At 38.1% G+C, this 144,179-nt stretch overlaps 4 protein-coding genes, 4 long non-coding RNA genes and 1 pseudogene across 10 annotated transcripts; 4 read left to right on the forward strand and 5 right to left on the reverse strand.

The window, feature by feature from the left end:
- The first annotated feature begins 41,396 nt into the window (after positions 1 to 41,396).
- Positions 41,397 to 42,530, forward strand: LOC124461072. Its single transcript, XM_047012661.1, has one exon. It carries the CDS (start codon positions 41,397 to 41,399, stop codon positions 42,528 to 42,530), a length of 1,134 nt encoding a protein of 377 aa, XP_046868617.1.
- Positions 42,531 to 42,537: 7 nt separating this feature from the next.
- LOC124461073 lies at positions 42,538 to 48,610 on the forward strand (annotated as a pseudogene).
- A 1,453-nt stretch (positions 48,611 to 50,063) lies between these two features.
- On the reverse strand, positions 50,064 to 50,489 carry LOC124461071. Its single transcript, XR_006954914.1, has 3 exons — positions 50,433 to 50,489; positions 50,263 to 50,373; positions 50,064 to 50,179 (listed from the first exon to the last, which is right to left on the reverse strand). It is a non-coding gene; the product is annotated as an uncharacterized LOC124461071 (long non-coding RNA).
- Positions 50,490 to 68,841: 18,352 nt separating this feature from the next.
- On the forward strand, positions 68,842 to 69,120 carry LOC124461070. Of its 2 annotated transcripts, none has more exons than XR_006954912.1 (3): positions 68,842 to 68,862; positions 68,927 to 68,969; positions 69,031 to 69,120. It is a non-coding gene; the product is annotated as an uncharacterized LOC124461070 (long non-coding RNA). The 2 variants fall into 2 exon arrangements; XR_006954913.1 differs by having other exon boundaries at positions 69,034 to 69,120.
- A 3,487-nt stretch (positions 69,121 to 72,607) lies between these two features.
- LOC124461067 lies at positions 72,608 to 72,843 on the reverse strand. Of its 2 annotated transcripts, none has more exons than XR_006954909.1 (3): positions 72,816 to 72,843; positions 72,709 to 72,751; positions 72,608 to 72,647 (listed from the first exon to the last, which is right to left on the reverse strand). It is a non-coding gene; the product is annotated as an uncharacterized LOC124461067 (long non-coding RNA). The 2 variants fall into 2 exon arrangements; XR_006954910.1 differs by having other exon boundaries at positions 72,610 to 72,644.
- A 1,797-nt stretch (positions 72,844 to 74,640) lies between these two features.
- On the reverse strand, positions 74,641 to 75,297 carry LOC124461074. Its single transcript, XM_047012662.1, has one exon. The coding sequence runs from the start codon at positions 75,295 to 75,297 to the stop codon at positions 74,641 to 74,643; it is 657 nt and encodes a 218-aa protein (XP_046868618.1).
- Positions 75,298 to 75,465: 168 nt separating this feature from the next.
- On the forward strand, positions 75,466 to 77,038 carry LOC124461068 (serine hydroxymethyltransferase-like). Its single transcript, XM_047012660.1, is given in 2 exon segments — positions 75,466 to 75,889; positions 75,892 to 77,038. Coding segments are annotated over 2 exon segments (1,401 nt in total). The 3' UTR covers positions 76,869 to 77,038.
- A 34,180-nt stretch (positions 77,039 to 111,218) lies between these two features.
- Positions 111,219 to 128,764, reverse strand: LOC124461075. The gene is made up of 5 exons (XM_047012663.1): positions 127,748 to 128,764; positions 127,397 to 127,551; positions 125,824 to 126,107; positions 111,563 to 111,910; positions 111,219 to 111,472 (listed from the first exon to the last, which is right to left on the reverse strand). The coding sequence occupies exons 1-5, from the start codon at positions 128,762 to 128,764 to the stop codon at positions 111,219 to 111,221; spliced, it is 2,058 nt and encodes a 685-aa protein (XP_046868619.1).
- Positions 128,765 to 141,260: 12,496 nt separating this feature from the next.
- On the reverse strand, positions 141,261 to 141,873 carry LOC124461069. Its single transcript, XR_006954911.1, has 2 exons — positions 141,741 to 141,873; positions 141,261 to 141,642 (listed from the first exon to the last, which is right to left on the reverse strand). It is a non-coding gene; the product is annotated as an uncharacterized LOC124461069 (long non-coding RNA).
- Between the last annotated feature and the right edge of the window lie 2,306 nt (positions 141,874 to 144,179).

Below are 144,179 nucleotides of genomic sequence, written 5' to 3' on the forward strand. Positions count from 1 at the left end.
TCAGCAATATCAGGTTTTAGCCACGTCTCTGTGAAAGCTAGATTGTTATGCTCAAAAGAAAGACTATCTACATAGAGATTAGGGAAGTTTAGATTTCAGTCCTCTAACGTTCTGGTAACCCAGGTTAAGGGACGAAGCTAGTTTTTTGAACACCAGCAGATGCTGATGTGCAGGAAAATTTTAGTTGTTGCTGTAGGCAAGCGAATCGGTTGCCGATTTTTCTTTTTACAGTTATTCCTTAACTATTATATGTTTAGGCCAAAAATCTTCTCGACATATAGTGTCGAAGATATTGGCAGAAACACTAATTTTAAAGGACGAAATAACCCGAGAATAAGAAAATTTAAACTTCTCCACCGCAATATTCGAGACGACTTAACTTTCTTCCGAATATAGGCTATTACATCATCAGATGTGACAACAGGTCTAGCTAGAAAACAAAATATATGTTTCTTTGGTGGGTATGCCAACGAGAGGTCGCGGTCCCGAAGCGTCAGCCGCAGCAGTAACGTTGGACAAGTCACCCACTGCAGCAGTCAACTTGTTACGGGGCCCTCGATATTTTAAAACTATCGGCAATTTCCATTTGGAATGGGTAATTCCCAGACACATCGGACACTACACATAGCCATCGTTTTTAAGAGATCATTCCCAGGTATACCGGTAATTCATTACTTATTACTAATTACTAATTCACAACCGGGCTTTTTAACGATATCAACGATATCAGCCGGATCGGATCACTATATCATATAGCTCCCATACAAATGGCAAAGTCACGAACAGTGACTTTTCTTAATAACTTCGTTATTTCTGAGCTATTGTCATGAAATATAATATTTGTGAGTTTATTACACCTATAAAAAAACTGTGCCAAATTTGATCAAGATCGGTGACTATATCATATAGCTCCCATAGGAACGATCTTTCGAAAACAGTGACTTTGGTCAATAACTTAGTTTTTTCCTATGCTAAGATTGTAGGCCGTTCTTTCGCAAACATTACCCTTTAGCCTTTAGCCTATAGGTAAGGAAAGAGTTACCATAAAAGTTGCAAGGGTATACAAACTTTGACGCGGTCGAAATTAGCCCCGGCCCTCTAGTTTAAAAAGTATTTCTTGTCCTTCAGTTAGTGATACTTTTTTTGTGTTTATCTTATGTTCTTTTTGTAATGCTTTAAATTTTTCGATAAGCAGTTTTGCTCTATTTTGTGCTATTTGTAGTTTAAATTTTATTTCTTTATTGAAGTCATCAATGTTGTAGATAGGATCTACAATCTCAGATGAGAAAGGGATGAATGTTTCGCAAAGACTTGTTCAAAAGGTGAATAACCATGTACGGTGGATGGAGTGGTGTTAAAGCAATATGTGAAGTATGCTAGATATTCGTCCCAATCGTCCTTTTTAATGGATACATATGACCTGATGTACTCATTGAAAGTTCTATGGCTCCTTTATACTGTTCCAAGAGTTTGATGATGGTGAGCCGTGGAGTTAATTTTTGTTATGTTAAAATTTTTGCAGAGTTCTATTAATATTGAATTCATATATTCTGTTCCCATGTCTGTTAGAATTGTTTTAATTGAGCCGTAAATTAAAATAAATTTTTCAAATATTGCCTTTGCAACCGCTTTTGCACTTTCTTTGGTATTGGTATTGATATGAGATATTTGGACAGATCACAGATAATAGTAACTGCGTATTCATTACTGTTCACGCCACCGGGTGAACAGCAGAGAGTGAGGGGTAGGGTTTTTTCCAAAACCGAATTCGGTCACACTGAGGAGGGTGACGAAGGGTTCTTCGGTAAATCGCCATATTCAATCCAGTACGAACATCTAACCCGAACACCCGTTCTTTCATTGCTTTCGATAATATACCTGTTTTCAAACCGAAACATTCTCGTGTGTGTCGGGACACCTAACATACCCCTGCAGAAATTGGCACCCGCCAATCACTTCAGGCTTACTCGGGTCCTTCCGCCCCTCCACAAAACATTGGTCCTTCGAGCCGGATATCCTTCCGCTATTCCAGCTTGCATCGGCGGAATTCCTGATAAGTACAACATTTCTTATTATATCCCATTACAAACTTACAAAAGTGTGAGGTTTCCCGCTCTTCCATAGCGACCTACACACTTCTGTATACTTGTATGTACATACCTGACCTGTTCCAAGGGTTACATGTATTTCCCGATCATTTTTGTGTTTAGGAAGTGCATTTTTTTTCATTCTTCGAAATTCTGATTGTCCAAAAGTCCAATTGCATAGCAATACATATGTATGTATATACACACATATACATACATACATACATACATGTAAAAACAGCTGTTTTCTAACCTGCAAGTAAAGGTGTTTAATAATCGAGAAAGTACCACTTACCTTTACTTAAAGTGTAAAGTACACTTCACGGGCTGATCATTAGTCCATCGCACAAATTATTTATGTCAAATAATTTTTACATCCATACATACTTATGTACATACAATTTAATTTTTGCCGCGGTAAACCACTCTCATATGTATGTACATACATACATATGTCCACATACAATTTGAATTCACCCACACAAAATTAATTGCAGCCACTCCGATTGGCTTTCCGCAATTTAATAATTCGAAACCTACATAATTAAAGCAGGAAATCGTGATTTTCGTTAAACAATTTACAATTAATTAAATTCACAAAACATAAAAACACGGCAGAACAGCTGACTCCCGATCAGTGCTGACACTCAAGTCTCATCAGTGCTGACACTTGAGCCAAGCCGTGACTCGGTCACGACATCCATATTTTCCTTCGTGATTTTCGTATTGTGCAAAAATATTTCAATCGACTGATTGAATTTAATTCGCAAACTATTTTCTAAAGAAAAATAAAAACCTTTTATTTATATGGAATTAATATTTTTGCTTGTCTTGGTGCATTTTGATCTTTTCCTCACAGATCCATGAAATTGATCTTGTCCGTTTAATGAATTAATTCCAAGTTTTTTTTCTTCGTTGAAAAGTTATCGGCACTCCCAATCCTACTGATCTCAATTTTTCCATATTTTTAAATACTCTTATAAATTTTAACATTTTTCCACATTGTATAAATTTTAATATCCAAGTGATTATATATCCTTATAATTATTCCCACAACTGCGAGGAAAATTATAAATCCTTCTAATTTCATTTATGCGATCTTTGCTTACTCATTGTGGTCATTAAAGAGGAGACATTTCTCCTTCTCACTCCTCCTCTATCCTTAAATTATACAGTCCACTTACAGCTTCGTTTCGATCTCCTCGCTTGAGAGCTCTAAGTCCACGTTTGTTGCCATTCGATTCGTAATAGCCCAGAGGACACTCTACGATGTCTCTTTCCGACTTTGTTGCCGTGTGCGAGGCATTAACGGCGTTCGAGGCTCGCGAGGCCCAGTCTTTAGCTGACGATGCGCCACTCGTCTCTATTAAAATACACTTAGACCAGCTTAAGTCACTTTGGGCAAAAGTCGAGGCAGAGTTTTCACGATGCTATAAAGCCTTGACGGCTCAAAAGAACGACGATAGTCCGAAGCACATAGCTACAATTAAAGCTAAACATGATTATTGTTATATGGTATATGTGCGAGGCGCGACTTTGTTTGGAGAGCGAATCGAGCAGTTGTCCACAAAAATGGCTCCCCCACCAGTCAGGCTCTCCGTCGATTTCACCATCAAAGCCACACAGTTCCCCCGTGCGAAGTCGAAATCTTTAACGGAGACAGCCTGGCTTGGCCTACATTCCGTGATTTGTTTACCGCGATTTTTATCCATAATCCAAGCCTAACACAAGTGGAGAAACTTTACCACTTAAGTTGCAAAACTCGCGTGAAGCCAGAGCCATTGTTTCTAGGTCACCCTTGACCAATGAAGGGTTCCAGTCCGCGTGGGATAACCTCACTGCGCGGTACGAAAATAATCGATTATTGATTATGAGCCAAGCTAAGCAGCTTCTACAGATCCCAGCTGTAACACAAGAGTCTGGCAAAGCGTTGAGAGAATTGCAGACCTCAATTCAAGGTTGCTTAACCGGTCTTGAGCTTCCGGAGCTCGTACAGACAATTGGGAATCCTTCTTATAGCAATCTGTACGAGCAAAATGCCCAAATCCACCCCTTTTGTGGGAACAGTCCGTTCCAAATAAGACCGCCGTCTCATCCTGGACGACCTTAATCGATTCCTAACTGAACGCCACCGTGTACTAGAGGCCACAGATGTCCTTCAACCAAGCTCTAGCGGTCAGACCTTTCCATCCGTAAGCCGAAAACCTACGGCACGAGCTCAGGCCTTTTCCGCTCAAGTACAGAGAGCTCAGCACCTGATGCTTGTATAATCTCGAATCCTGCGTCCTCCGATTCTTCCAGCAGCCCTCATGTAAACGTGGGTAGTTACTTTGCCTCCACTCGCAACACTGGCCTCCTGGGTACTGCAAGGGTAACTATTCATCATCGTGGCCAGCAGTTTCCAATCCGCGCTTTGATTGATATGGGATCCGAAGCGTCCTTTATTTCCCAAGAATGTTTGAATTGATTAATCCTCCAAGCTGCAAAGTATCAACTAGCATTCGCCGGCATTGGGCAATGCGATGCTGGTAGCGGCGACAAAAGTGTGCCGCTTACAGATTTCTCCTCCTGACGAACCGCTGCGACGGTTCCAAGCAGTCGCCGTGGTGCTGCCTAGTGTAGCTGAAGCACTTCCGTCCCGCGCCGTCCCGAATAAGGTGAAGCAGGATTCGCTTGACCTTCCGCTCGCTGATCCGCAATTTCACCAAAGAGCTCCTGTGGATTTGGTGCTTGGAGCCGAGCTCCTTCCCACTATCCTTGGGGAACGAATCATCAAGAATGTTGGTGATTCCTTCGTGGGGATCGAGACGATGTTCGGATGGGTTCTCTGTGGATCCGTTACTGGAAAATCCAGAAGGTCTCGGTCCACCTCCTCCAGCAGGCCGAAGATGTCTCTAAGGACAGCAGCACCATCCGATTTAGAACGCAGTTCTAATTGCTTCAGGTGCCGCGTTTGTCAAGGGGCACACGCGCTCCGTCAGTGCCGACAGTTTCGAGGACTACGAGCTGACGACAGGCTACGGGTAGTCTTGAGCAACGGATACTGCCCGAACTGTTTGGCTCATGAGCATTCCAATGGTTCCTGCAGGAGCACAGCAGGATGCCATCGATGTGGCAAGCAAACACACACGCTCTTGCACATCGACAGCTCTGTCGCCTACATCCAACCCAAAGAGCAAAGACCCGAAAGGCACCCGCCTTTCATTCGGACTTCTATCCAGAGGTCATCAGCCATCGTGCCGCCTACTCCATCTGCATCCAAAGTTCCCCCTCCATCTCCACCCGTGTCTTGGCGATCCAGAACGCTGCCATCCCCCATCCTTAGACATGTCCAGCGAGGCAATTGCAACTTGTTGCAAGGGGGCGGTATGTTCACGCCACCGGGTGAACAGCAGAGAGTGAGGGTAGGGTTTTTCCAAAACCGAATTCGGTCACACTGAGGAGGGTGACGAAGGGTTCTTCGGTAAATCGCCATATTCAATCCAGTACGAACATCTAACCCGAACACCCGTTCTTCATTGCTTTCGATAATATACCTGTTTTCAACCCGAAACATTCTCGTGTGTGTCGGACACCTAACATACCCCTGCAGAAATTGGCACCCGCCAATCACTTCAGGCTTACTCGGGTCCTTCCGCCCTCCACAAACAATTACCATTCATTGTTTTCGCAATGGTCCACTTGTATCTATTGTTATTGTGTCAAAAGTGGTTGCAGGGGTTGGTGTTATTATCAATGAGAGAGTGGTTGTGTCTGGTTGTTTTGCCAAGTTTGCAATTTTCGCAATTTTTGATGTATGTTGCAAACGACTCGAGACATGTGTTTTCAAAAAAAAATCTCTTTTTATTTTTCCTAGCGTTCTGTCTACCCCGCAGTGACCTCCCTCTATTGGATCATTATGATATTTATTTAATGTATTTCTTATTTCTTCTTTATTTGTTATTACTTTTACTTGCGGTAGAACTGTTATTTCTAAATGTCTTAATGTATGTGTCTTTTCCTTTTTGTTTTAATTCATTGAGTGTAAGTGACCTAAATAGTTTTTCTGACATGTCTAACTTCAGTTTATAGATTCTTTGAGCACCGGCTTCTTTTTCAAGCCTTGGAAGACATAGATCTAGATCTAATCTTCCATTAATGATCAAATCGCCTATGTTAAAGGAGAGTAACTTTTCTTAATTTTTGGTAATAAAACATTTGTATTTTGAATCTAATTTGGGCATACTTTTTGGCTTCGTTAGGATTTATATTTCATATATTCTTGGTATTTCTATTCTGTTATTGTTAATGTTATTTTCCTTATGTGTTAATTTTTTTGTTTCTGATCTTATTGCTACTTTAAGTATTTTATTAGTTTCTATTTTATATATTTCGAATTTAATTCTCGAGAGAGCATCTGCTGCGAAATTTTTTGACCTCTGATATATAGTAAAATCTGATTCTATAGTAAAATCAAACACTTCTAAATCTAACCTTATTCTAGTAAGCTTTGACGAGGGGGTTTTTTAGAGAAAATAGATATGTTAATAGCTGATGGTCAGTTCTAATTGAATTGCCCAATGTATTGCTGTTAATTATTGCTCGATTGTTGACTTATTGCTTTCGCCTTTGGTAAATGCTTTAGATGAGTATGATATGGGTATTTGGAGTCCATCATATTCTTGGCTGAGGACGGCTCCACACGAACTTGCTTGCATCAGTTGTAATACAGAATATTTTATTGAAGTCCGGATATTGGTGTATTTGTGGACTTAACAATTTGTTTTTTAAGTATTCGAAAGCTGATTGACAGTTTGCATCCCAGTTGAATTCTACATTTTTCCTTGATAATTTATTGATAAATTGTGCCTGTTATGCAAATTTTGGAATGAATCTGCGGTAGTAATTACAAAAAGCTACAAATTTTTGGCTTCGTCGCCATTCTTGGGAGTCGGGTAATCTTGAATCGTTTGAACTGGTAAAAATTCCTTTATTTGAGCATTTTTTAGCGGACGTTGACGATACTATGCGCAGTACGTTCAAGTGGCCCCTACGACACCAGGACAAAGCCTGTTACGCGCGAGCCCAAGCAGATAACTGCCCACCTCCCACCCGACCGACCGAGGGGTGCAGCCGTATAACGCACGGCACGAATCGCGTGGACAAAATACACAATAGAAAAGACAGACAAACACATAATACTAAAGCTATCTATTAACTAAATGGGATAGGATAGATGTTTTAAGCATATTAATAGAAAACTCTGAGCCGATTACAGGGGATAGAAGATTGTAATCAGAGCAGAACCCTAAAAGGTTCATGCATAGCATAGTTAGAAGAACAACGACTAAGGGATAAAGGTATTAAAGGATGTCTACTCCGTCTACATGGTACCGACAGATTCACCTGAGCTAATAACTCAGGCGAGTCGATATCACCAATTAGGAGCTTGTGCATAAAAATGACACCAAGCATAATTCTACGGTTAGTTTAGGGACGGAAGGTTAATCAAGAGAAGTCGCAGAAATGGAAACGGAAAAGAAGACTTAAAAAGTACCTTCTGTTTTCCATTTGTTAAATATTCTCGAACCCAAGAAACGAAGAGGGGTGGAAACCCAATGTCGCTCAGCTTAGAAAGCAATAGGGTATGATTAACGGAATCAAAGGCTTTGCTGAAGTCAGTGTATATGACATCAGTTTGTTTACCATTTTTGAACCCCTTGATAATTATTGATGTAAATTCTAAAAGGTTAGTGGTTGTAGATCTACGTTTCACAAACCCATGTTGAGATGACGAAATAATAGAGCTGCAAAAATGTTGCAATTGAGAAGTTATAATTTTCTCAAAAGCTTTCAGAATAGCGGACAATTTTGAGATACCCCTATAGTTAGAGCTTCGGACTTTTTGCCATTTTTATGCAGAGGAATAATATACGACTCCTTCCAAATAGATGGAAAAGAGGAAGATTCTACAGACAATAGAAACAATTTTAAAAATGGGTTTACATAATGCGTTTGCACAGAACCTGAGTACACATACAGGAATACCGTCTGCCCCGGAGAATAAACAGGTTTAACTAATTTAAGTTCGCTAAAAATAGAACTTTCATCAATCACTGGATTGAAAATGCAATTAGCCTTTTTTAAATGATAAGGATACGGACTTGCTCGATATTCCGTTGAGGAATAAGTTGTTTTGAAAAAAACTCGCAAACATATCGGCAATTGCCTGATCAGTGCTCGCTTTTTTATTTTGAAAAGACAAAAAAAGATGGGTGCACAGAGGTCTTACGTTTAGAATTAACAAAATTATAAAATTGTTTAGGGTGAGAAGAAAAACTGAAGCTTACACCGCTGAAGATAATTCTTATAGCATTGTGTATTAAGCATCATGAATTTTGAACGAGCGACTGTATACAGAGCATAATCTGATGAACGACGTGTTTTTGAAACTTCTTATAAAATCGTGTCTTCACATTTTTCAAATTGGATAGCTCGCGAGAGAACCAGGGAGGTTTGTTAAGCCGCTCCAGCCTACCAAGAGGCACACAAATATCAAAGAGTGAATTTAGAGTATCATAGAAAAAACGAACAGCCGAGTTCATATCACTACAATTGTACAGATAAGACCAATCGGTAGTAGCAATGTTTTCATTAAGGCTGGCAAGTCAGTCTTACGAAAGCACCTAGTTAGTGGTAACTCATTTGAACCAAGTAATGGGTGAAAGCAAGGGAAAATCAATTTTAAATTTAATGTAGGATGAAATTTGTCTTCTTGAAGAACAAATGGTTCGATCCTAGAAACCTCACAATAAGAAGAATCCAATACAAAAATAAGATCTAACGATTTTCCATTAGAATTTAAGACAGGATTGACTTGGATAAAGATAAGCCTAGAAGGCCATCAATAAAGTCATGTGACAAAGAGGGCAACAACGTGGTAGATTCATCTGTTAGTGACCATGCTAAAGCGGGTAAATTAAAATCACCTACAACTATGAGCATGTCTTGACTCGAAACTAAAGAGGAGACAAACTGAATTGCCTCTAAATGATTTAAATATACCACCATGTCTGACAATGGTGGAATATAGGAACAAGTAATGAAAGCATTAAAAGATTTAAAATTTACTTTAACACCGACAAACTCAATCTCCTGGGTACTAGAAAATTGAATCATTTCAGATGATAAAGCAGCATCAACAGCTATCAGAACGCCACCACCTATGCGAGAAATCCGGTCACGTCTGAAAATAGAAAAGTTTGTGGAAAAAACCCGATGCATCAGCAATATCAGGTTTTAGCCACGTCTCTGTGAAAGCTAGAATGTTATGCTCAAAAGAAAGACTATCTACATAGAGATTAGGAAGTTTAGATTTCAGTCCTCTAACGTTCTGGTAACCCATGTTAAGGGACGAAGCTAGTTTTTTTGTATTAGTTGTTGTTGTAGGCAAGCGAATCGGTTGCCGATTTTTTTCTTTTTTACAGTATATTCCTTAACTATTATATGTTTAGGCCAAAAATCTTCTCGACATATAGTGTCGAAGATATTGCAGAAACACTAATTTTAAAGGACGAAATAAACCGAGAATAAAAAAATTTAAACTTCTCCACCGCAATATTCGAGACGTTAACTTTCTTCCGAATATAGGCTATTACATCATCAGATGTGACAACAGGGTCTAGCCTAGAAACAAAATATATGTTTCTTTGGGTATGCCACCGAGAGGCCGCGGTCCCGAAGCGTCAGCCGCAGCAGTAACGTTGGACAAGTCACCCACTGCAGCAGTCAACTTGTTTACGGGGCCTCGATACTTTTAGAACTATCGGCAATTTCCATTGGAATGGGTAATTGCCCAGACACATCGGACACTACAATAGCATCGTTTTTAAGAGATCATTCCCAGGTGATACCGGTAATTCATTACTAATTACTAATTACTAATCACAACCGGGCTCTTAAGCGATATCAATTGCTGTACATTTGGGTCCTAGAAAAGTAACTTCATGTCTGAAAAAAGACCATTTGTCAGGGTGCAACTTTAAGTTGTATTTTCGACAAGTTTCAAATACATTCCTTAAGTTCCTAATCATCTGACTTTCTGAGCACCCAATTACAATTAGATCATCCATATAAAGGAATGTTTGGGATGGTGTTAGACCCGTGAATGCAAGAGACATTTTCTTTGAAACGAGTTTGGTGCAATTTTTAATCCATATGGTAATCGCTTGAATCTGAATAAGCCCTTATCTGTGGAAAATCATGTCCCGAGAGTTTTCTTCTAATTCTTCTTGATGAAATCCTGACATTAAGTCTAAACAAGAGAAGTATTTAGCGCGACCTAGTTGGTCGAGGATATCGTCCATTCTGGGTATTGGGAATGTATCCGCTACTAGTTGTTTGTTAATTTTTCTATTATCAACTACCAATCTTCACCGTTTTTCATTGCTGCCGGTTAGCGACTTTTTAGGAACCAATAAAATTGGACTATTACACTCAGACATCGATGGTTCAATACTACTACTTGTTTATTGATTTCGTTCTTTTTTGCTGTGCGCTACTCTGTAGTTTTTAGTGTAGACTGGTATTGTAACTGTGAGCCGTAATTTTTGCTTTTAGAAATTGTTCGAGGATATTTGTTCAGATTCTATTGCGAATACATCATCATAGAGGTTTCTTTACGAAGTCGGGAAAATGGGGTGCTAGTTTGTTCATTATTGTGGTTTTATGTTTTGAATCCTGCTGTTTGTCTATTTTAAGGATTTCATAATCGGACAATCTTTATTTATAGTAATTTGCACTTCTGTGTTGTTAGTATTTAATATGCGGACATATGGGCTAGTCTTAGAAGCAATTGTGTTTGCGACGAATACCCCCGGGTGTAATTCTTGATTAAGGATAAAGGTGTTATTATTGTTTGAGGATATTGCAATGCGTACAATTTTTCTGTTTTAGGTTGGATATGGAACACATGTATGTTTGGCTGATCCCTATGTTAATTCAAATTTTATATCTTGATTGATACGAATCTATTATCAATTTGTTGGTGGAATAATTGAGTGTGCAATTGAATTTTTTTATAAAGTCAAGACCCCAGGATTCCGCCACATGGGATGGGAAAATCATTTTCTATTACTTGGAAGGTTTGTTTCGTTGAGAGGTTGCTGACCTTGAGTTTGGTTTCACATATTGTAAATAGAACGTCTTTACCTATTCCACTAAGTTTTGTCCGTCTGTGTATGTAACCTGTATTGTCTTTCCTTAGTATTTTTTGTTTTATTAGTGATACATCAGTGTCTAATAGTAATTTTATTGTCCCTACATCGTCAAAGTTTAAAGTTTATTAAGGTTGCAATTTAAACTATATATTTTATTTGTTCGGTTTTTTTCATCAGAGGACTTTCGGAGTTTTCCGAATTTTCTTGTACGTTTGTAAGTCTAACATTATTATTTTGTTGTGTTTAGAAGGATAATTAGTTTTTGTGTTCTTATTGTTATAATTTCTTCGATTATAATTATTACTATAGTTATTGTAGTTCCTAGTATTGTTATAGTTAGTATTATCATTTGGGTTTCTATTTTGGTAATTTGTTCAGATTCTATTATAATTTCTATTATTATTGTACGAACTCCTATTTGTGTAGTTGTTTCTTTTAGTATAAAACACGCTGTGATCCTGTTCCATATTTGTAGATGTATTTACAAATTAGCTACAACATCATTCATTCAGTAAAATTGCCTGCTTCTATTATGGTTCTGACCTTTTCGTTTTCGCAGTTCTTTATGATTGATTTCACTGCTGTTTGAGTTGCATATTTCTTTGCTGTTTCAGGGTTTACGTTGTCTGTTATGAATGCGCGTTTTAATGATTTAATGAGGTTTTCTATTTCTGACATAAACAAACTTGCGTTCTTGCCATTTTGTTTAAAATTCATTAATCTTGCCTCTTTACCTGAACTGGTTCACCCATAATTTGCTTTTTTAATGTTTGGATTATACAATTTATAGTGTTTTCATTTGTTACTAGTAGTCTAACGTCCCCTTTTAGTTTTGTTTTTATGACTTTAATAGCTGTTTCTGAATCTATGAAACTTTGAAGTGTTTCTACTCCACCATCATACTCTTGGATCAGCTTAGAAGCTGTATAAGAAATTCAATTTTTGTTTGCACCATCTTTGGTTTTGTATTAATATCTTGAATGTCTTCTGGGTTATTTTCTGCACCTGGCTCTTCTGTGTCTTTTGCTACTAGAGGTTCAAAAGTAGCTTCTAGATTCGAATCTACCGGTATTGTGAATTTTATATTATGTTTTGTTGCTATATTTATTAGTTGTTTATTAAATCTGTATATTAGCTCAGTGAAGGTTTTACAACTTGATTCATTGCTTATGTCTGTATTGCTATTCTTTATTTTATTGTAACTCTCAAAGATACTTTTAAGGTGCTTTTTAATGGTCTGAGGGTGTATATAAATTGACTTATTTATGCACTTGTACGCTTTCTGAAACCTTTCTTTTAATATTTCTATGTTCTGGTCCATTTGAAATTCTGTTACATTTGGTTTTATTTTTATGCCCTACTAAATAATTCTCTAAAATTAATTTAAATTTCGTTCGTTTAGTATTTCATAGGTTTTTTTATTCTGTATACTGTAAAGTTTATTTGAGCTTTTTGAACTTGTTTTTTCAAAAGTGCACTTTTGAGTGCACATGTTTAACACTTTTGAGTGCACATGTTTGGCACGCCTCCGCCCATGGTGGTGGTGGGTCGCTGTTTACTTGAGCCAGCAGGGCCGCTCGCTGCTTCCTTAGTCGGACGAGCTGGCCACCTCGACGCTTTATTTGGGGAATGGTCGTGGCGTCGGTATTTTTAGATTTTGCCTTATTTTTATGTCAAGGATTTATCTGCTTTAGCTGTTTATTATTTTTATTTGCCGATAGCTGGCAGGATCGCCATGAAATAGGCGAAGGCAAGGTTTGACTTGAAGTGATTTATTGGGGCCGCAAGCCCTGTATTTATAGGGGAGCATTTACATTGGTCTTATGGCTAGTGTCCTTAACGGTACTTAAAGCTAAACCACTAACCATAGAACACATAGATGGGACAAACTTATGATTTTTTGATTGCAAACGCTAGCCTAGTCATGGAACCCCAGAGAACTTCGGGAAAACCCGAACGCTCGTACTCTCAATGAGAGCGTAAAGTGGGAGAGGGCCAAGCAGCTGCGAAAAAATTTCAGTCTAGCACAGACTACAGAACGACGAAGGCAGGCCTATGTCGCTTGTGATTTCGTTCTGTCTATGTATGTGTACACTCGTCGGTACATGCCTGAACAGCCGCGACTATGACAAATTTTCTGGTTTGTCTGTGTCTAAACCTGAGCTTGGCTCAATGCGCTAGACTTTCCCATCTTGCCAGCAGCTTGATTTTAGCCGTATGTATAGGGATCTTTGTTTAACGTCTAGTCTTAAAGTTTCTTTTTTTAAACAAACTGGCCAAACAGCTGTCTAACGAGTGTGACTCTAAATCGCAATTCTAGTTTGTTCCACCTTCTAAAAAGTTGCACAAGAAATGTATCCTTGAGTTGCCTCGCAAGCAGTCGCAAGCACTCTCTATTATATTGTCTCCCATTTTACTTTTGCCTACACCATCTTCTTGTCCCTCATTATGCTCTTCTTTTCAGATTGAAGTACTCATCACAAGCCCTGTGTACCTTAATCTATCCCTCACGGGAATTCTGATCAATCTTAGGATCATGCTGGCTCTCAATCATTTGCGAATCCCAATGCTCCTCCGCCTTAACTAACTGTAAAACCTCATCGCAAACAACTATTTATCTCTAGGCTTGCTTCAGATACTTCTGAGTCGTCTGTGGCAGCTTACATTGGTAATATATGCCATGCTAAGGTTTTAGTAAAAAAGTTTAAGTTTTCTAGGCCTCGCGAAATCTCCTCTTTTAAAATTACAGTACCTAATGAGTATTTTTCAGCTATGGTTGACACTAATTTCTGGCCTGAGGGCCTAGTTGTACACGAGTTTGCGCCCAATAAGCGGTCCCGTCCGTTGCCTGTCCACCTTCCTAATTTATCTTCTGCTTCAAAAAACTAATAACGTCTAGTCTTTGCATTAATTTTCAAAATGTGAAAGGACTTCTTACCAAGCTCTCGAAACTGTTCTGTGATAGCCAAACCTTTTCGCCTGACATATTAGCTTTTTCTGAAATTTGGCTCAACTCCTCTGTTTTGGATAACGAAATTTTTTCTAATAACTTTATTTCTTATAGGCTTGATTGTGTTGGTCGTCGTGGAGTTGGAGCACTCATTGCTGTCAACTCGAATCTGTGTTCAAGTGTTGTGCCGATTGATCTGCCCTTAGGTGTTACATATTCCTACTTTAGCTCATATATATCTTGTTCATATATTCCTCCAGCTTCTGATATCATGACTACATACACCATGCTGGTGTTTTGAAAACTTGCTTGAGTCGTCTTAAAGATCGTGATTTCCTAATAGTTCTAGGTGATTTTAGCTTGCCAATATTTCTTTTCTGGTTGATGACAATCTACCTTTCTTAATTCCTTCATCTCAACATGTTTTACTTGATAGCCTACTTGAATTTCCGCTATGTCAGTTGAATTCTTTACTTAACTCTTCTAAAAGAATCCTTGATCTTGTTTTGTCTCGGATCCCACGGTTAGTTCTGTATCTCAAACACAGCCCCTTGTGAAGCCTGAAGATCCTTATCACCCTACCAATGAAGTTATTATTTCTTACAATTCCGTTACTAATTCATTTAACAACATCTCAGTTTCTCGTCGTAGACGTTTTCGTAAAACAAATTTCAATCTTCTTATTGGTCATTATATTTGAGTGCTGTGCTGCTCTTAATTCTCTAATTTATAAATGCATTCTCTATGTGAATGCCTCTGCCGTCTCCAGTGCGCCGGTATGGTTCACACGTAGGCTGTCTAATCTCCGTAACATTAAATCGAGATATTTTAAAAGGTTTAAAAAAACTGGTTCGCGACTCGGCTATACAAATTATTGTGTAGCGAGGTTTTCATTTTGTCTCTTAAATACTCAATGCTACAATAATTATATCGTGCGCTATAACGTTGAATTCTATAAGAACCCCAAAAGATTTTACAACTTTGTTAATTCTAAACGACGCTCTAATTTACTACCTTCCACCTTCAGACTTAATGACCAGACTGCTAATACTGATTCAGATATTGCAGACCTGTTTGCTAAATTCTTTCAGTCGACTTATTCTAGTACTGCTTCGGATTCCACATCCTATCCTTTCTCAATCCCACATTTAAATTGTATTTTTTTTCCTAGTATTACTGAAGACTGTATTATCTCTAGCTTATCATCTATGAAGTCTTCCTTCGTACCTGGGCCTGATAATATACCTAGTTGCATCCTTAAAATGTATTCGATTTCCCTATCTAAGCCTTTATCTCGGTTATTCTTTATATTGAGTGAGTCAATTTGGAATTGACTACCCTTTTACACGACAGCTTCTGTAAGAAGTGTCAAACTGATGTTATTTATACCTACTTTAGTAAGGCTTTCGATACGGTTGATCATTCTATGCTTCTTACGAAACTGAACATTATGGGCCTTTTCCCCGAAACTGATGGCTTGGTTAAAATCGTATCTTATTGGCAGAACCCAAAAGGTGTCTTTTCGTTCCTCAATATCTAAAACTTGTAACGATCCTTTTTTGTCCTTCGGGATATTTACGATATCTCTCGGGCTACGTTCGGCACAACAAATTTATTTGTGCCCCGGTGAAATTAAAACACGTTTGATTTCAGTTGTTAATGCTTAATTGTATGTTTATTCAAATCGTTGGTGGCTCGGTTGGATATGACGGTTTCTCGATGGTAGTTCTGGGCTTGGGCAGCGTTGGTGAGTCACTTCGAATCCCTCGTCGACCCTTCTCATCTTCCTCTTGCTCCTATAGCCGTTGCTGGTTACTGTCTCGATCCGTATAGTGTACTTGATTTGCGCTACACACCTCTGCACCCTTTTCGCTGAGTTCGTTGAGTATGCTTTTGCTTTAAAGCCCTGGGATGAATCCCGTAGCTGTTATCACGAAGCAGGATGTTCCTCAGAAATTGGTACTCGTCAGGATATATAGATCCTGAATTTCGGCAATAGGATATATCCTCGTGCCTTCCACTGACCTTGGGTACTCCTGGAGATTGCTTGGCTTCTCTCAAATTTACTCTAGCTTGGGTACGGTGTTTATTATCCTTATTTAAGGACTTGTTGCTATCAAGTGGAACTGCACAGGTTACTCGTAAGGCCTGTATAGTTCTTAGTTTTCTGCTGCTCCTTGTGTTTCCTTGCTAAGTTTCTTAAGGTTACTCGTAAAGCCGTAATTACTTGTTGCTTGATCACGTCTTGATGACTTGATCATGCTGCTTGATGGGCGTTGCCTTTATATAGGCAATTCCCACGGCCTCAGGAATATCTTGGTGTAGTACCGCTATACAGCTGGTACATTTCCATCAGCCCTCTGCTTTCACCCATGCATCCACTTGTTGCTATGCGTGGTGAAAGTCCCGTAAATCCTTTGCGCATGTGTCCACTTTCTTTGTGGCTGAGCGCCCATTTATTTCCTTGTCCTTGTCTAGCTCCCTTGTATCTACGTGCTTCCATCACTTTCACGCATTGGCGTCGCCTTTCTATTGGCGCCCTTCATATCCCGTTGACTCTCTGCTTTCTCTGCCAGCGCTGCCGTCGCCCGTCGCTCCCTTTGATCCACTCGTCATACCCAATTTCACCCATATTTTCTCAATATTGATATTTACATATATATAATAATTGTATTAACTAAAATTATCATTTGAACATAAATAGCCTGATTAATTTAATATATTGTATTATTTAAATCCCCATGCAAATACACTTTCATATGCATCTTGCATCCATCAGATAGAGGGCTTCCCCATGGCCTCATCCCTCCCCTTCGGCTTGCATATTCCCCTCACACCTCCATAAACCATCATTGCTTTTCGCATCTTTGCTTTCCCCCCTACTCCCCGATTCACAAGCATAGCCCTCACTTGGTTTCGTTTCGGTACAAGCGTCCCCCGCACCCGTCTTTCGGGCTTGCTTGGCCCTCACTTTTGCTTTCTCTCGCTCCCGAAATTCTTTTGGTGCTCGCATTCTAACTGCTTTCGCTCTCATGAGCGTGACGTAGGCATCGCGCGCCCATTGGCCACCGGTATTCTCTCATGCCGTCACTCACGCATAGTGTACGTGTGACGTGCGTGTATGTACGCTAATGCATGCATTTACATTTGCCTCTCCATGCTCTTAATTTATCTAATGAGGCCAATGCCCTATTTTTGCATGCAATTATGCCCTCAAGCCCGGTTTCATTTACTCTTATACAGCCACTAATACTCATTATGTTTCCCACGTATCTTCCCGCTTGTACGAAATCGCCAGCGGTTGCGTGGGGTTCGATCGGCCTTGTTCGACCGGCCTCTTTCATTGGCTCTTATACGACCGAACTTATCGTATTATGTTTCCCACGCATCTTCCCGCTTGTACGAAATCGCCAGCGGTTGCGTGGGGTCCGATCGGCCATGTTCGACCGGCCTCTTGCATTGGCTCTTATACGACCGAACTTATCGCATTATGTCTCCACGCATCTTCCCGCTTGTACGAAAATCGCCAGCGGTTGCGTGGGTTTCGATCGGCAATGTTCGGCTGGCCTTGTTTATTTGATCATTTACATCCGATTTCACTCTTATACTTTAGTTTGTGTCTTGGCTGCGTTTATATCTGGCTGTTTGTATCTTATGTATTGTGGCTTTGTATCTTGTTTGTTGTAGCTTGTTTGTTGTGTGGGACATTATTCTTGTGTATATAATGTTCCTCACAAACTGTTCGAGTTACCTCAGGTGTCCCCCAAGGCTGTCCCCCAAGTCTGTTCTGTTAGATTGTGTACCATCATTCAAAGACTTAGGCGTTGTGTTTGACCCAAAACTTTCTTTTAATTTGTACTTTTCTTCAATTGTCAATAGAGCATGCAGTCTTCTTGGCTCCATAAAACGTTGGGCCAAAGAATTTGATGACCTCTCCTCCAACATACTCCCCATTGAAGGATGAAGTATGACTCCTTTAATTTACATAACGTCATCTTTTAAAGACAATGGAGCAAGTTTGCAGATTGGGCGACGAATAATTCCTTTCTTGGTGCGAACATCGACTACTCTGACCCTTCCATCTGCACTAAGTATGGCTTCGACCACACGACCAGTAATCCAGCATTGCGGTGGAAGATTGTCTTCATGGATGAGAACTAATTGATCCCTTGCTATGTTGTTTTCAGGATGCAACCACTTAGAGCGTTCTTTTAATTGATGTATAGTCGCGCTTCCAGAGTTCCCAGAAGCGTTGCTTGAGATAGGTCACCCTTTGCCAACGAGATAGATAAGAAAGTTTTGAGTCATTTACTACCGGTTCAGGGATCGCTTGCAGTGAACATCCGATCAATAAGTGTGCTGGCGTCAGAGCCTCCCCGTCCTTGAAATCAACGCTGTGAATGGATATTGGACCGGAATTCAATATCGCCTCCACTTCAATTGCAATCGATTAAAGATCTTCATACGTCAAATGAGAAGATGTCAAATTTTTGATGAGCAGAGTCTTCATTGACTTTACTGCGGCTTCTCATAAGCCTCCGAAATGGGTAGCACGGTGGAATGAAGTTGAATTCAAAGCCGTCATTTCGGCTAAATTCCTCCAGATTTTTTGCATTGAGTTCTGAACAGAATTGCCGTTTGAAGCCTTCAAGTTATTGTCACCATAAATCCTTTTGGTATGCCACGTCGTCCGATGAATCGCTTCAAACAGAGAATAAAATTATTAGCAGATAGGTCTGAGATTAGTTCTGTATGAATAGCTTTTAAAGAAAAGCAAACAAATATGGTCAAATATGTTGTGTAAGGAACTTTGCTTCGAATGCGGTACGGAGTAAGAAATGGTCCACATAGATTCACTCCGCCTATCAGAAACGCTAGTTCGGCCAGGAGACGGTCAGCTGGGAGGTTACCTGATGATTTGTCGCATTAATACAGGTTTGTAATGATAGCAATGTGTGCAACTTCTAAGAACCTTTCGGACCAGTTCGCGAGCATTTAAATCCATACTGTTAGGCGCAGAATCGCTATCAGAACCTTAGCTTCCGTGTGAAGGTTTCGCAAGTGAAGATCTTTAATATATTTATAAGTGAAGTTATGAGTCTTTGGAAGCAATAACGGCATTTTAGCGTCCAATGGTATGTCAGCCATTGCAAGACGGCCTCCAACACGGATAAGTCGAATATTTTGAGAACCTATATGTTAATTTGAGATGAATAGAATTATAGAATAATTTTTGAAGCTCCGGTTTCAAACTTCGTCCTGCTTGTAAGTCCTTTAGTTCTTTCGCAAACACATCACTCTGAATGCAAGAGATTATATGATTAAAAGCCAATTTAAATTCTCTACTGAAATGAATTATGCGGATAGGAAGTTGGTTGAAAACTCGTAAAACGTATGCTAAACTCTCACAATCATACGAAACGATGATAGTCTACTAATGATCTGCTCAACTATGCTCTTTTCTTTATAACTAGTGCTACATTTCAATACAAGGGTGTTTTCTTATTCTTTGGGCTCGAAATCTGTCTTTCTTTCAGATTTCGGCCAATGTAATGCATCAAGTGTTAAGAACTTTGGTCCATGAAACCAAAATGTCTGCATCAAATCGCGCGCTGCACAGCCACGTGAAACAATGTCGGCTGGATTATCCTTTCCAGGCACGTGACTCCAAATGATATCCTGCGATTGAGTTTGTATGGTTGATACGCGATTGGCAATAAAGCTTTTTAGAGTTGATGGGTGCATTTTAGTCCAATGAAGAACGACAGTTGAATCTGTCCAAATATATGTTTTGCTAACAAGACAATTTAATTTGTGTTTGATTTTAGCCCATGTTTAAGTAAAACGGAAACCCAAAGCTCTAAACGAGGTATGCTTTGTGATTGAGTGCGCAACTCTTGATCTCGAAATGATCAATGAAGTTACATATTTTCCGTTGTCCAAGACCCTTGCGTATATGCAACATCCATACGCTTGATTTGAGGCATCCGAAAATCCATGGATTTGACACTTATTTTTTGGTGATGTGTTAACAAATCGATTTACGCGAACCATGTCAAGATTAGATAAATCAGCTTCAAGTTGTTGCCATCTAGTCCGTAAGATCTCTAGCAACGGGTCGTCCCAGTCCAAGCGCTCGATCCACAAGTCTTGGATCAAGATTTTGTAGCGTACTACGACTGGAGCTAATAATCCTAGCAGATCATAGATTGGTGCCCTACTAAAATTCCACTTTGTCAATGCTAAGCCTGCCTTGGAGAGCAATTTCGTAACCTCACTCGTCTTAGCATTGAGTCAGCTCCATAAAGTAGATCGTCGACGTACATATCGACGCATTTCCGCGAAAGTATCGTATGTCGAATAACCACTTTTTACATGAGAATTTTTTTTTAGTTTCTTCAGTTAAAAATGATTAAATCAGAGCTGAATTTTAACATTTTTAGTTTTTATTAACAAATGTTAATAAAAATTTTTTCAAATAATCTCGTATTTTGTTAAAAAAAAATGAGAAACTATCTACATACGTTATTTTCGCGCGCCTTAATTTCGACTTGGTGCATACAAATAGTATGACATACGATAAAAAGATGATTTAATAATAATTATACAAAATAAGTAGTCAAAAATAATGTTGTTGTTTTAGTTGTTTTTTATTGGATATATGTATTTGGTGTTTATAATTATTTTAAAGTAAATTTAATGCGTAGGTGTATGGCAATATATATTTTATTTTTAAGTAAATTAGTTTTATTAGTGTGTGTCTAATAATAATTAGCTTTCATCTTCTTCATCTGTCTCATCCAAACAGTCTGGAATGCTTTTTGAATATTGAAGGCTTAAATATTCATTATGATACTTAGGGGGTATACTATTTTGTTTACATAAATTGCTTAAATCTAAATTTTTTTTTTTTGAAATGTTTAATTTACAATTATATAATTTTGAATGGTTTTATTAAAATTAGGTAAATTTATTAATTTTTGTTTTGAATTTTCAGAAAAATCATAGCTTAATTTTAACAGTCCTCGGCTTACTTCAACAACGCGAATTTTACTTAGAGTCAATAATTGATTTTTAAATATGTATGTTGAAAAATGTTTCCAATTTTGAAAATCCTTATAACTAAGCTCAATGACCTCGTATCCTGATTGATTCGTTCGAGAACATCTTATGAGTGTTGGCCATTCACTTGGTGCCCAAACATTGCGGTTTCTAACAAAAGACTCTATTGTACTGTGAATTGAGTCCACTTGTATCATAGTATGTCCAGGCAATAAATAAGTAATTTTAATTGACTTTAAAAAAGAAGCAGAACTTAAAAAGTATGCTACAACTGCAAGCACAGATTTATTTTTATTTTGTCCAGCGCAACTATCGCAATACAGACTAAGATGTTCATTTCTCTTTTGGCTATCTAAAATATAAAGATATTTTAGGAGAGCTGAGCATATTTCGTTGCTACCCCTTTTCCCATCAATCTCGCCCCACAAGAAACAGTATCCGTTCCGGGTACCATTTTCATAAACACTAAAGTTGTAATAGGAATATTTACGTGAATAAAAAGTATTAATATTTTGTAACGATCCTTTCTCGTCCTTCGGGATATTTAAAATATCTCGTGGGCTAGGTTCGGCACAACAAAATTTATTTTGTGCCCCGGTGAAATCAGAACAGCTTTGTTTATTGATTTGGTTTTTATAATACGTTTATTTGCGATCGTTTTATGGGCTTGATTGGTTATGACGAGTTTCTCTACGGTAGGTCTGGGCTTGGACAGCGTTGTCGAATCACTTCGCAATCCCTCGTCGTCCCTTCTTGCCTTCCTTTTGCTCCTGCAACCGTTGCGGGTCGTTGTCTCGGCCTGTATCCTGCGCTTGGTTGGTGCTCCACACCTCTGCACCCCTTTCGCTTTTGTTTGTTGAGATGGCTTTCGCTTTTAGGTTCTGGGATACATCCCGTAGCGACTATCACGAAGCAGGATGTTTCTCAGTAATTGGTGATCGTCAGGATATATAGATCCTGGAATTTCCGGCAGTAGGATATATCCTCGTGCCTACCACTGACTTTGGATACTCCTGGAAATGCTTGGCCTCTCTCCAACTCACTCTAGCTTGGGTGCGGTGCTTACTATCCTTTTTTTAAGGATTTGTTGCTGTCGAAATAAACTGTACAGGTTACTCGTAAGGCCTGTATAGTTCCTTGTTTTTCCTCTGCTCCTTTTGTTTCCTTGATAAGTTCTTAAGGTTACTCGTAAGGCCTTAATTACTTGTTACTTGATCACGACTTGATGACTTGATCCTCTGCTTGATGGGCGTTGCCTTTATATAGGCAATTCCCACGGCCTCAGGAATATCTTGGTGTAGTACCGCTATACAGCTGGTACATTTCCATCGGCCCTCTGCTTTCACCCACGCCTCCACTTGTTGCTATGCGTGGTGAAAGTCCCGTAAATCCTTTGCGCATATGTCCACTTTCTTTGTGGCTGAGCGCCCATTTACTCCCTTGTCCTTGTCTAGCTCCCTTGTATCTACGTGCTTCCATCACTTTCACGCATTGGCGTCGCCTTTCTATTGGCCGCCCTTCGTATCCCGTTGACTCTCTCTGCTTTCTCTGCCAGCGCTTTATCGTTTAAACATAATTAGCCTGATTAACTTAATATATTGCATTATTTAATTCCCCATGCACATACACTTTCATACGCATCTCGCATCCATCAGATAGAGGGCTTCCCCATGGCTCATCCCTCCCCCTTCGGCTTGCATATTCCCCCCACACATCCATAAACCATCATTGCTTCATACCAAGCATGCATACCCCGCACCCGTCTCATGGGCTTGCTTGGCCCTCACTTTCATTTTCTCTCGCTCACCAGATTTTGGCTGCTCGCAATCTAACTGCTTTCATTCTCATGAGCGTGACGTAGGCAGAGAGTACGCTATTGGTCATCGATACTCTGCCTCACGCATAGTGTACGTGTGACATGCATGTACATTTATTCAGCGTATTCTAATGCATGCACTCATATTTGCCTCTCTGTGCTCTTAATTTGCATAAGTAGGCCAATGCCCCCTTTTGTGTGCAATTATGCAGTCAAGCCGGGTTCCAATTACTCTTATACGACCGAACTTATCGTATTATGTTTCCCACGCATCTTCCCGCTTGTACGAAATCGTCAGCGGTTGCGTGGGGTTCGATCGGCAATGTTCGGCTGGCCTTGTTTATTTGATCATTCACATCCGATCTCACTCTTATACTTTAGTTTGCGTCTTGGCTGCGTTTGTATCTGGCTGTTTGTATCTTGTTTGTTGTAGCTTGTTTGTTGTGTGGGACATTATTCTTGTGTATATAATGTTCCTCACACTCCCCCCCTTCTTCGGGAGGGATTTGCCCTCCCCTGTCCCTTGTACCTTGTGTTTGTTTTTTTTTTCGTATGTGTATTTTCTATTCTCGTATTTGTGCATTTAATATGTTTGCATTTGTAGCTTTGGCCTGTGTTTTTTTTTGTGTTTTGCTTATTTTGTGTTTTTCTTTGGTTTTGGCTTGTCTTGTGCTTGTTTTGTGCCTTTTTTTTTTTTTTGGGACTCAGCTCGCATCTTTTATTGGCCAATTGGCATCTTCTAACGTTGGCGATTACTGAGTATCTTTTCTTAAATGTTGTCGGATTAGGGCATCTTTTCATTGTTTGTTCCCCTTTTTTTTTTTTTCTTCTTGGCCCGTTCCGCATCTTTTTTTTTCCTACTTACATCTAATTATCCTACTTATTATACCCTCCTTTCCCTATATACCCGGACTACCCCCTGCGCTATCCTAATCCTATACCTTGTTTGACCCACCCACACTAATCTTACTACTCGTGGTCCTTCGTGCTGGGCCATTTGGCCCACAACATCCACCACCCTTTCTGGCCATTCTTCTTCTGGCACTGCCTCATACCTTTCGTGCCCGTACGGCACTGGGCATGATAGCTGCCGGGCCAATATTGGCCGAGTACTGGTGTGGTGCCCCATGGGTGCGGACACTTGCCTATTTAGTGCCGGTCTTGGCCACCCCCATGGGCACTCTTGATATTCTATCTCGTGTTGTTGTTGCTGTTGCTGCTGTTGTTGCTGTTGCTGCTGATGTTGTTGTTGTTGCTGTTGCTGCTGCTGTTGTTGCAGTTGCTGCTGCTGCTGCTGTTGTTGCTGTTGCTGCTGCTGTTGTTGTTGCTGTTGTTGCTGCTGCTGTTGTTGTTGCTGCTGTTGTTGTTGTTGCTGTTGTTGTTGTTGCTGCAATTGTTGCTGCTGCAGTTGTTGTTGCTGCTGTTGTTGTTGCTGCTGCAGTTGTTGTTGCTGTTGTTGTTGCTGCCATTGTTGCTGCTGTTGCTGTTGTTGCTGCAATTGTTGCTGCTGCAGTTGTTGTTGCTGTTGTTGTTGCTGCCATTGTTGCTGCTGTTGCTGTTGTTGCTGCAATTGTTGCTGCTGCAGTTGTTGTTGCTGTTGTTGTTGCTGCCATTGTTGCTGCTGTTGCTGTTGTTGCTGCAATTGTTGCTGCTGCAGTTGTTGTTGTTGCTGCCATTGTTGCTGCTGTTGCTGTTGTTGTAGCATTGCCATCGCCAGCCGTTCCCTGGCCTGGGTAAATCGTTCCGCCTCCTGCCGTGCCCTGTCTGCCGCTCTTAGGTTTTCTATTTGTTGGCACACCCACATGTGTTGCCAACATGCGTCGCCTGGCACCACATTTTCGACATTTTCCGGTGTTTGGCTGGCCACTCCTTCAGCCTCGCCCACACCAGCCACGGCCTCCTCCTCCGATTCGCTGGCTTCGGACATGTAGTCCACCATACGAAACGGCGTCGGCGGCCGTGCTGGCTCCCATGCTTGTGCCGGTGGCTCAGGTATTTCTTCCTGATCCCACGGCGCATACACATCTGGGCTATTTCGCTCGCTGCTTTCTTCATCCGCCACTTCGTTCTCCATCATGGCTACCGCCTCGTCCAGCTCTCTCCACATCTCGTCGTCTTCTTCCTCCTCCTGGTGGCCCGGATTCACCACCGACTCTGCCTCGCTCTCTTCTGACCCGTAGCCACTGTCCTCTACGTCCTCATCGTTCTCCTCGTCCGATGAGGCGGCGATTTCCGGATCCATCATATCCGGCTCATCGTCGTCGGACTCCTCATCGGACCGATGCCAGTCACCGCGTTCCATATTGGCCCGCGGTGCCGCACCTCGTCGAGCTACGCCTTCATCCTGGCCAAAATTTGCATTGAATGCGTTCATGATTATTCCTTTTTTTTTTTGTTGATTACTCTCCGAGTGTTAAGCTTTGAGTGACTCTTGCTTAGGATTTCTGCATGCAGGAAACCTCGCATCTTTGATATTTGTCAAATTTTTACCGTTATTCAAAACTTTGGATTCTCTATTTTAACTATCGATGCCGAATATTCTAATGCTCCTGCAATGCTCCACTAATACTAATGTATTAACGCGCGCATGTGTGTGTATGTCCCGATGCTGCACGATTACATGCTCACTCTTATGCGCATGTGTATGTGTGTTCCCCTCTCTTTCCTTTTGTTTTCTCTTTGTGCACTCATACTATTACATGTGTACTATCGTGCGCATGTGTAGGTTTTGGCTCTCTTTGATTGTGTGATCGTTTTTTTTTTTTTTTTTTTTTTCTTTTTTTTTTTTTTTTTTGCTATTTTCTATTTGCTCATGCATATTTGCCTGACTGTATGTATATGATGTCCGCATATATTTATCTTGTTCCGGTATGCGGTTTGTGACTTTGCTGTTCTGCTTGTTCTTATTTAGCACTTTGTGATTCGTTTTTTTTTTTTTTGTTACGTGATTTTGTACGATTTTGATGCACTGTGAGATTTTTGGCTCTGTGTCATGTTTTTGAGATTTCTGCCCAGCCGGCCGGTCTGTGCAGATTTCTCGCTGCCATGTCATCAGATTCGTCCATACTCATTGTTCATCTATTTTATTGACATCTGTCTGTTCACTTATTTGCTCTTTCATCTGGCTGATATGTGCTTGCCTGGTTTTTCCTGTTTCTTTGTGCCGTAATTTACATATAACTGGAGACAAAAATCCTGTCACTTCATAAGGACCTCCAAATCTTGGTGCCAATTTTGCTGCAAATCCTTCGGCCGCATTCGAAAGATGGTGTTCTTTTGCCCATACTGTGGTTCCAATCACTGGTCTCCATTCTCTTCGTCTCAGATTGTAATGGCGTGCCTGATCCTGTGCAGCCGTTTCCAGATTTCGCCGTATTAGTTCGAACAGCTCTTGCATTTGTTTTGCCTTCGCTTCTGGTGGTATCGTTTGCTTCCCTGTGCCTATCGTGACATTATCGTATAGTGCACCCGGCATTCTTGGTTCACGCCCCTGTATTACATACGCTGGCGTGAATCCTGTTGCCTCTGATTGGCTTGTATTCACTGCTAGAGTTATTTCTGGCCAACTTTCATCCCAGTTGCGTTGATTTTCCCCCGTAAACTGAGCAATCATTGTTTTTACTGTTCTATTTGCTCTTTCGGTTGGATTTTCTTGTGGCGTGTACGGTGCTGTCAGTTGGTGTTGGCATCCCCATTCTTCTAACATTTTTTTGAATATCCTGCTAGTGAATTGAACTCCATTGTCCGTTATCACCATTTTTGGAGCTCCGAATCGAGATAGTATCCTCTCTCGAAAGGCCTTAACTAGACTTTCTGCCGTTGCCTTCCGCATCGGTATCAGTTCTGTCCATTTCGAAAATCTGTCAATGATTACTAGTAGCATCGAATTTCCGTGTTTCGATCTTGGCAACGGTCCTACAAAGTCAGCGCATACTGTAGACCATGGTTCTTCCGGTATTTGTGTTAGCATCTTTCCCGCTGCCTGCTGTTGGCTGGGTTTATATTGTTGGCATATCGTACATTTTCCTACAAATGTCCTGATATCTCGTTGCATTCCTGGCCAGTAATATCTTGCTGCGGTCCTGGCAGTAGTTCGCCTGCTCCCTGTATGCCCTGCTGTTGTTGCCGTGTGGTTTTCGGCCATTACTTGGTTACGTAGTGTTTTTGGCACACATAGTTTCCAAGCTACCACTTCTTCTTGGCCTGCTCTGTGTGGAATGTTCCTGTAAACCTGACTATTTTCTATAATGTAATCCGGATATTTCTGTGGTTGTTGTTTTATTTTTCCCATTATGTCTTGAATCCACCCACACTCGTTGTTTGCTTGTCTTAATCTGGCACCATTATCTATTATTCTTCTGCATCCTTCCATTGGTTGCCTTGACAAAGCGTCTGCGACAATGTTTAATTTTCCCTTTCTGTATGCTATTTCGAAATCGTATTGTTGCAGTTCCAGTGCCCATCTGGCTATACGGCCCGTAGGGCTTTCTATGCTGTTCAACCACTTCAACGCCATGTGATCTGTTACCACTTTAAATCGGTATCCTTCAAGGTATGGTTTTAGTTTGCGTATTGCCCATACTATCGCTAGGCATTCCTTTTCTGTTGCCGAATAGTTCTTTTCCGCTGGGTTTAATTCTCTTGACAGGTATGATAGCACTCTCTCTCCATCCTCAGTGTTTTGTACCAATATGGCTCCTAATCCCATGTTACTCGCATCCGTCTGGAGCACAAACGTTTTTGTGAAGTCTGGACATGCCAATACTGGGCCACTGGTCAGCCTTTCCTTTACGGCATCGAATGCTGCCTGATGCTCCTCGCTCCAGTGCCACTTTGTTCTCTTCTTTAGTAGTTCGTTCAATGGGTGTGTTAGTGCTGCAAAACCTGGTACGAACCGTCTGTACCAAGATGCCACTCCTAAGTACTGGCGTAATTCCTTTGTGCAAGTTGGTGGTTCTAATTGGGCTATTGCGGCCACCTTTTCTGGGTCCGTTGCAATACCGTTTTCTGTCACCAAGTGGCCTAGAAATTTTAGCTCTTTTCTAAAGAATTGGCACTTCTCGGCATTAATTCTCAAGTTTGCTTCCTTCAATCTCCTGAACACTTCTTGTAGATGGTTCATGTGTTCTTCGATTGTTTTGCTCACTATCACAATGTCATCTTGGTATGCGAATGCGTTTGGTATCATTTCTGGGCCAATGACTTGGTCCAGCGCGCGTTGGAAAGTTGCTGATGCTGAGTGTAAACCGAATGGCATTACTTTCCATTGGAATAACCCCTTCCCTGGGACTGTGAATGCCGTCATTGGTCTACTTTTCTCCTCTAACGGAATCTGCCAGTATCCGTCCTTCAGATCTAAACTGCTTATGAATTTTGCTTCGCGTAGTTGATTCAAGATGTAATCGATGCGTGGCATTGGGTATGCATCCTTTATAGATTTTGCGTTAATCTGTCTAAAATCTACGCATAATCTCCATTTGCCTGTCTGTTTCTTTCTCACCATCACTATGGGTGAGCTATATGGGCTTTGCGATGGTTCTATGCATCCCATTGTCAACAGTTCGTCGACCTTTGCATTGATTTCTCCTTGTATTTTCGGGTTTTTCGGGTAATACCTTTGTTTTATTGGGATATCGTCCTTCATCGTTATGCGATGTATTCCCACCTTTGACAGTCCCTTAACTTTCTCTAATTCCTTCAATTCCTGACTCAGAAAGCTTTGTATTTCTTGCTGGTCACTCTTCTGAGTGACCATGATGGATATTCTTTCTACGCGCCTGCCCTGTATTCGCCTCATTGTCGGTATTCGCACTTTGTGGCCACCACACGATATTTCTGTGTTCATAATCCGGAGGAAATTCCACCCCAATATTAGCGCATCCATTCCTTCTGGCATGACCAGAAATGGCATGTGGATTTCCTTGTGTCCGAATCTCACGCATCCTGTCCATTGCTCTTCAATGTCTCGCACTTTTCCGTCTGCCATGTATACCTGTTTGTGTGTGTTCTCCCATTTTCCCTTATTCCTCACTGTTTCCAATATCTGCTTGCTGATAAAGCTACTCGTGGCTCCGGAGTCAATTGTCGCTTTCATCTGTATTCCTGCTACTTCGATAATCGCTGACAATTGATCCTCTTCTTCTACTAGTTGGCCTATTAGTGGTGAGGAGCTTGTTGGCTGGGTCCCTGCTCGCCCCTGATAGGCTGGAACCGCCTTTCGTTTCCCGAGCTCCAACAACATTCTTTCGTCCTTTTGCCCACTTTTCCACACTGCCAGCAGAAATTGAGTCTCTGATTGTTGCATTCCCTGGCCCAGTGTCCGGCTCCCCCGCATCTGCGGCACGCCTGATTCGGGTTCAGTACTTTTCCGTCTCGGACGTTCTTGTTTTCTTGGTTTGCTCTCGAATGATTCTCCATGCTGTTGTCCTGGCATCTTCGGCACTGTGTGACTGGTGGCCCGTGAGTATTTCCACCTCTGTGGTTTGATTGGTTGTTATGTGTTCTTTGAGCATTGTTTTCGCGATGGAACTCGAATCGCTCTTGTTCGAGCATCTCGTGTTCTTCTGCCAACTGCATCAGCTCGTCTAGATCTCTGACCCTGTGCGGCCGAACGAATATTTTTAGATCTGGAGTGCAATTTTCCAATATGACCTCCAATTGTTCGTACTCTGGTATTTTTAGGGGTCTCATCAATGTTTGCATATCCACCATATAGTCCTTGAAGTACTCGTTTCTGTTTTGCTTGCGATTTTTCACTTGATCAGCCAATTTGTTGAAGAATCCTTTCGGCAAGAAATATTTCTTGAAGCCCTCAACAAATTCCTTCCATGTTCGCCACTGCTTATTGTTTGCGACGTACCATTTGAGTGCCCTATCTTTCAGCAGCTCTGGCATCGCTCTCGGGATCATGTCCAGTTCGATGCCATACATGTCTGCTGACCACTCGATCTGTTCTATGAACTCTAGTGGTCTGGAATTGCCGTCGAACCTGAATGTCCACTCCCTCACTTGTTTTGCCACCTTGGCGTATTCGGTGGTCTTGTTTGTTGTATGTGGTGCCGTTTTCTTGGGGTCTATTGTTTGTCTCCTTATGTCCCTCTTTGTCTCTGCATTATCTAGGGCTCCTTCGCTTCCCCATCTTGGTGGTAAATATGGTGGGATTGCTAGTGTGGCGATGTTTATTTTTTGGAATTCCTCAGCCTCACTTTCGCATGTTTTTGATGTGCTTGCTATTGTTTTCATTTTTATATTTTTCGAGTACTTTGTTTCCAATCTATTTATTTCCTCCTTCCAGTCTGGGTCCGTTTCATTCCTTTCTACCCACTCGCCTAGCTGTTTCCTCATTTCCTCCACTGTGCCGGTTATCTCGATCCCGATCCTTTGGCCTGTCTGTACCAAATCCTCCTTCTTCATGTGGTAAATCCATCCTTTTCCCATTTTGATCTTTTTCTGATTTATAAACTGTATTTTTTTTTTTCTAAATTTCACCAGTATAGCACGTTGGGCGCCAGTTGTAACGATCCTTTCTCGTCCTTCGGGATATTTAAAATATCTCGTGGGCTAGGTTCGGCACAACAAAATTTATTTTGTGCCCCGGTGAAATCAGAACAGCTTTGTTTATTGATTTGGTTTTTATAATACGTTTATTTGCGATCGTTTTATGGGCTTGATTGGTTATGACGAGTTTCTCTACGGTAGGTCTGGGCTTGGACAGCGTTGTCGAATCACTTCGCAATCCCTCGTCGTCCCTTCTTGCCTTCCTTTTGCTCCTGCAACCGTTGCGGGTCGTTGTCTCGGCCTGTATCCTGCGCTTGGTTGGTGCTCCACACCTCTGCACCCCTTTCGCTTTTGTTTGTTGAGATGGCTTTCGCTTTTAGGTTCTGGGATACATCCCGTAGCGACTATCACGAAGCAGGATGTTCCTCAGTAATTGGTGATCGTCAGGATATATAGATCCTGGAATTTCCGGCAGTAGGATATATCCTCGTGCCTACCACTGTGAAGAGGAGTTCAGCACCGCAAAAACTGAAAGCCCAACTTCATCACTTGAATTCAAAATATGAACTGATTTTATTGAAAAACGTTTTGTGTACATCAAAGAATTCTTAGACTCTAAGAGGCGACAATTGTTCTTAAAAATGCTTACTCTAATGTTTATATTAATGCTTGTTTATATCATGCACAGCGTTGGCGACTTGATATTGCGCTGTTATTAAAATCTTGAGTGCTTTCCCACAGAGTGTGGATGCATGTTTTGTTTATTTCTTTGTTCAATCTGATTTGGTGAAGCCGTTTCAGATGAACGCGATGTTTATTCTTAAACACACTGACTTTGGATACTCCTGGAAATGCTTGGCCTCTCTCCAACTCACTCTAGCTTGGGTGCGGTGCTTACTATCCTTTTTTTAAGGATTTGTTGCTGTCGAAATAAACTGTACAGGTTACTCGTAAGGCCTGTATAGTTCCTTGTTTTTCCTCTGCTCCTTTTGTTTCCTTGATAAGTTCTTAAGGTTACTCGTAAGGCCTTAATTACTTGTTACTTGATCACGACTTGATGACTTGATCCTCTGCTTGATGGGCGTTGCCTTTATATAGGCAATTCCCACGGCCTCAGGAATATCTTGGTGTAGTACCGCTATACAGCTGGTACATTTCCATCGGCCCTCTGCTTTCACCCACGCCTCCACTTGTTGCTATGCGTGGTGAAAGTCCCGTAAATCCTTTGCGCATATGTCCACTTTCTTTGTGGCTGAGCGCCCATTTACTCCCTTGTCCTTGTCTAGCTCCCTTGTATCTACGTGCTTCCATCACTTTCACGCATTGGCGTCGCCTTTCTATTGGCCGCCCTTCGTATCCCGTTGACTCTCTCTGCTTTCTCTGCCAGCGCTGCCGTCGCCCGTCGCTCCCTTTGATCCACTCGTCATACCCAATTTCACCCATATTTGCTCAATATTGATTTTTACATACATATATACTAATTGTATTAACTAAATTTATCGTTTAAACATAATTAGCCTGATTAACTTAATATATTGCATTATTTAATTCCCCATGCACATACACTTTCATACGCATCTCGCATCCATCAGATAGAGGGCTTCCCCATGGCTCATCCCTCCCCCTTCGGCTTGCATATTCCCCCCACACATCCATAAACCATCATTGCTTCATACCAAGCATGCATACCCCGCACCCGTCTCATGGGCTTGCTTGGCCCTCACTTTCATTTTCTCTCGCTCACCAGATTTTGGCTGCTCGCAATCTAACTGCTTTCATTCTCATGAGCGTGACGTAGGCAGAGAGTACGCTATTGGTCATCGATACTCTCCCTCACGCATAGTGTACGTGTGACATGCATGTACATTTATTCAGCGTATTCTAATGCATGCACTCATATTTGCCTCTCTGTGCTCTTAATTTGCATAAGTAGGCCAATGCCCCTTTTGTGTGCAATTATGCAGTCAAGCCGGGTTCCAATTACTCTTATACGACCGAACTTATCGCATTATGTCTCCCACGCATCTTCCCGCTTGTACGAAATCGTCAGCGGTTGCGTGGGGTTCGATCGGCAATGTTCGGCTGGCCTTGTTTATTTGATCATTCACATCCGATCTCACTCTTATACTTTAGTTTGCGTCTTGGCTGCGTTTGTATCTGGCTGTTTGTATCTTGTTTGTTGTAGCTTGTTTGTTGTGTGGGACATTATTCTTGTGTATATAATGTTCCTCACAATATGTCCCTATGTATGTATGTAACGTACATTTTTATACCCTTGCAGAGGGTATTATAAAATTGGTCAGATGTTTGTAACGCACAGAAGGAGACGTTTCCGACCCCATAAAGTATATATATTCTTGATCAGCATGAGAAGCTGAGTTGATATAGCCATGTTCGTCTGTCCGTCCGTCCGTCTGTGCGAATGCGTTTTACTCAGCCGTCTTAAGAGCTATAGGGCTGAAATTTTATTTTTTTCGGGGTTTTTTATTACCTGGGAAAAATAAAGTATGAAAACCATCAGGATCGGACCACTATATCATATAGCTCTAGAAGAACTAGAAGAAACATTTTTATAAAAATTGGAGTATGCTATGAAATTTACATATGTGATAATATTGGATATAAAACCCCAGATCCCAAAATTTGAATGTGATCGGATAAATATAACACAAGTTACAGTCAATATAATAATCGGCTTTTTTTTCACGGGTTCTACTCGTTGCAGCGTTTGCCAAGTATCCTCAGCGAATGTTTTTTTTTCTTTTTTCTTTAAATTACATACATATGTATGTATATTATTTTTCATACATACATATTTAATCTTATATACATATGTACATATACATACACATGTGTATATGTACATATATCTATGTCGGTACATACATACATACATACATATGTACATATCAAATTTAGTCTTGTAAACGTATGTATACATATACATACATACATATATGGAAATGCGTATGGACATATGTATGAACACACATACATATGTATGTATGTATGTATGTATAAGAGTTACCCTACATACATATGTATGTATGTATGTATAAGAGTTACCCTTAAAAAGTATGTGTACACAAGGGCGTCGTCTAGTACTGGCATGGGGTGTTACCTTCACTCCCCAATATAGCGATCAATTTAGTGAGACTTCAAATCGAAATGTATTAGCAAAATTCAGCTACACTTCAGTGACCCCCTAAATTCGACGAATTCGTAGAGAGCTTCGCTCTACCCGGGTGTCCCGTGACACCTCATTGCTTTTTTGGTTAATAGTTTAATGGCTTTTTATCGCTTAATGCTTGTTTCGTGTGTTAATTGTTTTATTATATTTTCCTTTTGTTTGCAGTCGACAGTTTTCAAAAATGCAGGCATAATTTATTAACCTGTGAAATTAACTTTTTGAAATATATATTTCCAAATGGTTTTTTGATTTGTTACTTTTTTTTACAATTTTCATTCACAAGATCTCTGATTATTTATGCGGGTAGATTAATGTATATTCAATTTTCGTGTCTTTTTTTTTGTGATTTCTAAAGGTTTTGAAATTTAAAAAAATTACTATTATTATTATTAAGAGATTTACGCAAAATTGTAAATTTCACATAATTTGAGAAATTAAGCTATAAGAATTAAATTAAATTAACCAAGTATTAATGTTATTTACATTTAATATTTAATATTTACATTTGTATTGACTATATGGCTAAATTAGAAATTTAGAAAAGAAACTCCAAAATGGCTAACAATTCTAATCAATGAATTAAGCCACTTAATTATTAAGATATTTTCTTTTTTTTTTGTCAATTTCTTCATCGTTCAAAGTTTTAAGCATTGCGAAACTAAACACATATTAGAGTTAAATAAATACAGAGTACCAAATATTTAGTGAGGAAACTATTTTAACTTTAATTTATTCACAATTTTCATAAATTTCATCATTTATTGACCAATTTCAATATTTTTTTTTTGGTTAAAAAGCGTTTTAGTAAGTAAACATACATATATATAGATTTAAGGCTTTTCTTAACTTTTATTTACAATGCATTTTCTAATCTTAAAATGATGTCTTCCGTAAAATATTTTAAATATCCTTGCTTAGCGATTGTATAATATGCATTTTCTAATCTTTTGAAGTGATCCATCTTACCTCCTAATCACTAAGTTTTACTTGAGTGATTTAGTTGATTTTTTTTAAGTCCCAGAACATATCTTACAGATTTAAATGGAATTTATAATTCCAATTCTAAGTTGCAGTGTTACCTAATAATCCTTGGTGGTAGTGTTTAAGAAGGCTTTATAGTTTAATTCCTGGGTAAAGCAAGTATTTGGTAGTAAATTAAAATCTGTGTAAATATGCCTGGATAAGCCGGGTAATGCGGCTCAGAGCAGGTAAAAACAATAAATATCTCTGATGGATTTATCTAGCTAAATCGTGATAATCTACTATTCTATCTACTTTCATAGCTTGGATATTATGTGCGGAATTTTGCGTGTTGCTCATTTGCGTTAAATACCAAAATAAATATGCATTGTCTCTTGCCAGGCGTAAGTAGGGTATATCCTTTAAGTAATAGGGAAAATATCGTATGTAATAAGATATACTTAAGAACTATGTCATCATTTAGATTTCCATATATCGATATGGGATAAAGAGACAGGGAATTCAAAATAAAAACTAGTAAACCAAATAATCAGACAAAATTAGCCCAAATTATACTTAGTTAATAGAGAGATTTAGGCCATATACCTCATTTTTACAGAAGAGTATCTTAAAAGTCGCTGAACTTATAAAAAATTTTCAAAAAATTCGTTCACTCCTTCCCTTCTGTTTGTCGTTGTTGTTATATTTTTTACGGCTACTTTGTCAGCATCATAAATTTTGCCTCCGTTGTATGTAAATTATTTACTAGCAAAAAGTGAGAGAGTGCGAAAGAGAGGTAGCCAGCAAATAAGACAGAGAGAGAGAGTGAGTAAGCAAGGGGAAGGGGGCATATAAATAATACAAAAATATTATAAATTACACGCAGGAATGTGAGTAGCAAAAGTGAGAGAAGCCAAGTAATTTAGGTGAAGAACATTGTGATACCTCCCAAAAGTATGCTAATGTTCTGGCATAACAATTTTATATAAATGCCTCATTTATCAAATTTAATTTGTTATCTAAATTGTCGTAAGTTCCTCAATGCTAATTCTCTTTCTACATTCTGGAAACTATTGATCTCTCAGGATAGAAACTTAATTTCCTTGGGATCTTAGTTCTTGGTTCTTATTTATTTATTTTTTATGCACTGTCAATTGAAAGACATTTCACTTCACAATTGAAGTGACAAAATGATGGTAAGATGGTATATTTCCCACAGTTTGAATGAATATCTTTCTGCTTCAGTTGAGAAGTTGGTCGTTAGATCAATCTTGATTGTTTTGCCCATTATACCCTGCTTTCCTGTTTGCGAAATAGAGAGAGTATAATTTGTAGCCGCGAAAACATTTATATGAAGAATATAAAAAGGAAGCAACTGCCGCCGCAGCACATAAAATTAACCACATATTTCTTCATTTTTATGGCATTTATTATCACAGAAATGTTTGTGTGATAAAAGCAGAAGCAAAAGGCAAACGATGAACGACGACGACGACGACGACGACAAGAGGCAACGATGGCGTTAGCGGCAACGCCAGAAGGCAGTCAAAAAAATCCAGCCATTTACCTTTTGATTTATGCACAACAACAGTAGAAGGAGCACAAGGAGAAAGGGGCAACTGCTTTTGATGGTGGTGGAAGGAACAGGAACGACAGCACCAGAAGTGCCATGGGTCTGAGGCACGCATGTAGCATGAAACTCCAAAAGGAAAAGCAAAAGCAGCGAAAAATAATGCAATAAATTTGACATTATCTATGGCAATATGAAGTGGGTGTAGTTCGGGTAAAGTCATCGTTCGTTGTCGTTGGCGTCATCAGGATTACGCCAGATTGAGCCAGGACGAAGGATTCCCCAGAGAAAACAGCAAAAACTACAATAATTGCTTTTCCAGGCTAAGAACTTTGAGGTCATAAATACTTTATGAGAAAGCGGAAAACGGAACGAAAAATAATTTTCAAAAATTATATTTTGAATTGATTTAAAAGTCAAAGCTTATTACTAAACTCTAAAAATAATATTAAACTAATCAAAAGATAATAAAATTTGTTTTTTGTGCTTTTCCAAGTTTTCATTTATCCTTTTGAAAAAGACTGATAAACAAAAATATTCCTGATAAATGTTATGCAGAGAAAAATTATTCAAAAACTCTTCAAAAAGTTCTCAAATCTTTCAGCTACTGTGATATCCTGATTAGATCATTTGCTCATTTTATATAAAGGCTGGAATATATCCTTCCGTTTTATCTGTCTTATATCCTCCCCGCCATGTCAAACACGAACAATAATTTACTTTTGAGCATTCGAATGCCATTTAAAAAATTGAAAAACAAACTGCAATAAATTCAGGAAAAAAAAAACGAAACCTAAGCACACAATACATAAAACAAAATGCCCAAAAAAAAGAAAACACAGGATGGCAGGACCCAGGAACCTGGGGGTAAATAAAGCATAAAGGAATCAAAAGGGATACACACACACACACATTTGCTCCCGCTGTGAGAAGGAAGAGCCACAGTGAGCTACTGCCACCGAGACTCGCCTGTCGATAATTTATCGACAACAATTTATCTCGTAATAGTTACGAGGGGACCAGCAAGAGAAATGGCAACACACAAAACTGCCAATGGTGACATTGAAATTTTATGGTAAAAAAGGATCCTTGCAATGCTTTTATATGTATGTCCTTTTTTTGCGCAATGCCACCCTGGCACAGGACTTTACATTTACTATTTTTTGTCATTTTTTGGGTAGATTAATAGAAGAAATTAATCGCTGCATTGTTGCTGACAATAGAGAAAACGTCCGTATCGTCTGTGACACGTGCAGTTTTTGTAAATGATAAATTAGGGATATATGAAGTTTTTATACCATACACCCATAGGGTGAAATGGTATATTAAAGTCGCCAAAATGTATGTAACAGGCAGAAGGAAGCATCTCCGACCCCACAAAGTATATATATTCTTGATCAGGATCAACAACCGAGTCGATCTAGCCATGTCCGTCTGTCTGTCCGTCCGTCCGTCCGTCCGTCTGTCCGTATGAACACCTAGATCTCGGAGACTATAAAAGCTAGAGCCACCAAATTTTTTATGTAGACTCGTGTAGTGATCAAGTTTATTTCAAATTTTTGCCACGCCCCTTTCCCCCCGCAATTTAAAAAAAGCGTTTATCTCAAAAACTATTCTAGCTAGAGACACCATATTTGGTATGTATATTAGTTTAGTAAATGCACACATTTTGTATGTATAAAAATTTTGCCACGCCCTTTTCCGCCCCCGTAATTTGAAAAACTTGATTATCTCCCGTATTTTTTTACCTCATGGAATCAAATTTGGCACACTTAAATTTAATACTAATATCTAGCAAAATACCAAATTTGATCAAAATCGGATAAAAAACAGTCGAGTTGTGCATATAAACGTTTTTCCATAAGGCCGGAGTTGGCCGTTGGCTGGTGGGGGCGCTATGGTGCTCGTATGATTGAGTAAGCGAGATACTAAGATATGCTTGTAAGAAGCATGTGAAAATGCTTGAAATATTTGCTTTACTGGTGTAAGGTATACCAAAGTCGGCGAGACGACTTACTTACTTCATTTTTATTGACATTTTGGTATTGGGTATTAATTGTCTAATATTAAGGTAGACGGCTGGAATGAGAGGAGGAACTTTTTAATGGACATTAGGGTCTCAATGTCACTAGAGGGTGGCAACAATTTCGAGAACTTCGCCGTAAAAAAAACATAATGAAATATTTCGAGAACAGAGGAATTATTCCTAATGCTTAAGTAATTCTTTTATGAGGAAGATTGAAGAGTAAATTTGTGAATGTAATTGACTTTATTCAGATAAAAGATAATGTCCAGAAAGGAGCCTTAAAATATATATAAAATACACAGAATGACCATCTGCTTAAATTTCTTGCTTCTAATTGATTGATTAAATTAATAAATGGTTTACATTAGACAAGATATAATCCATCAGATTTTGTTATTGTAAAAATATTTCCATTGATTTACGCACAGTAAAAAGTAAATGAAATAATCATCAAGCGTCAGGACTAGAGGGAAACTGCGGTCAATCAAGGACATCGTTAAGCGTCCTTTACCTTTGATTTATGGCACACAATTCATTGTCAGCAGCAGCCATCAAAGTTGATGCTTCTGTCTTCGAGTCATTCCTCTCGCTATCTGGTGCCGTGGCCCACCCCTGGTCAAGTCCGAGGTGTCAGTCCCTTCTCCTAGTCCTTTTGACACTTTGACAAATAATTTTATTGACGCTCACAGTACTTGGATCGCTGTTTGGTTTTTAATTGTCCTCGGCTCAGCTGCTCTGCACGTGATAATTGCTCATTTTATGAGGCATTTATCAAAGTGTCTCGAGATCCATGCGGCATTGTTGTTGTTGTTGGCTGTCCTTGGCTGTTGCCCGGGTGAGTTGAATGCCGCCTGCTGTGTGTCTGTCAGGAGCGGTTTGGCGAAAATTTCTATTCTACTTCATGCGGATTTTATGGATTGACTGACTGACAGTCACGCGTCATTTATTTGACCGTGACAGTTGGTCGCAAAGAAAAAGCATTTTCAGTTTTGATTCTCAACTCTGATTCGAAGCAAAAGATGGAGTGGAAGAACTTTCACATTCGCTTCTCAGACTCGTGATGGATTTAAGCGGCATATCAATAAATTAACACAAACGGAAATTTGTTAAGGACTTTAGTCCTCTCGCTTGTAAAGCGAACATGCCATGCATAGCTGATGAATCTCCCAAGACAAAAGAAAATAAAAGACAACAAAACAAAACAAAAAAAAAACCGTGTAATAAAAACTAAATTATATCCTTTTCACGTTCAAGCGTCTGCGGAACCGACGGCGGCATCACACAAAATGAAGCAACATGTTGCTCAGTCAGTCCGACAAAACAGAGAGAAAAACCATACATATAAAAACCCTCAATCCCTCTCAACCTTCCATCCATCCATCCAACGTTCCGACACACAGAGACCGACACACGCACTATTTAATTTAGTACAAAATTATTATGCGCAACATTAGCACTCCGGCCGGGCTGAGTGCTAACCAGTGAGACACAGTCTGACGAGTCGGAAATACATACAGACGGAGGGACATACCGAGATAGCAGCAAGAACAGAGGCCAGAATGCCGACGACAAAGCCGTCGACCACTTTGTATTCCAGCTCATTTGGTTTTTCTCGTTTCTTTTGGGTTTCAATTTTTTTACTGTTTCTCAAGGATTTTGTTTATGGTCTTGTATTTTTGTGTGTCTTCCTTGTTGTTTGTTTTTGGTTCATGCCATTAATGCGTATTAAGTAATTAGTACTGACCAACGATAACGTTTTGATTATCCTTCTAAAAAAAAACACAGACACACACACAGAGGGTAAAGAGGAATGTTAACATTGATTCCCGAAGTTTAAAGTCATTCGCACTAAAAACTATTCGATAGGAAATTAAGTTGATGTGATTAAGCATTAAAGTCTATATATTATAACATTATATATTAAATAAATATTGTAAATACAAACACGCAAATTTTTGGTAATTTTCTCTCATTATTTGATTTTTAATTTGACGTGAGATTTTCAAGTTTGTCTCTCCCTTGGTTGGTAGAATTGACTTTTTTTCTCCTTCGTATTGTGAGATTATCGTAATTAAAGGGTTTTTTAAGATTTAAAATATTTCAGGAGATATGACGTTTCTTGTGAGACAAAGTTCTCCTCATGTGATACAAACTTAAAACTCAATTTTCTCATTTTTAAAACTAGCAGTTTTTAACAAAGAACGGAGAATGACGACAAATCTGGTCCCGTCTTCATGCAGAATTTTAGAGTTTTGTATTCCCTTGCATATCTCGGATTCAGACGGATCGGACCATTATATCGTATAGCTCCCATACAAACGACAAAGTGACTTTTCTCAATAACTTTTTTGTTTTTTAAGCTATAACAATTAATACTTGTTAGTTTTATATATTTTATATATATTAATGACTTTACAAAATTTAATCAAGATCAGGTAACTATGTCACCTGTATATCGTATAGGAACGATCGGTCAAAAACAGTGACATTTATGAATAACTTCGTTACTTTTGGAGCGATTGCTTTATTCACTTGTCAGTTTTTAAAGATCTGTTAATGACTGTGCCAAATTTGATCAAGATCGGGAGACTATATCATATACCTCCAATAGGAAACAGTGACTTTGATCAATAATATCTTTCTTTGTGCAAATATAAGACTTTTTAGATAAAAAGTTTTTAAAAAATTTCAGTTTGAAAAATATAAAAATATATTTCTTTATTATTTATTAAATACTACATATTTAAATATTTCCCAAATTCTTATTAAATAGTAGTCTTTGAGAAATACAAAATAAAACAAAACAAATCGTAGTAGTCATTTAAATTTTTAAAATCAAAGTAAGCCTTTGGATTTCTAAAAAAGAAAAATTCAAATCGTAGTAAGCCATATTTTTCATCACCTAAGGTTTGAGCTCAACAGAAATCAGTATATTTTCTGACTCTCAACTAGTAACACGCACATCAAATACAATAATTTTGTAACACAAATATCTAGATATAATTTATAGTAAATTCTTTTTTTTCTGTTTTTTGGTAAACATGGCAAACATTTTTGACACTATTATAGAAGGACTCCTTTGCCCGGATAATAATCGTATAAAAGAGGCTACAGTTCAGTTATATGAGGCCTTCAAGCAACCGGACGTTCTATGGAATCTGTGCGAAGTCCTGACATCCACTCATGCTGTGGAGGTGCGTCAAATGACATCTGTTCTACTGGATAAGCGTCTATCGGATATTGGGGTCTGGAACGGGTTATCCTTTGATCAGCAGATGGGCGTCAAGAAATATTTATTGGAGGCTTTGGTAGCCGAAAAGGTGCGAGCAGTAAAGAGTGCCATCGGCCGAGTTGTTGGCACAGTGAGTGGATATCATAACGAGAAAAAGGATCAATGGATTTCCGACGTTCTGAAGTATACTTTCGAACGATGTGTTCTGGATCCTAATGAGAGCGAATCGGATTCTTATACTTTTTCTGCCATAGCCGAATCGGCTACAACACACTTAGCGGATGAGATGCCCACTGTATGCAAGATGTTTGAGACCATCATGGTTAATTCCGATGCCCAGAACACTTTAGCCTCACGCACTGTGGCCAATATGTTTAACGGAATGGGATATCTGATTCCATTTCTAGGGGAATACCCAGCAGGTGCTGAGTTGATAGTCAAGTTGATGCCTCTGATATTAAAGACAGTACAATTAAATGCTATTAATGGTGATGGCGCGGAATTTACCTTAGTCTTTGCTATATTCGATGCCCTTGCAGAGTATGTTCCGAGGGCCTTTCACGATACCGAAGCCGTGGCGAAATTACTTCTGGATGCGTCGGCGTGTGAGCAAATCGAGAAGACAATTCGACTTCAATGTATGTCATTCATTTCTGAGTTTATGCGTGTGAGTAAGACAGAAATTCTCAGACAGAATATGCTGCTGCCCATCGTAAGAGTTCTATTTGAATTGATATGCAAGCAACCGGCCGATAGCGAGGATGACGAATTGGATGGCAATAGTTATGCGGAGGGGGCCAGTCATGCCCTCGATGAGATAGCCATGATTGTGTCAGGTGACCAACTTTTGCCACTCTTGTTTCAGTTAATGGAGCCGGCTATCCAAAGTACGAACAATCTTACTCGTCGGGCAGCCTATAACTGCATGGGCATATTTCTCTGAGGGTTGCATGGAGATCATATGCAAGCAATACTTGGAAGTAATGTTGAATGTCATCAAAACGGGCACACAGGATCCCGATTTGAGTGTGCGCGGTGCTGCTTTCTTTGCCCTGGGTCAGTTCTCGGAGAATTTTCAGCCTGATATCAACAAATATTCTCCAGAAATATTGACAATGCTTTTGGAATATCTTCGCCAGTTGATAGGGGATATGAAACGAGGAACGGTACCAATAACCAAACATGTGGATCAATTCTTTTATGCCTTGGAAAAGTGTTGCGAATCAATGGACGAGATGATTGACCATCACTTACCCGGGGTAATGGATTGCCTATTTAAAGCCTTTAATTCACCACACACGCTTACATTGAGGTCCTATTGCTTGTCGGCTCTTGCTTCTGTTTCTGGTTCGGGCAAGCTTATATTGCCGTATTTTTCTCAAATTGTCGCAGTGATGCAGAATTATTTGGTCAAGGACTGTGATGAGGAGATCGGTCGGCTACGTATTATAGCTATCAATACATGGTCAGTTTATGTTCGAATCGTGGGCGATGAAGTTATGGCGCCTTATTGCAACGAATCGATGGGCTATTGCCTACTGATGTTATCAAAAGGTCCGGATGATCCAGAGGTTCGATTTGCTGTTTACAATCTTCTCGGAGCCCTTTCAAATGTTTTTCGGGAGAATATGGCTGGATATCTACCCAAGATAATGGATCGCATCCTTCTATCTGTTGTATCACCATGCGGTATTCCGGCCGGAGGCAAGGATTGCGGAGATAAAAAAGACTTTGATGGCGACGATTTTGATGATATGGTGGAAAATGATTACGTCACTGAAATGGAGCAGGCGATGTTTGCCCTCAAAGAATTTTCAGAAACTACGGGCGCTGCTTTTGGCCCTTATCTGCAGGCGGTGTTTGAGAATGTATATAAAGTGATTGAACATCCGTTACCATCAGTACGTAAGGCGTGTGTTGAGAGTCTTTCCAAATTTCTGACGGCTTTCCATCGCCTGGGCAATGAAACGGCCTTTACCGAATACTCTAAGATTATAGTACGCAAATTCTATGAGATGATTATTAAAGATGATAACCGGACTGTGGTTGTTAATATTCTGGATGATTTAATTGACCTCATCAGGGATTTTGAGGCAGCCGCTATACAATCTCAAGAGGTTGTGAAATTGCTCTTCAAGGCCACCCGTAGGTTATTGACCCAATCAACTAGATGTCAAAACTTTGAAGGACGTCAGGACAATCTAGACGCAGCGGAAGGCAGTAGACTAGATGAGATGCTTTTAGGTTATGCTGCTGGCTTATTTGTGGAATTGGGATATGCTACCGAACCGGCACAATATGCCGTATATTTTGACAAAGGTATATGCATACTGTCTAAAATGCTAAGAATGGCCATAGATAATAATTGTGCTGCAGTGCCCTATCACGTCTTTTGATGACAAATACAACGGACTTTCAATTTGAAGAGATTCTATCAGCCTTGTTAGATCTCTTGCCCTTGCGTGAAGAATTTTCGGACTATGATGCAATTCTACAGGCTTTTCAATATGCTTATACAGAGCCACGTGGCCGTCAGCTCAACTTTGTACATCGGATATTGGAACTAACACTGCGGATTTTGTTTAGCAAGAACTTGCCCGATTCAGCAGAATGCACTGCAATAGAATTATTTCAGAAAATTGCTGAAGAAAACCGACAAATTGTTACATCGATATGTGCTGCTAATCCCGAATTTCACGATTTTGTAATGTCTTTATAAGCTAAGAAATCCGTCTGATTTCTTGGCCCCTAAATTTTGTTATGTGCCTTTCATTTTTGCCATTTTGCCTAACGATTGTTTAATCAGTGTTCGAAATCAAAAGTAAATTAAAGTAATTGTTTCTCCGAAAAGTAGGTTCTTGTGTGACTACGTTTTGGCCATTAACCCTTTTTTGGCATAACCCTTAGCTGTGCTTAACCTCTTCATCTAGGTCGTCGCATACTTCAGATACACAAAGTAAACCAACTGAGTTGAGTCATAGGGCTAACAGAGTGAAAGCATCTCGTTTTCATTACATTTAAAATGATGTCAGCACCTAACATGACATGACTTTGCCGTCGCCTTCCATCCACCACCACCACCATCAGTACGTCCAAAGGTTCAGACATAAATGCGGGCTCTCAAAATGTCTTCATGACCTGGCCTTCTATTCCATTTTCTTTTCTTTTTAAATTTTGAGGCACTTTCAACGCATCATTGAGTAAGCCGCGAAGCGTACTCATCATGAGAAGGACAAGAACATATATAGAAGGCATTCGGGCTGAAAATGAAGATGCTTAGAAATGGAGTGCGCGTTTATAATCAAATTAGAAACGATGCGTAATATCAAAGGCCCAACGATGCGCAGTAGGCGCGACATAATACCCGAAATGTTCAAAACACACCAGAGAAGAGCGGTACCCTGGAAAATGGGACTGGGACATCATCAAGAGGGGCGCCCTGACAACTTCAAGTGGAAAGTGACAGCGCTGAGTGCGGAATGGAGCTGCAAAACCTGAAGAAGACGTATCATTAATGCCAAACAAGGAGTCGAACAAGAGGTACGCGTAAAATGAAAAGGTGTATTATGCACTCAACTTGAAAACCAGAAATTTCTCTCTCTCTCTCTCTACCTCTTTCTCTTAATGTCTCTCATCCTGTCAATTCCTACTCAAGTATGCTTGAGTATGTTTTTTCTTCTTCGTTTATTCATTCGTAGTAGGTTTGGGCCTCGGTTCTGTTCAAGTGTTTTGTCGGGCACATTGCACACACTTCCTCGAAAGTTGGGCATTAAAAGAAAACGACAAGAAAAAGACAAAAGTAAAATAAGGAGAGTCAGAATGATTTTCAATGTAAAGACTGATGACGACACCCTAGTTCACTATCATCATCAAACAGAAATCACGGCCCGAAATACCCTTCAATTGATATTGTGACTAGAGTTTTATTGTACCTGATTAATATTAGCAAAGCAGTCTCTTCCTCCCTCTCACTCCCTCCCTGGCTATTTCTCGCTCTCTAATCACATGATAAGCATTTTCCATAATTCTCAATTGTTACGTGTATGTGTCTGTGTGGGTCTAGTGTGCATCTAGGTAGAGGTAGCCATAGAACAGTACAAATAGGCGATAGGAAAATCAATTTAATAATACCCCCGAACCCCAAAGTCGGCATAAGACAACGCGTCAACCCATTTTATTTACAATTAGGTGTCTGTCCCATACCACCCCATCCCACACCTCACCCTTCTTCCATACCACCCTTTCTGTGTGTGTGTGTGTGTGTGAGTGTGTTTCGAGCAGTTTAAGTGATTTGAGGCGCCTCCTTAGCTGATAGCAAATACCAACCAACCGACCAGCCAACTCATAGAGACATTATCTATTCTATGTCCATGAGCAGAAGCTCACGTATTTGGGTGACGAGCAGAGTAAAGCTAGCAGGAGCAGGCGGAGGAGAGTGACAGAGAGAGAGTATTGGTGGACTAGTGTAGAATAGAGCAGTAAGCCATATCTTTTTTTGACCATTTAATTCATCGGTAGCCGTAATATTGGGTCCCCGAGTGAATTGGAAATATCTATCTGTATCTGTATATACCACGAACACAAATTCTATTTCTGTAGTCTGTTTCACTATTTGTTAAATTCATAAGCTGCTATATCGTTGCCTATCGGAGGGAGACTATCTACCTATCTATCTATCTCTCTATATAGAAGAAGCGCGGACAGTGCGGACAGCACGGAGTAGACAAGTAGCAAAGCGTTAGTTAATATCAGTTGGTTTTGGATGGTGGGAAGGCGGGAGGGGCGGTGTTGAAAGGGGTTTTCTGTCTGTTATATATGCAATATCTATCTAGCTGTTACCATATGATATCTATCTATCGGTTACCTATCCATTTATGGCTAAGTAAACCCCAGCACTTGAGGGCTCTTACCCGACTCGACTTTATTCCTGGCGTGATTTTTATGACGACCGCTTAGTCTGTGTCACCTTTGAACTGAAGGTCTTTTCAGTCCAACAGGGCTTATTACATTGTTGCAAAACAACCAAATGAAAGATAAAATAAACTAAAAGAATTTTCGAAAGTCTCAACTATTATTTATGGCCTTAGCTTAAGTTTTGTCTTGGCAGAAATCGTTTTAGAAGTTCAAGGAGTTAAATCTCTAGGGCTCTTGTTATAAACTGAGTTAACCTTCTGTAAGAATAGAAAAAGAAAGTCTCCAAAATATCATTAATAACTATATAATACATTCCCAATCTGTCCCTGTTTTTGACCCTCTTGTAATGCTTTTCCATGTGTCTTTTCCTTTGTATCTTTGTAGGTAACGCTCTCACAGATTTGTCGCAGTTCGCATCAGAATACATATGCCATGCCCGGTGGGGATATATCGGATGATTTGCGTCGCAAATTTGATCAATGGTGGTCAAATCAACTCTCTCCCCAGGCCTCAGCCATGACCCCCAAAATGTTGCCCTTCATGACAGCGCCGTCTGCTGTGCCGGTGGGGGCAGGACCCAATGAATTGGTCGATTTTCCTGTGGGAGTGGGCACTGCACCAATGGCTGCGGCTGCCGCAGCAGCAGCTCATGCCGGTTCCATGGGCAGCCGAGAGAGTTTATTGCTGGCCAATGAGGCAGTGGCCGCTGCCCATCATCCCAGTGCTGGACAGGGTGGGGCTGGGGGTGTGGCTGCTGGTCCCGGTCATCATTCTGGTATGCTTGTACATCCATATATGCATCCGGCCATGCATCCTTCGATACATCATCATCATCATCATGGAGGGTCACATGCTCCGCCTCAGTATGCCAATCAGAAGACTCGCATGCGAACCAGTTTCGATCCGGAAATGGAGTTGCCCAAATTGCAGAAATGGTTCCAAGAGAATCCCCATCCTTCACGCTAGCAGATTCAGAATTATGTGGTGCAATTGAATGCCTTGGAGTCGCGTCGAGGTCGCAAGCCTTTGGATGTCAATAATGTGGTCTACTGGTTTAAGAATGCTCGCGCAGCCCAGAAACGGGCCGAGATGAGGGGCAATGTGACCACCACAATGAGTGCCCTGGGACACGCGGCCATGAATGGTTATCTGAGTCAGCATCATGGAGCCCAATTGGGGCATAACTCCAGCTCGAGTGCTGGCAGCCAGCCCAGCATAAACATGGGCAATCTGTCGGGCATGTCGCATGATTATCTCAAGAGTCCCATGAGCTTGAAATCAGAAGATATTGATACCATGTCCCAGCATTCCAATGATATGGATGAGGAGGCGCCTGTGAGTCGGTCAAATACTCCACAATTGCCGCTCTCCCTGACCACCCACGAGACGAATCGGAATTCCCCGCTCATGGATGGCGATGAGGAGCACGATGACTATGAGGCCACAGCACCCACAAGAGCTAAGAGTGAAATTAGCGATGTGATCAATGGCAATGTGCATGAGGAAGAACGCCAACAGCAACAGCAGCAGGAGAAATCCAATGATGAGCACAAGGATGACATTTCCAAGGAGCATACGGAAGGTGGACATAACGAGCAGGATCATGAGCAATTACCCGATGATTCGGCTCTCAATCACAACAATAATGAGAATGAGTTGACCACCCCGAAATGCCGCTGCACACTTAAAGAGGAGGAAGATGATCTGGATATGGATGACGATGACTTGGAGGACAATGACAATGAGAACGATGCCAGTCATTTGGATGAATTTCGTTCCCCCTCGACGGCCATGGATGGCAATTTGGTGACCGCCTCGCACAAGGATCAACAATTGCCCTTTCCCATGGTACCCAATTCGATGTTCTCGATGAAGGATCATGTACATGAGCCATTACATGCCAGCATTTGGCCAGGCGGCAGCAGCAGCAGGACACCCGGCAGCCCATCATCATGCCGCTGCGGCGGCGGCAGCTGCAGGAATCGCACTTTCATCGATCCGGTCACCGAAGTGCCCAAATTGGAGCAATGGTTTGCCATGAACACGCATCCGTCGCACAATTTGATACTCAAATACACCGAGGACTTGAACACCATGCCCTACAGGTAAGCATTAACGAGAACCCAATCTAGTTAAGACCCTTTGCTAACATATTTCGTGTTCTTTCGTTTTTGTTTGGGATCTTTTTATACGAGGAGAGGGACTAAAAACTGAGATTCAATCAGTTCGTCCCCCGGTTCTCCCAATACTAATCAAAACTAGTAGCATTTCTTATGTACATAGAAAGATACGAAGCAACCAAAATGGAAAAAAAACTCCTTTTTATTAAAACTTTAAGCACTAACCATAGAACACATAGATGGGACAAACTCATGATTTTTTGATTGCAAACGCTAGCCTAGTCATGGAACCCCAGAGAACTTCGGGAAAACCCGAACGCTCGTACTCTCAATGAGAGCGTAAAGTGGGGAGAGGGCCAAGCAGCTACGAAAAAATTTCAGTCTAGCACAGACTACCGAACGACGAAGGCAGGCCTATGTCGCTTGTGATTTCGTTCTGTCTATGTATGTGTACACTCGTCGGTACATGCTCAGGCTTCGTAGTGTGTGTGTGATTTAGCATGTATGTGTTAGATTTAGCATATATATATATATATAGATACGATATGATTCAAATATAATTTATAATCGCAATGAAAATCAACTACAACTTTAATTCTTATTAAATATTTCTTAATTCTCTCTCTGCAAAATCAACCCTGCTCTATCTCTTTCTCTGTTCCCCACTATATCTCTCTATCTCTCTCTCTCTCTCTCTCTTTCCACTTGAGCGTTAAAGTTATTAACGAAAGAAAAGCCAGTTTGTTTTTTTGTGTAAAATCTGTAAATAAATTTAATAAATGTTATATACTATGGATCCGCCTAACTAATTTTTAAGTTCTTCCCTTCAGTACCCCGGGACATGTCGCTTGTCCCCGGGGACAAACTGGCGACACTCCCATTAAAAATGCGGCGACATTTAACATTGCATGTCCCAGCTTTCAAGACCGGAACGACAACCTAGCGACTGTTGTCGCTCCAGTCGCCAAGACAAATGTCCAAATGTCTTGTCGAACGCCGGGACAAACAAGCATTGTGTCGCCGCTTTGTCGCTTTTGTCCCTCTAGTCCCGGCGACTAGAGGGACAATTGTCGCTCAATGGTCCCGTGCACAAGACCATTGAGCGAAATTTGTCCCTCCAGTCGCCGGCGACCAGAGCGACTAATAGACAGCCCGGCGACCAGAGGGACAAATGTCGCTCAATGGTCTTGTGCACGGGACCATTGAGCGACAATTGTCCCTCTAGTCGGCGGTACTGTGAAATTTTTCGCTCTGGTCGCCGCCGACTGGAGGCTAGATTATCCTAGGGACGAAAGCGACATTATCGCTAGATTGTCCTAGGGACTAGAAGGACAATATCCCCATTTTGCCCTATGGACTAGAAGGACAATTCAAAATACATAAAAAAATATAAAATAATTGAATTTATTTTATTTTACTTATTTTTTATTAAGCTTATTTAACAGCTGCTGCTTCAATTTTCAATTTTTTGTTTTGTTGTCCATATTTTAAGCTCAGGCCATTGCATTCTGAAGCCCAACTTCCGGAGGCTGCCCCGGGAAAGTGTTTTAAACTGCTTCTGGAATAGAAAAATTTAAGATATTAGAAATGAAATGAATTATAATATCAAAACTAACGTTTTTCAGTAATTAATGTACTTACCGAGAAGAATGTTCAAAGCCTTAAGATAGGTTCCAAGGCTCAACTTTTTGTGTTTCTTATCCAGGTTGTGGCTCTTCACAAGAGGGAGTTGTCTCCAGCTACTTGAGAGGTCTGCAAATATAAAAAAGAATTAAAATTTTGTGCTTTTCATACAACAGCTGTGTACTTACTAGCTTTTATGAATTTCCGACGTAATGCTGTTCTTGAAGTCAATTATTTCTAAACCAGTTGCTAATGTTTTTTTTTTGTGAGAAAAAAATTAAATTATTACAAAATAAAAAAAAAAATGTTATCTTTTGGCACAGCCCGGGGTCGAACTCGCATTTAATTTTGTTGGCAAAATACTTTGTATTCCTTTCACTCTCCGTACTCATATTTTCTTACTCTTTTGATTAGCATTCGATTATAAATAATGCTATTAATTTAATTTAATTTGTCTAGATTTCGACCTTATTGAAGTTAATCAAAAAATTTGTTTGAGCGGGGCGGGGCTTCAGGTCAATCTTACTGATTTATTTGTAAGATTTTAAATCATAGGCAGCACAAAAGGTGAGCAGGTTGTCTGTATAGCTATTTCAAGAACCACCAAGTTCTATCATCAGCAGACTTCGCTAAAGAATCCACAATTGTAATGGCCATACCATATCTTCAACGCTAAAACTAGTTGGGAATTACATACAATAATTTAATACTTTGAAAACAAAATTACTATTCACTATTTGTGTGTATTATAGATAATATTTAAATAGCACTTACCTTTATTTATATCAAAAATCAATTACAAATCACTAATACTTTTTCACTGCCGTCGGCTAACCTCAGCATGAAAAACGCTGTCAGAATTTTTCTCTGCCGACGTCTGTGGTTCGGACAATTGGGCGACATTGTCAACGGCGACAATTTGGTACTAAAGGGTACAGACATATGTATGTATGTATGCGTAGTTATATAAAATTTATGTGAAATCCATATTGATAGGAAATAAAACGACTTATCATGCTTAATTAGTTTATGATTTCCATTTAAACACATTTTGTATTGGATTTCAATTTAGTAGTTATTAAATTGATGTTATAATATCCCTTCAGTACCAAATTGTCGCCGTTGACAATGTCGCCCAATTGTCCGAGCCACAGACGTCGCACATAGGTAGAATTTGCAAAATTAGGCGGCCAAAAACATTTTTTCAATAAAATACACTTTAAATGGAAAAAATAATTAAATATTATTGTTTCCTATTGAAATACATTAATTTCCTATTAAAATACATTAATTTTTTTAACTTAATACTAAAATAGCAAGGTTTTCTATAGAATATGGGTTAACTTTAAATGAAACATTACAAAAGTTGGCTTTATCTATTAGATTATATTATTATTTTTAAATTCAGAGTTACATAATATTATTTAAAAAAAACGAATATGTTTATTCTGCTTCCGAGTCCAAATCGTGATGCTTAGCACTATCATTTGGCTCAGCAGTAATGAGCATATTTATGGTTTCCCTTAAAAATGGTTCATGTGATTTTTTTTGTTGATTTCATACAGCTTATGAATGGGTCGGAAGTTAATAACAACCTTTGATAGATGTCGCGATTGCATTCTTCCCTTGTAAACTTGCAAAGTTGAGACGGTATGATCGGAAATGTTTGTTGCGAGCTTCTGCTGCTTCTTGTAACGTACAAAGCCTTAACATAGCCGATGGGCAGCAAAAATTATTGTATCTAATTAGAATGTGCCCCATGGTTGGGCGGCAAAAATTTCTGTAACTAAATATCTATAACCACGACACCACAAAGGCTTACCAACCATTGCAGTCGGCAACTATACGTTATTGTGTGAGGCCTATCTTGGTGTTAACACGATTCATCTGCGGGACTCTTAATGCGGCTAGCAAGACAATCGGCTGGGGTGGTTCTTTGATGAATGTGTTTCACCCACTCACACGTCAGCAACTTTAAATAAAGTCCCTGTGCTGAAACTCGAAATAGAATAGAGAGCAAAGAATAGAAGAAAATAGTCCTAGTGTTGGCTGTATAGGTGTATCTACAGCCGCGCTCTCTACCCACCCTACCATGATTTTCCTTTCAGCGCTAGGGGGAAATCCCAGAACAAACATCCTTATTCACATTAGATTGCCCAAAAAGAAAGTTCAGAAAATTATCTCATTATAAAAATCATTATTATTCACTTAAATTAATGTATTCTCACAATCATTCATTTCTTAGAATCTAATGTTTCATGTAGTATTCTGAGAACAAAGTTAACTCACATTAAAAAAACCAAAACCATTCCATAGTATATATATAAGAAAATTTACAACTTCATAAATGATATGAACTAATTTGTAATTACTAAAAAAATATATAGCTCGAAACTTTAACGCATATCGATTTATATTCAAAGATAATTAAATGAATATAAAAAAAAATATTTTTAATACTCGGCATAATTTCATGAACATTAACTTCTTTTTTCTTTTTTTTTTTAAACTTCGACCCACTGTGCAAAAGCAAAACGCAACGCTTACATATGCAGCGTATAAAAATTAACCGTTAAATTTTTTTTTCAACTCTTCACATACAAAATGTTTCAATAAAACAATTATGCATATTTATTCACTCTTGCCCTTTTCTCTTTTGATACTTTTCACTTTTCAGTTCATTTTCTTTTTTTCTTTTCTTTACGCATGATTTTATTCGAAACACATTAGAAGTATATAAAAATATATAGAGGGGCAAACGGAGTGGAGATAAGCAACGACAATTGTTTTCGCTTTTGTCTTTGCATTGAATACTCTTGCTTAACGTCACCGACTTCGCTTTATATTTTGGTAACAAAAAAATGTAGTAGAAAAAACTCACCCTTGTAGCGTCCGACGAAGGCCTTCGAGGAATTGCTATAGAGGCTATAGATTTAATTTAATTTTTGTTGTATTAATTATGTTCACATTTTTGTTTCGTTACCAAGTAAAGCAATTGCTCATGCTTGTTTTTTTTTTAATTTTTTTTTTCTTTTATATTTTCACTTTCTTCTTCCTCTGTTATAGATTTTTTTTTGACCTTTCAATTTTGCATTAGAAAATTGATTAAAAAAGGCTAATTGCATTTTCAATCCAGTGATTGATGAAAGTTCTATTCTTACCGAACTTAAATTAGTTAAACCTGTTTATTCTCCGGGGCCAGACGGTATTCCTGGATGTATACTCAGGTTCTGTGCAAACGCATTATGTAAACCCATTTTAAAATTGTTTCTATTGTCTGTAGAATCTTCCTCTTTTCCATCTATTTGGAAGGAGTCATATATTATTCCTCTGCATAAAAATGGCAAAAAGTCCGAAGCCTCTAACTATAGGGGTATCTCAAAATTGTCCGCTATTCCGAAAGCTTTTGAGAAAATTATAACTTCTCAATTGCAACATTTTTGCAGCTCTATTATTTCGCCATCCCAACATGGGTTTGTGAAACGTAGATCTACAACCACTAACCTTTTAGAATTTACATCAATAATTATCAAGGGGTTCAAAAATGGTAAACAAACTGATGTCATATACACTGACTTCAGCAAAGCCTTTGATTCCGTTAATCATACCCTATTACTTTCTAAGCTGAGCGACATTGGGTTTCCACCCCTTTTCCTTTCTTGGGTTCAAGAATATTTAACAAATAGAAAACAGAAGGTACTTTTTAAGTCTTCTTTTTCCGTTTCCATTTCTGTGACTTCTGGTGTACCTCAAGGTAGTCATCTTGGCCCTCTGCTCTTCACACTATTTATTAACGATCTTCCATCAGTCATTGTTCATTCGCGTGTGCTTATGTATGCTGACGATGTCAAGCTTTGTCTTACTTATAAAGATACAGATTCATTTTGTCGGCTACAAGCTGATCTTGAAAACTTTCAATCCTGGTGCCAGTTTAATCTACTAAATCTTAACACTACCAAATGTAAGGTAATGACTTTTTTTCGTAACTCTCCTCAACTGGTCACTTATATTCTAAACAACAGCCATTTAGAACGTCTAAATAATATGAATGATTTGGGCGTACTTATGGACCATAAGTTAAATTTTAACACCCATATTTCCACCACGGTCGCAAAGGCCATGAGTGTCCTGGGTTTCATTAAAAGATGGTCAAAAGAATTTGATGACCCCTATACAACTAAAGTTCTTTTTACTTCGCTTGTCCGTCCTATTTTAGAGTATGGATCTTGCATTTGGTCACCTCAATACGAGTCGCACCAGATTAGACTAGAATCCGTTCAAAAGCAGTTCTTGCTATTTGCTCTTCGTGGCTTAAGCTGGGATCGCAATGTCAATTTGCCTTCGTATTCTAGTAGACTTCTCTTGATTAACCTTCCGTCCCTAACTAACCGTAGAATTATGCTTGGTGTCATTTTTATGCACAAGCTCCTAATTGGTGATATCGACTCGCCTGAGTTATTAGCTCAGGTGAATCTGTCGGTACCATGTAGACGGAGTAGACATCCTTTAATACCTTTATCCCTTAGTCGTTGTTCTTCTAACTATGCTATGCATGAACCTTTTAGGGTCCTCTGCTCTGATTACAATCTTCTATCCCTGTAATCGGCTCAGAGTTTTCTATTAATATGCTTAAAACATCTATCCTATCCCATTTAGTTAATAGATAGCTATAGTATTATGTGTTTGTCTGTCTTTTCTATTGTGTATTTTGTCCACGCGATTCGTGCCGTGCGTTATACGGCTGCACCCCTCGGTCGGTCGGGTGGGAGGTGGGCAGTTATCTGCTTGGGCTCGCGCGTAACAGGCTTTGTCCTGGTGTCGTAGGGGCCACTTGAACGTACTGCGCATAGTATCGTCAACGTCCGCTAATACTCTTGCTTAACGTCACCGACTTCGCTTTATATTTTGGTAACAAAAAATGTAGTAGAAAAAACTCACCCTTGTAGCGTCCGACGAAGGCCTTCGAGGAATTGCTATAGAGGCTATAGATTTAATTTAATTTTTGTTGTATTAATTATGTTCACATTTTTGTTTCGTTACCAAGTAAAGCAATTGCTCATGCTTGTTTTTTTTTTTAATTTTTTTTTTCTTTTATATTTTCACTTTCTTCTTCCTCTGTTATAGATTTTTTTTTGACCTTTCAATTTTGCATTAGATTTCATTTTTTTTCATTTTTTGTTTTTGCTCATTTTTTTTCATTTTTAGTGTATGTTACCTCGCGACTTAAAAAAAACAATTTTGGTTTTGCACAATGTGGCTCGAAATGTTGCTTTGCGTTTTCTTCTTTGTATACTTTTTTTCACTTGCTTCACTCCTTTTGCTTTTTTTTTTTTTTTTTTTCTCTTATTACCAATTATTACTTGTACACCAATCGATACACTCGATTCTAGTATATTACCTAGGTTTAAACTAGAGAGCTGCATGAGTGATAGAAAAATCAATTCGAGTTAACAACATTCAAAACCAAATAAATGAATTGAATGACTTTGAAAATCGACTTCAACTAAATGAGTGTGCGACGTAAAAATCAGTCGCACAACATTCAAACGAAACAAAACGAATTGAATGAGTTAGAAAGTGAGTCAATGAGTTGCTATGTTTCGAATGTATTCGAATTCCAATTCTGATTTTAGTATTTAGTATTTATTTGTATTGTATATTTTTGAACTATATGTGATTACTATACTACAAAACTAGAGTAGTTAGTGGCTCAGTGGGGACCTACTCAGACTACAATACTCTTGTTACCGGGTTCAAACCCCCTACAGAGATAGAGAAGAATTTTTTTTCCAAATACTGAAGTATATTAAAAAGTAGATCGATTGTGTATATGATGAATTAAAAAATATGATTTTTTTTTATAATATATTAGATAGCCTTATTTATGTTTTCACGGTTCGTGGCAACTAGGAATCTAATTTAGAAAAAATAGGTTTTACAAAATTTGTCCCAAATTGTCAAATCCAAAACTGTGTCCTTAAGTTTTTGGTGTATAGCAAATTTTAATAGCCCCATTTCGCCATTATTTTCCATACATTTTTGATAAAATAATTAGTTTTTGTTGCTTTTAAACATCCCAATAAAAATGAGTCAATTCGAATAATTCTAATGATTCGAGTGCCTTAGTACAATTCCATGTTTTGACACTCAATTCATTGCCTTTCATTAAACACAGTTACGTATTTTTAGAGATATGACAAGTACAAACTCACACTCATTCATTTCATTGTGTAGTTGTCACTCATTTATTTGAATTCAATTCGAATGGATTCATTTGACTTTGACTTTTCTCCCATTCATGCAGCTCTCTAGTTTAAACAAAAGAAGAAGTTAAAAATTTTCGTTTTCACTATGGCTTTCTGGCTTAAACCCTTTTTTACTTGATTTTCACTTTTTAACTCGGATACAATTTATTCTTTGGGCTGCGTGTTTTCGCTGTTTTCACTTTTCACCGCTTGCCGCGTGTTGTATCGAAATCTGACTGATCAGATGGTCGCCAATGTAATTGCTTCGTCTCTTTGGTGAATAACTTCTTCGCTGCTTGCACTATCCAACATAAATGTCTTGGACTTCTGGCTTTGGAAATCATTGACACCAAATTTTGGGCTTTACGTTTGTCTAACAAAAAAAATTATATACACATACATGATAAAATGTGAATGTCGTTAATGCGTTTTTTTTCTTTTTTTTAGAGCTGTATAATTACCTTCTGCTTAATCAAAGCAATACATTTTAATTTCCTTTTTTCTTTTCCATCATGAACGAACATACCGAGACTTTGAAAATCTGCGTGCAAAATTTTATTTGCAAAAATTACCAAATTTTAATGATTTAAAGAAAAATTAGCACTTACGCAAGAAGTATATCTTGAAATAGAGAACACCAACATCAATGGTTTCTTTTTTATTTCCGATTCAAGCCCATGAAGGATGGCTTATATTTATTCGGATTTAAAATTTACTTGGGTTATTTTAACCACAAAAAAAATGAAATATTAATTTTTTTCTCACTTCCTGCAAAGGACTGTTCCGCTCGGTTGCCAATTTGAAAAGAATTTATCAAGATAGTTCGCCTATGCTCTATGCCTAGCTTTGATCTTCGTTTAGACCCGAAGTCAATTGTCAAAGTGACATTATCCGCTATTGGCATAATGGGAAAAAGAAATGTACCAGTGGTACTTGTTGGTGAACTTTCTTTCTGCAATCAAGCAGTGCATTCGCGGGTCTTTTAAATGCTGCCTTCCTTTCTTTTTTTACTTTTTTTTTTTTTTTCTTTTGAGCTGCAAGTTTTACTCAAGGCACCTCCACAACCACAGACGAATTCTAGAGTTTTCTCGGGGAATTAGTCTGAAAACCTCATTGTTTAATATCTTTGGCATGATATGTTCCTTGTAATTTTCCTTGGAGGTCTTCTAAAACATAATAACAATTCCCTAAACATTCCCTGACTCTAGATTTCACCCATTGAGGATTGAATTTCGCATTCGTATTTTTCTAAAAATTACTCTGGCTGAAGTTTCTTCTGAATACTTCTTGCCCTATCCTAAAATGAATTTGCCGAGTGCGCAAGTTATACTGCTTGGCGTTTTTATCTGCTGCTGATGCAATTTGCTGTTTTATTTCTTTTCTCAACAACTGCAATTGATCGTCTTTCCTATGGGGATTAAGTGATTCATCTAATAAATTGAACTTACTTAGTAGACTATAATGAGACCCATGTGTAATCATATCAAAGCCAAAAACTGCATGCTATTGAGAACAATTAATGCTCACATGATGACCATTCCGCAGAGCACAACTAATAGCTGGAATATGTTCATCCCACTCTCTATGATCATCGTTAAGATAAGCTCTAATCGCTGCTATGATTGATCGATTCACCCGTTCTGAGGCATTGGCTTGAGGTGAATACAACGCTGTATATACATGCTTAATACCAAGCTTTGTTAGACACGCGTTAAATTCGACCGCTTTGAATTGTGCTCCGTTATCGCTCACTAGGATTTCCGGAATACCAAACATAAAGAAAATATGATCCTGAAGAAACTCCTGTATTAAACGAGATGTCAACTTCTTCAACGGACAAAGCCAATGAAATTTGGAAAAGTGATCCAAAACTATTACCAACCCAATATGCCCTCGCTTACTGCGTGGATATGGACCGACCAGGTCTATGTATAACCTTTGAAAAGGACGCATTGAAACTGCTGGCTTTCCCAACGGCGGTTTTAAAATGTAATTCGGGGCTTTGGTAGACTTGCAAATATCACAGTTACGCACATAATCTCTCACTTGTGACACCAATAAAAAATGCCTGGCCAATAAAAAAATCTCCTTATTAATTCTAGGGTCTTAGCCATTCCTCCATGTGCTGATATAACACTATTATGAGCACTGCCTATGACTTCAGTCGTCAAACCAGATGGAATCCACAGTTTCCATCTCGATTCTTGATTTTCTAAATTTCCATCATCATGTTCAGTTCGTATATAGACAAAACCATCTTCTACTCGTATATCTGGATACTTTCCCAGACTATCTAAAAACTTTTTTTTCAAATTCTGATATTCACTATCACCAAAACAGTTGGAATTTAAATCAACACCAGGATAAACTTCTTCTAGTGCACTTATTTCATCTGAAAACATTCTCGAAAGCGCATCAGGTACGACATTGTCCCGACCTCTTCTATGGCTTATCGTGAACTTGTAACTTTGCAATTTCATGGCCCATCTAGCCAACCGTCCCTTCAAATTAGGTTGCTTCATCAGCCACAAAAGGCTCGCATGATCCGTAATCAATTCAAACTCCTGCATCTCAATATAGCATCTAAACCTGTCGATTGCTTCTAATGCTGCTAAACATTCCCGCTCCGTTACACTGAAGTTTCGTTGAGCTGAACTCAGTTTCTTGGACATAAATAAAATTGGTTTTTCTTCTCCTTCATCTGACATTTGAACTAACGTAGCGCCTATGCCGACATCGCTCGCATCGTAATGCACATAGAACTTCCGTTCAAAGTTCGGGTTCTGCAAAACTGGAGCTGACGTCAACGCAGACTTAAGCTTTTCAAAGGATTTCTGAGCTTGCTCGTTCCAGACAAATTTCTTTTTCGACGACAGAAGCTCGGTGATTGAAAAACTAATATCTGAAAAGTTAGGTATAAATCGTCTATACCATCCGACTACTCCCATAAACGCTCTTACTTGTTTAACTGTCTTCGGAATTGGCCATGACTGAATCGCGTCTGTTTTTGATGTGTCAGTTGAAATTCCTCCATTGCCTACTATATATCCTAAAATTCAACTTTTGTGACACAAAATTTGCTCTTTGCCACATTTAAAGTCACATTCGCCATTGAAATTGCTCAGCTAGCTTGGCTAACACAATAAGATGTTCCTCAAAGCTTTCTGATACTAGACATAAATCGTCTAAGTATCCAAAAGTACATTATTTTAATTCAGGGGGTATTATTTCATCCATTAGTCTACACATTTTTTGCGCGGCATTACACAAACCAAATGGCATAACCACAAAATGATACAATGGACGACCGGGTACTGTAAATGCTGTGATTGCTTTTGATTCCTCACTCAAACCTATTTGCCAAAAAGCATCCTTCAAATCTATCTTGGAGATGATGTTAGCTTTTGGTAGTCTTGCGAAAATTCCATTTATGCTGGGCAGTGGGTATGCGTCTTTCTTTGTAACCTCGTTAATACGTCGTGCATCTAAGCATAAACGAACTTTTCCAGGTTTAATCACCAAACGCATGGGCGAACTCCAAGGACTATTTGACTTCTCAATAACTCCTAGCTCTAACATTCTATCGATCTCCTGAAACATAACTTTTTCAACAGCCGGTGAAACTGGGTAAAATCGCTGTTTAATCGGGGTGGCATTGCCTACCTCTATATGATGTTGCAGAAGCTTTGTTCTTCTGAGGCCTTGCCTTTCAAAGTCTGGAAATAGACTAATGATTCCGCCTAAACGTTTTTCTTCTTCTGCTGTCAGCGGAAACTTTTCCTCACCGTCTTTCTCTGTTAATCTAGGCACGTTGCTATTTGAAGTTTCAATCGAGGAAATTACACCCGGGGCCAATCTGAAAGCTTTCCAAAAATCTGTTCCTAATACTACCCTATGCTTAATCGAAGGGATTAACTGTTTGTGGCTGTCCATCAGCCGTTTTTACTGACGAATTAATTTTGCGAAATTTTGAATTGTGCGACCAGTCTATTTTAGCCAGGTCTGCTCCAATGCAACTAATATTTGCCCCTGTGTCTAATAAGCCTAATTCTAAAAATTGTAAAAATGAAATTGAAGCATAAAATCGGCCATCTACGGCTTCATTAATTACTGAACAAAATAACCTTCTTTTGGTATTTCGTACAGCTTTCCAAAAGTTACGCATACGCAAGGTTGAGCGCTTTGGTGCTCTCTTGACGCATGCGACATTACTATCATCAGAAAATATTCTTTCGCAAAATCTTGCATATTCTTTTAAACGTATGTGGTATGGTTTAATTGGATGTAACTTAATATTCTTTCTATTTGTTTGTAACTCTGAAATGTTTTCTTGCTTTTCTTGTTCAGTGTAATTACGATTTAATCTTTTGTGAGCAACATTTACTAAGGGTCCGTCCGCTTGTTGCCATACGGTGGTCCCTTCCGATAGTTTTCCGTCCGATTTGAACATTTTATACACTGCGGCTTGTATACTCCTTTGGTTCCGCAGCCGTAACAAAAGATAATCCGATCTTCTAGGCACATGTCCCAGCGATGTCCTTCTACGTCACAATTCCAACAAACCAAAGAATTCGCCACTCGCTGAACTGCATCTACCTCTTTCACCGACAATTCGTCTTCTGACTGTTCTGTGGCGTCTAGTACTGCAGCTACGGATTTGTAAACGGGTTTAGAAAAATTTACACTCTTGATCGGACGCTTAATTAGTGTCTCCCAATAGATTTTCTCTTCTTTGTACTAACTGTCGTAGATGTGACACCGAAACAACTGATATATATAACAATGCTTCACGCACTTCCGGTATCAGGTTACGCTGCAACTGCTGCACTAGTCTATCCTCTTCCAATGGAACCGAAAGCCTACTAACAATGGATATTACATCCCCATAAAAATTATCAAATGATTCTCCAATCTTTTGCTTCCTACTTCTTATTTCTTCAAAATTAAATCATCATCCTTGTTATCACGATATTGTCTTTTGTGTTTGTCACAAAAATCTGTCCATTCTACTTGCGTGATCTCTTTACGGTATCTCCAATACCAATCTCGGGCTTTTCCAGTTAGGAGAATATGTAGGTTCTTACAGACTACTTTACTCCATCTAAACTATCCATAGTTAATGCACGCACTCTGTACAAGAATTCTTGCACGGTACTGCCTTTTTGTGATCCCTCGAACTTTATACCCCAACTCTGGATAATCTGTGTAACCTTTTCGCTCCTAATACTTGATGTAGAAATCGGCGAATTTCTGGGTGAAGATTGTGCTCTAGCCTGCGTATTTAATTCTTGTATGCTGGCTGCTGCTTCATTCGTCTGCAAACTCTCAAACTTCTGATTTATAAGATTCTCTATTCTTTCAAACAATCTTTCGTAGTCGACCGCTGGTGCCGATGTACTAGCTGTGGCGTTGACTCTTGTCTGATGTCTCTCAAAATTTTCTAGTTGAGCGCGTTGTACTCTTCCCTGTCTTTTCGCTGTTCGTAGTGGTTCTACCTCTTCTGATGAATTCATCACCGTATTTTGCGGACTATTGTCATCAGGTATGGCTGACTGTTCTGGACCAGATAAAAGGTGTGCTTGCCTCTGCTGTCGCGTATTATGGACTTTAGGAACTGCTCCTCGTTTTTGACTGGCTGATAACTCAGTTCTAACTTGTACATCTCTAAGGTGGCATAAAGGCTTGCATACCGGACACTCTTGATTTGTCGAAACATAAGTAATTATACAATTTCTATGAAATGCGTGCATACACTTTGTCGTTGCCCTTTCGTGTACGTCTGAAATAACTTGTGAACAAATGCTACACACTTGTGATGAGGATGATCGTGGTACCTCCTCGTACTCTCTATCACTGTGTATTACTGACATTTTTAAATATTCGATAGCGTTATCAATTCAACCAAATGTTAATCAAATTCTTATTTTTTTTTTTTTCTTGAATAATAATTTTGAATAATTTTTCTTTTCGGGTTACTCTAAGTGAATTCAGGTGTAATAATTTACTTTATCACTAGGGACTACTCTTGATATCTGCGTTAGGGATGCTATTTTCTTAGCAACAGGAAATAGAAATATACATAAGTACACTCATATGTTGGGTAGTGTCTTTCTTTTTAAGCGGTTGGGTTAGGGTCACTTGACTCTAAATCCCATAGTTCCTATTCTCAAAAAAAAATTATCTTCCCTCTTTTATTTGAGTTGCACCTACATAAATGAATTTAAAAAGGGATTCGTTACCTGTCTTAATATAGTCGCTTGCTATGCCAGTTATGATCTGGGGTTGGCTGATTAAACCATTAATGTTCTCACCAATGTCCTGACCACTCACAATTAAGCTGCTACGGGCTATACTAAAAGGGATAACAAAACTAGACTGACTAGTCTATGTACTCTCTACAATAATACTAGCGGTTGCATTATCCTTAGATGATGTTTCAGCCATTTGTCACAATCATAATTCCAGGTAATACGTATTCTATTAAAGCAAGAGGTACAGAGTCTTAGGCTACTATCAAGCCTTCGTCTACTCAACACTTTTCAAACCAGAGTCTAGCTCTCGGTCACATGCCAAAAGTTAGTAGTTTCTGCTGTTTTGACAGTTATTGTTTGCCTTGGGTTCATGTTGACAGTTAGCTTTAAAATATTCGGAACAATTAGTAACCTAGTTGAATATCCAGACCAGATCTCTGGGCATCGCCGGAGACGGTAATTCCAATAATAGTTAACTTTACGATTTTAATTGTTGATAGTATAGAATAAAAGATTAGAATGCACAAAGAAATTAAAAGAAGAAAAGGGGTTAATCTACCAAATGAATTATCTACCTGAGAAAACCTTAGGGAGATAATTATCAAATTAGAATCGGGCCCCTCAGTTGGGCGCCAAAAATTACTGTAACGTACAAAGCCTTAACGTAGCCGATGGGCAGCAAAAATTATTGTATCTAATTAGAATGTGCCCAATGGTTGGGCGGCAAAAATTTCTGTAACTATATATCTATAACCACGACACCACAAAGGCTTACCAACCATTGCAGTCGGCAACTATACGTTATTGTGTGAGGCCTATCTTGGTGTTAACACGATTCATCTGCGGGACTCTTAATGCGGCTAGCAAGACAATCGGCTGGGGTGGTTCTTTGATGAATGTGTTTCACCCACTCACACGTCAGCAACTTTAAATAAAGTCCCTGTGCTGAAACTCGAAATAGAATAGAGAGCAAAGAATAGAAGAAAATAGTCCTAGTGTTGGCTGTATAGGTGTATCTACAGCCGCGCTCTCTACCCACCCTACCATGATTTTCCTTTCAGCGCTAGGGGAAAATCCCAGAACAAACATCCTTATTCACATTAGATTGCCCAAAAAGAAAGTTCAGAAAATTATCTCATTATAAAAATCATTATTATTCACTTAAATTAATGTATTCTCACAATCATTCATTTCTTAGAATCTAATGTTTCATGTAGTATTCTGAGAACAAAGTTAACTCACATTAAAAAAACCAAAACCATTCCATAGTAAATATATAAGAAAATTTACAACTTCATAAATGATATGAATTAATTTGTAATTACTAAAAAAAATATATAGCTCGAAACTTTAACGCATATCGATTTATATTCAAAGATAATTAAATGAATATAAAAAAAAAATATTCTAAATACTCGGCATAATTTCATGAACATTAACTTCTCTTTTCTTTTTTTTTTTTAAACCTCGACCCACTGTGCAAAAGCAAAACGCAACGCTTACATATGCAGCGTATAAAAATTAACCGTTAAATTTTTTTTTCAACTCTTCACATACAAAATGTTTCAATAAAACAATTATGCATATTTATTCACTCTTTTCCTTTGCCCTTTTCTCTTTTGATACTTTTCACTTTTAAGTTCATTTTCTTTTTTCTTTTCTTTACGCATGATTTTATTCGAAACACATTAGAAGTATATAAAAATATATAGAGGGGCAAACGGAGTGGAGATAAGCAACGACAATTGTTTTCGCTTTTGTCTTTGCATTGAATACTCTTGCTTAACGTCTCCGACTTCGCTTTATATTTTGGTAACAAAAAAATGTAGTAGAAAAAACTCACCTTGTAGCGTCCGACGAAGGCCTTCGAGGAATTGCTGTAGAGGCTATAGATTTAATTTAATTTTTTTTGTATTAATTATGTTCACATTTTTTGTTTCGTTACCAAGTAAAGCAATTGCTCATGCTTGTTTTTTTAAAAATTTTTTTTTTCTTTTATATTTTCACTTTCTTCTTCCTCTGTTATAGATTTTTTTTTTGGCCTTTCAATTTTGCATTAGATTTCATTTTTTTTTTATTTTTTTGTTTTTGCTCCTTTTTTTTTCATTTTTAGTGTATGTTACCTCGCGACTTAAAAAAAACAATTTTGGTTTTGCACAATGTGGCTCGAAATGTTGCTTTGCGTTTTCTTCTTTGTATACTTTTTTTTTTCACTTGCTTCACTTCTTTTGCATTTTTTTTTTTTTCTCTTATTACCAATTATTACTTGTACACCAACTTATTTTAGCTTTCGATTCTAGTATATTACCTAGGTTTAAGCAAAAGAAGAAGTTAAAAATTTTCGTTTTCACTATGGCTTTCTGGCTTAAACCCTTTTTTACTTGATTTTCACTTTTTAACTCGTTTACAATTTATTCTTTGGGCTGCGTGTTTTCGCTGTTTCCACTTTTCATCGCTTGCCGCGTGTTGTATCGAAATCTGACTGATCAGATGATCGCCAATATAATTGCTTCGTCTCTTTGGTGAATAACTTCTTCGCTGCTTGCACTATCCAACATAAATGTCTTGGACTTCTGGCTTTGGAAATCATTGACACCAAAATTTGGGCTTTACGTTTGTCTAACAAAAAAAATTATATACACATACATGATAAAATGTGAATGTCGTTAATGCGCTTTTTTTTCTTTTCTTTAGAGCTGTATAATTACCTTCTGCTTAATCAAAGCAATACATTTTAATTTCCTTTTTTCTTTTCCATCATGAACGAACATACCGAGACTTTGAAAATCTGCGTGCAAAATTTTATTTGCAAAAATTACCAAATTTTAATGATTCAAAGAAAAATTAGCACTTACTCAAAATGTATATCTTGAAATAGAGAACACCAACATCAATGGTTTCTTTTTTATTTCCGATTCAAGCCCATGAAGGATGGCTTGTATTTATTCGGATTTAAAATTTACTTGGGTTATTTTAACCACAAAAAAAATGAAATATTAATTTTTTTCTCACTTCCTGCAAAGGACTGTTCCGCTCGGTTGCCAATTTGAAAAGAATTTATCAAGATAGTTCGCCTATGCTCTATGCCTAGCTTTGATCTTCGTTTAGACCCGAAGTCAATTGTCAAAGTGACATTATCCGCTATTGGCATAATGGGAAAAAGAAATGTACCACTGTGGTGAACTTTCTTTCTGCAATCAAGCAGTGCATTCGCGGGTCTTTTAAATGCTGCCTTCCTTTCTTTTTTTACTTTTTTTTTTTTTTTTCTTTTGAGCTGCAAGTTTTACTCAAGGCACCTCCACATTCTTCGGATAGTTGTCCAATTGGCAACAATGCATTTTCAATTATGCTAGCTCCATGTAATAGAATTTTATGCATAGTGGGGGTCATAGGATGCCAATCATATAACTTTATATATAGATTTGCAGTTTCTAAGGCATATGCATCGTATTTGGCAGTATCAATTTTGAAGCCACTGGAAATGGCTTCTAAAATAACTTTAAATCTATATATAAGTTCATGGTTTATTCCTGTAATGACAGATGCCAAATAAATGTTTTCGAAAAACCGCCTACTAGTATGTGTTGCCAAAGTTGGCTTTGGGCATGTCTACCAATAGTCCAGTTTCTAATCGAAATCGTTCTTGTATTATTTTTTTTGTCTGTTCTTCTAATGTTTTTTCTTCAGTTGTCTTTCTCGCTCTATATTTTTTTATTGGCAATTTATATGCCAGGTGTAAAATGCTTTCAAAGAGTCTTATCCTGGCGTGTAATATGGAAATTCCAAATTCTAATGCTTCAGGACATACAACATTTTTGTTACTTAAATCATTGAAGTTCTTTGATGTGGCACCACATATGTAACACCGACTTGTTGAGGTTGTGTTAGTTGCCGCGTTACACACTTTTCTATCAACCATGGTCATCTTCATAATATGATTAAATTTAAAAGCAATCTGACCTATAGACACTTCGGTCGACGCAAGAGCTTTGCAAGCATTCTCCACAAATTTTATTTCATCCTTGGTTACATCAGTGGTTTCTTTCACGAACCTGTACCGAATCGGCTTACAAAAGCGTGGCGAAGAAGGATTTTGCCAAACAATCTTATTATGGTCTTTGAAGGTCCGTTTCCGCGCTAGTAGCTGTAATTTTCATAGCCATTTTAGGTGGATAGCATTCTTGTTTAGCTTTCAATAATAGATCATAACAGGGATAATGGCCTTTGTTTGTTGCTCTTATTATTTCGTATTGTCGCCTTGTCAGATCAGCCTCAACAAACATTTTGAGAGCTTCAAAGGAAAGGAGGAATGGTTTCATTACTCTTGGAGTATGACTTTCTATATTTGCCAGCCCGTGTTGGTGAGTTCGTTATGTCCTTAAGGATTTTAGATGCATTTCTTTTCCCATCATTTTGCAAAACCACTTGTGCAGCATGGACTATCACCTCAGGATTTACCAAACTTCGTATTACCTCAGTCTTTCTTCTCTCGCTTCGATCACTCGATTCAGAAAACTGTTTACAAGGACGTCCTTGACGATTTGACGAATCAATTGGTATTTCAAATGTCCCTTCTAACCACAAATAATTTTTTATCAAGAATACTTCCATAGTATTTCCTGCTCCAGACCATCTTTGTTTGACTTGTGATTTGAAATGTGAAAATTTATGTTTCAAAGATTTTTTGATAGTTTCAGAAACTTTGGAAGACTCGAGGAGGTAACTTTTCAAAAAATCTAGTTTTTCTTCCATGGTTCGTATATTTTGGCCTTGCATCAGGTCAAATAAATACCTTCTCGTCACTTCTCTCACACCAGAGGCACTAGATAAACCTACGCAATTAGAAGACGCACCTATACCAAAAATGAAATGTCGAAATAAAAATTATAAAAAAAATATTATACAAAACAAAAAATAATAAACAAACACAAATGACGAAAACGAATGCAAAAAACTAGCAGCAGCTACCATTTCATTTTTATTACCTTAAAACATTGACAAACACAGTTATACCACTCACAATGAGGGGAGCCGGAGGTAACACAACTAAAACATTATGTAAACATGAAAAAAGACATTCACAAAATACACAAAAAAGGTTAGGTTATTCAAAAATACACAAAAAATATTTAATTGGTCAATTTAATCTTCAAATAAGAATAAATTAAAGTAAATACCTTCAACTTCAAAATTCATTATAAATAATATTTTCCTGGAGTACTCTGTCACACGTTCTATCCCTTTGAAAAGCGTTTTTGTTGTGGCGAAAAGCAAGCAAAGCGTAGTCCGGCTTCAAACATGAACACGTGTTCATGTTTTCAATGGAATTTTGCGCAAGTCCGATTAGATTTAGTCCGATTAAGTTAGATTTCCAGAAAAATCCGGTTTGCCATCAAGGTTATTATACAATTTGTGTACAATTTGGCAAAATATTGTGTGATTGATATTTTGATTTTTAGGCTATGGCCACAACCACAGTGCACCGGGTCTCGAATTTTTTTTTTTTTATCGCCGCGCAAAAACTTCGAATAAGTATATTTCGTGAATAGGTGGCTATGTGTGGCCAACTATAACTTCATATAATTATTGAAACTATGTATAAATTATTAAATGAAGAAATATTACAGGGACGGAAAGGGAAAGTAGTTATAAGCTCCTTTGAAATTTATTTATTTTTAGAAAAATCTGTCTCAGAAAATTTGGTCTTTTATAACATTGCTAATGTATGCAAAACATTCTTAAAATTGGTGAGTACTACATAACACATAAAGGTACTTATCTGGACTATTGATATCCATCACAATTACTTTGATAGTAACTTTGCAAAAATAAATATTGACTTTGGAAAAATGTATCACTGAAAACACTGTGAATGATAATCGAAGTTTGACTACCTGTAATTCGGCGCGGGCGCTATTTTGAAAGGTGGGAATGATGAAATTAGTTTCTCTGAAGTATCTCCTAACAATGTGCATCAATAGTTTGGTCGTAAAATGATTTTTTTTGTTGACTTTTGGCCGCCTTATTTTTCAAAATCTACCTATATGCAGCGTGGCGTCGCTCAGCAATTTAACACATGTTTTGCGATTTCTTCTTTTTTTTTTATTACAACTCAACCCAAGGTACTCTAAAATATGTATGTAAGTATTTAGCCACATTTAAAATTCATACATTAACTTCTTTCAGCAAAGACGTCCAACTGGGACACTTCAGAATGGAAAAGCTGCCGGTAAGTAAAACTTACCTTGAGGTGTCTTAAATAAATGTATTTATTCCTTTATTTATTTTAGCAGATTTAGTTCCCCAACCACCACAAACGTCTGAATCAACTCCAAACTTGACACCACAAGAAAAAAATGTATGTAACTAAATTGTCCAATTACAAGACTTCAAATTCTTTAAATTGTTTTTTAATGGGTAAATGGGGTAAATGTTTCTTAATCTTGAAATAAATTTGTTGTACACAAAATAATCAAATATAATTATGTTTTGTAGAAAAGAATTTTGAAGTATTTGGTCCAATAGTCGAAAAAAATGGATTTACTCGCAACCTTAAGGCGGATAGGATTATATGTGGTTTTCTACGTAATCGACAATTGGTATTTCTTGTTCAATTTGGCGAAATCGAGGAAGTTGTGACCCAACCTGATATGAAAAAATATGCACCACAACTTCTAATCGATTTTTATATTGCAAATTTAGATGATGGTCCACTTGACAATTGCAAAAGTGAGTGCAATTTTTTCCTTTGTATATCATTTGGTTTAACTGCATATCTATATATGTATATAAAATTCTCGAGTGTGGTGTTTGTTACCAAACTACTCCGAAACGGCTCGACCGATTCTCACGAAATTTTTTATGCAGATCATGTAGGACTGAGAATCGGCCAACATCTATTTTTTATACCCAAATAATAACGAGCTCACGATTAAAACTGACTAACTGTGCTGGATATCTCAACTACCTGTGTTTTATAGGAGTGAAATTAGACACACGGCCTACTTGATAAGAGATGAAATTCAACAAAAATAATTTAAATCTTCCAATCGAAACAGGCCGTGAAAAACCATATACAACGTTGAGACTTTCTAGATTTCAGTAAGGTGATGTACACTGTCGAGTTCACACGGCTTCGCTTGGGGATTTCCGTATACAAAAATTAAATTTTCCATTTTTTTTTTCGGAACAAACAGTTGAAATTTTCTTTTAACTTCAGGACAATATTTTTCTTCTAAATTTGTCATGTCTATGTGGCGAAATATTCTAGGAAGGGTGCGGCCCCAAGCATTGACAGGATGCAAAGGTTTTCGGACTGTCTCGCAGAATGGCATCTAAGGATTTCGTGGATTCACCTAAGTGTTCCAAAGTGGATAATGGAGGCTGTCAAAACAAAACTCAGTGCAGCCCTAAAAGTATAGCCAAGCCCAAGAAAGAAAAGGAAGAACCATTCCAGTTTCATCACCTTCTGAAGCAACCAGCAGAGTGTTGTGCCGATCCCTGCCCAGAGAGATTCCCCACCTTTGACGAGTGCCTGTACAAGGAGTCGGATAAAGCTGCCCGCAAGTATCAGGTCACTTGGGTAGAGTGCCCATTCAAATTAAACCGAAAAAGATCTGCTGTTTTGAAAAAGGCAAGCGGCCACCGATTCCACGACGCAAACGTAAGGAGCCGAAAGCCAAGTGTGAGGAGGAAGTTCAGTGTCCAGAGGAAGGCGGTTGTCCGATATATGTTGGCCGATTCTCAGTCCTACACGATCTGCATAAAAAATTTCGTGAGAATCGGTCGAGCCGTTTCGGAGTAGTTTGGTAACAAACACCACACTCGAGAATTTCATATATTTATCGGCGGCGCATTTGTGGTTTAAAAAGAACCGTTTTAGCGGGGCGCCAGCGTTCTGTCGCTGTCGCCGAGTGTGGTTCGGTGGAAGGTGCGCACAAGAATTGTGCGTCTCGAGTTCAGTCGTTGTTACAACTCGAGTGCGACCGAACTCGCTGCGCTAATTATTGATCAAGAAAATAATACACGTTATACACCAATCAGTTTTCCAACTTGATTTATTACAACAATGGCACGAACACGCAGGGGGGCTAATTTGAGTCGTCAAACAAACAGATCTAGAGGCATAGAATGGCGCAGTTACGTGCATCACAATTACAAGAGGTACGAGATGAGCGAAACCAACAAAGACAATTGGAACGAAGAGAAGCGCGCAGATTCGTAGCCAACAGACGTAGAGGGATTGACCAACATCAACAAGTACTTCGAGCATTTACATCACATTCATTTCTTCGACTAGCATTTCAGTATGAGCCTGATGTTGAATATTACGCTGGAGTTTTATATTTTTCTGCCGTTCAAATTTCGTGTCTTCGCTTTTATCCAGGTGAATGGTTGCTGCCCTGGCTAAATTGAGATGTTATGACGTGTATCCCAACCTGAACAGCATAGTTTTCAATGATTTTTTTTGACATGTGTTTGGAAAACTTAATTATTTCTGTTTTTTAAATTTTTACTCTCTGTATGTTTTTATGATCATTATAATAAAATACTTTTATATTTCTATCTATATTATTATTGTTTTGTATTATTATATTATGTTCATCAAAGCATAAATTAGTTCAGCTAAAAGGTAACACGAAATTCTTTTACTGTTAGGCGTTACGAAGTTCGCCGGGTTTGCTACTATCTATATAATTTACAATAAAAGTGAATGTATGGAAGTAATTTTAACTCAGCTTCTTTCTTTAGTCCCTAAAATAATGAAATTTTTGAAAAAGCTTTTTTAAGTGATATAAACCAAATTGTGAGGGGTTTTACTTAGATTCATTCAACACTCTGTAAATAAGAGCTGTCAGCATATTTCTCTTTTTATTTATCAGTTGTGGCAGACAGAACCGCAATCCGTTGCCATTTTCAATAGAGGGAAATTGTGGCAGGTTGTTTACTATACAACAAAAAATAGAAAAACAAAGGAGTGCATATGTAGTAACTGCCACGAAATCGATACGATATCAACATGGTAGCTAATTGGAAGGTATACTGTCTCTCTCATCACCTACTTCAACTTGATTCCTTTATTCGATGGATGTGCTCTACTGGAGGATGTGCTCAAATACATATTGTAGTTATGGAAAGGGGCGGAGGGATTGCTCTGTGTGTGTGCCACAATGCGATACAATTTAGATTTAGATGCTTTGTCTGATTTATTTGTATTGAACGAGTGGGCGTGTTGCCGACGTCTAAGTCGTGATTGTCAACGTGTCTGAATCTGAGTCCTAATGCTGTCTGCCAAAAGGTGCTTCAAAATTCGATAATCTCTTTGGCAGCAGCAGCGTCTTTAAGTTGTCGTTGCTTTTAATAGGCATTAGTTTCCATCAAATAAACTCAAATTATATATACATATATGCAGTTATACCAAATGGTATACAAAGGAAACAATTGCACTCACTTTTGCAATTGTCAAGTGGACCATCATCTAAATTTCCAATATAAAAATTAATTAGAAGCTGTGGTGCATATTTTTTCATATCAGGTTGGGTCACAACTTCCTCGATTTCACCAAATTGAACAAGAAATACCAATTGTCGATTACATGGAAAACCACATATAATCCTATCCGCCTTAAGGTTGCGAGTAAATCCATTTTTTTCGACTATTGGACCAAATACGTTAAAATTCTTTTCTACAAAACATAATTATATTGGATTATTTTGTGTACAACAAATTTATTTCAAGATTAAGAAACATTTACCCCAAGCACTGCGAGCCGTTGAAGAAATCTGAAAAAACAATTTAAAGAATTTGAAGTCTTTTAATTGGACAATTTAGTTACATACATTTTTTTCTTGTGATGTCAAGTTTGTAGTTGATTCAGACGTTTGTGGTGGTTGGGGAACTAAATCTGCTAAAATAAATAAAGGAATAAATACATTTATTTAAGACACCTCAAGGTAAGTTTTACTTACCGGCAGCTTTTCCATTCTGAAGTGTCCCAGTTGGACGTCTTTGCTGTAAGAAGTTAATGTATGAATTTTAAATGTGGCTAAATACTTACATACATATTTTACATTACCTTGGGTTGAACTGTAATAAAAAAAAAAAAAAAGAAATCGCAAAACATGTGTTAAATTGCTGAGCGACGCCACGCTGTCTGCCACGCCAGACAAATACATTCACATACATACATACATATGTATACATACATATACTGTATACACATATGTATTCACTTAAATGTTAAAAAAGTTTAATTAGGAAATATATACAAATTAGTTATTAGATACTGTAAATTTATAATAACAAAAATTAAGAAGAGAAGAAGATTATAAAATTGTTCTAATAGTTTGCTTAAATATCTGATTTTGGGTTTAGGTCACATATATACATTTATTTGTTTTTTCTTTAATATTAAGCGATAATTCGGGTATATGAACTTTAATGAGCTGAAACGATCCAACATAAAAATAATACGATTCTTGAGGTTATTCTTCAAGGCTCCAAGTAAATAGTGAAAGGTGAGTGGAAATTGCCAACTACTAAAAAGGTAAGCACATACATAATTACATATATTCAAAATGAAAATTATAGAAGGAATTTTTTAAGGTTGGGGAAAAAAGAGTTTGGAAAATGACAATATTAGCAATACGACTAAAAACATTTGAAAAGTTACTAACTATATTTCAAGAAGCAAATATCTGAATTACAGCCAATCAAAAGCATTTGAAAAATGAGAGAAAGGAGATATTTTTACTCCCTTTAAACAAATTATAAAAACCAAAAAAAATAAAAAACTAAAATAACATATTTCATTTTAGTAGTTGGCTGTCATAATTTTGTCGTGTCAGATTCTTACGCTGATCAGGAATATATATAATATACAAAACATCTGAGCAATTTTATAATATTCTTTACGAAAGTGAAACTCAACAAATAAATAAATGGCTAATAAAGCAAACTCATTCATTAGTTTGTATATAAATCAGTAATACTCAGAATATAGGCCGATTAATTATATTTTCTATTACATACATGTGTATCCTTCAGTACCGGTCGCCGGGGATTCCCCGGGGACAAACTGGCGACACTCCCATTAAAAATGCGGCGACATTTAACATTGCATGTCCTAGCTTTAAAGACCGGAACGACAACCTAGCGACAGTTGTCGCTCCAGTCGCCAAGACAAATGTCCAAATGTCTTGCCGAACGCCGGGACAAACAATCATTGTCTAGTCCCGGCGACTAGAGGGACACTTGTCGCTCAATGGTCCCGTGCACAAGACCATTGAGCGACATTTGTCCCTCCAGTCGCCGGCGACCAGAGCGACTAATATTTTGATTTGTGTTGCGTTTATGTATGTAGACAGAGGGAATAAATTTGTATTAGTGGCATGTATTAATGGCTTCAAATATATATACATATAATTCATATAAATTATATTTGGTATTTAAATTTAACTGAATTAAGCAGAGGAATGAAACAGTTGTGTCTCTTCCCCCTCAGTAACCGCTCTCTCATAATAATTTCGCTTACATTGTGTTGCGTATTTGTGTTACTCTCTCCCTTTGTGTGTGTGTGTGTGTGTGTTTGCTTGGGTGTTTCGTATGTTTAATTACAACTGATGCTGATTGGGCATGCAGATCATGCTGACAACGTGTGCGAAAACTAATTATTATGTTTATCAACTTTGAAATTGTCACACCTGCTTGTACGTGATTGTAGTTTATGTTGTGCGTCCCAAAAAAAAATGTCTTACACAAAGTTTTAGATAGGCTTTAGTTAGTTAAACACACAGAAAAACTAACTAACTAACTAACATTCGCTACGTGGACACATCACATTCACTTATTGTCACCAAACTTAATGTAATCATTGTATAACAATCAATCAGGTTTCATTTTCATTTATTCACTTTCATTATAATACTAATCAGATCCATGGGTGATTTTGAACACTTTTTGGCATAGGCTGCATTACAATCACCACCACGTTTGCCATAATGTTCAGACTCTTGATATTCACCATCCATTCGATGCGTTAGTTTGTCATTCGAACTCGATGGAGTTAATGTAATGTGTAGAATCTCGCCAAGTAAACCGCTTTCATTGCTCAAGGGAACAGCTGCATGTTCACAATTCACTCGTAGCAAACAACTCCGTCCGGGTAGTCCCATATTGTCCAATATCATCTCAATGCCACGATAAATAATCCAACGATATATGGCACCATAGTCAAACTGCTCATTTCCATTTGTCTCCTTCTCTCTGACCGATACGGTCATCGGTTTGAGATAGACGCGCGTGATCTCTGTTGAATTGGTGGGCAGAAAGTATTCTGCTTTCAACACATAGCCAGATGTAACTGATTCGAAATGTAAACCATCAACAGGTATACCGATACCGCCAATAAATTGTACACGTGTCGGTGTGGTGGGCGGAAAGATAAGCGATCTACTAAAGCGTTTCAGGTGACTATTGCTACTGTAACTGCTGGAAGCCGTAGCAGAAGACAGTAGAAACCATAGCAAAAGAGCTAAGCCAGCAAATGTTCGATCCATTTGGTTGAAAAACTAAACAAGAACTGGGGGCTTAAGAATTTTCACACCTCCAATGAAGCTCAATTCCCTCTAAACAGAAGTCAACTCACTTTCTTTCTTCAAACTTGCGGCTTCTCGTTTTGTTTACTTTCATTTTAAATTCAGTTCAATTAGCACTCATGTGAGAAAATGACGGATCAACAATTATTACAAACTAACCTGGAGACAAGTGATCCCGAATTGGCGGCGATCATTAAGAAGGAGAAGGAACGCCAACGTGAAGGTCTCGAGATGATTGCCAGTGAGAACTATACCTCAGTGGCTGTATTGGATTGTTTGAGCTCTTGTCTGACCAACAAGTATTCCGAGGGCTATCCTGGCAAAAGGTATTATGGTGGCAATGAGTACATCGATATGGTGGAATTGCTGGCCCAAGCTCGTGGACGTGAGCTGTTCAATTTGGATGCAGATAAATGGGGCGTTAATGTACAACCATATTCCGGTTCACCGGCCAATTTGGCTGTCTACACAGGCGTCTGTCGTCCCCATGATCGTATTATGGGTCTCGATTTGCCCGATGGCGGTCATTTGACACACGGCTTTTTCACGCCCACCAAAAGATATCGGCCACGTCGATATTCTTTGAGAGCATGCCATACAAAGTGAATCCCACAACCGGAATCATTGACTATGACAAATTGGCCGAAGCAGCCAAAACATTCCGTCCCCAGGTTATAATTGCTGGCATTTCGTGCTATTCGCGTCTGCTCGATTATAAGCGTTTCCGTGAGATTTGCGATGATGTTGGTGCCTATCTGATGGCCGATATGGCTCATGTGGCTGGTTTGGTGGCAGCTGGTCTGATCCCCTCACCGTTTGAGTATGCCGACATTGTGAGCACCACAACCCACAAGACTTTGCGTGGCCCCCGCGCCGGTGTCATCTTCTTCCGCAAGGGAGTGCGCAGCACCAAACCGAATGGCGACAAAGTGCTCTACGATCTGGAGGAGCGCATCAATCAGGCTGTATTCCCTGCCCTGCAAGGTGGACCGCATAATAACGCCATCGCTGGCATTGCTACGGCCTTCAAGCAGGCCAAATCGCCCGAGTTCAAGGAATATCAGACCCGTGTCATCAAGAATGCCAAGGTCCTGTGCAAGGGTCTTATCGAGAAGGGTTATGTAGTGGCCACCGGTGGCACTGATGTCCATCTCGTGTTGGTGGATGTTCGCACCGCGGGTCTAACCGGTGCCAAGGCTGAATATATTCTGGAATTGGTGGGCATTGCCTGCAATAAGAACACCGTACCGGGCGATAAGTCCGCCCTGAATCCATCGGGCATTCGTCTGGGTACACCAGCTCTGACCACACGTGGTCTTTATGAAAAGGACATCGAACAGGTTGTCTCCTTCATTGATGAGGCCCTCAAAGCTGGTGCGGAGGCAGCCAAAGCAGCCGCTGGCCCCAAATTGGCCGATTATCACAAGGTTTTCAATGACAACGAGAAGATCAAGAACAAAGTCAATGATATTCATCAACGTATCATTGCCTTTACAAAGACTTTCCCACTGCCCGGATTGGATGTTCTGTAAACGTGTTAGTGTTGGCTAACTTGTTCTTTTTTCACTCATTTTGTTCACTTGCTCACTTGTTCACTATTCATTCACAGTTGTGCAGTTGAAACTGAACATGTTCAGTTGCTCAGTTTAGTGAGCGACTTTTTTTCTGTTCAACACTAATAAACATGGTCTTTGTTTTTATATTTTTTTTGAATTTACATTTACAAAAAAGAAATATTAATTTCGATATTTAAGCTATATTAAAATATATACGATTCATTAATTAAAAAAAAAAAAAAAAAAAAAAAAAAAAAAAAAAAAAAGTGCCCTGATCTAGTTAAACTATAGTGCCCTGATCTAGTCGTTAACTATAGACCATAAAAACATTTAAATACATGTGACAAAAGAAGAATTGAAGAATGAATAAAGAACCTTTTTTCGAAGAGAGAATAGCAAGGTAAAGGGAACTCTAATAGACTTTATAGGAATGAAGTATGAGGCTTTAGTTTTAAATTCTGTATACCAAAAGTAACGATCACTAAATAAACAACGTAAATTTCCATTAAAAAGCTAATGTCTTCACTTTCTTGGCACATTAAATGCAGATATTAAATTACGAAAGACAGTTTTGGTTTACTTTTTTCCTCATTCATCTGATATCTTTTATTGGATTCTTTTTTGTAATCATCTTTGCTCAAATAACTTGCTTAAGTTACCAGTTCCTATTCTCTTATTCAATAAATAGCTAGAGTCATGCCGCATCATTCCACCTACCCGAACAGAAGCTGAGGAGTAAAATTTAACTCTAGCTTCACTTGGATGTCAGCCATTTTATATGTCCACTTTTCTATTTGGCCTCATCCCTTCATCTCCTTTCATTTCGTTTTTTTTCTGTTCATTTTCATTTTCATTCTTGCTGCTTGTTCTCTAATCTTCTACTCATAGTCCTGTTCATGCCCATGCCCAGGCTCATCCTGCATTTCCTTTGGCTCTGCTCTGATATTGCTGTTGTTGCCACGGGTGCTGCTGCTGCTGCTGCTGGTGCAACAGCAATTCACTTAACTTACTCAAGTCGTTGATGGCATAACTTCCGCTACTGCTTTTTTTTCTAGTCGCTTTCCATCTCCCGCTGCCACCCGCTGAGACCGAGCCATGTGAGACTGAGATGTGAGCTTAGTGTCTTAATGCCAATCCTTGCACACATAGATTTTATACAATTTCTGCTGAACTCCTTTGGTTCCTATGTAGTTGTAGGTTTTTTTTGCCAGTCGCCTCTGACTGAGACATTGTAAATCACCTAGTTTTCCTTTGAATGTGAAATAATGTTTACCGTTTGGCTGCATGATAACAGATTTATTCTCATTATTTTATTCTTTGACAAATGAAAGCTTACTTAAAATAATTTATTTACCTTCGTTTTTATATTAATTAAATGAATGAAAGACACTTTTGCTTTTTTTAATTTAAAAAATAAATAAAACGTACAAGGCGAAATTGGGGAAAACTTCTTGAACAATGCACCACACGACGACGCAACCCACATCAAACAACAATTGGAAGTTTTCACTTGCAACACGCTTATGGAACTTGCCGCAACGAGTGCTTGCAACTTGAGGACAAAGATTTTATGGGGCTCGTTAAAAGCCGCAAAGTTCATGCTGAGTGCAAAAGTGGGAAAAAAAGAAACCCTCAGCTCAATTCACTGCGGGAGCTTGCAGGACTTTCTCGATAAAGATATGAGACAGAATATGTAAATTTTTTGGAAAGTTGGTTAACTTATCAAATCAATTAAAGTTGACAAACATTTGGCTAACACACGAGTCTGTCCTGTCTCTAGGTCCTATCTCTGTCACATCATGGACTAATTAACCACAAAGCATTTTTAAGTGTTCAAAACGTTTAAGCCACTTGGCATACGTGTCGTATGCTTAATAAATATAGCAGAGAGCAGCACTGTCGTGGATGTGGGTGCAACAACTTGACCTCATAGAAATTAGCCTCTTGGGTAAAGCAACTCAACCTCATCTCTGTCTTACTTATGCTTAACTATTCGGTTAAAGGAGACGGACATGACGTCGGTTGGAACTGTCGGGTTTGGATGAAGGTAATGCGTTAAATTATTATGCAAACGACATTCCTTCTCATATCTTGGTATGCAAATGTCTGTGCTGCAAACATAAACAACACAACACACATACACACACGCACTCGAAATCCGGAACGGGGACAGAGGAACCCAAAGAGTTGCAAAAATGTAAATGAGATCATAAATAGAGAAAGAATTGAACCAAAAAAGAGGAGACAAAAATAACGATACATTGAACAGGTGCGCTTGACAAATGATTGGCCATTGATAAAATGGACATGAATGCATCCGAAAAATCAATAAGTACCTACAACATATAAATGTGTTCAAAATAAATCCCCCACTGAGCACAAACACAGGAGAGAGAGGCCAATTATTTTCGTTCAAGCAATGTGAGTCTGGAAGACAACAATAAAGGACCTTCTGTACGAGACATGACTCTGGGCAGACACATTGGAAATGATTCTGCCAACTTACGAATACCTCACGGCTTAGATTAATTCTTTCAATTGAACTTTGTACATTTTTTAAGCATCTTATGAACATAACAAAAAAAATATTTAATGTAGTTGGATTTTTATAATTAATTCAATAGACAGAAAAGATTTTCAGATTATAGAAGTAGAGTTCTGATTTCAAGTGTCATTTAAGTACTTAACAAGTTGTTAAAAAAAAAGTCAAAACGATAGGAAAATGTTATTTAAAAGTTACTATTGGCAAAGAAATACATATAGTTTTTATATGAAAAGTGCCCCTTTTAGGTGGGTCTTAGACTAGAAACCCTTATAATATTGAGTTCACCTATTCATTAAAGTCATAAGCTTAAAACGAACTTCATAATATATAGACAAATTTCATGCTTCGATTAAATATTTCGTAACAAAATTTTTACCTTATTAACATTGGCTTGAAGATGAAGCTTATTTCTACAGAAATTCAAGTACTTATAGCTAACAGCATTCAATATTAGATACAATAACATTTTGTGTCCAAAACAAATAAGTGAAATCAATTTACAAAGTACAAACAATTTGACCCAAAAATTTCAATCTAATTATGCATGGTCACTATGCGGATCACTTTTGCCGAAAATTCAAATAAACAAAAGGCTTATATGCAAAAATGAAAACATAAAGAATACAAAGGAAAGAACAAAAAGGTTCAGTTGAAACACACGTGCCTATCCGGAGTGTGTGTGTGCGTGTGTGTGGAAGGGAATTGACAATTGTGAGCCAAAGAGACAAAGAGTGAAAGTGGATTGAAGTGGCAATCAAATAATGTTAGGCCTTTCGACCTTTTCCAAATGAGATCAAACTAAAAGACCAAACAAAACCGAAAAGCAACCGCCGGCAGTATTAAAATATTTAAAATACACCAATGTATCCCCCATTGAGGAGAGTGTGTGTGTGCTTGTTTGTGTGTAGATGTATGGGTGTGGGGTCCATAAAGAACAGCTGTGTCCAAGAGAACGGAAAGGATACTAGGGCAATGAAAGGTACCCTTAACTTGGCTTTACCGTGTTTAATTGAGTTTGAAATAGCTGCCAGATTTTTTTTCTCCCCTGGTTTGTGTGAGGCCAAACAAAATTGGCTTAGTTTTAAGTGTATGCCACCCCGCTGAGGGTGTGTGTGTGTGTGTGTGTGTGTGTGTGAATGAGTGTGTCCAAGGTTCCGGTTTTACGCATTTTTCTGGCCCTTCTGGCATTTTGCTGGCCCAGACAGAAACTTAATTAAAGCTCAGTGGCAAGCCTCGCTTCGGGTGGTTAAGAAAATGAATTTGTTTCTGATTCTCAGTTAACATTTTGTGGCATCATAAATGTTGAAGAAATCGCTTAAATTGGCATTTTCGAATTGCAATTTACGATTGAATCTTAAATGAATATGTATACAATATTTAGGAATATATAAAAGCCTTTATCATTGAATTTTATGCCACAATCCTTTTTATATACGTTTTTTTTTTGCTTTAGTAAATTCATTTATTTCAATTGTTGTTGAAACATACGCCCCCGTGAGCTGCCACAGATGCCGCCGTTGCCGTTGCCGTTGCCGCCAACAAAGACCGTAATCTCTACTCACTATACGACATAATAAGCAGTTTTTTATGCAGGGCACACTGTGTGTGTGTGTTTCTATGTGACTGTGTGTGTGTGTGAGACGGAGTTTTTTATTGTTTTCGGCCGCATTCCAGCGGCGCTTTTGACAGCAACGGTGGGACCAATGCAGTTAGAAAATCTGTCAAAAATATTGAACCTTATTTTCCATTATACAAATTATTTCTATGTTTTTTAAATTTTTATTAAACCCTTAGTATTAGCCAGTCAAAAATTACGACTGTAGTTAAAAAATGAAAATAAAAAATATCAAAGAAGCTAACTTCGGCTATGCCGAAGTTTATATACCCTTGCAGTATACTTGGCAATAATACTTTTCCTTTTTGAAATTTCTTTCCCTGCAACTCAATTCATCAATACACAAACAAAATATTATTTCTCTTTTTACCACAAGTTTTTCTTCTTCCATCATTTTCTAAGCAAAGCACGGCACGCATACACATACAGTTCATGTAGCGTTGCGTCTGTGTGTGTATGCGTGTGCTCTGTTGATTTGATGATGGCAGTAGTAGGCAGCAAGCAGCGCTGCCGGCAGCGTTTGAACCGATTTATATTGACTGTAACTTGTGTTCTATTTATCGGATCAGATTCAAATTTTGGGATCTGAGATTTTATATCTATTACTATCATATTGGTAAATTTCATGGGGATACTCCAATTTTTGCAAAAATGTTTCTTCTAGAGCTATATGATATAGTGGTCCGATCCCAAAGATTTTCATACTTTATCTCACCCGGGTAAAAAAAAGCTCCCAAAAAAAATTTCATCCCGATAGCTCTTAAGATGGCTGAGTAAAACGCGTACGCACCGACGGACAGACGGACAGACGGACAGACGGTCAGACGGACAGACGGACAGACGGACATGGCTATATCGACTTAGCTTCTCATGCTGATCAAGAATATATATACTTTATGGGGTCGGAAACGTCTCCTTCTGTGCGTTACAAACATCTGACCAATTTTATAATACCCTCTGCAAGGGTATAATAGTTGTAAGCTTTGCCAATCTGTTTTTGGCTTATAACCCAAATCGTTACAAGACTCTCACTCTCTCTCTCCCTTTTAACTCCAAATTAGCATAAAATGTTTTCACATTGAGACAATCAAGGAAATTCTCTTCCCCCTACCCTCAAGTTGGACATTTATTATTATGTTTGCTATTTGAAGTTCTTCTAGCCAAAACTCTGGTTTAAGGACTTTTGTGAAAACTGCCCTTTTTTTAGAAAATTGTTTTGCGTTCTCTGTGTTTCGTGGAATAGAACTAACGAGCTGACACCTGCTGACAAAAAGTAATGACACAAGTTTGTACCTATATATGTCGTCTTTAATCGCAAACTAATGCCTTCGCCCCGTTTTTCCCCCTTTTCCATTAATTTGATAATTTGAATATTCAGGCAAGTTCGAATTTTGTCATAAAAAACTCATCGATATTTGGTGCAGCAACAATCGAGAAATAAAATCTGTATCAGAATGGATCTACAGTAAAGTCAACAATAACCATCTGGAATACGAAAAAAATTTTAAACTATCTATTTTGTGCATGTTTATTATTATTAATTGGTCAAAACAGTTCCGAATATTTAAAAATGCAGCCTGAAAGTATGCAATCGGGTCAAATTTTATAGTTTTCGACAAATCGCGGTAAAGCCATGGTGCAATTCCAAAAAAAAAAAAAAATGAAATTTTCTTTTAGTATTTCCAGCATGCTTGCAAAAATTCAACTCTTTAGCATTCAAACTGTAGTTTATGCCAAAAAAATCTACATCCAGACCATAGTGCATTGGCAATAAATAAAAAGGCAATAATAAAAAAAATCCTTGCCATAAGAAAAAAAAGGCAAAGTGAAAAAAAAATCAGGACAGACCACATTAACAAATGCCAAAGGATACAAAGGAAGCGCTCCAGAAGGCATTGGAGGAGTGCCCACTGGACGGCCCACGGCCGCTAAGCATAGAAGAGTACCGTGTCAGGCAACCAGCAGCAAGAGCAGAGCTTGCTAGAAGGAGGAGAGAAGAGGACGCACTGGCGGCCACTGACCCTGGGCGGTCAGCATGCAAGCTGTGGAATAAAATAGACGAGCTGGAAAAAGTGCACCAGAGGACCAAACAGGCGAGACAACAACAGCAACAGAGCCAGATGCAGCGACCAGCAACGGCAGCAGATGCAGAAACAACATAAAAAATTTAACAAAAAACAAAAAGTGTGCTATTATATGTAGGCACCTTTGTGGCAAGAGGCGATTTTTGCGCTGCCACTATAAATAATTAATTAATTAAATAATTACTAACAAAATAGAGAAAAAATAAAATGAAACCAGAGGGCCGGGGCTAACTTCGACCGCGTCAAAGTTTGTATACCCTTGCAACTTTTTTGGTAACTCTTTCCTTACCTATAGCTATCAAGTGGAAAAACGTTTTATCTAAAAAGGATAATGTTTGCGAAAGAACGGCCAACAGTCGTAGCATAGGAAATAACGAAGTTATTGGACAAAGTCACAGTTTTCCACCGATCGTTCCTATGGGAGCTATATGATATACTTACCCGATCCTTATCAAATTTGGCACAGCCATTAACAGATATATTAAACTAACAAATGTTTAATTTAAAAGCAATCGCGTCAAAAGTAACGAAGTTATTGACAAAAGTCACTGTTTTCGAAAGATCGTTCCTATGGGAGCTATATGATATAGTCACCCGATCTTGATCAAATTTGGCATAGTCGTTTATATGTGTAATTAACTCACCAATATTAAATTTTACGACAATAGCTCAGAAAATAACGAAGTTATTAAGAAAAGTCACTGTTCGTGACTTTGCTGTTTGTATGGGAGCTATATGATATAGTGGTCCGATCCGGCTGAATCCGAGATATACAACGCCTGCAGTATATACAAGCCTACATGCAAAATTTCAGCTCTGTAGCTCTTACGGTCTAGGAGGAGTTTGCGTTGATCCAGACGGACGGACGGACGGACGGACATGGCTATTTGAACTCGTCTCGTCGTGCTGATCAAGAATATATATACTTTATATGGTAGGAGATGCATCCTTCGATGCGTTGCACACTTTTGACCAAAATTAATATACCCTTTTTGCAAGGGTATAAAAAAACTAATATATTGTCCGAAAAATTTTTTTGATTAAGTCTATCAATGCCAAAAATACCCTAGAAAAAAAAGAAAAAAGAAAAAATACATATATACACATATATACATATACATATGCATAATTGAAAAATACACAAAAAGAAAAAAAAACATATATTTATACAATTAAATATTAAATTCCAATCAGCCGCATATACCCCAACATAACCTAACAAAGAGCCCATGTCAACCATGTGCACTCAAAATTGCACAAACAACATAAGCACAGTTGTAAAGCTCGCCACGATCAAAGCTAGCTTCTAAAAAAAAAAGCTCAAGTAAATTTCACAAAGCTTGAAGCACACATAAAGCTTTCTGATCGCAGCAAGCTCCACAAGATGAAAACTGCCCAATAACGAAATCTAAATACCCTATAAGAAAAATTACAACATTTTTTTGGAAACAATTAAATGTTAGAAAATAGAATTTTAAGCAAATTGAAAAAAAATAAAAAAGAAAAAAAAATAGAAGAATCAAAATTTTTTTTTATACAGAAGAAAAAAAAATGAAATATTAAGAGAACAAAGTTATTTTGAGGGAATTAAATAAAGATAAAACCAAAAGTAACAAAATTTCAATGGACCAGAACATAGATATATTGAAAGAAAAATTTCAGAAAGCATACAAGTGCCTAAATAAAATAATTTATGTACACCCTCAAACCATTAATAAGCTTTAACTTTTGAACCTCTAGTAGCAAAAGACACAGAAGAACCAGCTGTAAAAGATAACCCAGAAGACATTCAAGATATATCAGGTGTAAAAGATAACCCAGAAGACATTCATGATAATACAAAACCAAAGATGGTGCAAACAAAGATTGAATTTCTTAAAACAGCTTCTAAGCTGATTCAGGAGTATGATGGTGGAGTAGAAACAATTCAAAGTTTCATAGATTCACTGGAATTAATCAATGAAATAAAAGCAGAACATGAAGAAACAGCTATTAAAGTCATAAAAACAAAACTAAAAGGGGACGTTAGACTACTAGTTACTAATGAAAACACTATAAATGGTATAATCCAAACATTAAAGAAAGAAATTAAGGGTGAAACAGTTCAGGTAGCAGAGGCAAGATTAATGAATTTAAAACAAAATGGCAAGAACGCAAGTTTATTTATGTCAGAAATAGAAAATCTTACTAAATCATTGAAACGCGCATTCATAACAGACAACGTAAACCCTGAAACAGCAAAGAAATATGCAACTCAAGCAGCAGTGAAATCAATCATAAAGAACTGCGATAACGAAAAGGTCAGAACAATAATAGAAGCAGGCAACTTTACTGAAATGAATGATGTTATAGCTAAATTTGTAAATACATCTACAAATATAGAACAAGATCACAGCGTGTTTTTTACTAAAAGAAACAATTACACAAATAGGAACTCGTACAATAATAATAGAAATTATAATAATAATTACCAAAATAGAAACCCAAATGATAATACTAAATATAACAATACTAGGAATTACAATAACTATAGTAATAATTATAATCGAAGAAATTATAACAATAGAAATACCAAAACTAATTATCCTCCTAAAACACAACAAAATAATAACATTTGTCAGATTTACAAATGTAGAAGAAAATTCGGAAAACTCAGAAAGTCCTCTGGTGTGAATAATCGAACAAATAAAATATATAATTTAAATTGCAACCTTAATAGCTACATAACTTTAAACTTTGCTGATGTATCACTAATAAAACAAGAAATATTAAGAAAAGACAATACAGTTAACATACAAAGACGGACAAAACTTAGTGGAATACGACGTCCTATTTACGATAGGCGAAACCAAACTAAAGATCAGCAGCCTCTCAACGGTACACACCTTCTGAATAGGGATTCCCGGAGAGAAGGAAAATAACCCAATCTTCATTCGTTGAATTCAAAATATGAACTGATTTTATTTACTAAAGTACGGAGTTTATATAGGAAATCTTAGGCTCTAGTAGGTAACAATTGTTCTTAAGGAGATCTTATTCTAGTACGACTCACACCCACGCATTCGGGGTTGAAAAATTATTATTATTTTGGGCACGGCGTCGGCCACTTGACATCCTGCCGTCGTGATCGTTTGGGTTAGTTTACAATTACAAGTGTTTTTCCCACACCGCGTGTGGCTGATAGTAATTCTAGTCATATGCTAGGTCAGTTGTTTTGTGCCAAAGTACAGTTGTATTATATTTTCTTTAGTGCATCTGATTTGGTGAAGCCGCTTCAGATGAACCCGATGTTTATTCTTAAACACCTTCCAAGTAATAGAAAATGATTTCCCCATCCCATGTGACGGAATCTTGGGGCTTGACTTTATAAAAAAATTCAATTGCTCACTCAATTATTCCACCAACAAATTGATAATAGATCCATATAAATCAAGATATAAAATTATAATCAATATAGAGATGAGTCAAAACACACATGTATTTCATATCCCACCTAGAACAGAAAAAATTGTACGCATTACAATATCCTCAAACAATAATAACATCTTTATCCCCAATCAAGAATTACACCCGGGGGTATTCGTCGCAAACACTATTGCTTCTAAGACTAACCCATATGTCCGCATATTAAATACTAACAACACAGACGTGCAAATTACAAATATAAACCTATTAAATGAAAAACTGTCCGATTATGAAATCTTAAAAATAGACAAACAACATGATTCAAAACATAAATCTACAATATTGAACAAACTAGCACCCCATTTTCCCGACTTCATGAAAGAACCTCTACTAAATTATGCTCAGAATTTGATGATGTATTCGCAATAGAATCTGAACAAATATGGTCCAACAATTTCTATAAACAAAAATTAAGACTCAAAGACACAACACCAGTCTACACCAAAAACTACAGGATAGCACACAGTCAAAAAAACGAAATCAATAAACAAGTGGACAAATTGATCAATGATGATATTATTGAACCATCAATGTCTGAGTTCAATAGTCCGATTTTATTGGTTCCTAAAAAGTAGCTACCTGGCAGTAAGGAAAAACGGTGGAGATTGGTAGTTGATTATAGAAAAATTAACAAACAACTAGTAGCGGATACATTCCCACTACCCAGAATGGACGATATCCTTGACCAGCTAGGACGCGCTAAATACTTCTCTTGTTTATACTTAATGTCAGGATTTCATCAAGTAGAATTAGAAGAAAAATCTCGGGACATAACATCATTTTCCACAGATAAGGGCTCATTCAGATTCAAGCAATTACCATACGGATTAAAAATTGCACCAAACTCGTTTCAAAGAATGATGCCCTTTGCATTCACTGGTCTATCACCATCCCAAACATTCCTTTATATGGATGATCTAATTGTAATCGGGTGCTCTGAAAGTCATATGATCAGAAACTTAAGGGATGTTTTTGAAACTTGCTGAAAATATAACTTAAAATTGCACCCTGACAAATGCTCTTTCTTCAGACATGAAGTTACTTTTCTAGGACACAAATGCACAAATAAAGGAATTTTACCAGACGAAAGCAAATTCAAAACGATTCAAGATTACCCGACTCCCAAGAATGGCGACGAAGCCAAAAGATTTGTAGCATTCTGTAATTACTACCGTAGATTCATTCCAAACTTTGCATACCATGCACAATTTATCAATAGATTATCTAGGAAAAATTTAGAATTTAACTGGAATGCAAACTGTCAAGCAGCTTTTGAATACTTAAAAAACAAATTATTAAGCCCACAAATACTCCAATATCCATATTTTAATAAAAAATTCTGTATCACAACTAATGCAAACAAGATCGCATGTGGAGCCGTCCTCAGCCAAGAATTTGATGGTCTACAATTACCCATATCATACGCATCTAAGGCATTTACAAAAGGCGAAAGCAATAAGTCAACAATCAAGCAAGAATTAACGGCAATACATTGGGCAATTCAATATTTCAAACCATACATATACGGAAAAAATTCCTAATTAGAACTGACCATCAGCCATTAACATACCTATTTTCTCTAAAAAACCCATCGTCAAAGCTTACTAGAATAAGGCTAGATTTAGAAGAGTTCGATTTTACTATAGAATACATCAGGGGACAAGAAAATTTCGCAGCGGATGCTCTCTCCAGAATTGAATTTGAAAATATAAAAAACATAGAAACTAATAAAATACTTAAAGTGGCAACAAGATCAGAAACAAAAAAATTAACAAATAAGGAAAACCAAATTAACAATAACAAAATAGAAACACCAAGAATATATGAAATAATAAGTCCTAAAGAAGCCAAAAAATACGCGCAAATTAAATTCAAAAATGCAAATGTTTTATTACCAAAAATAAAGAAAAATTACTCTCCTTCAACATAGGCGATTTGATCATTAGTGGAAGAATAGATCTAGATCGATTCCTTCCAAGGCTTGAAAAAGAAGCCGGTGCTCAAAGAATCTATAAACTGAAGATAGACATGTCAGAAAAACTATTTACGTCACTTACACCTAATGAACTAAAACAAAAAGGAAAAGACACATAAAAACATTTAGAAATAGCAGTTCTACCTCAAGTAAAAGTAATAACAAATAAAGAAGAAATAAGAAATACATTAAATAAATATCATAATGACCCAATAGAGGGAGGTCACTGCGGGGTAAACAGAACACTAGGAAAAATAAAAAGAGATTTCTTTTGGAAAATATGTCTCGGGATGTTGCAACATACATCAAAAATTGCGTTTGCAAAGGCAATATTTGAAAAATTCATTTTAATTTACGGTGATTACAATTCTAACAGACATGGGAACAGAATTTATGAATTCAATACTAATAGAACTTTTCAAAAATTTTAGCATAACTAAAATTAACTCCACGGCGCGCCATCATCAAACTCTTGGAACAATAGAAAGAAGCTATAGAACTTTCAATGAGTACATCAGGTCATATATATCCATTAAAAAAGACGATTGGGATGAATATCTAGCATACCTCACATATTGCTTTAACACCACTCCATCCACCGTACATGGTTATGCACCTTTTGAACTAGTCTTTGCAAAACATCCTAAAACTGTCCCATTCTCGTCTGAAACGGTAGAACCCATTTACAACATTGATGATTTCAATAAAGAAATAAAATTTAAATTACAAATAGCACAAAATAGAGCGAAACTGCTTATCGAAAAATTTAAAGCATTACAAAAAGAAACATATGATAAAAACACAAAAAAAGTATCGCTAACTGAAGGACAAGAAATACTTTTAAAAAATGATACAGGACATAAATTAGATAACAAATACACAGGCAAATATACAATACAGAGCATAGGTCCTAACAATAATATAGTAATAGCGGATGATAAAAACAAAAAGTAAACAGTACATTTAGATAGAATAAAATAATATAAACAGGATATGAGAAAAATATAAATTTTCTTTTTAAAAAAAAGGAGGTGTAGTATACTTTTAGGGATAAGATTAGGCCACATACTTTTAGGGATAGATTATAAGTAATTAGAACTTAAGCATAATGTCTAGCTTTAAGTACCGTTAAGGACACTAGCCATAAGACCAATGTAAACGTTCTCCTATAAATACCGGGCTTGCGGCCCCAATAAATCACTTCAAGTCAAACCTTGCCTTCGCCTATTTCACAATGTGTGTGGAAAAGTGCATACAACATTCTTATTGCTTTACCAAAAGGTTTAGGCCTAAAAAGTTGGTTAAAAGCATGACTCATTTTCTCGCCTGAAGTGTTGACTATCGTCCAAGAGGTAAAGCGCCAAATGATCATGGTGGTTTTCCATTCTGGAACAATACCGACTGAAATTTCTGCAGAATGTCAATAATAAATGTAAACTAGAAGATTGTCTACAAGGCTTAGCTCAGATCAGTTGTAGGTATATCACTGGGCTTGGTTTAAAGTTGAACTGGGTTATGCTAAAAATTACGGACATATAAATGCATTAGTGAATAAATTATCAAAAGTTAAGAGTATAAGTAACCACACGATTTAATTTTCATCTGATGACTAAAATTAAAGCAAACTTCTTGAAGTCATTATAATAAAGTATAAAGATCTTGAGAATCAAGTTAGGCGTTTTAGTGTTGCTTATGATATTTACCTAAAACTATTTTCAAACGAAATTCAATATTACTTAAAGCAAAGGAACAAGACATCAGATTTTCGCAGTGACCAATAAATTTGTAAATTATTACCTTATTTGATTAAAATTAAATAAATTGATTAAAATAATAAAATTAGAAACTTTCCTTTCTTTTTGTAACACTAGAACTAAATGCACACATATGTAGCTTAAATGTATAACAAACAAATGAATGCCACATTAAATCCGGCACCTCTCGATGGGCGATATATAATAGAGTCATTAAAACTGTATAGACCAGAAGAGAGTTATGAAAAATAAGAAAACTATATAAAGATGAAGATTCTTCCGCCCCCAAAATTAATAAACTCTCTTTGCAAGAGTATAAAAACAGAAGAGTACAATGAACTGTCGCAGAATACTTCGTCATTGTGTGTATATGTTTGTATGCGTATATATATGCTTGGGTGTGTGTGTGTATGTGAGTGAAGTTGAGTGGATTTTAGTTAAAGAAATGTCTGAGAATTGTCCTGGCTGAAAAAAGCTAAAAAGGCGGAAAAACGAAAAGGCGTTGATGTTGATGTTATTGTTTTTTTCCTTACATATTTCGACCAGATGTTATACAAACAAAAGGAGGGGGTAAAGGGATAAAGAATAAGTACTTTTTGACACAGAAATTCTAGAAAAAAAGTCCATCTCATACTTGGGACACACATGCAAAGTCTATGGAATAAAGAAGTCATGCTCAATCATCAATTTTTAAAGCAATATTTTATTTTTTATACCCTTGCAAAAAGGGTATATTAATTTTGGTCAAAAGTGTGCAACGCATCGAAGGATGCATCTCCGACCATATAAAGTATATATATTCTTGATCAGCACGACGAGACGAGTTCAAATAGCCATGTCCGTCCGTCCGTCCGTCCGTCCGTCCGTCCGTCCGTCCGTCTGGATCAACGCAAACTCCTCATAGACCGTAAGAGCTACAGAGCTGAAATTTTGCATGTAGGCTTGTATATACTGCAGGCGTTGTATATCAGCCGGATCGGACCACTATATCATATAGCTCCCATACAAACAGCAAAGTCACGAACAGTGACTTTTCTTAATAACTTCGTTATTTTCTGAGCTATTGAAATTTAATATTGGTGAGTTAATTACACATATAAACGACTATGCCAAATTTGATCAAGATCGGGTGACTATATCATATAGCTCCCATAGGAACGATCTTTCGAAAACAGTGACTTTGGTGAATAACTTCGTTACTTTTCACGCGATTGCTTTTAAATTAAACATTTGTTAGTTTAATATATCTGTTAATGGCTGTGCCAAATTTGATAAGGATCGGGTAACTATATCATATAGCTCCCATAGGAACGATCGGTGGAAAACTGTGACTTTGTCCAATAACTTCGTTATTTCCTATGCTACGACTGTTGGCCGTTCTTTCGCAAACATTATCCTTTTTAGATAAAACGTTTTTCCACTTTGATAGCTATAGGTAAGGAAAGAGTTACCAAAAAAGTTGCAAGGGTATACAAACTTTGACGCGGTCGAAGTTAGCCCCGGCCCTCTGGTTTTCTTTTTTTTTGTATACTTTTTCGTTTATATTAACTTGTTTCTTGTGTGTATGAAGTTATGTATTGATGTGTATATATATTTATAAATGAAACTCGACCAAGTCAAACTTGGCTTGTTAAAACTTTTTGGCCATACCAAATTCAAGGCCTTGGTAAAGGCGAATATTTCGAGCCAAACAAAAGGCTTCCATCTCTTTAAAATAACGTAGTGATTGCGATTTATTTGAGGTAAGGGTAAAGTTGGAATAATTACCAGCTGAGCCGCCCAAACGTTAACGGCTATTTGCCAACAAGACATCGACATCAACGTCGGAATGTTGAAAAGAATCGCCTAATTTGCGACCCTTGCAAATTGTGAATTCGGCCAAATCAAATAACTTACGACGCTCCTCAAAGGATGTCATCTTAGGTTCATTCATTGTTCGTATCAGATATCGATTCAATTTCTTCACCCTCATCATCCGATGATTTTACTTTTCATTTTAATTTGCTGGCAACTGCCAGACGTGCCGCCAATATTCCGAAATCAAGGGGATCGGCACATCTTGGATATGGAGTTCCGGTATGGCTGGTTTTCATAAATTGTTATTATTGGTTGTACTAACCTTTAGAATAGACATTGTTTTTTTGGTCGATTCCATATATATATATATAGTTTTTTTTTTTTTATATTTTATTTTATTTTATAAAAATTGTATATTTTGTTGTCGTGTTGTTGTTGTATTCAGTTTTTTTTTGTGTAAACTATAAATTTAAAGTACAAATTTCTGCTTGATTACAATACACTAGGCGGCATAAATATTTTGACGAAGAAAAAGTTGCGCATTTTGTTGTTTAACTTTTAAATTTCTTTATAGAAAATTATTATTTAATTTTCCTTCACTTTTTGACAAACGGGCCGTCTCTTTTGTCTTTGCTCGATGGGCAGCTTTACAAATACTTTTTTTTTTGAAGAATTATACTCAAAGGAGCTTTCATCTGTCCACAAAACACTTCTCCAGAACTCCTTTGGTTTGTTTATATGCTCCTTTGCAAATGCTAACCTTTTTAACTTGTGTAACCTTCCTATTCGGTTTCTCGTTGCGCGCCATGAATTTTATATAATCGGTTCTCCTATCGCAGCGACGATAAAGCTATCGATAACCAAAAAGAAGGCGGTAGGTGAATTGCAGCAGATCGAGATCCTCTGGTTCCGTAGCTCTTGCGGGGTGGGGGGGTTGTTTGCTGAATCTCTACCTTTAATTATAAAATTTAATTTTATTAGGATCTCTACTGAAACTAACTTTAAATGAAAATAGAATGACTGACAGAAAATACTTACGAAAACCCAAGGAATTCATGTTAATAAAAAAAAAGGCGAAAGAAATGAAGGTGTATCCTTTTGTTCACAAGCTAGCGGTTACTGAGGTCAAGATGTAGATGGACCTTACCAGTTCTATACCCTCCCAACCATGAATCTTTATTGACATTTGTAAAGATTCCCAAAAAAACTGATAGATATCAACTCATGTACCCATGTCACTAGGAAAATTAATTATAAAGCTTAAGCAATCATATTTAAATTCATTATAATTTCAGATAGAAGCATTTCTTGTTGTACACGATAAATTTTAAAGAAATATTTACAGACTAATTTTAAACAGCGGGTCTGGTATGACTCAACATTTTGAGATTCTGAACTTGCAGACTTGCAAAACAATGGAACTCAAAGTTAATTAAACTATTGAATAAGAGGGACTAAAACTAGCAGTATAAACGAAAGCTTACTAGTTATACATTATTAATTATTGTAGAAGATTATAGAATAAAAAAATATAGAAGGAATATTAAAGGAATTCAGTTAACATTTTTTTTGTAATTATTCATCTTTTCAAGTTTTCTTTTATCTTTTTTTTTTTGTTTTAAATTCTTTAAAGTTATGTTAAATTTTCAAGTCGCACAAATTCACTCATTGCTTTTGATTGCTCTTCAAGTCAAACATTATTTACGGAAATCAATCTTTTTTTTTTTTTTTTTAATTTAACTATCTGGTTGATCGCAAAACGCTGAAACAGAAATTACATCAACAAGTCAGAGTATCAATTGACTACCATCCTCCATAGTTCGCAAAAACTTGGTTGAAAGTCGCCGAATTGATACTACTTAATACACTAGGCACTTACCCCATTGTTTATTCGCTGAAAGGCCTTCCATCGTTGCACTGTGGGAGGGTGTTTATATGATGATTTCTCCTTCGCGCTTTATGACCACCATTAAACTCCGTTCACTCACTTTGCTTTTACATTTACTCTATTTTACGTTACTCTCGACTTGAATTATTTAATATAACCTTAACGAGACTTTAATTGATTCAATATTTCACTTATTTACATTCTCTTTCTTTTTTTTTTCTTTGTTTAACTTGATTAGGAATTAAAATTTTAAAAATAAGATCAGAAATGAAAATATCGGGACTTAAAGATTTCGTTCAAACGAGGTTAATTCAAAAAAAAAATTTGTAGGAGCTTTCGAGGTGGTCACATAGACTGCGCTAAATAGGGCAACAGCAAGCAGTATCCAGAATTTGGCTAAAAGACAAACTTGTCTGGGTCAGCAACATCAGAAGGTTAGGTAGGCCACTGCCTTTAAAACCTTGCCATACAAAAATCCGGTTCACCGAAGGTTAGGACACCTTTCGGGAAATGAGACACTTTGGCCGCACCGTAAGCCTTAACTTACAAACGTTGTGGCACTGCCGGTGTTTAGTTGGCGGTGTCTTTTCAAAGTCCGAATGCCAATTCCAGAAGGCAACGACAACCGAAAATTCGGATGCACCTGCTCCGGCACCAGAAATGGGTATTTGAAAACTCGCCGGTTTTCCAAAAAATAATCTTCCCAAACGAAAGCTTTTAGGAATATTGGCCAGAAAAAGTAAGGTTTCCAATCTAGGATATAGAGTAAGATGCAGATGGCGGCGGGGTAAAATTCTAATTAACCTACATACCTGCTATGATTTATAACCAAAGATTTGGACTACAGCTTTTTCCTTTTTACACACTTTTCTCCTCAGAATTAAAAATGAAAATGAAGCCTAGCAAAAACTATGGAGCGCGTTGCCACCTCAAGAAAAACGATAGATTATTTATCGCTATCCCCATATTATGCGTTTATCGATCGAGCGATACCAATATTTTATTTATTGATTGATCGCTATTGGCAAAGTGGCGCGTAAAGACGTTAAGTTTAAAAATTTGAAAGTTTAAACTAGCGCACGCTACACCACCCGATAATATGCAACGTTAGGCAGCAAATTAGTGGGAATTAGTTCCGTATATCCTTGGCGTGAAATGTTCCTACTTCTCTACCTTGCATATTTTCTAACAAATAAAAGCAGTTTCCGAGCTTCTTTTTGATTCGACATTTTATGAATTTAGGGGCTAATTTAGCATTGAAGTTTTGAGAGAATTTGCTTAACGCGAAATTTCTGCGAAAAACTTCTTGGCCTTCTTTAAAAGAGACAGACTTACTGCGAAGATTATACTGTGCTACATTTCGATCATATGCTTTCTTAATGTTTTCTCTTATATCCTGTCGCAAAAGGTTTAACTGGTCAGTCTGATTGAGCGGTGTTATGGGCTCTTGTAACAACTTTAATTCCTTTAAAAGTTTATAATCTGATCCATGAGTAACCATGTCCAGTCCGAACAAAGCTTTAAAGGGTGAGCAACCTAAAGATTGATGCAACGAGGATCGCAATGCGCAAGATATACTCGTTAAATGTTGATCCCAAAGCGTTTGATCCTGATTTTTTAAATACGAACGGATCGCAGCTAACAGAGAACGATTAACACGCTCAGCTGCGTTGCTTTGCGGAGAATATAAAGCGGTATACTGATGTTTTATACCTAGTTCAGTAAGAAAAGAATTGAACGAATTTGCCTTAAATTGAACACCATTATCACTAACGATGATTTCCGGTACTCCAAAACAATGAAATATCTGTTTTAACAAAAATTCTTGTATATCCTCCGTGCGAAACTTTTTCAGAGGTTGTAACCAATGATATTTACTGAAATGGTCAAGAACAATTAATAAACCGACAAATCCATTTTTGCTACGAGGGTAAGGACCAAGTAAATCGATATACAGACGTTGAAAAGGTCTACAAGTTGGAATATGCTGTCCCATAGGTGGTCTAAGCGTATAATTTGGTGCTTTGGACTCCTTACAAGTGTCACATTGACGAATATGGTCCCGCACATCCTTTACCATACCAGGCCAAAAAAGAGTTCTACGTATCTTGTCAACAGTTTTCTGCATACCTGAATGTGAAGAGGTGTGGCTATCGTGAGCTTGTTTTAGAACATCAACTCTGAGTTTATCCGGTACCCATAGTTTCCAAAAAAGCTTCTCTTGATAAGAATCTCCATTGGCATGTTCGGTTCGAATATACAAATGTTTATTTACAATTTTGATATCTGGGAATTTGTCTGGATTTTCAGTGATTTTCTTCTTCAGATACATATAACTATCGTCCAAAAATGCTTCAGAGTCCAGATCTATAATCGGACCCATTTCTATCGCCTCTATCGAAAGGTTGGGCAATCTTGATAACGCGTCAGGAATCAAGTGTTCTTTTCCTTTTCTATGCGACATATTAAACTTAAATTGTTGTAAGCGAAAAATCCATCGAGCTAATCTCCCAGAAACATTTTGTTGACGCATTAGCCACAATAAACTGGAGTGATCAGTAACTACTTCAAATTCTTGCAATTCCAAATAACACCTAAATTTTTCTATAGCCAGTATAACGGCTAACATTCGCGTTCAGTAACACTATAATTGCGTTGGGCACGACTTAACTTTTTAGACATGAAAGCAATAGGCTTCTCTCCTCTGCGTCTGATAATTGGACAAGTACAGCGCCAATACCATAATCGCTGGCATCACAATGTAAGAAAAATTTCTTATTAAAGTCCGGGTTTTGTAGAATAGGGGCAGAAGTTAATAGATCCTTCAACTTATTCATAGAAGCTTGAGCTTCCGGAGTCCAAACAAAATTTCTTTTTGTTGACAACAGTTCCGTTATAGGATAAGTGAGATCGGCAAAATTCGGTATAAAACGGCGATACCAACCGCAAACTCCAAGAAATCCTCTAGTTTGTTTCAAATTCCTAGGTGGTGGCCAATTTTTAATACATTCAATTTTGACAGATCGGTGCAGATACCTTTACTGTCTATTACATATCCTAAATAACTAATGCTTGCGACACAAAACTGACTTTTCTCTATGTTAATGGACAGATTAGCTTTCCGAAATTGCTCCGCAATTCTTGCTAACACCGAAAGATGAGATGAGAAATCCTCTGAATTTATACACAGATCATCTAAATAGCAAAATACACAATGGCGAAGGTCAGCAGGGACTACTTCATCCATTAGACGACTCATAGTAGATGTGGCATTACAAAGGCCGAAAGGCATAACTGTGAATTGATATAACGGTCTTCCTGGTACTGTAAATGCAGTAAGAGGTTTGGATGCTTCCGTTAATTCTATTTGCCAATAGGCATCCTTTAAATCGATTTTGGAAATAATATTTGCCTTGGGTAATCTTGAAAAAATACTGTCAATGCTGGGCAAAGGATAAGCATCCTTAATTGTGACTGCATTTAACTTGCGAGCGTCTAAGCACAGTCGCACTTTATTGGGCTTTATCACTGGTCGAATAGGAGAGCTCCAGGCGCTAACAGCTGGTTCGATAACTCCTAGTTGAATCATACGATCAATTTCTGTGTATACTAATTTTCAACAGCGGGACTATAGCGTAAAACGTTGTTTTACCGGTTTGGCTTCGCCAATCTCGATATGATGTTTATTAAAGACGTACGTCCGAGATGATGACTTGCATTGGGAAACATTTGCTTGACGGCTTCAAGCTGTCTAATTTGGGAATACGTGAGAGAATAAGAACTAGGGTCAGTCTCTAACTTTTTTTCAGAACCAATCTCGATCGAACTAATTATAGACGGGGCAAGTTCGAAAATTCTCCAAAAATCATGACCTAATATTAATCTTTCTTCAACGTAGGAATTACAAATAATTTCAACATTCTTTCCAATCTACCGTACCGGTACTATTACTTCTAACATACCAATCACATTTTGGCCGTTTCCGTCCGCTGTGCGCACTTGACCTTTAGTTTTTACAAATTGGGGAAAATGTGAAAAATCTGTTTGTGCTAAATCCGAGCCTATGCAACTAATGCTGGCACCGGTATCTAATAAACCTAATTCTGTGAACGTAAGAAATGAGACTTCTGCATAGCTCCTATTATCGTTGTCGTTTCTAAAAATTGTTGCTACAAAAAGTTTCTTGGTTTGTCTTGCGTGATCATAATATTTCCTTAGTCTTAACGTGCGTTTAGACAAGGGTTGGTCAGATCTGAAAATTCTGTCTTTAACAGTAAGGTAATGTTGTAAACGCTCAGGATATGACAAAAATCTTAGTGGGAGTTTTTGAGACTTTCGTACGTTTACTTTGTGATTCACAATGTTGATACTTTGTTGAACGTTTTCCGAGTTTGATGTAACTATTGCGGGAGCATCTGACGTTGTCTGGATGCACCCTTCGGTCGGTTTTCCGTTAGCCTTTTTATACAATCTTGACATTGAGGCTTGTAAACATTGGCCTTGCCGCAACCGTAACAAAAAATTGTGCGTTCCTCTAGACAGTTTTGCCAGGTGTGACCGGCTTCGCGACAATTCCAACAAACGAACTTTCCTTGCACAGCGGCAACTTCATATTCCTCGTCTGGGTCGGGAACTATTTATTATCTTCGGTTTCCCCTTCTTGAATTTCAAAAATTTGTCTGCGTCCATTCGCTTTGGTGTTAGAAATTACTTTTACTTGAGGGCTGAGCTCTTGTGTTAGATTTCTTGCATCTGTACTAATCTACGAAGGTGACCTATTGATGCGATGGATTGATATAGTAACTTTTGTCGTATCTCTGGCAACAGTTATTTTGTAACATTTCCATCAGCTCCTCTTCCTCAAATTTTATACCGAACTTGTCATCAAAGACGCTACCTCATCGTAAAAACAAACAAAAGATTCTCCAGCTTTTTGCTTTCTAGCACGAATCATTTCTTTGCTCATAAAATCTGATCGATAGTCTTTATATTGCTGACGAATAGCTGAACAAAACTCGCTCCATACTATTCGAGGGACTTGCTTATGATATCTCCAATACCACTCGCGGGCTTTTCCTCAAATAATATTGAATATGTTACACACCCCAATAAAATCACTATCAAGAGTTTCCTCCGTTAGGGCTTTTACTCTATAAATAAATTCTTCTACTCCTAGACCTTCCGTAGATCCGTCAAAACGTAAATTCCATTTCTGCATTACATTGCAATTTTTGCATTTTGAACAGTTGTAGGGCAGGGCGAACTTACAGAGATCGGGTTTGGACCGTGTCTAATGGGACTTCTCGCTGGCCTAAATTCATAGGTAACGACGATACTACACGAGAAACTGTTTGTTCTATTTCTCGATTAGGACGAGTATTATTACCACGATTTGGTCTTGCTCTTCGCTGATTAGGCATGGTTCTAGGTAGTTGCGGTTCTGGTTGATTACTACTGTGACTGGCATCTAAGCATGATGCTGGTGCTTCGCTAACTGATATAGCTGGTTCGTTGAGCTGTTCTGCTCTGTCTCTTGGGACTTGACTTAGCTGTTTTGTAAAATTACGAGTCCATGCTCGAGAAGTGCTGGGTGCCAATGACAAATGTTTTTCCTTCGCTTTGGTGAACAGTTGCCTACTACGAGCTTTATACTAGACACATTTACACATTCTCACAAATTGGGCAATGCTTTTCCTTTCTAGTAGAGCTTCCAAACAGGATTTATGAAAAATGTGTTTACAGGGAGTACAGAAACATGTTTGCGTGTTGTCCAAAACCAAGGAACAAATTTTGCATATGTTTTCTGCTGGAGTGTCCGTATTTGGGGGACTATGTTGAACTAGAGACATTCTTTTTTTATTTTTAAATTATTTTCCTAAAGTGACATGACTGGGTACATGATTTGAAATCGTAACTAGCTAAATGAACTTAAAGAATATTGGTAACTTTATTATTTTTGTTTTTGGGCTATTGCATCTACAAAATTGTTTCTTTTAGTCAGGCTCTGGCCTTTGAATCTTCTGATCGCAAGGCTATACTATCTGTATTACCAAGATCCAGACACCAGATTATTAAATCATCCGAGTCTTACTATAAAACAATATGTTCGTGTTCTCTTCGATTTCTTTAGACGTTCAGCTGTCGTAACATGATCTTAAATCCAATCAGTACTAATATCGAAACATCCAATATACAATAATCTAAATTGCTAAGAAAAGTTTGAACGACTTTACTAAACGCTGCTAAATTATCGAGGACCTTAACTAAACGAGCAATTTGTGATACAGGGTATTGAAATTCTTGTTTACATTCATTCTTGCTTTAACTTTGCGGCTGAATATCCTAACAGAAACATCGGCTTAGCCAAGCAGACTTAAACCGTGCAGGTTCATTTATCCGCGTAAGTTAAACCATAATATAGTCTAACAAAATCGACGGAAAATTTGAAACCTCATGTTTTGATCTTAAGACTTCCTGATATACTTGAACTCAACACTTTATCTCACTTAGGGTAGAACTACATACTTCTAAGGTGGTCTGCTGTCAAAATAACCACATGCTGTAACTTAAATACTTCTTGTCTATATCTAATATTGTCAAGGAGTTGAGTATGCTTTATCCTGCCCCACGTGTTGGGCGCCAAAAATTTTATGTAACCTTCCTATTCGGTTTCTCGTTGCGCGCCATGAATTTTATATAATCGGTTCTCCTATCACAGCGACGATAAAGCTATCGATAACCAAAAAGAAGGCGGTAGGTGAATTGCAGCAGATCGAGATCTCTGGTTCCGTAGCTCTTGCGGGGTGGGGGGGTTGTTTGCTGAATCTCTACCTTTAATTATAAAATTTAATTTTATTAGATCTCTACTGAAACTAACTTTAAATGAAAATAGAATGACTGACAGAAAATACTTACGAAAACCGCAAGGAATTCATGTTAATAAAAAAAGGCGAAAGAAATGAAGGTGTATCCTTTTGTTCACAAGCTAGCGGTTACTGAGGTCAAATGTAGATGGACCTTACCAGTTCTATACCCTCCCAACCATGAATCTTTATTGACATTTGTAAAGATTCCCAAAAAAACTGATAGATATCAACTCATGTACCCATGTCACTAGGAAAATTAATTATAAAGCTTAAGCAATCATATTTAAATTCATTATAATTTCAGATAGAAGCATTTCTTGTTGTACACGATAAATTTTAAAGAAATATTTACAGACTAATTTTAAACAGCGGGTCTGGTATGACTCAACATTTTGAGATTCTGAACTTGCAGACTTGCAAAACAATGGAACTCAAAGTTAATTAAACTATTGAATAAGAGGGACTAAACTAGCAGTATAAACGAAAGCTTACTAGTTATACATTATTAATTATTGTAGAAGATTATAGAATAAAAAAATATAGAAGGAATATTAAAGGAATTCAGTTAACATTTTTTTGTAATTATTCATCTTTTTCAAGTTTTCTTTATCTTTTTTTTTTTGTTTTAAATTCTTTAAAGTTATGTTAAATTTCAAGTCGCACAAATTCACTCATGCTTTTGATTGCTCTTCAAGTCAAACATTATTTACGGAAATCAATCTTTTTTTTTTTTTTTAATTTAACTATCTGGTGATCGCAAAACGCTGGAAACAGAAATTACATCAACAAGTCAGAGTATCAATTGACTACCATCCTCCATAGTTCGCAAAAACTTGGTTGAAAGGTCGCCGAATTGATACTACTAATACACTAGGCACTTACCCCATAGTTTATTCGCTGAAAGGCCTTCCATCGTTGCACTGTGGAGGGTGTTTATATGATGATTTCTCCTTCGCGCTTTATGACCACCATTAAACTCCGTTCACTCACTTTGCTTTTACATTTACTCTATTTTACGTTACTCTCGACTTGAATTATTTAATATAACCTTAACGAGATTTTAATTGATTCAATATTTGACTTATTTACATTCTCTTTCTTTTTTTTTTTTTTGTTTAACTTGATTAGGAATTAAAATTTAAAAATAAGATCAGAAATGAAAATATCGGGACTTAAAGATTCGTTCAAAACGAGGTTAATTTCAAAAAAAATTTGTAGGAGCTTTCGAGGTGGTCACATGGAATGCGCTAAATAGGGCAACAGCAAGCAGTATCCAGAATTTGGCCGAAGGTTAGGCCACCTTTCGGGAAATGGGAGAACACTTTGGCCGCACCGTAAGCCTTAACTTAGAAACGTTGTGGCACTGCCGGTGTTTAGTTGGCGGTGTCTTTTCAATGTCCGAATGCCAATTCCAGAAGGCAACGACAACCGAAAATTCGGATGCACGTGCTCCGGCACCAGAAATGGGTATTTGAAAACTCGCCGGTTTTCCAGAAAATAATCTTCCCAAACGAAAGCTATCAGGAATATTGGCCAGAAAAAGTAAGGTTTCCAATCTAGGATATAGAGTAAGATGCAGATGGCGGCGGGTAAAAATTCTAATTAACCTACATACCTGCTATGATTTATAACCAAAGATTTGGACTACAGCTTTTTCCTTTTTACACACTTTTCTCTCAGAATTAAAAATGAAAATGAAGCCTAGCAAAAATGAAGCGCGTTGCCACCTCAAGAAAAACGATAGATCATTTATCGCTATCCCCATATTATGCGTTTATCGATCGAGCGATACCAATATTTTTATTTATTGATTGATCGCTATTGGCAAAGTGGCGCGTAAAGACGTTAAGTTTAAAAATTTGAAAGTTTAAACTAGCGCATGCTACACTTGTTAACTTTGAAATGAAAGGAACGTCCTTGGCTACAAAGTTCCGAACTCTCCTTCTTTCAACGCGCCGTCTGACTATCCTCTCGCTGATTGACTTATTGGCTGTCAAATTCAGCAAATCGGCTGCTTTTGAGGCTTCAGCAATACGTTTTTTTTAAATTCCTGTAGTAGGACTAGTTTAAATTTTTCAACGAGTTATACTTTTTGTCCTTATTTATTTGGTAGTGCACCGTTTGTCGAGACACCTGGTACTCTTTGCAATGTCCACTATTTTTTTTCCGGCGTGAAACTTAGCCACCATTGCCGATATAACCTCCAAACTTAATTCAGCCGTTTTAGCCATGGTTTACAATATGCCCTTCTAAATTTTTATTTTTTCAGTATCTTAAATATTTATTAAATTTAAATACATACGACTGTTTGATTCAAACGCGCTCAAAACTGAATCACATGTGCGAAATGATTTCGTCAAAATACTTATGCCACGCAGAAATTTGATGTTTGCTTGCATTCTATAAGCAGAAGGAATGCAAAAGCTAAAAACTTAAAATTTGGCATGCACATAGCTGTTAATAGATTCTGTTTGGCATCATTTAGCACCGTTATTTAACGTACTACCATGGACAGCTTCAAGAGGCACAAAACGATTTCGTCAAAATACTTATGCCGCCTAGTGTATATTGACATGCTGTGGGATATTAGCAATTAATTGGCAATTCCGTTCAAGTGGGCGTATAATTAATGCGATTAATATATTTCAATGGAAATTATTCTTTCATTTTAATGATGCATAATTCGTGATAATTAAATGTTCTTGTCAATGTGAAAAGTTGTGTGGTAATTGAATGTGAACGATATCAAATGGCAATGGAACAAAGAAAAATATGTAAACTATATATGTATGTATTTGTTGAATTTGAAGGCAAACCGGAGTTCAAATGGCCCCAACTGATTTCAGACCTGCATCTTATATGTCGGCCATTTTAGCCACGTGGTTGTCGGAGATTTGAAACGCATCCATTTTATGGGTCCTTCCTGAGCCATGGAAAGTTTTCTAACCTTTGTACGACGGTTTGAAAACCAGGCCTTGAGCTGCAACAAATGAAACATTCATTACTACCTTATATATGCATTGTTTTCATGCTTATAGTTAAACTTACCTGACGATCAGTTAGCTGCAATTTCTCAGCCAACTGTTGACACTTCTGGGGTCAAATACATATTTGATTTGAACTCAAGTTCCATCTCTGAGACTTGATATTCTGAATGGTTTTGCGACCTACAGGCTTTATAGGAGTAACACTGCTAGGAGTGCTAGGACAGCTAACCAATGGACCTTCAGTAATAGCAAAGAAGATTAAAAAGAGAATTAGTTCAATAATTGTTATGGGCACTTGTTCTGAAAAAATAACGATAGATATATTAATTTTAGCCTTTAAATTTGTAAAAATAATCAACAAATTGAATTTCTAAAAGGTTCCATTAAAATATACCTCAACTTGGTATCAGAAAACAAGTTATCAGACCCCAGTTCCTTTGCTACACCCATGAATGCATTGCATTCCCATCTCCCCCCCGCTTTGGTTTGTTCTCATTCTTGGACAGGAAGATATTGAACTGAACCGCATTCAGAGTTTATGGCACCCGCAGTTTAAACTTTTTCATTCAATTCAGTTAAGTTGATTTTCGCTTTACTTCGCATTTGTTGCTGCTTTTTGTTGTCTTGCCGGGTGCCTGTGCCTCCCTTTCTACCTGGATTGTTGACCTGGCTTTCTTCTGTTACACTTTGGTATAGACGAAAGACCTTCGTCCTGGTCCTGGCTAATGGTGTTTATTGCATTTTACTCTCCTGCTGGCACTTAAAGCGGCATCCCAGCAGATGGCACCGATGAAGGGAGTGGTGGGTTGAAGGCATTGAAGTGTGACACTGTTGCACACACACCACCACACACACAACACACCACACACACAAAAGCTGAGATGCGGACAGGAGGGCTGCGGCTAACTGCAGGTACAGCTACGCAAATATCCTGCAGGCGAGAACAAGAGCCGACTTTCAAGACCAAGTCCATCCAGCAGCAGCTGCCAACTTCGGACGTGTGGAAAAAAGTGCAAAGTAAATTCACAACAGCTACAAACTCTAATTACCTTTTCCCTTTTCAGCCACAACTACAAGTCCGGGTGCGGATGTGCCAGGCAAATGCCAACTTGCTAGCTAGGGCAAGATTTGGCTCCTACTGCAAACTTGATTAAATCACACAACAAACTGAGCAAGTTACCAAGAAGCGAAAATGGGGGAGTGTGGGGTAATAAGAAAGGTTCATGCTGCCAGCGGTTTGTGTGGGACAGATTCAAGTGGTTGCCACAGGGCCACTGACTGCAGTTAACTTCAATGCGAAAAAGGTGAGGGAGAAAAGTAAAGGCAAGTAAATAAATTCATTAAACGATTAGAATTCAGAGTCGTTTCTTTTTCTGTGCTGGAGCTTAAATATTCAGTTATCTGAATTACGGATTAAGTAGACTAATGTGGCAGTGTCCCGTGCCAGGTGCCAGTCAACATTGTTTAACCACAACTAACTTAGTTTCTGCAAACTAATGAAGTCGAATAAAAAAATAATTAGCAACAGCAACAACTAGTATTAAGTGCCATTTAAATACATACCAAAGTGATTTTGATTCTTAGAAATTAATAAGTGTAGAAGAACTTAGAACACTTATGAATCTCTACTAAATGTTTGGCATCCTTCATTTAAACCAAAATCTCTGCTGGGCGAGGCATTGACCACATTATAAAGCACTTTCACTTCACTAATTAACGCACAACCTTCAACTATCCTTGAAACTTGGCCATGTCGGCCACATTAGTCTGCAATTTATGAAATGTTTCTATGATTTGGAAGTTTAACTAATTACACAAGGTACAAGTTACTTGACTTGAGAGGTAATACTCTCTCTTTATACATTTATTCTGTTGGAAAGTTATTAATGTGTGAATATATGAAATCATTTATTGTAAATGGATTCACTTCACAAAGAATTTGGATATTCTTTTCATTCATGATGCATACGGATTTGGCTTGCCTGTGAGAACGCCAAACCGTTGCCACTCTGCATTGATACTTGATAACTATGACTTGCAAATAACACTTGTAAATTTTGAATACCCTCAGTGTATTGGACCCTCCCTAATCACTGCCAAGCTTCAATTCCCATTTGTCCGATCGGGGTGGGGTGACGGGTTTTGGCGTATCAACAGCCTTGGGAGCACGACAACGATTACATCTCTGACGATACCAGAAATTCTTATTGAAACAGTAGCAGCATTCCCAGTCGGTCTTATGAATGCCCCAACGGCGAGCCACCCTCATGAAAGATGGTGAACCACTGAAAAGGGGTTCGGCTGCATACTCCGATTTGCTGGCCTTGCAACGATTGCAATTGGAGCGCCAAACAAAATTGCTGTACCAATTGTCACGAGCCGGTCTTCATTTACGGGGTCGACGTTGACGATTCAGCTGCTGCCGATCCTGTTGGTGTTCCGATTGTTCGATGGAGCGAACTCTCGAGGATATCTAAAGCGGATGCCACGACCCTTGCGTAGTTTCTCCCTTAAATTTGCTGCCATTCAGGCATCTAATGGCCATTTCCGCCATGAACGGACTTATATATGTAATGGTCGACTCACCCTTTGATCGTCCATTTTGCTTATTTTTGTACACAAAAATCCTTGGTTTACTCGCATGGTCCACAGCGATCATTCCCACGGAACTAAAGAACATGAGAATATCATTTTTCGTCACACTCAGACGCATGCCGAGCACAAAGATCGTCTCTGGTTTCAGTTCGAATCGCTCTTGCCCGAGCATAATGAACGGGACACCATCAATGGACGGTAATATATTTGGACTCATACTTGTCGGTTCCTTTGTCAAACTCCGGGCCAATAACATACTGAAGCTCATGGATATGCCAGTCTGTTGTCGATGATATTGTTGTTGTCGCTGTTCACCAATATCCATCGATGGCTGAACCACATTTGTGTTCATTTCGGCTAACCCGAAACGACTTGACCTCGAGCGTCAAGCGTCATCGCTTTGGCGATGTCAAGTATTCTTGATGCCAACGTTTCCAAAATCCTTGAAGCATTGCTTGAACATGCTGCCAGTAGCTCACTCGATTGGTCGGAATCTGCAAATAGCTGTCTTCAGGAACTGCTGTATATGTTCTGCCAATTAAGAAATGCGCCGGTGACAAGTAGGCAATTTCAGTATCCGATGCTGTGCACAATGGTCGCGAATTAACGACAGATTCTATTTGCGAGAGCAGTGTGTGCATCTGCTCAAAGGTGAGGACGTTGGTTCCTATTACACGTCGCAAATGCAGCTTAACCGAGTGTACAGCTGACTCCCACTTACCACCCCAGTGTGGTGAATATGGATGAATAAAATTCCATTTGATACCTTGATCCGCAAGCACTTTCGAAACGACGTCATTGTGCTCGCGTGAAGCGAGAAGCTGTACCATTTCGTCTAGTGCACGTTTTGCACCAACAAAGTTACGCCCGTTATCGCTATACATTTGGGAGCATTTCCCACGACGAGCCATAAAACGTTTTAATGCCGCCAAGAATGTGTCGGTGCTGAGATCAGTGGCCAGCTCCAGATGAAGAGCTGAAATAACCATACATACAAACAGGCAAATGTAGCCCTTTTCCTTCCTGGGGTTTCGTCCCTTGTGAACCTTCAACAAGCATAATCGCATCCAGTATGCTCAAATGGAAAGGCTTGTCGCACTCGAACAGCCGGTAAATTGGCCATAAACTGATGTGCTGTGTGATGGCGCTGTCTAAAACAGTTTATAAGTGAATAAGATTTCGTGCGCCAATGATCCAATATTTCTGGCGAATTATTACAAACATTGCTGAAACTCCTGGATGAAGATTGACCTTATGCTCATATTTCAGCAGCAATTCCACAAGGCGATGTTGTTTCGGCAAAACTACTGGATGCTTGGCATCTGCAGGCAATTGCGACCTTTCCAAACGTCCACCCACACGTATAATTCCATCTTCGTCAACGAAGGGAGATAGTTTGCTTAAAATTGATCGTCGCTCCAAAGATTGCTTCCTCAAAAGCAGCTGTCTATCTTCATTGAATTGATTTTGTGCCTGTCGTAGGCAAAACTTCCTTGCTCTGGTAATTTCATCGAACTTTAGAGGTCCTGAATATTTAGACTTGCTTGATTTGGTTCGATGAACGAAGCGGAATACATATGCGACCACTCGAACCAGTATAATCCAAGATGATGTCCTTCCGAGTAGTACCTCAAATGGGGAATCCTCAATATTAGAGCTGGGAAAACCATCGATGGCACCATCGATATTATCGATGGAACCGATGGAGTGCGATAAATCGATGGAAATTTTTCGATGTCGATATATCGAATTTCTTTTTGGGTCCAACATGGGTGTAAGTAAATTGCAATGTATTGTTTTTTCTGCCTTTCTTTACATACAGGTCTACGTACTTTAATTCTATCAAAGTACCTATTTAACCCTGGCAGTTCCTCTTGTAAATTGGACAAGTTTTTGTAAGGTTTTTTTTTTTTTTTTTTTTTTTTTTTAAATAAGAACCTCTTATTAGCAGTAAGTTTGGAAATCGCCCATTGTTTTGTTGTGCTTAAAGAGTTTTTAGTTTTCGTTTTTTGGACTTAGGACGTCACTCTTTTGTTTTTATCTTGAAACTATACATTTTGTTTTTTTATTTAAGAATATTTCAGAAATTACAAGCTTAAGTCTTTTTAATATATTTTTGGTTGAATTAATTTATAAAGGGCTAACTTATAGTTAAATTATACGCTAGATAATTCGTATAGATGATTATAGACATATGAATATTTGAAACTGTGTAATATTGAAAAACGACACCAAAATATATATGTTGAATAACTCGTTTAAATATTCGATGGTACCATCGATAGTATCGATGGTTTTTTCCATCGATGGAAAAAATATCGAGTGGAGCAACCATCGATGGATTCCCAGCTCTACTCAATATCCTTGGAAATGGTTGTCAAGATTTTGGTTTTGAACTCTTGGAGCAGCATTTTAAACTTGATCACCACTGGCGCCAGAATGCCGAGTGGGTCAAAGATGCGTGCCGTGTCAGACAGCACTTGTCGCTTCGTACAAGTCATATGTTCCGATAGTGAAACCTTATATGCTAGGACGTCTTCTCCAGGACGCCAATGCAGCCCAAGCACCTTTGCTGGCATCTTTGAGAAATCGATTTCATTTCCCTCGTTGCTGGCAATTCGTTTACTATTCGAGACCCATTTGCTTAGCTCCAATTGTGCCCGTGACATAAGGAATATCAGCTCTTCCTTAATGTCGAGCAGTTCTTGTTCGTTCATGGCTCCTGTCAGTACGTCATCGACGTAGAAATCATCCAAAAGTATCCTAGCCGCCCTTGGAAACTCGTATTCGTGATCAGTTGCCAGTTGTTCCAGCACTCTAACTGCCAGAAACGGCGCACATGCTGTGCCATTAGGTGACTGTGGTCAACTTGTAATGCTTCAATGGTTCCTCTGGGTCTTCTCTCCAAAGGATTCGTTGAAAATTCTGATGTTCAGGGGCCACTAAAATTTGTCTGAACATTTTGACGATGTCCGCAGAAAATACGAATCTGTGCATTCGAAAACCCAGAAAAACGTTGAAGAGGTTGCGTTGTATACATGGGCCAATGTGAAGTGCTTCGTTAGAGATCGTCCATCCCGATCTTGAAATGATCCATCGAACACCACCCGCAGTTTGGCACCTATGACTGGATGGTGTGGCAAATAGAATGACTTTTTATATACGTTTGTGGCTTCGTCTGCAGCTACATCCTTTATGTGACCCAGCTGGATACACTCTCTCATAAACTGAGTATATTTTAACTTCAAGCTGGCATCCTTCATTAGACGACGCTCGACTGCGAGAAAGCGCGATCTCGCTCCTTGAAACGTATCCGCAAATTGTGGATTTTGTTCCTTGAAGGGCAAATCGACTATGTGTCTTCCATATGAGTTGCGGTTGTGGGTACGCCGGAAGTTCGTTTCGACCTTTTCATCCTCTTCGTTTTCAGTTGTATGTGATGGAACTTCCTCTAGTTCCCAAAATCTTTGCAGTAGTCCATCTATATTAACCGTAGTCAGCAATGACGTAGATGATGTTTGCAATCTTGAAGTGTACACCGATGTGATTACCCATCCAAATATGGTGTTAACTGCAATAGGGTGCCCTTGACCATCGCATAACTTCTCTCCGGTGAGAACTAACCAAATGCAATCATTGCCCAGCAAAATATCGATTGAAGCGTTAGTTCTGAAGTCAGGGTCTGCCATTTGGTATCCATTAAATACCGATAGTGATGAACCATCAATGTTTTCACGAGCCAATGATGAGGTGATCTTTCCTAAAATGTGAGCTTTAATATCGATGGAATGACTCGACACACGAGACATCATCTGGAGAGAGCAGAAACCTCTGGTTATTCCTGCCTTGACGTCTGAGATGCCCGATGTGGCAACTCGAAATGGCGAACGTGCAAGCCCCAACGTCTGTACGCACCGTTCCGAAATGAATGACAAGCCTGAGGCGCTATCCAATAAAATACGGCACGTCAGCAAGGCTCCTTGAGAATTTCGGACATGTACCAATGCAGTAGGTAGAGTGCTTCTTCGTTGGCCATTTGGCTTAGGCTAGGTCTGGCAACATTCATTATTGCTATCGCTGATGCCGCTGGTGACTCCTCAGAAGCCTGGCCTGAGTTGCCTTGGTGCTGCTCTGCGCTATTATGCTGTGTAGAATGGCCTTCAGAATGCAGCATAGAATGATGGCGGCGCTTGCAATACTTGCAAGAAGACTTCGAGCCACAAGCGCTTACTCCATGTCCAGTTCTCAAACAATTAAAACACATATGTTTCTCCTTCGCAAAGATGTAACGTTGCTTGATAGTCAAGCTCTGGAATTGAGGACAAGCCGACAGTATGTGCTCAGTACTATGACATTTCATACAATTACCTGTAATGGCAAGCATGGTGCGTGCTTGCCTTTTTCCTTTTTCATCCCTCGGTTTGCTCACTACATGATCGACAACTTGACTGAGCTCAAGGCGATCGCATCGTGAGTCCAAAAACTTGAGCAACTCTTCAATGGTAGGATTTTCGATATCCTGGCTTTTGTCGATCCATTCACGTCGGGTAGCCTCATCAACCTTGTTGATGAGCAAGTATATGAGCCAACAGTCACGGCCCGTTTGTCCAGAAGCGTCTAAAGCCCGAATAACATCACTGGCTCCGCAAGTCAGAGCGCGTAGCAATGATGAGTTTTGCCCAACAGCTTTTGGCAATGCGGTGAATGTGTCCATCAGTAAATACACCAAGTAACGGAGCTTTTCATATCGATCACTCAATGATTTCCATGCAGTGTCGTAATTTGCACCACTACGGGCAAATGCTGGATGAGTATCGCTGCTTCTCCTATGACGCATGACTTCATGTGATGAAACTTTTGGATATTCGTCAAAGTTGTCTTTCCGTCAATGGTACTCTCAAACAGGTCTTTAAAGGCATGCCATTCCTTGTAATCTCCACCGAAGGGCTTGATGTTGATTTCCGGTAACTCACAATCTCTTGGTGCCGGTGTTGCAACCGACTGTGAGCCTGACGAAGACGAAGTTTGCTGTGGCGAGAGCAATCTCTCAACCAATAGTTGCTGCTGCTCCATTTGCCGTTGCTGGTGTTCCATTTGACTCTGCATCTGGAGTTCCATTTGACGCTGTACCTGGAGTTGTAGTTGTTGCTGTTGATTTTGCAATTGTTGCAGAATTCTTTGGAAGACCGAACCATCGTTGCCAGCCGCGACGATTTCTTCCAACTTGCCAGACGTAGCCAAGGTAGCTCGTAAAGCCTTAAGGCGGGCATTTGCTCTTTCATATTTCTCCTCGTATATCTCGAAGTCTTCGGTAGGGTCCACATAACCCTCTAGTTTGTCGGATTTGGCCAATTCGTCGCCAGACTTCACGAACTCGTTCCACGCATTGGACAAAGTTTCCAATTTGGTGTCAATTGTGAAGACGTCGGCATCCTGTGCAGGATTCTCTGCATATCCATATATGCGGGTAATGGTTGTCTTCAATCTTCCTCAGGCCTTTATGAATATTTTCATTTCCTCCATGATGAAATGCCAAGAAATTTCCACTGCTTGTGTGGACCAAAAATTTCAAGACGCGTGTTTTTCCCACAGATGTGTTCCCTCACGATCTCGTCGATTATATCGATAACAGATACCGATAGGCGAGTGGCGCCACCGTTTATCCACGCTTTTTCCAATAAGCACGCGATTGTCTATTCGATAGTAGGCCAGAACTATCGACTACTAACTTTGAGGTTAACAATTTATTGCAACCACATTGCAACAAATTATTAAGCAATGAGTAACAAACAAACAATGCCCAACGGTCCGGCTCGAAGGACCAAATTATGATGAACAATAAACCACTGTGTTTAATATCTCATAAGAACTTACTTTATTTTTACTTCAATGTTATTCAACTACGTAGGTCATATAGGGTTATAAAGACTGACAGAGACAGAGCATACCAGACTGGCGCCAGTATATTCTAGAAAACTTAAGAGAAAAAAAAAAAAATGTATGCCTTTTTTGAATCTGTGTTTTTTTGTACAACTAGTGAAACCTACACGAACTGAATCCTATTGAATACTAAAAACGAATTGACTAACTACCCTGAACGCAGGTACTACATTGAAAAATCTGAGTGACATTTAAAATCTTTGATATTGTGATACACTAGAAAAATATGAAATTTAAAAATAAAGTAAAAGGGTGTTTGCCTTTAAAAATTTACAACAAAATGTATTAATATATCAATTTGAAAAGTTCTTTTGGTAAGCAATATATATATTTGTTCACTTTCATCCATTTTGCATGAATTATGTAAACTTTCCTTTAGATAAATTGACTATATTTTCTCTGTACTTAAAAACTAAAAAACAACAAAAACAAAAATCCTCTCTTATTTGCCATTTTGCGCTTTAGTGCCTACTTATGCAAGTTCGCTTTAGCGCAAAGTGGAAAAGTTGAGAGGAAAATTGATTCATAATTTTTGTGCATTTTCCCTGTAATCAGCAAAGTTTTCAGTATAAAATGAGCTGAATATAAATAATCGATAAGGTTAATAATTTCATAAGTAGAGATAAGACTACTTGCAAAAAGCATCAGAAAATTTAACAAAAGGAATCACTTTTCACAACAAAACAGAAATTGTATGGAGTAATCACAAAAGTTGGTTATATATATCGAATTTAAGTCATATCTATATAATTTACAATAAAAGTGAATGTATGGAAGTAATTTAACTCAGCTTCTTTCTTTAGTCCCTAAAATAATGAAATTTTTGAAAAAGCTTTTTTAAGTGATTTAAACAAAATTGTGAGGGGTTTTACTTAGATTCATTCAACACTCTGTAAATAAGAGCTGTCAGCATATTTCTCTTTTTATTTATCAGTTGTGGCAGACAGAATCGCAATCCGTTGCCATTTTCAATAGAGGGAAATTGTGGCAGGTTGTTTACTACTGCCACGAAATTGATACGATATCAACATGGTAGCCAATTGGAAGGTATACTGTCTCTCTCATCACCTACTTCAACTTGATTCCTTTATTCGATGGATGTGCTCTACTGGAGGAAATACAAAACCGTTGTAAGCTTCTCAATATCAAATACATATTGTAGTTGTGGAAAGGGGCGGAGGGATTGCTCTGTGTGTGTGCCACAATGCGATACAATTTAGATTTAGATGCTTTGCCTGATTTATTCGTATTGAACGTGTGGGCGTGTTGCCGACGTCTAAGTCGTGATTGTCAACGTGTCTGAATATGAGTCCTAATGCTGTCTGCCAAAAGGTGCTTCAAAATTCGATAATCTCTTTGGCAGCAGCAGCGTCTTTAAGTTGTCGTTGCCTTTAATAGGCATTAGTTTCCATCAAATAAACTTAAATTATATATACATATATGCAGTTAAACCAAATGATATACAAAGGAAAAAGTTTCACTTACTTTTGCAATTGTCAAGTGGACCATCATCTAAATTTCCAATATAAAAATCAATTAGAAGCTGTGGTGCATATTTTTTCATATCAGGTTGGGTCACAACTTCCTCGATTTCGCCAAATTGAACATGAAATACCAATTGTCGATTACGTGGAAAACCACATATAATCCTATCCGCCTTAAGGTTGCGAGTAAATCCATTTTATCGACTATTGGACCAAATACGTCAAAATTCTTTTCTACAAAACATATTTATATTGGATTATTTTGTGTACAACAAATTTATTTTAAGATTAAGAAACATTTACCTTAAGCACTGCGAGCCGTTGAAGAAATCTGAAAAAACAATTTAAAGAATTTGAAGTTTTTTAATTGGACAATTTAGTTACATACATTTTTTTCTTGTGGTGTCAAGTTTGGAGTTGATTGTGGTGGTTGGGGAACTAAATCTGCTAAAATAAATAAAGGAATAAATACATTTATTTAAGGGGTTACGCCACCCCTGAGGTCCAAAAAACAGGTGAAAAAATGAATTATTGCTGTGCGGCCAGTATACAATTTAGTTTTAAAAAATTTTTTTTAAAACAAAATGGCAGAGATATGGGCCGGCAAGTGCCACCATGATTTGTAAATCCTTGCAGGTGGGGTGTCAAATTTCTCGGCTAAACATCACCCGAAAAATCCAAAAAAAAATCTTGTTATTCAAGAAGGCTATGGCTATCCGCCCACGTAGGATTTTTTTTTTTTAATTTTTTTTGGCATAATGGCGATTGTTTGGCAAATATTGAAATCCCTACTACTACCACATTATAAGTTGCTCGAAGAGCTCGAACTTTATCTACATCTTTCATAATTTCATTACGAAATCTTGTTATAGGGAATTGTGAATTCCTATAAACAATTAGAAACGACGTATTATAGTACGTGAAGGCAATCGACTGATAAACCTTTTTTTTTTTTTTTAACGTTTAATATATATTTGTTGAATCTACTCTTAAATTAGAGCCTAACAACAAGTTTGAGATATTTTTCTTAGACTAGTACTTAAGATAAATCCTGGGGATATTGCAGGCGGCCCTAATCACTTGTTATTGGGTTGGTCTGTCATTTCTTTTAAGACGAGTTCTATTATTAGTTCGCGTAAGGGAATTGGCAAGAACATTTGGGTGTGCATCCAGTTTCGCAGAATACTTTAGTTGTTGAGTACCTATTTCAGATTTTACGCTAGGTATATTTAGATCATTTTGAATGTTGTCGTTTCGTATATACCACGGGGCCCCCGTGATTGATCTTAAAATCTTCGACTGCGCTCTTTGTATAATATCGACATTGCTAGTACTTGCATTTCCCCATAGTACGGCTCCGTAAGTCCATATGGGTTTCAGTACGGAGTTGTATAGGAGGACTTTATAATCCAGACGTAGAGGGGACCGAGCATTGATGATCCAATGTAGGCTACTCGCTTTCAGTTTAAGCTGTGACTTTTTTGCTTCGATGTGCTTGCGCCAAGTTAGTCTTCTGTCTAGGTGGATGCCAAGGTAAGTGACATCCACGGCTTCAGGAACTGGTACGTTGTTTAGCATTAGAGCTGGGCAGTTTCTTCTGTTAAGCGTAAATGTAACATGTTTGCATTTCTGCTCGTTGACCCGGATACGCCAGGTTGCTAGCCATTCCTCTACCACCTTAAGGTGTTCCTCTAGTTTTGCAGAGGCTTGTATTGGGCATTTGGATCTGCTAAGGATTGCCGTGTCATCGGCAAAAGTGGACGTTGTAAGTCCTAAACTCGTTGGTAGGTCTGCAGTGTACAGCAGGTAGAGCAATGGGCCGAGTACACTGCCTTGCGGTACACCAGCTTTGATATCAAAATCAGCGGAGACGGAGCCATTACATCTTACAGCGAATTTCCTATTGTAAAGGTAAGATTCCATGAGTTTGTGTGTGTACTGTGGCAGTTTTTGCCGGATTTTGAACATCAGACCCTCCAGCCAAACTCTATTGAAAGCCTGGGCAACGTCGAGAAAGACAGCCGCACAGTATTCTTTTAGTTCGAATGCTGTTCGTATTTCGGATGTTATGCGATTGACTTGTTCAATTGTACCATGTTTTTCGCGGAAGCCAAACTGGTGTGAAGGGATTGTGTTCTCCGATGCCAGAAATGAGTTTAGGCGGATCTGCAGGACCTTTTCAAAAAGCTTCGAAAGACATGGCAGCAAACTAATTGGCCTATAGGATGATGGCTGGGTTTTGTCCTTTCCCACTTTAGGAATCATGATGATAGTGGACTTTTTCCATGTTCTTGGGAAGTAGCCAATTTTTATTATAGCGTTGAACAGTTTGCAGATATATTGTATTGCAATGATAGGGAGTTCTAGGATCATTTTCGGTGTGATTAGGTCATGGCCAGGGGCTTTTTTCGGATAAATGTGGTTTTTAATAACTGCAGTGATCTCGTCCGATTGGAGTTCCGAGTACTCACTATCCGTTAATGTGTTCGAAGGGGGAAGTACAGATGAGTTTGATGTTGGATTTGGCTGGAAAACCATTTTAAGATGTGTGGCAAATACGGATGCCCTCTCTTCGTCACTGCGGTCCCATCCACCGGTTGGACTCCTTATCGGTGAAATTGTCTCTGTAGGAGCGCTTAAAGTTGGGTGGGCTTTCCACAGAGGATGTTTAGTGCTGGTTGGACTGAGCTTTTCTATGTATTTCCTTTGAGCCCAGCTTTCCTCTTGCCTTAACGCCTTGGAGAGGTTGCGATGAGCTTGCCTTAGGCGAAGTTTTGCTGCTGGTGATCGAGTAATCTGCCATTCTCTTCTTAGACGTCGTTTTTCCGTTACTAATTGTTCTATCCGCCGGTTCGTAGGCCTGTCAACAGGTTTGGTGTAAGAAGAGGCATGTGGAGTAGATACTCTTGCTGCAGCTCCCATCATCGACTCAAGTGCAGAGACGCACATATCAATGTCCTCTGCAGCATCCAGTTTCGGCGAACAGTCAATGTGGGCACTCATGTACATTTTAAATTTAAGCCAATTTGTTTTGTTGTTTGTAAGTCTATATGGGCGATCAAGTACTTGAGGTCTTGTTAATAATGTGAATAGCACTGGAGAGTGATCGGAAGTTAAATCTAGCAGTGTTTCCGCAGTGATCCGATTACGTGGAATCCTCTTGGTTACTGCGAAATCAATCAAGTCAGGCACTTTCTGTGGATCTGTGGGCCAATAAGTAGGCCTACCCGGTGAGACGCAATCCATCTTATTGAGAGGGTTGACTATTGTGTTGTACAACTGCTTTCCTTTAGGATTTACCAGGCGAGATCCCCAGTGCGTATGTTTGGCGTTATAGTCCCCTGCTGCAATGAAGCGATCTCCGAGTGTGTTAAAGAAATCGGTAAATTCCTTTTCAGAGATTGAGAAGCGTGGTGGGCAGTACAGGGCGACCAATGTAGTGTTGCCGCAGCTGGTTTGGACGGTTATAGCAGTTGCTTGTAGGTGCTGTGTTTCAAATCTGTTGAGGAACGAGTGTTTTCTACGGTTTTTGATTAGGATACCGGTCCCGCCATCAGCTTTTCCGTCTGGATGGTTTGTTGCGTAGAAGGTATATTTTGGTATTTGAAAATTATTTTTTGATGTTAAATGTGTTTCCGAAATCAGCAAAACGTCGATTTCACTTGAGTCTAGGAATAGTTGCAGTTCATTTTTGTGCTTGGAGATGCCGTTAGCATTCCAAAGACATAGACGTAGGGAAGCCATTATTTATTCTCGATAAGCTTCTGGATAAGCAGGTTTTGATTCCGCATCAGTTCGTGCATACAGTTTTGCATGAACGTCATAAAAGTGGTCATGTTTTGATTGAGTGAGATCAATAGGGCCTCTAGACCACTTGGAGTTTGCTGGCCAAGCTCTGGTGCGCTAGGTTGCGGTTTCTGTAGATGGCGGAGTGACGGGGTCTCTTTCGCGGGCTCCGTCTGTCCAGTTCGGAGCACACTAGTGAAGGATACACTAGGACTGGTTGTAGCAGTCATGTTGGATGATCTAGCAGCCTTGGCGAAGAAGATATCCGGTGTAGTTTTTGAGGCGTTGAAGATGATTTTTTGTCCAGCTGGGGTTTGCGCCCGTTTAGGTGTGATTTAAGATCCTTAAAGACAGGACATCCTCTATAGTTGGCCGTGTGGTTCCCTCCACAGTTGGTGCATAGTCTTAGTGCGACATTGTTTCTGTCCTTGGTGCAAATTCCATCTTCATGATAAACCTTTTTTTTTTTTTTTTAACGTTTAATATATATTTGTTGAATCTACTCTTAAATTAGAGCCTAACAACAAGTTTGAGATATTTTTCTTAGACTAGTACTTAAGATAAATCCTGGGGATATTGCAGGCGGCCCTAATCACTTGTTATTGGGTTGGTCTGTCATTTCTTTTAAGACGAGTTCTATTATTAGTTCGCGTAAGGGAATTGGCAAGAACATTTGGGTGTGCATCCAGTTTCGCAGAATACTTTAGTTGTTGAGTACCTATTTCAGATTTTACGCTAGGTATATTTAGATCATTTTGAATGTTGTCGTTTCGTATATACCACGGGGCCCCCGTGATTGATCTTAAAATCTTCGACTGCGCTCTTTGTATAATATCGACATTGCTAGTACTTGCATTTCCCCATAGTACGGCTCCGTAAGTCCATATGGGTTTCAGTACGGAGTTGTATAGGAGGACTTTATAATCCAGACGTAGAGGGGACCGAGCATTGATGATCCAATGTAGGCTACTCGCTTTCAGTTTAAGCTGTGACTTTTTTGCTTCGATGTGCTTGCGCCAAGTTAGTCTTCTGTCTAGGTGGATGCCAAGGTAAGTGACATCCACGGCTTCAGGAACTGGTACGTTGTTTAGCATTAGAGCTGGGCAGTTTCTTCTGTTAAGCGTAAATGTAACATGTTTGCATTTCTGCTCGTTGACCCGGATACGCCAGGTTGCTAGCCATTCCTCTACCACCTTAAGGTGTTCCTCTAGTTTTGCAGAGGCTTGTATTGGGCATTTGGATCTGCTAAGGATTGCCGTGTCATCGGCAAAAGTGGACGTTGTAAGTCCTAAACTCGTTGGTAGGTCTGCAGTGTACAGCAGGTAGAGCAATGGGCCGAGTACACTGCCTTGCGGTACACCAGCTTTGATATCAAAATCAGCGGAGACGGAGCCATTACATCTTACAGCGAATTTCCTATTGTAAAGGTAAGATTCCATGAGTTTGTGTGTGTACTGTGGCAGTTTTTGCCGGATTTTGAACATCAGACCCTCCAGCCAAACTCTATTGAAAGCCTGGGCAACGTCGAGAAAGACAGCCGCACAGTATTCTTTTAGTTCGAATGCTGTTCGTATTTCGGATGTTATGCGATTGACTTGTTCAATTGTACCATGTTTTTCGCGGAAGCCAAACTGGTGTGAAGGGATTGTGTTCTCCGATGCCAGAAATGAGTTTAGGCGGATCTGCAGGACCTTTTCAAAAAGCTTCGAAAGACATGGCAGCAAACTAATTGGCCTATAGGATGATGGCTGGGTTTTGTCCTTTCCCACTTTAGGAATCATGATGATAGTGGACTTTTTCCATGTTCTTGGGAAGTAGCCAATTTTTATTATAGCGTTGAACAGTTTGCAGATATATTGTATTGCAATGATAGGGAGTTCTAGGATCATTTTCGGTGTGATTAGGTCATGGCCAGGGGCTTTTTTCGGATAAATGTGGTTTTTAATAACTGCAGTGATCTCGTCCGATTGGAGTTCCGAGTACTCACTATCCGTTAATGTGTTCGAAGGGGGAAGTACAGATGAGTTTGATGTTGGATTTGGCTGGAAAACCATTTTAAGATGTGTGGCAAATACGGATGCCCTCTCTTCGTCACTGCGGTCCCATCCACCGGTTGGACTCCTTATCGGTGAAATTGTCTCTGTAGGAGCGCTTAAAGTTGGGTGGGCTTTCCACAGAGGATGTTTAGTGCTGGTTGGACTGAGCTTTTCTATGTATTTCCTTTGAGCCCAGCTTTCCTCTTGCCTTAACGCCTTGGAGAGGTTGCGATGAGCTTGCCTTAGGCGAAGTTTTGCTGCTGGTGATCGAGTAATCTGCCATTCTCTTCTTAGACGTCGTTTTTCCGTTACTAATTGTTCTATCCGCCGGTTCGTAGGCCTGTCAACAGGTTTGGTGTAAGAAGAGGCATGTGGAGTAGATACTCTTGCTGCAGCTCCCATCATCGACTCAAGTGCAGAGACGCACATATCAATGTCCTCTGCAGCATCCAGTTTCGGCGAACAGTCAATGTGGGCACTCATGTACATTTTAAATTTAAGCCAATTTGTTTTGTTGTTTGTAAGTCTATATGGGCGATCAAGTACTTGAGGTCTTGTTAATAATGTGAATAGCACTGGAGAGTGATCGGAAGTTAAATCTAGCAGTGTTTCCGCAGTGATCCGATTACGTGGAATCCTCTTGGTTACTGCGAAATCAATCAAGTCAGGCACTTTCTGTGGATCTGTGGGCCAATAAGTAGGCCTACCCGGTGAGACGCAATCCATCTTATTGAGAGGGTTGACTATTGTGTTGTACAACTGCTTTCCTTTAGGATTTACCAGGCGAGATCCCCAGTGCGTATGTTTGGCGTTATAGTCCCCTGCTGCAATGAAGCGATCTCCGAGTGTGTTAAAGAAATCGGTAAATTCCTTTTCAGAGATTGAGAAGCGTGGTGGGCAGTACAGGGCGACCAATGTAGTGTTGCCGCAGCTGGTTTGGACGGTTATAGCAGTTGCTTGTAGGTGCTGTGTTTCAAATCTGTTGAGGAACGAGTGTTTTCTACGGTTTTTGATTAGGATACCGGTCCCGCCATCAGCTTTTCCGTCTGGATGGTTTGTTGCGTAGAAGGTATATTTTGGTATTTGAAAATTATTTTTTGATGTTAAATGTGTTTCCGAAATCAGCAAAACGTCGATTTCACTTGAGTCTAGGAATAGTTGCAGTTCATTTTTGTGCTTGGAGATGCCGTTAGCATTCCAAAGACATAGACGTAGGGAAGCCATTATTTATTCTCGATAAGCTTCTGGATAAGCAGGTTTTGATTCCGCATCAGTTCGTGCATACAGTTTTGCATGAACGTCATAAAAGTGGTCATGTTTGATTGAGTGAGATCAATAGGGCCTCTAGACCACTTGGAGTTTGCTGGCCAAGCTCTGGTGCGCTAGGTTGCGGTTTCTGTAGATGGCGGAGTGACGGGGTCTCTTTCGCGGGCTCCGTCTGTCCAGTTCGGAGCACACTAGTGAAGGATACACTAGGACTGGTTGTAGCAGTCATGTTGGATGATCTAGCAGCCTTGGCGAAGAAGATATCCGGTGTAGTTTTTGAGGCGTTGAAGATGATTTTTTGTCCAGCTGGGGGTTTGCGCCCGTTTAGGTGTGATTTAAGATCCTTAAAGACAGGACATCCTCTATAGTTGGCCGTGTGGTTCCCTCCACAGTTGGTGCATAGTCTTAGTGCGACATTGTTTCTGTCCTTGGTGCAAATTCCATCTTCATGATGTTCGCCACAGCCAACACACACTGACCTAAGATTGCAATTGTTAGTTGGCAGTTTTTACACTGCGGTGGTTGGCGTCTCTTATGGGGCTCCTCTACGGTGATTCTTCTGTGCAATAGAAGCTGTAGGTTGTAGATCGGGTGCACTTCATTTGGCTTCGACCGCTTTGCATCTGGTTGGAGCTCGATTTTAAAGAGCGGCTGTGCGACTTTGTTCCTGTTGATGATGTTGACAACGGACTTGACCGCAAACCCTTTTTCGACCAACGCGTCTGCTATTTCTTGAGTAGGGACCGATGGCTCAATCCCCTTTAACACAATCTGGAGCCCTTTACTGCTTTTTAGTTGGTAGGTATAGAAGTTGATGTTAGCATTACGGAGGTACTTTTCGATGATGCGGAAATTGTCCTCAGTTTGGGCTTGACATTTAATTTCTTTAATGTTACCCCTATTGAGAGGGGTTACAACAAAGTTATTTGCCCCTACTGTTTCTACTAGCTTCGAAATCAGGGCGCTGCAGTTGGCTCCACGGATGTATAAAGGGGGTGGTCTAGCCGATTTAACTTTATCTACAGAGCCGGCTTGATCGTCTTGCTGATCGGCAAGAATTTTAAAACGATTCCCGCTAAGGGGTGCTACTCGTTCATTTGGTTTGGTTATTTTCGGCGTATTGCCACTTTTTTTCTTTTGCGGGCTTAGCTTCCGCTTAGTTATTTTAATATATCTGTCCATTCCAGTTTGGACAGAAGTCGTTGGGTTTACGATTGTGGCTGACTCTGGGCGACTTGTCGTTGACGGCTTGAGGCAGGTCAATACTTCGGCAGACGTTGCAGTAGTTGCTGTCAACGAGCTGACGGTGCTGGTTGCTGTCAACGAGCTGACGGTGCTGGTTGGTGCAATCGGTGACCCAGTTATCGATATTGATGGAGAAGCACACTGCTCTCTCCACGGTAAGTTGCTGTTAATTGCTGAGTGGCTGGCACTTTCGGTGTTATTGCTTACGTTAGCATTCGGTGGGGTCGGCGACACCACCGAAAAGTACGCGTTGTTGCGTTGGACCGAGAGTCGACGCTCACGTTGTTGTTGTACAATTAGTTCTTGTAGCTGTTGTTGGTGGGGATCGAGAGAGCTTGGGCCCGAATTGGTGGACATGGCTTTTGTAAAAATTACGCACTTTGTTGTTGCAACTTAGTATTTATTGCTATTAGAGCAATCTAATAGCAATATGATTGTAAATAGGCGTCTCTGAGGCGACTGAGAGCCCTACACAACTTTTTGCAAACGCAGACTTTTTTTTTTTTTACACTCCGTCTCGGATTTGTTAGGTTTTGAGACTCAAATAGAAATTCTACATTTTGCAAAATACTAAGTTTTGCCAAAACTAGTATTCCATTCTTTGAAATACCATCAGTTCGATTCCCATCAATTCTTCTTATGATGCCGAAATCTTCAAGAAGATACTCTTCAGTTGGAAGAGTCCAAGTTTCGACTAAGCATAAGAAGTCTGCTGAGCAAATAATTTGGTCGTTGCGTATGTCTTCGAAGTGTGCCCGAAGAGATTCAACATTGTGGTAGTACATTGTGACAGATGCTGACCGGTTTATAAAGCATTCATAATGCGTATGCAAAGCCTTTTCTCCTCGAAGCTTTACAAGCTCTGTTTGAACATTTCTAGCTCCAAATCTAGTTGGAGCATTAAAGTCACCTATTAGGAAAAGGCCCGATGCGCTAGTTGCCCTACTACAGCCAACGTAAAGCGAAGCTCGGCTAATGTTTCTTTGTAGATGCACTGCGACTTTGCTATATGTGGCGCCTTGGCTTTTATGAATGGTAATAGCCTCAGCAGGGACAACTGGAAATTGCTTCCGATCGATTGAGGCATGCTCTGATCGTCCACATTGGAAAACCCGAGATACTTTTTGTATCGGAGTCCAGTCAGGGTCAGGAATATTTCTAATTTTTGATCTTGCGATCGCACCAACCGATGTTTCCGTAAACTTTATCCATAAAACTGTTATAGCTACTGAGCCATTTCTACTGCTTTGATCAATCTGCATCAATTGCCCAGTCGCACCATTTACAAGTCCGTCACTTGTATCGACATTTACAGTAACCATGTACTTTGCCTGTGTTTTTAAATGTAAGGAGTAGGCAAGACCTTGAGTTTTCGACTGCTTCATACTTTGCGCGTGCCTTAATGTATTTTGCTTATTAGTGGTAGACATATTTGTCGCTTTAATAGTATCAATTGCAGTTGAAATAAATTCCTCCGTATTTATTTGGGCAAGTTTCCTAGTATTATAATTACTGACTTCATCGTTTGAGCAGAATAAATGTATAGCATCGGAAGGAACATCACTTGAGGTGACAACACTTTGTTTGAAGAGCTCAATGTTCGTTTCTGTCATATTGGCTTCGGACATATTATTTAATGCAACAGCAAAATCACGATCACCGCGCTGCCGCATTATTTCTGTAAGCTCGAAAAATTTGAAACTATCCCACAGGTTTGTTCCAGCTAGAACACTATATGGATTAGAAGTCCTTTCAGAAAAGATCCAACTGTCTCCAACTGGCGAAGCTGCTTTAAGTCTCCAAACACTATTATAGATATTCCTCCAAAAAACATATCAGGATTTCTAAATACTTGGCGGAGCCTTTGATCTAAGTATGATAGCATTTTAGCTCCGACCATTGAAATTTCATCAATTATAATTAGTTGAAGGTCAACCAGTTTGCAATGCATCGTATTTAATGCATCGTGTCCCAATTGTCTTAAGGCCCCAGATGATTGGTTGATAGGTAAGGAGAATAGGGAATGAAGCGTTTGGCCCCCAATACCAAAAGCAGCTTTTCCAGTAGGGGCGCATAGAAGAACTTTTACAGAGTCGGTGGAACCAGGTAATTTAGTCGCTCGCCAAGTTACTGATTGGTAAATTGTAGATATCAATCTACTTTTACCAACCCCAGCACCTCCACCTATATACTCATAGAATACTTTCTTGGTAGACAAATTCTGCATTATATGAGCATAGTACAGACGTTGCTTAAAGTTAAGCGAGCGTACAAGGGAACAAAGATTTCTATCTGATACTAAAGGAAGTAGCTTAATTAAACGAATTCCGTTTTCTTCTTCGGCTTCGATTTCAACATTTTCGTCCTACAACAGATTTAAATTTCTATCAACACTGGGTACAGCTAGAGCCCTGAACTCATCATCTAGGAATTGGCTGGCTGATACTTCTTCAGAATTATTTTCTTCTTCGGTATTTTCTTGCAATTCCGCAAGAACAGCTTCCAAGTCCAGATCATCGAACACATCATATTTTAATTTGTTTTCCTTTATTAGGGTGTTGTGAACCCGGAATGTATGTTCGTTGTCATTTCTAATAAGTTCAGTCTGTTCACATCGCCAAGGCAAGAAAAGCATTATGTGCTCTCTAAAATAGTCGGCTGGTGAAGTATTCAAGCTGAAGCGCCGCCATCTAATGATTTTTGGTTTTAACCGCAGCTTTACAGAACCATTTCCATCCATCTGAGCATAATTTGGACGCGCTATAGTTCCTTCTTCTTCGCCACCGACTTCTTGAACTTCTTCGTAATTTTCATTTTCTGCTGCCCGTGTTGTTGATTTTTTGAAATCATAAAATGCTGCATAGTCTGCCAAGGATATTTGATCCAAGGAGGCGTGTCTCTGAGTATATCGGTCAATCAAACTGGACACATAGATATCAGTCGAGTCATCGGGAACATCCTCCAGCATTCTTCTGGATTTAACCATCCGAACTCTTTTATCTGGGTGGGATGTATTAATAAAAATTTCTGCACTGTCTGCCTCAGACATGTGCAACCCCAAAATATTATATGCAGCTTCCTGTGCTGATATTTCTGTGCCATTAATGAATTTGTTACCGAGATGTTGCAGCTTTCTTTTAACAGAGATATTTCCGTGACTTATCTCAGCCATGGCTTCACGAAGCAATTGAGAGACGCCCCTGTTTGATTTGTTTATGTAGTTTATTATGTAACTACAACAGGCATAGGCGTCTAGAATAAATTGAATATCCATGTTTGCACGGTGCAGCCCCAAAATATCTCTATTATAAGCATTTAGCAACCTATCAGTATATCTTCGGCGGAGAAAAACTTGCGGCTTTTTCAAACTCGATCTTAAAGCAAGCTTATACCCCTCATATGTAGTATCAAGGTCGGACAAAAAATTATCAAAATTATTAAATCTAATAGCTTCTTCCTCTGTGCTGAGCTTTAAGTATTCTTTAATTTTTTTGAAAAGGTTTTTATATTGATCAATATTCGCCTCTTCATCTTCTAATGGAAACAATATTTCAGTTTGATGCATTGGCGGGTAAGGCATGTTAAATCGACAAAATTCTTGACCCCGAAGTTCCCTTAGACATGATGCGCTGTGTCTGTGGCGCTGGTACCGTATCACTTCTTGTAGTTCAGAATCATCTCCGTTGGTGGTGATAAATCTATCGATAAAATTCACCATCTGTTCAATATTGGTGGAATCGCCATTGTTGAACTTTGGAGCTCCATGGGAGTGGGGTGACCCTCTGTGTTGGAACTCCATTCTCCAATAATAGTGCGACCGTTCAAATTCTCCAAATATATCAGATTTGAATAGTTTCATCAACTCTCGCAGTCTATTATCAAAGTATCTAGAACAGGTAACTGGGTCGGATCGAATTAACCTAGCCTTTTCAGAACTCGAAAGGTTTGCCGCTTCCTCTTCACTAATAATATTGTTATCCAAAAGTTTTACAAGTATAACCAAAAGCTCAGTCCATTTGGTTTCAGAAGCAGATAATGTTATAAAAAATGTAGGCAACCCAAATTGTCTAATCATGGCAAGAACTTTCTTTTTTTCAGCTTCCCAATGAGCTGGAGCTGAACGCAAACCTTTAAGAATTTGATATCCATCGTCATGCTGAACCAAACTATCCACATATGAATCATCACGCATATTTGCTGCTGTTACATTTGGACCAGATTTTTTTCTAAGACAAATGGATATCGAGTTCTTAATTCGCTCAAGCTCGTATCGCTTGTACATATAAAGAACTTTGGGGACTATAGCACAACGACGATCGTAATAGCGGATTTGGGAACGAGCTTTTCGGACATATGTAGTTTTGGCTTTGAAAATCTGGCCACATGAAATTGTAGGAAAGGACAGTTCTTCTGCGTCTTCGTCCAATATTAAGTCCACTGGACGGCGGCCTTCACCGGGAGCCAATGCAATACGACTGGTGATTGCGTTCTGCTCTAGTGCATTGTTGTCCAACAAAGTCTCTTGACCACCCGGATTTAAATTTTCTTCTTCATCTACATTTGGATTATCTAAAAGGGAATTATTTTGACCAAGAAGTTGATCGACAACTGACCTATCGGCTACGTCTGCAATATGCAATAAATTGAGGAAGCCAATCTTCAGACACGGTAATGCCATGTTTTCTCCACAGCTCAGTATTTACCAAAAACTGTACAGCATTGAAAATTTTGGCAGGACGGATGGTTTCTGTCATAAAATTGTGGTTATACTCGAGCTTGCGTTTTAAATGGACTTGGATAACCCATACTATCCAGATGTGCGTGGAAGTGCCGTAACAATATCGGGGACGGATATGGGAATATTTACCACAGCACCTCTGATACCACATTGCCTCTCATAGCCTAGGGACATTATTCGCATGAAAGGAATTCGCGGCGATACAAAGCGCTCTTCAGCGCATTTTAGATCTTGGAGGCATTGAGGAATATCGGAAAACTCAAACCCATTACCAAGACAAATGGTGGGAATTTTGCCGGAAGAAACGGCTTTGTGGCATGTAAGGCAAAAGAAATATTTTTCGGACGGACAAGGGAACTTAACTGATAGAAAAAATGCGTTGCCTACATCTAAATTTGGATACTTAATGGATATAGATAATTTGTGCAAACCACGTACCTTGTCTGGGAACCACGTCCCTCCACAGCATATGCAGCATTCCGATGGTCCTTCCTTGATTTTCCTTTTGTATATTGTAATTGCAGATCCTCTTCTTTGCTGAAGTTCTCTTTCTCTGGCTTCCTCCCGTTCTTCTTGCGATTGTTCTGCTCTTGCTGCAATATTCCTTTGTGATTGCCTCATAGATGCTTCCAATCGATTTTGAGAATTTCCTCTGTATGTAATAAGCCGCTCCTCTGCCATTTCCCGAATTTGTTGTTCTCGTAGTCTCCGTTGCTGGCGAGTTTCTCTCCTTTGCGATGTGTTTGCAGTTCGTTCCTCGGCGCTTGTAACAGGGTTATTCCTCCTTACTCGGTGTTGTTCAGCATTCCTCTCTCGTTCAGCTGCGCTGTAGCCTGGATCTAAGCGAGCTTGACGACGTCCGGCCGTGTTTCGCTCTTGTTCTTCAGCAACGATGCCCGGATCCAGACGAGCTCGACGACGTCCCGCTGTATTTCGGCCTTGTTCCTCAGCAACGGTATTCGGATCCAGACGAGCTCGACGACGTCCGGCCGTGTTTCGATCTTGTTCTTCAGCAACATAGCTCGGATCCAGGCGAGCTCGACGACGTCCGGCTGTGTTTCGCTCTTGTTCTTCCTCAACATAACTCGGATCCAGACGAGCTCGAAGACGCCCGGCTGTGTTTCGCTCCTGTTCCTCTGCAACATAGCCCGGATCCATACGAGCTCGACGACGTCCGGCCGTGTTTCGCTCTTGTTCTTCAGTAGCATAACCCGGATCCAGGCGAGCTCGACGATGTCCGACCGTGTTTCGCTCCTGTTCCTCTGCAACATAGCCCGGATCCAGACGAGCTCGACGACGTCCGGCCGTGTTTCGCTCCTGTTCCTCTGCAAAATAGCCCAGATCCATACGAGCTCGACGACGTCCGGCCGTGTTTCGCTCTTGTTCTTCAGCAACATAGCCCGGATCCAGGCGAGCTCGACGATGTCCGACCGTGTTCCGCTCCTGTTCCTCTGCAACATAGCCCGGATCCAGGCGAGCTCGACGACGTCCGGCTGTGTTTCGCTCTTTTTCTTCTGCAACATAGCCCGGATCCAGGCGAGCTCGTCGATGCCCAGCTGTATTTCGTCCTTGTTCAGCAGCGCGGTATTCCGGATCCAGGCGAGCTTGCCGACGTTCATCCGTGTTTTGTTCTTGTTCTGCAGCACTATAGTCCCCATCGAGACGAGATTGTTGGCGCGATGTCGTATTTCGAAGGCGTTGTGCAAGTCTAACTTGTAGGCTGCGGCGCCTTTCAGAATGATTTTGAGCGTCGAGTTGCCGTACAATTTCGCGCTGTTCTACATTGGCCTGTCGGACAGTAGCCATGTATTGAGAATGGCGATTATTAATCTCAGCCGTGTTAAGCTGATAATAGACACGAAATCGGTTCCGTGCTGCCCGACGTCGAGTTTCTTGGGATGAGGAAGCAGCGCGTGGCATTTTAAAAGCTTTACAACGATTTACAAAAAAAAAAAACAATAAATAAGTTAATTTTAATACGGCAATTTGAAATCTATTGAAATATTTCCGTGTCGTAACCGGAATTAAAACACACTTTTCGATTGTTAGCTTACCTTTTACTGATGTGTTCCAACAAAATACTTATTCACTTTATTCACTTTAGTTACTGTTTTAGCCCACTTTTAACTTGTTATTAAACACTATAGATTACAGGTACTTTTCATTCACTTTATATTATATAGTTTATGTTTACTTGTTTGTTGTTCACTTTATATTGAAAGTACTTTTCACTTTACACATTCACTTTTAAAAGAGTTCAAGTTTTATTTTGGACTTCAGATATACGATGTTGCTCGCTCAATTTTTTTAAATTGACTAAACCGTTAAATGAAATGTTCAAGGATTATATATAATTGTCTCCTAAAATTCAGGTATTTAAACTGGGTAAAACGTCTTACCTAATTGTAGGTACCTCTTTAGGTACCGAATTTAAAATTAGAACACGTGCACTTTTACGCAACAGGTCATTTTTATACATAAATGTTTACCTATTATTCGCACATATTATTGTCTAATGGGGTCGTTACCTGAATCCAATGAATCCATTTACAAAAAAGGGTCAAATATTTGGTAAACGACATTCTTGAATATAGTTTGTGTACGAATTTCAGGTATATAAAGTGGACGACCGGTGGGTGGAAGTTCCTAATCCCCTTTTCCGATTTATAGGTACCGAATCAACCTGTGCACAATAAGTATTTTGGGAAACAAACGCATCTAGGTATACTTTCAATTACCCTTCAAGAATCACTCCTTTTGGATTAAATGGTATAACCAAATAGTTAAATGCAAAATGGATTATTTGTTATTTGTGACAATTGCTTAGAAAATATCGAAGACATCGAGAAGATTCACTGTTTAACACCGACTGCTGTTTTGGGAGCTAATGTCACCCAATCTTAATCAAATTTGGCACCCTATAACAAATATTAATTTGAATGACAATAGCTTAGAAAATAACGAAGATATTGAGAAAGTTCAAAGTTCGTGACTTTGCCGCTTGTCTGGGATATAGTCACCTGATCTTGCTCAGAATTTGACACAAATATTATTAGGAATACAAAACTGACAAATACCAACTTTCATGACAATAGCTATGAATATAATGAAGTTATGGAGAAAGTTTGTGACTTTGCCGTTTGTATGGAAGCTATATAGTCACCCGATCTTAATCAAATTTGGCACAAATATTAATAGCAATACAAAACTGACAAATACCAACTTTTATGACAATGGCTATGAAAATAATGAAGTTATTGAGAAAGTCACTGTTTGTAACTTTGCCGTTTGTATGGGAGCTATATAGTCACCCGATCTTGATCACATTTGGCACAAATATTAATATAGCAATACAAAACTGATAAATACCAACTTTTATGACAATAGCTTTGAATATAATGAAGTTATTGAGAAAGTCACTGTTTGTAACTTTGCCGTTTGTATGGGAGGTATATGATATAGTCACCCGATCTTGATCAAAATTGGCACAAATATTAATAGCAATACAAAACTGACAAATACCAACTTTCATGACAATAGCTATAAAAATAATGAAGTTATTGAGAAAGTCACTGTTCGTGACTTTGCCGTTTGTATGGGAGCTATATGATATAGTCACCCGATCTTGATCAAATTTGGCACAAATATTAATAGCAATACAAAATTGACAAATACCAACTTTCATGACAATAGCTATGAAAATAATGAAGTTATTGAGAAAATCACTGTTCGTGACTTTGCCGTTTGTATGGGAGCTATATGATATAGTCACCCGATCACAAATATTAAAAGCAATACAAAACTGACAAATACCAACTTTCATGACAATAGCTATGAAAATAATGAAGTTATTGAAAAAAGTCACTGTTCGTGAATTTGCCATTTGTATGGGAGCTATATGATATAGTGGTCCGATCCGGCTGAATCCGAGATATACAACGCCTGCAGTATATACAAGCCTACATGCAAAATTTCAGCTCTGTAGCTCCAACGGTCTAGGAGGAGTTTGCGTTGATCCAGACGGACGGACGGACGGACGGACGGACGGACGGACGGGCATGGCTATTTGAACTCGTCTCGTCGTGCTGATCAAGAATATATATACTTTATATGGTCGGAGATGCTTCCTTCTATGCGTTGCACACTTTTGACCAAAATTAATATACCCTTTTTGCAAGGGTATAAAAATGTACCGCGCCGACTCGGCCGCGCTCACTTCTAAACGCTGTAACTTCGGAACTAATTCGAATACCGATATGATGTAAAGTGTAAAAGATTCTTAAAACTATAGAGAATTTTTAGAGCCAAAAAAAAATGTTTTTTTTTTTCAAAAAAATGTTTTGTTTTTTTTCAGGGGTGGCGTAACCCCTTAAGACACCTCAAGGTAAGTTTTACTTACCGGCAGCTTTTCCATTCTGAAGTGTCCCAGTTGGACGTCTTTGCTGTAAGAAGTTAATGTATGAATTTTAAATGTGGCTAAATACTTACATATGTATGTACATATTTTAGATTACCTTGGGTTGAGCTGTAATAAAAAAAAAGAAGAAATCGCAAAACATGTGTTAAATTGCTGAGCGACGCCACGCTATCTGCCACGCCAGACAAATACATTCACATACATACATACATACATATGTATACATACATATACTGTATACTGTATACTGTATACTGTATACTGTATATGTATACTGTATTCACTTAAATGTTAAAAAAGTTTATTAAATAAAGGACATACCACCTGTTTTTTTCATTTCAATTAGGAAATATATACAAATTAGTTATTAGATACTGTAAATTTATAAAAACAAAAATTAAACTTGTAAAAAAAAAACTTATTTAATTCCTTAAACATGTGCAAAGTGCAAGTCTGAAGTGTAAGTGCTGCCTATCAGTGGCAGCTTATGAGAAATTATGGGCAACGCTGAAAATTTGCGGTACGGCAACCCCCGGTAAATAAAGAAGCGTCATTAGCGCTATTAGAGCGGAGAAGAAGATTATAAAATTGTTCTAATAGTTTGCTTAAATATCAGATTTTGGGTTTAGGTCACATATATATGTACATTTATTTCTTTTTTCTTTAATATTAAGCGATAATTCGGGTATATCAACTTTAATGAGCTGAAACGATCCAACATAAAAATAATACGATTCTTGAGGTTATTCTTCAAGTCTCCAAGTAAATAGTGAAAGGTGAGTGGAAATTGCCAACTACTAAAAAGGTAAGCACATACGTAAATACATATAATCAAAATAAAAATTATAGAAGGATTTTTTTAAGGTTGGGGAAAAAAGTGTTTGGAAAATGACAATAGTACCAATATGACTAAAAACATATGAAAAGTTACTAACTATATTTCAAGAAGCAAATATCTGAATTACAGCCAATTCGATCAAAGCATTTGAAAAATGAGAGAAAGGAGACATTTTTACTCCCTTTAAACAAATTATAAAAACCAAAAAAATAAAAAACCAAAATAACATATTTCATTTTAGTAGTTGGCTGTCATAATTTTGTCGTCTCAGCTTCTTACGCTGATCAGGAATATATATAATATACAAAACATCTGAGCAATTTTATAATATTCTTTACGAAAGTGAAACTCAACAAATAAATAAATGGCTGATAAAGCAAACTCATTCATTAGTTTGTATATAAATCAGTAATACTCAGAGTATATGCCGATTAATTATATTTTCTATTAAAATACATGTGTATCCCTTCAGTACCGGTCGCCGGGGAATCGCTGGGGACATGTCGCTTGTCCCCGGGGACAAACTGACGACACTCCCATTAAAAATGCGGCGACATTTAACATTGCATGTCCTAGCTTTCAAGACCGGAACGACAACCTAGCGACAGTTGTCGCTCCAGTCGCCAAGACAAATGTCCAAATGTCTTGCCGAACGCCGGGACAAACAAGCATTGTGTCGCCGCTTTGTCGCTTTTGTCCCTCTAGTTTCGGCGACCACAGAGACAAATGTCGCTCAATGGTTCACACAAGACCATTGTCCCTCTAGTCGGCGGTACTGTGAAATTTCCATAGTATTTCCCGCTCCAGACCATCTTTGTTTGACTTGTGATTTGAAATGTGAAAATTTATGTTTCAGAGATTTTTTGATAGTTTTAGAAACTTTGGAAGACTCGAGGAGGTAAGTTTTCAAAAAATCTAGTTTTTCTTCCATGGTTCGTAAATTTTGGGCTTGCATCAGGTCAGATAAATACCTTCTCGTCACTTCTCTCACACCAGAGGCACTAGCTAAACCACGCAATTAGAAGACGCACCTATACCAAAATCGAAATGTCGAAATAAAAGTTATAAAAAAAATATTATACAAAACAAAAAATAATAAACAAACACAAATGACGAAAACGAATGCAAAAACTAGCAGCAGCTACCATTTTCATTTTTATTACCTTAAAACATTGACAAACACAGTGATACCACTCACAATGAGGGGAGCCGGGGGTAACACAACTAAAACATTAAGTAAACATGAAAAAGACGTTCACAAAATACACAAAAAAGGTTAGGTTATTCAAAAATACACAAAAAATATTTAATTGGTCAATTTAATCTTCAAATAAGAATAAATTAAAGTAAATACCTTCAACTTCAAAATTCATTATAAATAATATTTTTCTAGAGTACTCTGTCACACGTTCTATCCCTTTGAAAAGCGTTTTTGTTGTGGCGAAAAGCAAGCAAAGCGTAGTCCGGCTTCAAACATGAACACGTGTTCATGTTTTCAATGGAATTTTTCGCAAGTCCCGTTAGATTTCCAGAAAAATCCGGTTTGCCATCAAGGTTGTTATACAATTTGTGTACATTTTGGCAAAATATTGTGTGATTGATATTTTGATTTTTAGGCTATGGCCACAACCACTGTGCACCGGGTCTAGAATTTTTTTTTTTTATCGGCGCGCAAAAACTTTGAATAAGTATATTTTGTGAATAGGTGGCTATAGGTGGCCAACTATAACTTGATATAATTATTGAAACTGTGTATAAATTATTAAATGATGAAATATTACAGGGACGGACAGGAAAAGTAGTTATAAGCCCCTTTGAAATTTTTATTTTTAGAAAAATCTGACTCAAAAAATGTGGTCTTTTATAACAATGCTAATGTATGCAAAACATTCTTAAAATTGGTGAGTACTACATAACACATAAAGATACATATCTGGACTATTGATATCCATCACAATTACTTTGATAGTAACTTTGCAAAAATAAATATTGACTTTGGAAAAATGTATCACTGAAAACGGCGAGAATTAAATATGAACACTGTGAATGATAATCGAAGTTTGACTACCTGTAATTCGGCGCGGGCGCTATTTTGAAAGGTGGGAATGATGAGGTTAGTTTCTCGGAAGTATCTCCTAACAATGTGCATCAATAGCCTAATTTTGCAAAATCTACCTATGTGCGTCGTTAAAGCCGGATTCTACTGTATTTCTTTCGTTTTATTGATTTCATTCCTTATTTTAAATAATTCCCCTTTTTTTATACAATTAAAATGAAGAAAAAGTAAAGAGTGAAAAAATTAAATGTGATTTCGAATGATTCTATTTACATTTACTTATTCTCAATATTGCCAAATATGTGGCATCTTTTGGGGGCCATGTAGGAAGTCGTAAAGATTTCTATTGCGTGCATATAGGGATGTATGCCGAAAGATGCTACAAAATATACAAAAATATTTTGTTCATAGCACACTTTTATTACTCTTATTTTTATCTTCGATTTAAGGATATCAGTATATTTTTTCTTCCACTATAACCAACCACACAACATAGCACACAATTGTAATTTAAAACTTTGCGATAACAAGTGATGCACATCCAACACACACACACAAACACTCATACATTCACTCACACCCATTTGCTTTTACCTTCCACCTAATAAGAAATAATAAGAAATAATGTTGACTGCTGATTTAGTAACCGCAAAATAGCTGTTACCCTGAACTTTACTTCTAATAAATTGTTTCATATCTGCCGCAAAAAAAAAAAGATGTTGGCTAATATACTCCGACCAGAAAAAGCAGCGGCAGAGAAAGATAGATAACTCATACGCCGTCGCTTGGTCTCAAATTGCTGTTTCTGTTGTTTCTGCTTCTCTTTCTGATTTCCCTTTTACATATGCATATATATTTTCCCCTTTGCTTATCAGAACTTGACTAAAAAAATAGGAGAAAACCCGAAAAAAAAAGAATTTGAGAAATTGCCAAAGACATTACGTTTGCAACACATTAGCCCGAGGAAAAAAAAAGGGAGACCTTTCCTTTCTTCTTTCACCTAACTACCTACAACATAAGTCATCAGTAACCGCATATGTAATATGGAATGCATTTGTGTAGAATTTATGAGTCCAGAACCAGAAATTTAAATTTACATAATGTCAATTACAGTAATAGAAATGGAAGAGAATTTTTCCTTTTGGTGGATTCCCAAAATCAGCAGAAAAGCTTCTTGTTAGATCAAAATCGGTATTAACGTTACTTGAAGGAGCTAGATTAAGCCTATATAAATATAATATGTAAAATGTATTAACAACGATTAAATTCCTTTTTAAATTATAAATTTAACAGGCAAACAGAAAAAATTAAAAACTTAGAATTTATTTCTCTCCAAGAAATAATTGAAATGTGAAATTAAATAAGAAATGTTTAACATTTATTCCAAAGTGTTATATAGTCATATATCCGACTCCAATACCCAATAACATATAAATATTTCGCCCCCTAAAAATTCATAACGTTAAAGTAAACATCCGTTTTTATAAACAATTGTCCCCCTCAAAACCAAAGCGTATGAACGCTAATCCATAAAATTAACATAAACAATTGAACACTTGAAATAATAATTGTCCCTCTAACAACCAAAAGCGTGAGAACGCTAACTCAGCAATTAAAATCGGACCAATCAAATCATCGAAATATCAATCACGCCACCAAAGGGCTCCCAAATTTAGCTTATAAATATAACCATAAGACATTTTTGTAATCAGTTCTAAGTTTTCATTCAAATAATAAAGTACGTTGCTTTTAACTCACAAAAAATATCTTTTTTTTCCTTATTGGGAAAAACGGATATTTAATTGGCGCAGTCGGTAGGATTGGAAAAAAGTTATTCTATCCGTGTTACATATAGAATTGTTATCCGTGTATTACATAGAATTGGTGAATAATCATTGTAGTGAACTGTTATTCTATCCGTGCGACGCGTAGAATTGTTATCCGTGCGTTGCATAGAATTAGTGAATAATCACTATAAAATTCCGATCCGACATCAAGAACTTACGGGTAGTGCTCAAAAGTCTACAACAGTGAAAAATATTTTCTACCAACTGTGCGCGAAAATATCAACTGTGTGTTGCAACCAAAAAAAAAAAATATATTTACAACCATTAAATCCAATTGAGGAACGAAAACGCCAACTTGTGTGCGAACAAAAAACCAAAATCCAAAATAAAACATAACCAAAACCCAGAAAATTAACAAAACAAAACACCACAAAAAACCCAGAAGATCAACAAAACAAAACATCACTAAAACCAAAAAAAAAAAAAAAAACAAAACAAAACATCACTAAAACCCAGAAAATCAAAAAAATAAAACACCACTAAAACAAAAAAAGAAGAAATAAAATGGCTGTAGAACTCACCGAAGCCCACCTCAATCAAGCACTGTCTTCGTTAAGACAGGTGGCAAATTACGATGGAGCTCCAGAGAATCTGACGTCATTCATAAGGAGGATAGATTTTATTATGCACCTATATCCAACCCATGATATAAGGCAGCATAACATATTGTTCAGTGCAACCGAGATGCAGCTCACTGGAGAAGCACAACGGCTCTCACAAATTGGACAAGCCAACACCTGGCCGGAACTAAGGACACTCCTCATGAATGAATTAAAAACGCAGACCCCCTGTGAGGAACTTCTTCGACGCCTCTACAACACCAACTATGCAGGAAATCTTAAGTTTGTAAGTTTGTAACAGAATTAGAAGATAAGTCCTATATTATAACAAACAAATTAAGTCTAGAAAACGATGCAAATAACACCGCTCTTTATACAAACGCGTTAAATAACACTATAAAAGACGTAATAAACAAAAAATTACCCGATAGATTATTTATGACGTTAGCTAGATACGATATAACCACAGTCAGCAAATTGAAGCAAGTAGCTCAAAGAGAAGGGTTATACGAGAATAGTATAACAGAAATAAGAAAATCAAATCAAAGCCAAAATCAGAATCAAAAAGGTGTACTATTTGTACCCAATAGTACAACTCCGTCTCAAACAAAACAATCAGATACAATACAAAACCAAAAACTATTCCAAGAATTTCAACAAAAATTAAATATTGACAGGGCTCAAAATCCAATGAATAGTCAACAGCAAAACAACTATTCAAAGAATAATGTAGCAAACCAGCCTACAAAAAGGCAAAGAGAAAGTAATAGTGGAATTAGCAAATGGACACATCCGAAAATTTTCATCAGAATGCCTCGGATCAATCGGAAGAAGAGATAGAGACAAGTCCTTCATCAGAATAATGATGAACAATAAACCTTTGAGATGTGTAGTCGACTCAGGCTCTTCAATTAATATAATGTCCGAAAACTTTTTTAATTTCAAAACCTATTTAGAAGATTCCAAAATTCACATGATTGAAGGAGCAGTAGAACTAAAAGAAATTATTTTCCTTGCACCCAGCAAACTTTGTCCGACAGAACAAAAATTTTATATCCATAAATTTTCAAATAAATACGACATGTTGATAGGCAGAACTTTCCTAAAAGCCTGCAAAGCACAAATAAATTATCAAGAAGAATACGCAAAATTAGAAAACTATACATTTTATTTTAGAGATGTTGAAGAAATAGAAGAAGAACAAAACATAGAAGTTTTGGACCCACCCACAGAAAGGGACGCGGAAACAAATTTTGCGATTGAAAACGAAATAATAGAAAGCAATGAGTATAGACTCGACCATTTAAACAACGAGGAAACTCAAAAACTAAAAAAGGTCTTGTACGAATTCAGTGACATTCAGTACCGCGAAGGTGAAAATTTGACTTTCACGAGTACAATAAAGCACTCTATTCATACAAAACATGAGGACCCAATCTATAAACGACCATACAAATATCCCCAAACATTCGATATGGAAGTCAACAAACAAATAAATGAAATGATTGAACAGGGTATCATTCGAAAATCGAATTCCCCCTACTGTTCACCCATTTGAATCGTTCCAAAAAAGGAGATGCTTCCAAGAAACAAAAATTCAGATTAGTCATTGACTATCGAAATCTAAATGAAGTCACAATATATGACAAATTTCCAATTCCAGTCATGGACGAAATTCTCGACAAACTGGGAAATGCCAATACTTTACCACCAATGATTTAGCTAAGGGATTTCATCAAATTCAAATGGATCCTGAATCTATGGCAAAAACAGCTTTCTCAACTAAACATGGCCATTACGAATACACACGTATGCCATTTGGTCTTAAAAATGCCCCGGCAACATTCCAAAGATGCATGAATAATCTTTTGGAAGACCTTATTTATAAGGATTGCCCTACAGGTCAACAACTCAAGAAGACTTTTTTATGCATCATGCTATTCTTAACATTAAAATCAACATGCAGTCATCCATTGACATAAGCCCAGTAAAAGCACCAAACGGTTACTTAATATTTAAAACAGGAACCATGGACTTACCGACAAACTTTGAATATCATTATTTAAAAGTGAATTTAACTCTAATAGACATTACATATAATAGTTTAATGCAACAAGCACAAGAATTTAAAAACCTAATCCATATTCAATACTTAACAGAAAAACTAAGTAGGGAAATTAATGGAATACACATTGTAAAACCACTAACCATAGAACACATAGATGGGACAAACTCATGATTTTTTGATTGCAAACGCTAGCCTAGTCATGGAACCCCAGAGAACTTCGGGAAAACCCGAACGTTCGTACTCTCAATGAGAGCGTAAAGTGGGGAGAGGGCCAAGCAGCTACGAAAATAATTTAGTCTAGCACAGACTACAGAACGACGAAGGCAGGCCTATGTCGCTTGTGATTTCGTTCTGTCTATGTATGTGTACACTCGTCGGTACGTGCTCAGGCTTCGTAGTGTGTGTGTGACGTGAAGTTGTACAACATCGCATTTCAATATCTCGCTCAACCAAAATTTTTAATTTTCCACAAAACAGCGACAATGCGAATAGAAAATGCCCCCGTGGAAAGAATATCAAGAAATATTGCCATCTGCTTCGTATGTATCCCGGTGGCTGTGCCGATAGAGTGTTCGCTTGGCGATAGGAATGTCCCTGGTTCGATTCCCGTTTCGATACCCGACCAATAAGGTTTTTTATATTTTTTAATAAAAATAGAGTAAAAAAGAAAAATAAACAAAAAATAAAGAAACAAAAAATCAACAAAAAAATAAAAACAAAATTATAAAATAGACAAAAACCTTATTTAAGCCGACGAATTCGAGTTGGGAATCGAACCAGGGACATTCCTATCGCCAAGCGAACACTCTATCGGCACAGCCACCGGGATACATACGAAGCAGATGGCAATATTTCTTGATATTCTTTCCACGGGAGCATTTTCTATTCGCATTGTCGCTGTTTTGTGGAAATTAAAAATTTTGGTTGAGCGAGATATTGAAATGCGATGTTGTACAACTTCACGTCACACACACACTACGAAGCCTGAGCATGTACCGACGAGTGTACACATACATAGACAGAACGAAATCACAAGCGACATAGGCCTGCTTCGTCGTTCTGTAGTCTGTGCTAGACTGAATTATTTTCGTAGCTGCTTGGCCTCTCCCCACTTTACGCTCTCATTGAGAGTACGAACGTTCGGGTTTTCCCGAAGTTCTCTGGGTTCCATGACTAGGCTAGCGTTTGCAATCAAAAAATCATGAGTTTGTCCCATCTATGTGTTCTATGGTTAGTGGTAAAACGTAATAAACGAGGACTAATTAACGGAATTGGTTCAATATACAAATATCTTTTTGGTACTCTTGATCAGGAAGATAAAGATGAATTAGAAGAAAAATAAATAATCTTGAAAGCAATAGCGTACAAGCAAACGAACTAAATTACGTAATAGACACTGTTAATAAAGGTTTAGAAGTAATAAACAGCCTCAGGAAAGAAAAAGAAAAATCAGTAAGATTAGAAGTTCTAATCTTTAATTTTGAGCATTTCACAGAATACATTGAAGACATAGAAATGGGCATGCAGCTCACTAGACTAGGAATTTTCAATTCAAAACTTCTAAAACATAATCACTTAAGTCATGTTAATTCGGAAAAACTATTGAATACAAAAACTTCCACCTGGCTTAAACCAAGTTCAAACGAGATATTTATCATTTCAAACATTCCTCAAGAAATAATAAAAACCCCTATCTTTGAGATACTTCCTTTTCCAGACGAGAATAAAAATATTTTGACAGAAAATTCATACGATAAATACTATTTTAATAACAACACTTTGTTCAATAAAAAACACAAAACAAATAGAAACTAACGAATGTATAATAGGCATTTTAAATCAAATCCCAACCACTTGTAAAACTAAACATTAACCACTTTTATACTTACTATAATAAGTTTGATTACATACTTAATCTATAAGTTTAAGGCAATGCCACAAAAATTAATAATTAAGCATTTTCGATCAAATAACAATCGTGGTCCCACAGACATAATCAAAACCCCAAGCGTATGAACGCTAATCCATAAAATTAACATAAACAATTGAACACTTGAAATAATAATTGTCCCCCTAACAACCAAAAGCGTGAGAACGCTAACTCAGCAATTAAAAATCGGACCAATCAAATCATCGAAATATCAATCACGCCACCAAAGGGCTCCCAAATTTAGCTTATAAATATAACCATAAGACATTTTTGGAATCAGTTCTAAGTTTTCATTCAAATAATAAAGTACGTTTCTTTTAACTCACAAAAAAATATCTTTTTTTTCCTTATTGGGAAAAACGGATATTTAATTATATATTGCTATTTTTCCTCTTTGTTACTTGTTTATCCTTAATAATAAAGCAAATGTTTTATTACTTATCCATTGTAATACACAATAGCAAACAATTTTGATGATTAGCTAAATGCTTTTAAGTTAAAGAATTTAGTAAGTTACTGCAATAATTTGTATTTATTAAAGACAAACAAAATATTGAATTTTAAATAAAATTATAAACGCAGCACATTTGAATTTAACTATTTTTATATATCATTGAAATCTTGCTTAATTTGGAAACTTCTTGTTATAATATCATCTATGTGCCGATTCCAGATTCCTCGCACAGCTTCAACGACATCACATCAGAAAACTTTTGATTTTTGGTCATGTCTTTCAGTTTAAGATAAGGAAATTAAGATTTGGGCACTCCAAATAAAGCACTATGTCATTTAACCAAAATCACTGATGGTGACGAAGATGATGACAATGATGAGAACAAGGATAATTGTTTTGGTTATGATTAAGGAAAATAAAAGCCAGGAATCTTGCAAATTGCTGTCCATAAAAAGTTGTCTCTATTGTTAATCACATCTGATTGTACAAGTTTGGGCAGATTCAATCACTTTTGCTGTATGAAATTTATATAAAATTCAGATTTACTTATGGGTAAAAACTAAAGTTATAAGACTTACCAGTTTAAAAAGAAAGAATATGTAAGGATATTACGGAAAAATTAGGCATATTTAAGCTCGTATTGCAAAGAATTCTTATCGATGAAGCCTACGCGTTCTGGAACAATTTAAAAGAGGCGGAAACGATTCCGATGGATCCAGACATTTGATTCAAGTCATTAAATAGTCTTTTTGATAGAATTTATGAATATTAAGGAAAAACCATATGGATATTATGCCCATCTATCAGGCCATAACCAAACGTTTGTGAACGGATAAAAACTGGTGATACCTGTAAGCAGATTCACTTTTGCTATATTGAAATTTGTATAAAATTCAGATATACTTATGGGTAAAAGCTAAGATCTTAGCAAAGAGTTATGGACTTACCAGTTGTAAAGAAGATGCGTTTTGCAACGAAATAACTTCTGGAAACAATCATCCTCGAAAGCTGCCAATGACAACAATAACGAAGATTGAAGCTATTATAACGGCGTTATATATAGATCTTGGAATATTTTTATCGCAAAAAACCGCGACACTTCAGAGCAATTGACTTCTGTTGAATATGTTTTGCTGTAAGAAATTTAAGCAAAATTTAGATTTATTAACGTGTAATTAATAAAAACTAAAAATCTGGAAGAACCTTTTGCAGATGTAGATGAATCGGCCGAGTTCCCATTCTATGTAGTGCCCAATGTTTTGGATTGCAGCACAGTCGTTACGAGTTGAAAAAAGTTTTTCTCAATAGATTGTAAGGATACTAAGGAATAAATATTAAAGCTCGGCTAGAAATGAAGCATTGTCGATTAATCCTGGTCATCGTGGTAAAAATTGGGAGTCGTATCCGTTGGATCCAGTTATCCTGTCAATAATAGACTTCACCATTTGACAGATTTTGGGCATTTGGACTAACTAATTTTCTTGATGGAATTCATATATTAAGGAAGATTCAAACCAAATTCGGGATAACTTGTAACTTACCCCATAGCTACCTCGCATTGACGCAAAATCGAAAGGCAAATTTAAGGGACAAGCTCTGGTGATACCAATTTACAGATTAATAATATTTGCTGAAACAGTTTTATGGATACATTTATATTTTACACATACTTAAATATGTGCATATGTAGGTAATGGATTACCTAATAGACTTACCCCGTTAGGAAAAATTTTTTCGTTCTTGAAAGAAAAAAGAAGAAAAAGGAAAAATCAAGATGTTCTAGAAATTCGATTTGCTAGGTACCCTTATTACTAAAACGGAAAGGAAAAATCAGAGCAGAAATTCTCTTCTCCTTTTGGGTGCAAGTTAGGAATATTATATTAGTTGTTGTAAAAAATTTATACACAATTCCCATATACTTACATAAATAATAAAATATTAAAGGTTTAGCAAGAAAATGCTAATAGACTTACCCGTTAAAAAAAAAAAATAATTTAGTTTTGTTTTGACACTTTTTAGGAATATGAGAAAAATTTAATGATTTACTGATTTACTTTGGGTCTAGGCACAACCAAAGCTGAATACAGAATGAAAAACTTAAATAATTTCTTTAGGTACATGGAAAAATCAGCTTACAAAATATTTGCATGGCCTACGATGATTTTCCAAAAAAATAAGAGTGATGTGCATTTAACAATACCATGAGATAATAGTGATGTCTTGTTTCTAATTTTTTATCGATATTTTCAATCGATAGTTTGTCCACCGGCTGAACCCAACCCAATTACTAGTGATGGAAAAATAATGATATTTGTCTACCCGATATTTCCATCTTTTGTTGATATATCGATATTTATATCGAAATTTGTAAGCTTACAAAACGAAAATATATCATTTCTAAAACCAGGAATAAAAATTTCATATTTAACTAACAGTTAAGAGAACTTTTAAACTTATACTCCTAAATTACATAAAGAACATTCGAAAAGAGTAAAACTTTCTTTTTCACTCGTTGCAGAGGACGGACGTGTTTTTTTGCGCTTATCAACTTTATTTTTTCTCGCGACTAAATACTTTTACATAACTCTTAAATTATCGGTTTAATTAATAATAATTACAACATCCGAATTTTATTTTCATTTCGCGAATTCTTGCTGTCGTTTTTGTTTAAATTTAAATAAAATCAAAACTTACAACAATACTTGCATTAGCGGTGTTGTTGTTTTGTTTATCTCTTTTGCTTTTGTGTCTTTACCGTTTTAACTAACTCTCGCGCTCTTGCGTACAAATTGTTGTTGCATGTGTTCAATTTGACGCGCTCTCCCGCTCTTTCCTATTCTTGATTGATTTGCGCTCTCGTCTTTTGCCTACCCGCGACTCTGTGATACGTGTTTTTGTTTTTGTGTTTTCATTTCTTTTTATTCTTTAGTTGTGAAGGCTTACTCTGCACATTAACCCTTGTGTCAGAACTGGTCAGTATTCTTATACACAGATTTTTTACCTTTAGAATTTTTATTTTTTTGTATTTCCTTTTGTAATTAAATTAAACTT

The sequence above is a fragment of the Drosophila willistoni genome, unplaced genomic scaffold, assembly GCF_018902025.1.
Source record: "Drosophila willistoni isolate 14030-0811.24 unplaced genomic scaffold, UCI_dwil_1.1 Seg193, whole genome shotgun sequence".
In the NCBI taxonomy this organism is placed as follows: Eukaryota; Metazoa; Arthropoda; class Insecta; order Diptera; family Drosophilidae; genus Drosophila; species Drosophila willistoni.

Excerpts from the sequence above, each read along its gene's own strand:
- LOC124461072 (XM_047012661.1), top strand. The coding sequence starts at position 41,397 with ATGGCAAACATTTTTGACACTATTATAGAAGGACTCCTTTGCCCGGAT.
- LOC124461074 (XM_047012662.1), bottom strand. The coding sequence starts at position 75,297 with ATGGATCGAACATTTGCTGGCTTAGCTCTTTTGCTATGGTTTCTACTG.
- LOC124461075 (XM_047012663.1), bottom strand. The coding sequence starts at position 128,764 with ATGGCTACTGTCCGACAGGCCAATGTAGAACAGCGCGAAATTGTACGG. Across the intron at positions 127,552-127,747 it reads GGAATGCTGAACAACACCGA|CAAGAGCAGAACAATCGCAA; the intron begins GTAAGGAGGAAT and ends GGAATATTGCAG. Across the intron at positions 111,473-111,562 it reads AATGGAACTCCAGATGCAGA|GCTCACAGTCGGTTGCAACA; the intron begins GTCAAATGGAAC and ends CGTCTTCGTCAG.